The sequence below is a fragment of the Bidens hawaiensis genome, unplaced genomic scaffold (genome assembly GCF_021521415.1).
Source record: "Bidens hawaiensis isolate Kalapana, Puna unplaced genomic scaffold, B.hawaiensis_p1.1 tig00419489_1, whole genome shotgun sequence".
In the NCBI taxonomy this organism is placed as follows: Eukaryota; Viridiplantae; Streptophyta; class Magnoliopsida; order Asterales; family Asteraceae; genus Bidens; species Bidens hawaiensis.
This window is the reverse complement of record NW_027504877.1, coordinates 304,436-426,724: the sequence shown is the minus strand read 5'-3', so window position 1 is coordinate 426,724 and position 122,289 is coordinate 304,436. Positions and strand designations below refer to the sequence as shown.

Sequence of the window (122,289 nt, the reverse complement as noted above, 5' to 3'; positions counted from 1 at the left end):
ATGCTTGAGCATGCTTGCTGCTTGAGCATGCTTGCTTATTGCTTGGGCATGTTTATTGCTTGAGCATGCTTGATGCTTGAGCATGCTTGCTGCTTGAGCATGCTTATTGCTTGAGAATGCTTGATGCTTGAGCATGCTTATTGCTTGAGCATGCTTGATGCTTGAGCATGCTTGCTGCTTGAGCATGCTTATTGCTTGAGCATGCTTGATGCTTGAGCATGCTTGCTGCTTGAGCATGCTTATTGCTTGAGCATGCTTGATGCTTGAGCATGCTTGCTGCTTGAGCATGCTTGATGCTTGAGCATGCTTGCTGCTTGGGCATGCTTATTGCTTGAGCATGCTTATTGCTTGAGCATGCTCTGCCTTCATGTCTGGGCGCGCTGCGCGCGACCCGCTGAGGCGCAGAGTAACTGCCTGGGCGCGCGCGCGCGACCCGCTGAGGCGCAGAGTAACTGCCTGGGCGCGCGCGCGACCCGCTGTGGCGCAGAGTAATCGCCTGGGGCGCGCGCGCGCGCGCTGTGGCGCAGAGTAATTGCCTGGGCGCGCGCGCGCGACCCGCTGAGGCGCAGAGTAATTGACTGGGCGCGCGCGCGCGACCCGCTGCGGCGCAGAGTAATTGCCTGGGCGCGCGCGCGACCCGCTGAGGCGCAGAGTAATTGCCTGGGCGCGCGCGCGACCCGCTGTGGCGCAGAGTAATCGCCTGTGGCGCGCGCGCGCGCTGTGGCGCAGAGTAATTGCCTGGGCGCGCGCGCGGAGGCGCAGAGTAATTGCCTGGGCGCGCGCGCGACCCAAAGGTTTTGAATATCCACATCAGGTAGGTTTTATGTAAAACCAACAGATCTGATAGGGTTTATAAACCTATGAATATGAGGTGTGGCTGCTGCTCGGACGAACCCAGATCTGAAAACCCAGATCTGAGGGTTTTCCCCAAAAGCTCGTTGTTTTCTTCCTGTTTCTTCCAGATCTGGAAGTATTTTCCAGATCTGAAAACACAGATCTAAGGATTTCCCCCAAAAGCTTGGTGGTTTCCTCCTGCATCTTCCAGATCTGGAAGTATTTTCCAGATCTGAAAACATAGATCTAAGGGTTTCCCCCAAAAGCTTGGTGGTTTTTCCTGAGATTTTGATGAACGGATCGGAGGGCCGAGAAGAGAGGCCAGTGTGGTTCATTGCCGTCCCACGGATGGCGCCAATGTCGAAGCACGAAATGGAATCTGACCTGACCCATGACGGAGCTTCCACGGATTTCGAGATGAATGAACCGCATCCTGGTCTGCTGATCCTCTCCTCCGGCTGCTCGCGATCTGCAGTGGCGTTTTGGGGGTGTGGAGGTGACCGCTAAGATGATCTTGAAGATCTCTTGTTCACAGACACAAAAACTGGTGGTGGCACCTACTGAGCATGACCCCCTGATAAGGAGGTGAAGACCTCCTTATATAGAGTCTCATGGCCACCATCATGATACCCTAATGGGCCTAGCCCAATTAGGGCTACCTCCACAAACCTCCTCAGCCCAATAACAAATGTATTAGCCCATATAATAAAACAAACCAAATATAATAAATTTAGGATTGTAAACCGGGTTTAATACCATACCCCTACATATTGCTTGTAAAATACTCTCCAACAACTCGAGTACGATTCTCAAATATAATATTAAATGATTTTTCTCTTATTTTTTATTTTTTTTATAGAACCCTTTAACCGACCCACATCCTTAGGTCGGGGTTTGGCCATGGGAAACCAACCCCATGACGACCATAGGCGAAGTTTACTTAGGGCCCGGGGTGGCACCTCCCTCCCCCCTTCTGTTTTTTTGTGTAACAGTGTAAATTTATCTGTTTTCGTCTAAAATTTTTTATATATAGTGTAAATTTAGTAATTTTTGGTCAACATTTTGAGCTCGGCCCCTCGCGTTTGTGAAATTTTGTATACATTTTGAGTCCACCCCCTGTTGTCTTAGTCCAAGCTTCGCCACTGATGACGACGCTAACGGTTTTCTCACTTATCACATTTTGTAACATGGAACCAATGAGCCCCTCCAAAATAGTAATTGCAATGAATATCTGTTGCAACAACACTTGGTCTAGCCGCAACATGCTTATGTGGCCCTCATGACACTTAGGTGACGGAGATAGGCGATGGATGACACGACTTTCATGGGAGACGTACATAATGCGAGAGCTAGATCGGAGAGAGGGATGTCTGTGACATTCTTAAAAAAAACCCGCACGTGGATGGAAGAGATAGAAAGGGAGATGTACAAGCTATTACGGATGCGCTTTAAATGATGTCATGTGACATTCGTCAATTTCGGGTCTTGTTTGTATTCGTTTATGTATTTTTTTATTATGTAAACCGACCCGATTTGTAAACCGAAGCTTATGTTATAATCAAAATGATGGATTTATGTTACAATATTGTTTCACACTTGTTGGGTCTTGAAAACATCCTATTTTTATTTTTATTTATTTATTTATTATTTATTTATTTATTTTTTTGTTGTGTTGTGTTTTTGTCTTGATCCATTTTGCTTGAAAACTCTTGTGTCTCACACCCATATTTGACCACCAACATTACCCTATATATACACCACCTTTCCTCTTCATTTTCCCTTGCTACAACTCCAAAAAAAAAAAAAACTCTCTCAAACATCAAAGATTCAAGGTTATCTTCTTAAGTGTTCTTGAAGGATTTTGGTCTTTCATCTTAATTAGTTTATGTAGCCTTATTAATACTTGTTTATGGTTGTGCAACATATATATAATATACACCCCTTGTTTACCTTTGGTAGTTACTTCTCCGATTCCGGTCGATGAGGTTTCGGACCCCATAAGGCAAGGCTTCATGGAGGATTTCGTGTCCTTGATATATATACATCTATATAACTTGTTCATACATATTAATCTTGCTTATTTTAGTTTGTTGGTCATGTTTACAAGTTCCATGGTTATGGGTTTTTAAAAGTCTATGCTTCGGTTTAACCGTAAATAGCTCTAAACCGTAAACCGAACTTTGTTACTAGTTTTGTTTGTTTAAACATACTTAGTGTTAGATCTAAGTTTCTAAAATCATTTTTACAAAATCTATGGTTATGGGTTTGTAGAATCTTACCTCGGTCTTAACCCGAAACATGATCCGAACCGAAAACCGAACTTTTGTTTAAAGACTTTATTGTTAACTTTTGGTATTTTTTTATTTGTATATTATTATACAAGTTCTTTAGTGTTTGGACATGTGGAAACCATCTATGAACTTGTTGTGAGATGGAAACCGAACCAAACCGATTCTTGCTCGCTTAAGACACACAAGTGTGTTTTTTTTTAGCCATCAAGACTTGTATATTTCTTTAAAAATAGTTACAAATTGATTTTTAAATATTTTCTTAAGTACTTGAAAATGTTGGATCCAACTTGATCTCATAACAAAGTTTGGACCGACAAAACCGAACACTCGCTTAACGTGCGTTGTTAGTTCTAAAACAATGGAACTACATACTTGGTTAAGTCTTATTAAATTTTATTGAGTTATCTCATAACATTCAATATTTTGGAAAGTTGACTTTGGGTTTGACCAATTATCAAGACCCAAACCGACAACCCGAACACTCGATAAAAAAAACCCGTTTTAGTATCTTTATTCCAAAGGGATTTGCATTCTTGCATTTTACCCACCTTATTACTTAACATAGGTTGAGTAAATATTAAGGTTAGATACTTTAACCCGGTTTCGAGCAAAATTACATTTTTAAAGGGTTATTATTATAAATTCTTAAATAGTCACATTTTAAACCTTGAACTTTAATTATTTACATTTCTCAACATTTATTTTGTTTAAAGACCTTCAAGACAACCTTTATAAATTCAAGACTTCTTTTCTTTTTAGGCATTGTGCGTTAAACTCGTCGTTCCGACAAATCTCCAAATTATCATCTTTCAAGTTTACCACTTGAAGGTGAGTACTTCATACCCCATTTTCCATCTTTTATTTTGGGGGTGACATTTCATACTTATTCAACAAAATGCTTTATATTTGAATCTTAAACCACAAACGTAGTTGTATACTTTACCTAAATAATTGCTCGATTTGGTGTTCTATGCTTATATGCCTATGTGTTTATCGCTTTTGGTTGGTGGAACTATAAAATCCTAGACTATTTGGCATCCCCTTATAGCAAGGTGTCGTTAACGTAATGCAATTAACGATAACTATAAAATCCTAGACTATTTGGCATCCCCTTATAGCTAGGTGTCGCTAATGTGTTTAGCGATATCTATTTATCCAAATTACCACTTTTATTTATCGTTTCGTATGCAAGTTTTGTGGCTATCTTTATTATATACTAATATGATCAAACTTATGAATTGATCACCGACCTTTGTGTTGACAAACTTAATATAATGAAATGTTGCAGGTTTGCATCTTGGTTGATTTATGATTGTGAAGAAAACGACATCAAAGACCTTAGGATATTAGTAAAAATGAACAATATCAATTTGCCATATTTTGTGATATCTTGTTTATGGTTATTTTATGGATAATTGTTATGTGACATTTTCGATGTTGTGAAATGAAATGAGTTTATTAAATACTGTCACTTTAATTAGTGTCATGTGCTTATGGACAATCGTTACACCTCGGCATGTTCCGCCGCCTTTGGTCGGGGTGTGACATGTCAAGTGTCCACGGATTTCTCGTTATACCATTTTACATTATAAAAAGAGGGGCGCCAAAAATGCAAACAACCCTCTTGGACGCCAACCGGGTAACGGGCTAAGGGGCTTAAGTTGTGAGGCCACAACTAATTCCAACCAGTCACCTTACTCACATTTTTATAAAGAAGAAAAACTAAATATAATTGTTACTTCAGTGAAAAGTTAAATCATTACGTGTGTTTGAGTGAAAAGTTAGTAAGCCTCCGTGTCTAAGGGGTAGTGACGAGACAGTCAGACATAATATTTTTCACTTTTTAGTTAAACCACTACACATAGTCTGAATATATAGATTTTTTTTTGTTTCCCCAAAACATGTTATTTTAAATCGCTGCGCGGTCGCGCAAGCTTCTGCTCAAACGCGCGAGAAATAAAACTTCGATCGGCGCCAGTATCAAAAAGTACAGAAGCATAAAATCCGTTAAGCAAAAATGTACCATTAACTACGTCATTATTCGCTTGCGCTTGGTGCGCGGTTATGTTAAAAGCTCGTCCGCGCGTCACTTGGTTCGAAATCTGGTTCACCGGATTCGCTTGCGTAATCTGAACTTGTAGTCTCGGGCACGCGTTCCGGAAATGACTGGGATCACCGCAGTTAAAGCACGATCTGGGTCGTGGGTTTTGGTAGGTTGGTTGTGGGTTCTGCGGGTAGACTGGTGGTGTTGGCGCAATTGGATTAGCGGAAGGGACTCTACAGAACTCGGCAGAGTGACCAACGCGGCCACATCGGTTACATTGTCGACACGGGGTTTGGGTTGGGTGGTGAAGTCTACAGGTTGGGCAAAAGGGTTGGGTTCCTGTGTAAGGTTTCTTAGTTGGCGGGGCAGGGAGTGCCGGATTGGTTAAGGCATAGCTGTGGACTACAGGAGGTGTTGGGTAGGTCGATAGTGGGTTAGGCGCGTAAACTGGAGGTTGGTAGGCGGGTTGCTGGACAATGGGCGGGTTGGTAAGCGCAAAGGCTTTGCGCCTGCGCTTGAGGTTGTTACGGTTAGAGGGTTCTGGTTTGGTTTCTGTTGGTTCAGGGGCAGTCTTGGTGGGTTTGGTCTTCTCAGTTCCCCGCAGGAACAGGGTTCCTGCTCTGACATGGTTGTCGCTGAGCACAGCAGCCAATTCGATGGCGTCAAAGAGGGTAACTGGGTTTCTGGCCCATACAGAATCTTGAATTTCCATGGGGAGACCCCCAAGGAATTTCTCTATGGCTCGGCGGGAAGGGGTAACAAGGTGAGGGACAAGCAGGCTTAGTTCATGGAAGCGCGTCGCGTACTCGCGCGCTTCACCGCTGTATTGCTTAAGATTCCAAAATTCCTCCTCCAGGCGCTTAACTTCGTTGGGAGGGCAGAATTCTCGCGTCAGAATTTCCTTGAATTCCTCCCATGTCATGCTAGAAGCAGCTTCTGCGCCACGCGCATGAGCTACTCCATTCCACCATGTAAGCGCTCTAGATTCCAGGACACTGGAAGCATATAGGGTTCGTCTGTCTGGAGGGCATTGGGTATGGAGGAAAGTGTTTTCAATCTTCTCGAGCCATTGGAGCATCACGGTGGCTCCTTCAAGCCCTGTGAATTTCGGAGGGTTACCCGCATTAAAGGACTTAATGTTATAACCGGAGGTATTGTTTTGGCTCAAAGCTTGGGCTATTGCGGCGGCCATTTCCTGGGAACGTTGCTGTCTACGCCTGCGCGAGGCTTCTCTTCTCTGAAATCGGCGAGATAGTGGAGGCATTCTATAAAAGTTTTAGTTTTTAGTTAATATCTTGGTTTTAGCGCAAAGTTTAATCTTATAAAGCTTGGTTTCGCGGGGTTAGATACCATCAACAGTTAAAGTAAAACATGAATTTGAATGCAAACTTAATACAGATAACAAATTCGAATCGAGAATCGACAATTCATGTATCACCATGACTTTCCGAATTCCCAATTTAAAATATACGAGTCAACGATTATTGGAGATTGACGATTCATGTATCACCATGACTTTTCAATCTTCAATATAAAATATACAAGAAAATGAGTATTAGAGGTTGACAATTCATGTATCACCATGACTTTTCAAGTCTTCAACCTCAGAACATAATCGTAAATGGAAATTGAAAATCAACTATTCATGTATCACCATGACTTTTCGGATTTTCAATCCCAACAAACGAATATGTAAGTAAAATCAATAAAAATCGAAATTCAGCAAAAATCGAAATATCGCGAAATAAAACATAAAATCATATACAGCGTAGGCGCGAGCATATTCATAAATAACGAGTAATTAACAATAAGCGCGCAAACATGAGATTTCTCTCATGCGCGAGAAGGGACTCTTAGGTATTCTAGGCCGTTACGTCTAACCACCTATCCTAAAGTCAACGAGCTCTGATACCAATCTGTAACACCCCGACCAAAGGCGGATTATACATCGGGGCGCCACATATTGTTTCATTACTCGTGACACTATTGGGTGTCAATATTTAATAAATATATTCATTCACGCACGCGCAACGTAAACACAGGATAACATGAATCAACATAAATCAATATATTATAAGACAAAATATTCGAACAATAATAACTTGTCTTGATACATTTTAATCTAGGTCCAAAAGTAAAAACGTCCTACGTGTCCACAAGCTCCAAATGTAGCTACAGCAAACCTGAACATGTGTTAAAATAAAACGTCAAACACTTGCGTGTTGGTGAGAAATCAAGTTTAATACAATACATAGATAACAATAAATCTGCGCGCAACACGTGTGTGTCTGGTGTTTAACAAGGGTGTAATCAGATTGTGATCAAGCCTAAATAGATCATAGTTCATAGTTCAATCCGTGCTCCCAAATGAGCACAAAAACAAGAAAACATCTGTGCAAGTGTAAACAAAGAAAACCGTAAACGATAGGTCTCCCGTGTTCATCTAATGGATCCATGAAAACTTCGGAATAGGCCGAACAAAGCGGTTAATGATACACACATACAAATAAACAGCCAAGTAAACGTCCTCAACACATGGGATACTGCGCGACTAAAGTTCATAAACAAGTTTAAGACTCTAAGTTTGTATGAACACATGAACATCCCAAAACATTAAAAATAAAAAGGGATTAGGTACGAGATTACTCACTTGATAAACGGTGCGGTGAAAGATAAAGCAAGAACCAACTTTAAACAAGCACAAGTTAACCTATAAATAAGATTATTGTTTTAACGATTGGTTTTAAGTCTTGATTATAAGTTAGCATAATTAATAAGTAAATTATTATATATAATATATATTACCGGAAAAGCAGGGCAGAACAGGGAGGAAGACGGAGGCAGAGAGGGAGGCGGCAGAGAGAGCAAGGAGGAGGTTAAATTAAGTGTTTGTGTGTGATGTGTTAGAAAGAAAATAAGATTATTATTTATAGGGAAACCCTAGGGAACACAATCCCTAGAAAAGGGGAAAAGATCTCCAAAAAGCAAAAGATTCCAAAAGCAAAAGATATCAAAAGATATGGCAGCTGCAGGGGGCAAAGGAAAAGCTGACAGGTAACAGTAAAAGCATGGGCGGTTCAGATAAAGGTACTGGTCAAGCATGGAAAAGCAGATCTCAAAAGATAATGTCAGTTACTTTTTCTGCCAACCAATGGGGTTGGTGCGCATGCTGCGCCGAAAGTAACTTTTCAGACATAAGATAGGTCAGGTCAACAGCACAGAAGATAAGACATCACAAAATCAAACGGCTAGATTAAACAGAAGAAAACTCAAAGGGTTTAGCGTGAGAAGGCATCGAGCGCACGCGCGAGGGCGAAGGCAGACAGAGAACAGTCCACAGCGCGCCGCGGGAAGAACTAAAATCCTTAGCGCGTCGCGGGAAGAACTACCATTCTTAGCGCGCTGCGAGAAGAACTACAATTCTTAGCGCGTCGCGGGAAGAACTTCCGTTCTTAGCGCGCTGCGAGAAGAACTACAATTCTTAGCGCGTCGCGGGAAGAACTACCGTTCTTAGCGCGCTGCGAGAAGAACTACAATTCTTAGCGCGCTGCGAGAACAGTTCGCCTCGCGTATCGCAGGAACAACTGGTCTTCGCGCAAGCTTCCTTGTAAGGAGTCTGGCGCGTGGAGCTGCGCAGACAACCTTAGGCGGAAAGAACCAAAGGACAAGCAAAGAGTTAAGAGAAAAAGGGGGGTTCAAGGCTAAAGGGCGGGATGGCGACAAGAGGGAAAAGAAGGCGGAAAGAGAGAAGAAGAGGGACGGGACGGCGGGAAGGAAAAGAGAGGAAGAGGCGGGAAGGAAAATATATTATTATTATTAAAAGTAAAGTATAAATAAATATTAAATCATAAAAGAAAGAGATCGGATAAGGGAAACGGGTACCTGGGTCGGGTCGGATCGGGGCAGATGTCACAGATGGTCTTGGTTGAACGACCCGTTGAGATCATGGATCGCAACGAGAAGAGAACCAAGCGTAGCCGTATTCGGTTAGTCAAAATTCGATGGGAATCACGGCGCGGCGCGGAATTCACTTGGGAGCGAAAAGACAAAATGAAAGAGAAGTATCCACATTTGTTCGAAGCATCGTCATCGTCTTAATTTCGGGACGAAATTTCCTAAAGTAGGGGATACTGTGACATTCGTCAATTTCGGGTCTTGTTTGTATTCGTTTTTGTATTTGTTTATTATGTAAACCGACCCGATTTGTAAACCGAAGCTTATGTTATAATCAAAATGATGGATTTATGTTACAATATTGTTTCACACTTGTTGGGTCTTGAAAACATCCTATTTTTATTTTTTTTATTTATTTATTATTTATTTATTTATTTTTTTGTTGTTTTGTGTTTTTGTCTTGATCCATGTTGCTTGAAAACTCTTGTGTCTCACACCCATATTTTACCACCAACATTACCCTATATATACACCATCTTTCCTCTTCATTTTCCCTTGCTACAACTCCAAAAAAAAAACTCTCTCAAACATGAAAGATTCAAGGTTATCTTCTTAAGTGTTCTTGAAGGATTTTGGTCTTTCATCTTAATTAGTTTCTGTAGCCTTATTAATACTTGTTTATGGTTGTGGAACATATATATAATATACACCCCTTGTTTACCTTTGGTAGTTACTTCTCCGATTCCGGTCGGTGAGGTTTCGGACCCCATAAGGCAAGGCTTCATGGAGGACTTCGTGTCCTTGATATATATACATCTATATAACTTGTTCATACATATTAATCTTGCTTATTTTAGTTTGTTTGTCATGTTTACAAGTTCCATGGTTATGGGTTTTTAAAAGTCTATGCTTCGGTTTAACCGTAAATAGCTTTAAACCGTAAACCAAACTTTGTTACTAGTTTTGTTTGTTTAAACATACTTAGTGTTAGATCTAAGTTTCTAAAATCATTTTTACAAATTCTATGGTTATGGGTTTGTAGAATCTTACCTCGGTCTTAACCCGAAACACGATCCGAACCGAAAACCGAACTTTTGTTTAAAGACTTTATTGTTAACTTTTGGTATTTTTTTATTTGTACATTATTATACAAGTTCTTTAGTGTTTGGACATGTGGAAACCATCTATGAACTTGTTGTGAGATGGAAACCGAACCAAACCGATTCTTGCTCGCTTAAGACACACAAGTGTGTTTTTTTTAGCCATCAAGACTTGTATATTTCTTTAAAAATAGTTACAAATTGATTTTTAAATATTTTCTTAAGTACTTGGAAATGTTGGATCCAACTTGATCTCATAACAAAGTTTGGACCGACAAAACCGAACACTCGCTTAACGTGCGTTGTTAGTTCTAAAACAATGGAACTACATACTTGGTTAAGTCTTATTAAATTTTATTGAGTTATCTCATAACATTCAATATTTTGGAAAGTTGACTTTGGGTTTGACCAATTATCAAGACCCGAACCGACAACCCGAACACTCGATAAAAAAAACCTGTTTTAGTATCTTTATTCCAAAGGGATTTGCATTCTTGCATTTTACCACCTTATTACTTAACATAGGTTGAGTAAATATTAAGGTTAGATACTTTAACCCGGTTTAGAGCAAAATTACATTTTTAAAGGGTTATTATTATAAATTCTTAAATAGTCACATTTTAAACATTGAACTTTAATTATTTACATTTCTCAACATTTATTTTGTTTAAAGACCTTCAAGACAACCTTTATAAATTCAAGACTTCTTTTCTTTTTAGGCATTGTGCGTTAAACTCGTCGTTCCGACAAATCTCCAAATTATCATCTTTCAAGTTTACCACTTGAAGGTGAGTACTTCATACCCCATTTTCCATCTTTTATTTTGGGGGTGACATTTCATACTTATTCAACAAAATGCTTTATATTTGAATCTTAAACCACAAACGTAGTTGTATACTTTACCTAAATAATTGCTCGATTTGGTGTTCTATGCTTATATGCCTATGTGTTTATCGCTTTTGGTTGGTGGAACTATAAAATCCTAGACTATTTGGCATCCCCTTATAGCAAGGTGTCGTTAACGTAATGCAATTAACGATAACTATAAAATCCTAGACTATTTGGCATCCCCTTATAGCTAGGTGTCGCTAATGTGTTTAGCGATATCTATTTATCCAAATTACCACTTTTATTTATCGTTTCGTATGCAAGTTTTGTGGCTATCTTTATTATATACTAATATGATCAAACTTATGAATTGATCACCGACCTTTGTGTTGACAAACTTAATATAATGAAATGTTGCAGGTTTGCATCTTGGTTGATTTATGATTGTGAAGAAAACGACATCAAAGACCTTAGGATATTAGTAAAAATGAACAATATCAATTTGCCATATTTTGTGATATCTTGTTTATGGTTATTTTATGGATAATTGTTATGTGACATTTTCGATGTTGTGAAATGAAATGAGTTTATTAAATACTGTCACTTTAATTAGTGTCATGTGCTTATGGACAATCGTTACACCTCGGCATGTTCCGCCGCCTTTGGTCGGGGTGTGACATGTCAAGTGTCCACGGATTTCTCGTTATACCATTTTACATTATAAAAAGAGGGGCGCCAAAAATGCAAACAACCCTCTTGGACGCCAACCGGGTAACGGGCTAAGGGGCTTAAGTTGTGAGGCCACAACTAATTCCAACCAGTCACCTTACTCACATTTTTATAAAGAAGAAAAACTAAATATAATTGTTACTTCAGTGAAAAGTTAAATCATTACGTGTGTTTGAGTGAAAAGTTAGTAAGCCTCCGTGTCTAAGGGGTAGTGACGAGACAGTCAGACATAATATTTTTCACTTTTTAGTTAAACCACTACACATAGTCTGAATATATAGATTTTTTTTGTTTCCCCAAAACATGTTATTTTAAAAAGTCACTGGTAGAGTTGTTGATTGAGTATGACTATGGTATTAGAATTTAAATCCTAATGTTTTCACGTACACTCTTAGTTTATTATCTTCAAGATCAATGTGAATGCAATATCTTTTGAACAAAATTAAAGTTATACACGAAATTCTGAATTAAATAAACTAAATATTCTAGCAATCCTAACTTTGATATCTATATTTTTTTAGGTATCACAGTTCAAGAAATTTCACCTTATGATCGTTCATGGTCGGCCTATGTTGTTCCAATCATATCGACGAATTACCATAGCTGGTATTTGCATTACGTCGATTGACATCACATTCGTTCACTACACCTTACTGTTGCTGATTGACATTAAAGGGTGACAAATTTTCTATTTTCTTTAATTTTAAACCAAAATATTGCGGGAAGGTACAGCGCAAGACATAAACATGATGGATTCAAGTTTCAGATATCTGAGACCCCTTAACCATATATGATATAGCATGATCAAGATATTTGATATATGATTAATGATTATAATGTGCAAATGTGCAATCTACATTTCCAATTTTCCAGTAGGTTCAACTAAGTTACTATTTCCTACAGTTTAAGCCACTATGTCATATGTGTATATATCACTGACAATGCCTACATTCTGATGACAGCTTTTGTTGGAAGATCAATGATCAGGAGCTTTATGTCCGAGGTTATGTTTTATGTCAATCTCAAATGTTAATATCATTAGAGTACTGATGCACACTTTAGTGGCAGCCGCATACTTCACTATCTATACCCAATTGTTCCTCTAAATTTCCACTCAACCATGCATTTTCCACATTGCAATCATTTATGTTCTTGTCTAGTTTCAACCTGAACAATCCATGCCATATACCACATGACTGTTTCAATAGACCCTAGTGTGGTACCTTAAAGGTCACACTATAGCATACACTTTACTATTTTCGTGTGGCTCCCATTCTATGGGGTATGTGTTCATACTATTTAACCCAAAAAATTTGGTCATATATTCCTCCAAAATTGGTGATAACATGCATTTCCTTTAGAATATCCTTTGATCGGATTCGGTATCCGCTCATTCACACTCCATTGTTCTTTGTTTTGAGGACAAGCACACTTGTAAAATGATAACGGTTTAAGCCGTTAACCATCTTGAAGGCCACCTACCTAGTGCAAAATGAGTTTTAGGGTTTACCTAGTGCAAATTGTGTTTGACCTAATTTCATTGCTTAGTACTGGCGGGGCCTCGTGAGTTTCTTTTTTAGTAAAATTCCGATATGGTTACCAGAAAGAAATGATAACGAACCGTAATGTGTTTTAAATTCAGTGAAATGCCCGAGGGCGAGAAATGTGCTTATACAATTATGCTACAAACAGGCAGTACAAATCCAATGAATATAAGTTGTGGGAGATTAAAAGAAATTGTGGAATTAACTTTATTTAATCCATGGTTTCCTTGTATGAATATTTAAGACAAATGATACAAGTATGAATGTTTGAGGCCCATTACTTATGTGGATTCGAATATTTGGTATGACATGATTAGATAGGGTGACATGCATGTCCATTAGAACAGTGAATATGTTGGTAATATATTCACTTTCTTTCACACATTCGGCCTCGACATCAAAGTAGTACCTAAAGAGTTGGCTTTCAAATGTGGGATATTGACATTACATTATTCACTACGACAAAAGGAAAGATTTTATGGTTAAGAATGAGACTATAATACCATCAAATTAAGTTACAAACTGTTCCAATATTATTGATGTCAATTATAGAGATAAGTCGATAACAATGGTAAGGAGTAAGGACGTACATCAAATGCTTTAATGCACACGGGTTAAAGGCTTCTATCCATGCATGGGTTAATAACAAGTACGCTAACAACCATAATGGCATAATGTTTGTGGATTTTGGCATATGTTCACCGGTACGTACCATTTTATAAAAGAGCATTAAATTCATTAACGGTGTATAGCTTTTCCTCATAAGTCATATGAGATATTTCAAAGCTTGTGTAATGGCAGTTCAAGGTACATGAATGGTGAGATTGGTGACCGGATGAGAAGCATGGCAGGGTTGGTTCAATACTAGTGGGAGGAACTATTGCAAGATGCTCATAAGAATTAGAAGGGGTTTGTTCTTCACTATTGGGGTGGTATTAGGTTGATGGAAACATAAGTTGAAAATGTAGACAAGCTAGGCAATTATAAATGACAAGATTCTATATGAGCTGCTCGTCAAATTCAAGCTGATCGATCGCAAAGTTACACACATGCGCCACACACACACACACACATACGTTGTGTATGCGTGTATTATGACGTATTACACATATATTGTAATCTTACTAACTGCATCTTTTTTATTTTGGTAAACAATAATGACATATAAAAAGGATAAAAACATAATTTGATTCTGTTTAAATGGACTTCTATCAAGTTCTCACAATTAATGGAATTATCAATATACCATTATCTTATATATTAAGTAGGGTTAGGTTCAAATAAGAAGTTTGATTTTCCTAAGAAGGCTAGGAAGGAGGGTATTTTAGTCTAATACTTTAATATCAAAACCCACTTACTTTAATCTCAAAACCCACTTAAATTAATTTCAAAAACCCACTTACATAAAACCCAATTACATCTTCACTCATCTCTTACAACCACCACAACTCCACCGCCCACCGCCACCACAACCGTCACCCACCGCCACCACCTCGCCGGAAAAGTCTGAAAAAACACAATGAAAAACATTATGAAAAAGACAATGAAAAAAAAACACAATGGAAAAATACACTATGAAAAAAAAAACACAATGATAAAAACACAATAAAAAACACAATTGTATGACACAATATAAATAACACAATGGAAAAAACACAATAAAAAATACTATTGTATAACACAATTTTGTAAAACACAATTCGTAAAACACAATTTGTAAAAAACCCACTAATTTTTTTTTAATTTTTATATTACAATATGGTACTCATATAAAAGATAAAAAGACACTCCTTATTATGGTGAATTTGTTTTTCAATAAAAACGTCGTAAAAAAAGTTATGAACGTTTTAAAATGATAGGGGAATTTGGCATGTGTCTTGCATGTGGAGAGAGAAAGTCAACAAATGTGTTATTTCTTTTATGCCCTTTACCTTGTGTTCACACTTGATTTCCTTCTAAAATAATCTCAACCCTCCATATTCAAAATCAATGGACAAGATTACTTCTTATCCTTCCTACAAAAAGTATACTTCATATTATAACCTAACACATATAAACTATTATGAGTTTAGAAAAAATAAGCATGTAGTCATTTAAGAATATAATGAATTGATAATTATAAGTATCTATATTTTGACTCATTAATAAAATTGATACGTGATATAATATTCTTCTTAAATATTGTAATGAACATCATTAAACAATAGAATATTTCGAATACTCAATTTTTTATACAAATAGAACCCAATATGGTTTCTGTGATAGTCATTCCCACATAAACATACTCTTTAAAGCCAGTGAAAATGTCTTACAAAACAGTATCTGTAACGCTTGGTGAAGGTGGTAACTGGGTGGCCTTACGTGAGGGAGTTGTTACTTTGCCATCCGAAGATGTTCAAGATGATATAGTGCCTCATCTAGATAAGCGTTTGAGAAGTAAGCTCGACAAAGGGGAAACTTTGAGAGCTGTTTTGTTCCACCCGAAAGATGAACCCTTAGAGTTTGACAAGTACGAATTATCATTTTATTTCACGACGCACTTTAGGTTAAGAGGTTTTGAAAAAGTTGTGATTGCTTATAAGCTAAAGGCCGAGGATACAATTGGGTTCCAATTTAAGGAAGTCGTAGGTGAAGAATTGCATCTTAATCTCATTTTATAAGAACTCGAGAGTGACGTGATGAATACGATCACCTGATTGGTGATTGGTAAAGTCATGGATACGAGTATATATATATCACGGACTTAAAATCACAAAGTACTTCAAATCATATTTCTATTTAACCGCTGATGTTCAAGATTTTTAAGAACAAATGCTAAAGTTAACAAGCTCGTTTGATTAGATTTTCCTTTTTACCTTCTTTTTTTACAACATTGAAAATCCAATGGGTTTACAACAATAAAAGGATTCTAACTAATAGAAAGACAGGTAAGCGGGCAACAAACTGTTAGGAACAAAGCGACGCAACAGAACAACACACAAACGAGCACACACGATTATTACGCAATATAGAACCAAGAAAGTCAACTTTACGTATTATTTAACATGAACTATTTTTTTTTATTTAGATAGTAAAAAAGAATACCGATATGTATTTTGTAACGGTAATATAATGACAAATATGAGATATTAATATAACAGGGGTAGCGATGTAATCCCTGTTTGCGATTCAAAAGGGGGTAGCGGCGCAGCTTGTTGCCCGCTTGCCTTCTGTTTCGATGTAATCCAATAAACAATCATATATTATGAAAGTTTATTTTTACTTGAATTTATATAACAGTAGTTTTGGGCTGGATCCATATGGGCTTAAGAGACCGTTGGACTAGGCTATTTCCAGGAAGACTAGTGGTCAATTGGTCATTACATACAACTTCCAGTGGGCTACGATGGAGGGTCAAGCCCACAAAGTCTAGATCTTATCGTACGGCTATCACTAAATTGCGTTTGGATGATCCAAACGAACCACACAAGGAAGCTCTTGTAAGTTATAACTTATAACCACCACTAGATACATCAAGCTATCATGCATGGTGATTTTGTGTTGAAGGTTTTGAGACGATCCTTGCCGTCAACAATGTTTCTAATGGATACCTTGGTAGTTATTTGGGAAATGCCAACGTCATGCGTGTTTTGCCTTGGGAAAACGCTTCAAAATATGCATCGATTTTGCACACGCATTATAGTGCATCCCACTTTCCCCCACTACAAACAAGAAAGATTATCGTAATCCGTTTTTACACTTTTTTTAGTTTACAAGTACAGTAATATAAATACAAACCCATCACAAAACGGGTTTTCCAAAATTTTTTTAAAAAAAGGTAGATGTACTGTTTTATCTAGTTGGACCGACATGTTTCCAAATTTGGGTGCGACGTCTGCTTTGTTTAGAATAAATAAATAAAGGTAGATGTACTGTTTCATTGGGAAGTTCGTTTGTGTTTGTTCATTTACTAATGTGTTCGTTTAATTATGTTTATAAACGTTTGATAATCTGTTCGTTTTTATCTGTTAATATTTTTTTGATTATGTTTCTTCATTAAAAGTTGTTATTACTTTTTAATAAAATATATCTAATCTTATCATATATATGTTACCAAAATTATTTACTATAAAACAAAAATATTGGAGCTAAACTCCTATAGTAGGAAGCCGAGGATGCACGTCCAATCCTTGAAAAAAATGTTTGAAATGTCGTATGCGAGAAGCTGAACTCCTTTATACTGAAGCCATTCTCATGCACAAGCTAACCCAACTCAATTCACTCTTTATTATAAAATTAATTTCTCTCTCTTCTATCTATCCAATCCAATCAAGCTCAAAATTTTCACACTTATTAGCAACCCAACATATATTATTTTTTATTCAATAAATATAATTTATAATAATTTTTAAAGTGGCTAGAAGTATAAAAAATAATAGTTTTATTTAAAAATAAACAAAATATTTATTTTAAAAATATTCAAAAACTATATTCACCAGACATATTTAAATAAGTAATATTAATTTCATATTAAAAAATATTTTTTTTGAACTCATTGTTTAAAAAAAATTATACTTGTACGCTCATAAAAAAAGAAAAGAAAAACTTAACAAGGCTGTGTTTTTATATTTTTATAAAAACTTAATTATTAAAAGGTGTTAGTAAAACTCAAGATTAGACATAAAACTAATTATTTTAAAAGAATAAAGAAAAAGAAATTGAAAATAACCATTTATATGATAACATGTGATACAAATATGGATTGTTTGTTATATTTTAAAGGTTTTTTAATTCTTTTTATCTAAATAGTGAGAACCACCAATAACCAGCTGGGCTTGCCTAGTTGGCCAGGCAAAGGATGAAAGACACAGGGAGACCTGGGTTCGATCCCTGATACCGACCGGATTTTCCCTGATGCATAATGTCTGTCGTGTCTTCGGGCGGGGTGAGCGGGGGTTTTACCGGGAATGCCAAATGATCCTTAGGTTCCAGCGTGGGTCCCGATAATGTCAACATAGTCTGGACCGAGGGTGATGGGGCCGTAAATGCGATCGCGTTATCACTTAACTGAGAAAGTCGCCGTTCAAAAAAAAAAGTGAGAACCACCATTAGTTTTGAAACTGAATCCAAGAAGGATGTTTCAAAATACACAACTTTTGATGAACCTCTGAGTATGGTGCATCAAGCTCTATCTACCATGACATGATGATGGGTTACCATGCTCCGCTATATGAGTACCCATCTGTCAAACCAACTTCGATAGTGGAATATCTCGATCACACGTTAGTCTTTACGATAGAAAAAGAAGTTGGAGACTAATAAGAACAATTCTAGCTAAGAATTCGAAGGAAACATATAACACAATGAAACGTAAAACCCAATGATGAATACATATAACACAATGACCTGAAACGTTAAACACAATGGTGAATACATATAACACAATGAAACGTAAAACACAATGGAAACTACATATTACGCAATGACATGACCGTAATACACAATGACTAAAACACAATGATAAGTAGAAAGACAAATTATGAGCACAAAAACACAATGACAAACAAAAAAACACAATGGCGTAATCTTTGTTTTAATTGTTATCTTTAATATGAGTATCAATTGATAACACAATGACCAAAATCTATAACGCAATGCATAGAAAACCCAATTAAAAATCATAATTAACAACCAATAACACAATAAAAAACCTACTAATTTTTTTTATTTTTATATAACAATATGATACTCGTATTAAAGATAAAAAACGCTTGTTATTATGGTGAAATTTAAAAAAAAAAAAAATTTTGCATGAAAAAATTATGGACATTTTAAAATTTTGGGGGAATTGACACGTGCATTGTATATGGAAAGAGAAAGTCAACAAAAGTGGGTTATTACATTTATGCCCTTATCATCAATTTATTTTCTTTAAATTAATCTCCACCATTCAAATCTAAGATCAATGGATTAGATTCCTTCTCATCCTTCTTATTTTTGTTGTCCTTTGTATTTTAACTTTACCCTAATATCAATATCAATATCTCAATCTCTATTTTCATCTCACTTACAAGTACATATTTTTATTGTTTTTTATCTTTCTTATACACTCATACATTTATTGGGGTGATGAATAATACATCTCTACATTTAGAAGTTTATAGTTAATTAAACTCTAAGTTATAGAGATGGAGATACAGATAAAAAATCAAATACTATATAATAAATAAAGGTTAATTTTTAAATGACGCATGTCATCACACTATAATGATCCTTATAAAAGTTTCTTCTTTCTCTCTCATATTAAATACATTTATCTTTCTTATTAATAGTTTTATATTTTATTTTTTTTCTTTTTAATCTATCATTTTCTTTTTAATAACTATTTCTTGATTTTTAAAAATTTAATAACAACATAAATATATTACTTTTAAATAAATATATTGTACTAGTTATTAATATCAATTTTATAAGTAACCAATTTTCACGATGATTTTGAATAATTATTTCAAAAATTAAGGTTTTAAATATATGGGCAAGTTAAAATAAGAAGTATGATATTTGTAGGAATGTTAAGAAGTAATCTAGATCATTAATTTTGAATTTGAAGGGTTGAGATTACTATGTGAAAAAATTAGGTATAAAACAACGAAAAAGGCAAAAAAGGGAGAACACATAAATGTTGACTTTCTTTCATCACATGCAAGACACATGTCAATCCTCCCTGTAGTTTTAAAACGTCCATAATATTTTTGTCATATCGTTTTTTTTAATAAAAAACGTCTTAATAACGAACGTTTTTTTATCTTTAATATGAGTACGATATTGTTATATAAAAATTAAAAAAAGTTAGTGGGTTTTTATACATTGTGTTATAGGCATGACCATTTTGTTTTACCAAATTGTGTTTTACAAATTGTGTTTTATCATGTTGTATTTTATATATTGTGTTTTATCAAATTGTGTTTTAAACAAAATGTTTAATGTTTTTTTTCTCCATTGCGTGACCATATGTAGTTTCGACATAATGTGTTTTAACGTTATTGTGTTTTTTTACCATATCAATTTGTAAAAACTATTGTGTTTTAACACAATGTGTTTTTTCATTGTGTTTTTTCCTTTTGTGTTTTTCCATTGTGTTTTACAAATTTTAATTTTTTACTTTATATTTTTTCATTGTGTTTTAATCATATTTTTTCCATTGTGTTTTATGTTGTTTCTTCCATTTTTATTGTGTTTTGTGTCTCACTGTTTTAATTAATACATACATAAAATCTATATGTAACAAATTAAAACTGATCTTTATGTGTAGTAAAAAAGGTACAAAAATACAACACCACAAGCAAAAAATTCTCATGCTGGCATATACTCAGAGGAGAAATAGTCACCCTATTTTTTGTCACAAAATCAAACAGGTACGAGGACTAAATCGACGATGGTTGGTCAATCAGAAACATCGTCGGAAAAAACAATTTTCAACGCATAAACTCGTTGAATTCGCGGCGGTGCCGGTAGTTACAGCTGGCGATGGTTGCAGGTAGCCGCGACAATGGTTGATGTGTGGTGGTTGCAGGTGGTTGGAATGACGAGGCGACACTGGACGGCGGAGGTTGGGTGGTGGCAGTTATTGAAATTTCCGTTTTTCCAGTGACGGTGGATTTCGAAACCGGTTGTGGCTATGGTGGTGTTGGTTTTTTTGAGATTTAGGGTTTTGAGATATAAGAAATGGGTTTTTGAAAATGTATGGAGTGGAGAGTGGAGAGTGGAGAGTGAACCAAATTGCCCTCTTTTCTATCCTTCTTAGGAAATTGATACTTCTTATTTAAACATAACTCATATATTATATTAGTTAATATTAATGTTTTATAAGAAATGATATTACTAGATGAAGAGCAAGCTTAATTTAAAGTTTAGAATTTTGATAAACTTTAACTTATTACATATGTATGATTGTTTACTAAATTAAAAGTTTTTTCTTTCAAACCTTTGAAAAATAAATTCACTATTTATATATTCTTAGTTTTATATTAATTTAAACAAGCGGATTTATTTAACCGATTAAATGATCAAACATGGTTCACGTCAAAACAGCCTATGATTAGAATGAGTTTCGAGCTACGGGTTGGTTTAAAAGATTATCCCTTTACAACTTCTTTTTTTTACTTGACTATTTAATCAACCCATCATTTATATTAAGTTCATCATCTTAAAAATCCCCCAAAAAATATAAACACTAGACTACATGTTTTAGTTTTAGGTGGATAAAACAAATTCTTACCTCAGGAATACAAATGTTAGACTTAAGCACGCTCTTAATTAGATGATAAATTGACTTTGTATATCCTTTTATTCTTGAAGATTTAAAAATATAGATTTCTTTAGTGAATGAGTAATATTTTCACCAAAAAATGAGTTTGTTCAAGAAGCTAACAACCGTTCGCTATTCATGTTTCCAATAAATGAAAAATATCACAATTGTTCAGATGGTATCCGTTAGAAATAAAATTATATGTTACAAGAAAGTGTTACTTTCCTAATGGTTTAAATGGCTTCAAAATCTAAGGTTGTTAAGTCATAGATTAGTCCAAAGAGCCGATGCTAAAATGATACCGCTTAAAATATTAATTAGAAATATGACAATGCAATGAAACTAAACTACATATGAAAATATAATATAGTAATCGTGTTATAGAAGCTGAAATCATATTTGAAGGTAATATTGAAACTCGCACTTTTATTCTTAAAATGTGCTATACATTTAGATAAAATAACTAATTTCAAATTTCAAAAAAAAAATTTCACTTTATGTTTGTTTTGCAATGAAGATAAATAAAAACTAAGGCTAATCATTATAGATTGTTGGCTTGTTGTTGAGGCAACCTATTTTAACTAATGATCAGTTATGCGTGTATTATATAAAGTTGAAAGCAGAAACAAAGTGAAACTACTAATTGCTGATATAGATGGTAAAGTTACAATTAAAATTACAAATATTGTATACAAAGAAATATTTAGATATTTATGAATTTTTAACAACTTTTTATTTCCATATTATGTAATGTGTAATTTAGTTTGTCATATATTATATCTTTATATTTATTCAACATATTTTTTTTGTATTTCACATTGAATTATTATTTAAAAATAAAAAAATTTATATATTTTAACTCGTGTTCAACACGGGTACCTAACCTAGTCTAATATATATATATACAAAACATAAAAAATCTATATATATATTAAAGATGAAGATGGATATAAAGAAGATGATATCATGATCACGGACAAAGCATAGTGAGGGCTGGGAGTGGCACCCCTACCCCCCCCCCCCCCCCCCCCGTTTTTTTTTGCATTGGTGTAATTTAGCCCCTTTTTTGCCTAAAAATTTATATATGTAACATAAATTTATCTGTTTTCGATCAAAACATTACATCTTCTGCATCTATCTTAAATAGTTAAGAAGGTTGTCATTGTCCAAGAAAACGATTGAGTCACTCGAAAGCTTGTGCATACATTAATTCTAATAACCCAAAAAGTTTTATGTGTTGTTATGATTGCGTACACATGAACTTAAATCTACACCTGGGTGGCGTGTTAGGCCGCTTAAGAAAAGTTGTGTTTAAGAGCATTCTCAACACATCATTTAAAATTATATGTAAGGGATTTTGCAAATTACAGGGTGGGATCGTGAGTAGTTGTAAGTGTAAAGTTGAGGAAAAATGTAATAATTTTTGGTAAATTTGGAGGAACTTTGTTTGCCGGTATTTATTTTTTAATATTTGTTGAATTGGTTGTGAGTGAAGATGAGAGAAACGAGTGGGAATGCTCTAAAATATTTATTGTAGTGTCACACCCCGCCTTCGGGCCTAGGCGTGTGACTCACAGTTGGTACCACTTTTGTCAATTTATCAAAGTTTGCAGCGAAAAATGTTATTTTAAAATATTTACTTTCATAATATAGGGAATTAAATACCCTTGTTTGTTTTACAAAATTTTTTGTTTAAAACAAGTTTAATATATATGCTTCATTACAAAATTAGCTGAGCCATCAGCTGCATTCTATGCCTAGTGATCTTCTATCTCCACTGGCACATCCATCTCTATACCTTACTCTTGGTCTGAAAACATTTTGAAAATACGTCAGCTATATGCTGGTGAATACGCTGACTCAATAAAACATTTTCACAATTCGTAATGACACAACACCAATAGTGTTCAACGAATCAGTGGGTCTCAATCCCATCTCATCGGAACTAACATACGCACAAACCACATAATCGGACTTCACTCGCCCTAGAGACAGTCACTTGCCTTATGGTCAGTATGTCTGTAGTGTGCCTACTACAGTACATATATGTAAGGATCCAGACACATGTGTATTTTAGTCTGAGTGTTTAGTACTACCTTGTATCAAAACGTTTTAGAGGATTTGAACCAACCCTCATGCAATTATTTCCATAACTCTTTTACATATGGATAACAGTCCATAGTTTTAAAGAGTAACTATCTTTTCAAAATATACAGTACATAGACGTATTCACGTCATAAAACATTTCACACTATAAAAAGGTTTGGACGTATTCACGTCATAAAATATTTCACACTATAAAAAGGTTTGGACGTATTCACCTTTTGTTGATTTCAAGATTTCTCACCAACAGATGTCTGATCTTTATCTCGGACCTATAGTATGAGAATAACGTTCTATAAATAACTAGATCTATGATCTAGCTTTAGACCTTAAGTCTATTTGCATAACCTTTACCTTGATATTCATTTCATTTTATATAACATTTATATACTACGTTTTTTTATCATGAAGAAACCTATATATATTTCATTTCTTCATCCATAAGATATATCTTTATAATAAAGAATAATAGTTTATTCATAATCTTATCTTATGAAAGCTTCATTTCACTTATTATTTGATCAAGATATAGACTATACCCCTGACTAGGGTCTTAGCCATATATAATAAAATAATCAGGCAGAACCCCTACCTTGTATGGCTTTCTTATATGAAACACTAAAACTTCATGTGGGCAGCACTCCTACTTGCACGTACTTCTAGACAACGAGCGTATCGGAATTGTCGGGGTAATGGCATGAAAACCGAGGTAAAGTGTGAGATGTGAGGTGATGGAGACTTCATCCCCATGGCCGGCTATTTATAGCCTGAATCTGTGCATCTTTGCGTATCGCGAAGGTGCACTAGGCTAGGTGAGTCATCACGTAGGCTTGCCACGTGTCACTCTGGTCTGCCACGTGTCATGCATTTTCGCGTATCGCGAAGTTGCCTTTGGTAGCTTGTCACATCTTGATCATAGCTCAAAAATACTAAAGCGGCCCTTATGCGGCTCGCGGCGATGCGAGCAAAGTGCAAAGTGCGCTATCAAACCACATTACGCCCATCGCCAGAGTCCGAGTCCGAGTCCGTGCGCGTCGGGTGCTTTGCACCCTCCGCTAGGACTAGTGAGAGTGGTTGGCCATACAAGAACATTACCATGGATAACTCCTTCCTTATAAAGTTATTTCAATTCTTTCCCACTTTTCATGTGGGATAGAGTTTCCTTACTTATTCCCTTAGCATAAAAATGCTTTCTTTTTTTTTTATCATACTTTTCCCATTACTTATCTCATGAATATTTTAGTCCTTTAACTTTATAAACTTGTCAAATTTTGACCCAAAATTTTGTGGGTGTTACATGTAGAGTAAACACGGTAATATAGTATTTTACATTTTATGCTTTTGTTATCTATATGATAATCATAGTGAATTACTTTTTTTAGAACAACTATATATATATAAGTATATATGAGTGGTGGTCATATGTCGGTTTGCAGACGACCTCGATTTTGAAACCCTAGAGGGTTTCTCCAGAAGGGTATAACCCATGGTTTTCTCTCTTCCTTTCAACTACCATCTTTTACTCTTCATTCTTATTTCGAATCATACTTTCCATAAGATATCCTGCTAATTCAATGGCAGACTCAATGCTAGCAGGCATGTGTGATCTTACATAATCACGAATTTCCTTTGGCAATCCATAGATATATCTGGTTACTTTATTGTACTCCGGTGTAACCAGATGCGGTACCAGTCTACAGTATTCAAGGAACTTCGTGTTGTATTCCTTGAGATTAGTACCGATGACCTTATGATTCCATAACTTGGTCTGAATTTGATCAACTTCATGTATCGGGCAGAACCTTTGTTTAATCAGTTCTTTGAAAATTTCCCATTCAAGATTATAAAAATTGTTTCTTCCTTTCACGTCTATCAATGTATTCTACCATTCCAGCGCCTCTCCTTTAAACATCTGGGACGAGTACTGGATACTCTCCTCTTCGGTACACTTACTGATAATAATTATTGACTCCATTTCCTCGAGCCAACGAAGAGTAACAATCGCGCCCTTATCCCCATAAAATTCTTTTGGTTTGTATACTTGAAAATCCTTAAATGTACATCCCGTATTGACTTTCCTCTTCTTTGTCTGTCTCGGTTCATATTCAGCAGTAGAACTCTCGTATCCCTTATCTTTTGGTCCTTTTGTTTTATCATAGTTCGTTCTTCTTGAGTCTTTTGGTTTAGAATGAACAGATATACTATGACTTGGTTGTTTAGTTGATCTTGATTTCGACCTAGCCATACTTTTTGAATTTTCTGTATGATCTTGTACCATCTTTATTAGGGGAGTTACAGCTTCCCTAATCATTTCACGTATTCCTCCAATGTATTCTTCAGGCGGTAAATTATTATTTTCAGGGGTCTTTGCTTTATCAGCTTGACACCCTTGACTGACTCGAGTTTCTCGTTGTTCAGACATTCTGTATATCATAGGAATACATAAATTTAGAACACAACACGCAAACTTTTATTCATAATCTTACAAAGGATAGAAATACAACAACAGTAGTTATAAAATCCTAATCTTTGGTCCATTTCTTAACCATCTTTTTCATTTTATCACATTTCTTTATGATCTTATCACCCATCTTTTTCTTCTTGATCCTTTCATTTCTTAATTCATCCATCACCGAGTTGGGTGGATTGGGATACCCGACCGGTGCGGATGCCGAAGGAAAAAGATAAGCATTTTCTCTCGGATATAAGTGAGGATTAGCTATATATGCCTGCATTTCCTCATCAGGAAGATTGGTTGTATAAAATTCTTCAATCAGATGGGCTTCTTCCCGTATCTCGTTTGCTTGGTCATCTATAGTTGGTACCGGTCCATGATACGGTGGAAAATTAGGATTATCAGAATAATAAACCGATCTTCGACTTGGTTCAGCTAAAGTTTGAGCACCTGGTGGGGGTGATCCAAAATGCCATAAGCTCTGGTTGGAATGACAGTTCATCCAACTTGAAGATTCAGTACTGGTTTCTTGTTTGACTCTACTTTGAACTTCCAAATCATACGGATAATAGTTCGGGGTACCGGTCATTGGAATACTTTCGGAAGTATCACTGGATATTTCGATCGGCATTTCTGGACTTCCTGGAGCATAAATTGGTTGGCTTCGGTAAGCCAAGTAAGGATCGATTTGATCAACAGGGTTTGACTGGTTTGGATTCATCGGATTTAGATCAGCCGGGTTTACGTGCACCGGTTCAATCGGATTAACCGAAACAGTTGGCCACTTAGGACCAAAGTTTGTGCTAACTTGGTCAGACGGCTCAGCATCGGGGGCAGGATTAGATCGCCTTGCGACCCGAAGTTTTTGTCCGTAGTAGTTATTGTAAGACATCTGTATATATATAATAACTTAGGGATAGGCAGACTACCAATCATAACTTATCCCTACTTATCAGATAAATGGTTAAAGCTTAGGTACTAATTTCAATACCTAATTCGCTAAAATCGATGGCTCCGATACCAACCTGTCACACCCCAATTTAGGGCCTAGAAGTGTGACCATCAGTTGGTACCTGTTTTGTAAATATATCAGAGTAGCGGGTTTGTTTTAGCGGAAGACTTTAAATATTAAAATATTAACTTACATTATCAAAATTTCTCGGGAATTAAACACCCGAGTTTCAGTTTTACAAAATCATAACATTAATTATACAAGGATTTATATTTATCAAAAACGAGCCATCTGTAGCGATCTTCTGATGACTCCCATCCTTGTATATCATCTATAGTCATCTAGTTACCTGCATATGTGGGAAAAACACGTCAGCTATATGCTGGTGAAACGTTGACTCGATAAAATATTTATAACAGTCGTTAAATACAAACATAGTTTTCTGTTTCTCAATCTCAGCAGGAACGCCTGTCCATTCCCGGGATTTGTACCACTGCCCTACACACACAATTCAAAGGTTCCCCGAGTATATAGCCCCTGTTCGGAGACAATCTTCCCCTAGGCTATATAACTCTGTTGGAGAACCGGTTATGACTGACTTGGTTTTGTCTGCCAATTATCAGTTATGTTTGGATCCAGACACATGTGTATTCGGTCTGAGTTGCTTTTTATTATCTATTTTGTATTATAACGATTTTAGAGATTATATTTCATGCAAACATTTATCAGACTCTTTTTAATAAACCACCAGTCTATTACAAGAGTAAATTCAGTTCAAACAGTAAAAGGTTTAACTTGTTCACCTCGTATATCAGTAGTAAATATCAACCTCCTTGACTTCAGTATGCTATTAACCTATATTCATAATAGGTATGCATAAGTACCTAATTAGTATAATTCAGTAGACTTTAAGTCTGTTACAGTTTCAGCAGACTCGAGGTCTGATCAGCAGACTTAATGTCTGATTCAGTTCAGCAGACTCGAGGTCTGATCAGCAGACTTAATGTCTGACCTAATCTTAGTATAGTTATAGTCGTTTTATGAAAATACTTTGAATTTACATATGACGTTTGGAATAGCACGCTTTGGCCTAATAAAGGATATCACGTTGGCAAACTTCTCCAGGTAACAAACGGGTCCCGCGGTTGATTGGGATTTGTACGAATTGTTTTCCTTAGGCAAGAAGAGTCTACTAATGATACCCCCCTTGCAGTTACTACATGCCCATAAAAATAATAGTTTTGATAACATTACTTCATGTGGAAGCAACGTCTTTGCTTTATAAAACATTAATTGGAAAATAATTACAGTTTAACGACTATACCCTTAACTAAGCTATATCTTATGTATTTAAAGTAACTAGTAAAGTAACTTAACCTTAACTCTACCTTAATCGGCTTGACGAGAACAAAAGATAAGAAATTCAGCAGCATTTCAGCTCGTATCTTGATTACAAGATCAGCAGTTTGTTAAACAGCGTAACGACACCCCGGTTCTTCACGAAAACAACCCTCGACACCCTAGAACACCCTTGGCACGATTCCCTAGGTTATGTGTGTGAAAATGAGATGCATGGGTTGTGTTCGTCGCTACCCTATTTATAGCCGTTTTTGTGCATCTTCGCGATACGCGAAGATGTCCTTCTTTGCATCTTCGCGATACGCGAAGTTGCTTAAGTCGGCGCCGCAATCCTGCATGTTAACCCCAGGCTGCCACGTGTCACCACGTCACTGCATGACGTTGAAATGTGTGCCAGCATCTTCGCGATACGCGAAGGATTCCTTCTTTGCATCTTCGCAATACGCGAAGGTGCAAAATTTCATTTTTAGTCCTTCTAGCTCTGGATTTGACATTTTTAGCCCTTTAACTTCTAATCTTGACATTTTTGGCCCAAAACTAGATGGGTTATTTTCACGGTGTTACAGTAGACACGGTAATATAGTATTTTACATTTATGCTTTTGTTATCTATATGATAATCATAGTGAATTACTTTTTTTAGAACAACTATATATATATAAGTATATATGACTGGTGGTCATATGTCGGTTTGCAGACGACCTCGATTTTGAAACCCTATAGGGTTTCTCCATAAGGGTATAACCCATGGTTTCTGTGTCCTCTAGTAATGCCACTTGATACCGGTTGCGCCGTCAAACGTGTCGAAACCTTCCAGCGTAACGCTAACAAGATAAAACCCCTGTATGGCTCGCACATGAACTAACGACCTCTTGAAAAAATTCTAGTTTTTATCTGCATTGCCCAGAAGGTTTCGTAGTAAATTCCTAAATGTTTGAATCTTTATTGTTAAGTAGCTATAAAATAATTAAAAACCAAAAAGATACTATGAAGATGCTCATGTACAGTTGTTCTTTGTCTGTTGTGAAAGTAGTAGGTAGTTAGGTAGACAAGGTGGATTCATATTGTATTCAAATTATTGAAGTTGTCAATAGAAAAAAGAAGAAGAAACTCAGAAAGTCCGGGATATAATGGAGGCTGCTTGTTAGTTTATATTTATATGCATGGTCTCAAACATCTTATCTACCAGCTTCTCATTCATTTCTAATCCATTGTTTTCCCATTCCTTAATTTCTACTTGATATTTGATAATGGCATCAACTACAGCCACCAAGTTTGCTCACTTACAAATCCCACTTGAAGACGTACTAAAGGCCACCAACAACTTTCATCAAGATAACATTATCGGACAAGGTGGATTTGGACCAGCATACAAAGGACAACTCCTACAGTCCGGGAAGTTGATAAAGATTGCTGCACTGAGGTTAGATGGTAAGCAAGGGGAAGGTGGTGGTGGTGGTACATACGTTCAGTTCTGGACGGAAATTTCAATGCTATCTGACCTCAAGCATACAAATCTAGTAACTTTTATTGGATTTTGTGATGAAAAAAATGAGAAGATCATCATAACCACGTATGCGCCAAATGGAAGCCTCCTGAAGCATCTAAAGAGTCCGAACCTCACATGGACTCAAAGATTGAAGATATGTGTAGGTGTGGCCCGTGTGTTAAGTTACCTTCACTATGACAAGGCACGTGGTTATGGTGTTATGCATCTTAACATCAATAGTGCCTCCATTTTATTAGACGAGAACTTGGAAGCCAAGTTATCTGGTTTTAAAGTGTCCATCAAACAATCGCTTGAGCGAATGGACCGGGTCACTCTTTCTGACGCTATTGGCACCATAGGGTATATGGATCCAGAAATTGAAAAGACTAGAGGTGTGACTCACAAGTCAGACGTCTACTCGTTTGGCGTTGTTTTATTTGAATTATTGTGCGGGAGGGAAGCATTTATTCGGCTGGAGACTAATCGACATCTAGTTCCACTGGCGAGGAAACATGTTAAAGAAGATACTCTAAGGGATGTAATCCCTCCTGATTTGTGGAATCAAATATGGTCTCCGCAATCACTAATGTTATACTATAACGCTGCATATTCTTGCACACGTGAAGAGCGAACACACCGCCCAACGATGGAGTATATTCTCCAACATCTTGAGAAAGCGCTAGAACTCCAGCTCCGACGTGAAAATATGGTGAAACCCTTTTTTATAGTTTTTTTTGGCAATTTCATATATACCCTTACACATATTAAATTTTTCATATATACCAATGCAAAACTAAAAATATTATATACTCTTACAAAGTTATTAATATATCATGCATACCCGATTCATTAAAAGATTTAAAAAGTAACCATATTACTCCAATTTGATTAGATACGATAAAAGGTTTACAACGCAGACCATTCGATGTGATAAACCTTCGAATGATTTGCAATTTTGAAGAAGTGACTAGAGACGATTTAATTGTCGTTAAAGATGAGAGACGTCGATTAATTTTAAAATAATAACATAGGATATAAATACATTATGTAATAGAAAGGGGTATAATGGCCTATTTGTTAAAAAAATGGGCATATATGAAATTTTAATTTTTTTAAAAAATAATGGTAAAATAATCATTTGTTAAATTATTAATAATGAATAGGGTTATACATGATACTTTAATTGTTTTATAAAGATATATATATATATATATATATATATATATATATATATATATATATATATATATATATATATATATATATATATATATATATGATATTTTAATTACTTTGTAAGAGTTTATACGATATTTATAATGTTTGTAAAGATATATATAAAATTAATTCTAGTTTTTTTATTATTCTTTTTCTTTGTACAACTATTTTCTAATTGTTTTATAAGTAGCTTCGTTTTGGACGATTTCTCTCTATTTATACGTGACATCCTTGTGCATAGTCATGCGAATTTAAAAAGTAGTTATACTACTAAAAGATAACACTTAATAAACTTTGATTACCATATAATATTTGTATACCTTCAACAAATAATATTTTAATTATAATTTAGAAGTACTAGTAAAACACGCGTTCTGAGGCAGATGGGTTCTGAATAGATAAAATGTAGATAACGAAATTTGACGCGTTGATGCAAAGCAACAACTCGAATTTGGTCGGTATTGGTTAAGTTTATCACGGCATCGTAACTAAATCCAAAAAAAAAAACAATTATATATATGTTTAAAACGTACAGTATTGGCACACTACAATTTATGATCAAAGCAACATGAATTCAGTCAGTATCGGCTAGATTCGTTATAGTATCGACACCAAAGCCCCAAAAAAACTATTTAATAAAACAACAAAAATTCATAAAGCCCGGTTGCTGCTGCGTCTAATTGATGAAAATTCGGTCCGTATTAACTAGGTTCATTACAGTACCGTAACTAAACCCAAAAAATAAATTCGTAAAATGAACATATTTAAAACAACAAAAATCAGCAAATCTGGGCGTTGCAATGTTCATCGGTTAGGTTCATTATGAAACCGGAACTAAACACAAAAAAAAATCATAAAATAAACATACTTAATCTAAAAAAGAGAAACCAAAAACACAAAAATGAAAAAACAAAGAAATATTTTAGTTTAAGTTTTTAAAAAGAAATAAATCAACAAACAAAAAAAATCACTGTCATAGTACCGAGTCTAGGGGTGTTCATGGTCCGGTTTTTGTGGTTTTTAGGTCAAACCGTAAACCAAACTGTTAGTAACGATTTTTATTTTTGTGAACCAAAACCAAACCGTAGAACTCTTAAAACGAACCGAACCAAACCAAACCATTGACGGTTTGGTTTCACGGTTTGGGCTCGTTGAGCTTATACAAGATGTCCAAAATAAGTTATTTCAACAAAATAAATAACAAAACTTAGATACATAAGCGATTTCAAAATAGACAAATCACTTTCAACATTAGTCACGTTAAGCATAATCTACGAGCATAAACAACTCATAAGACTAGCTTTATCAACAACCTCTTATGAGGTTGTTACACTATTTATCAATTAAAAAATAAATTAAATTAGCTATAGTGTACAACCCAAGTCATGAGATCAACCTAGGTCATGACCCAACTTTATTTAAATATTCATTTTTTCATTCTTTTCTTTCAAACAATTTCTTTTGTATATAATTTGACTTTTTTTAATAATCTATATTATTTAACTTATTTTAAAAACTTAAAAACACAGTCTTGTTTAGTTTATTTTTATGAGCATTTCAATATAAATTTAGTTAAAAACGGAGCACTTTTAAAAACAAGTATCTTTTATGATATTATTATATGTAAAATTAGTTTTGTTACTTGTAAAAAATTCATGTTTTTTAAATATTTTTTATATTTAAAATAATACAATTTAAAAAATAAACATTTTTTTAATTATAATAAATTTTATAGAATAAATTAAAAACTAAATAAATATATTTATTAAAATAATTGGGTTGGGAATGAAAGTGAAAAATTGGGTTAGGTTGGGTTGTGTATGTGAAAGAGAGCGAAATTAGTTTTTTGTTAAAATGTTGGGTTGGGTTGGGTTAGGTTGTTGATAAAACTAGTCTAAGGATAGCATAGCACGGGCATATTATATTTACTATACCCAAATTTCATGACTTAAACCATCATTTCAATTCAAATATCCATACATCCAGTCCAAACGTTCATAAATAATTTCTCAAAATCAAAAAAAAAAAATTTTAAATAAAATAACAAAGTCTCAAAATTTTAGAAAATAACAATGAAGACAATTAATTGCCTTTGTTAATCAATAAATGGTGATTATAACCATTTATTTTGAAACATTCTCCAAGTTAAGAGTTAATGTTTAAAATTAAATTGTTTATTAGGTGGATAATTTATTTATAGAAATTGTATACTTGACATCCTATATGAATAACCTAGTTAAATGACATGTGTAAAATATATGTTGCTTTAATAATATAGTAAGATAAAATGTAATGTTTGAAATATTTTTTACCCGTGTGTAATACGGGCCACTATCATAGTTTTTTAATGTTATACCATATTAAAATTTTGTTCAGTTATTTGTGTGATTCAATAGAACAGAGTGTTACCATATTAAAAAAGGTTGCGGCATTAATTGTGCTAATGTAACTTGAGGATAGTAATATTAAAAACTTGATTGAAAACTTATAAAGTTAAATAGGTAACTAACTGAAACTTATGGATACAATATGTAAATAATGTGACACAAAGCAAAACTCTCACAGTATGTTTGGTTGGAGGTAATGGAAGGAAGGGGAAATGAAATGAAATGAACAAGGGAATGAAACGCTCCATTTATTTGTCTTGTTTTGTTAACCTATAGGAATGAAATGAATTATTAATTTATGTTGTTTGGCATCCTAAAAAATTGTATGAATGAAATAGAAATAATAAAAACACCTCTATCTCAAAATAATTTTTTTTACCAAAAAAAAAAAAAAAACCCTGCAATGGCGGTGGTGGTGGTGTTAACTCCAGCGATGAAAATGGTGGTGGCAGTGGCGACGGTGGTGGTGGGGTGGGGGTGGTCAAGCGGTGGTAGCATTGGTAGTGATGGCAATGGTAGGGTGGCGGTGATGGTAAGCGGCGGCGCTGACAATATTTTCGGTGGTTACAACGACGATGGCGGTGGTTGTGCTGGTGGTAAGGTGGTCGTGGCGGAGGTGATGGTGGTGGCGACAGTGGCGGTCTGGTGTTGGTGGTAGCGATGGCAGTGGGGGTTGTTGTTGTTAGGTGATGGTGGTGTTGAGAAAGTAAGGTGAAGGAGGAATGGAATGAAAAAAAAGAAGGGGGGTGTGAAGAAATGGTTTTGATGGAATGAGATTCCATGTGTAATGGATGATTCTATTCCATTGAGCAACCAAACACCATTTTTTTCATTCCTACGCAATGAATTATTCCATTCCCTATATTATTCATTCATACCAAACGCTATCGCAGTTTGTTGTTGGTCACAACAAAATTATTTAAATTAAAGTTTTAAATTATCATATGGTTTGTTTATAATATAAATTTGTTTTTTCTATTGTATTTTTCTATACCACCGGTATCGATATATTTAATTCTTAAAGATGCTCTTTTTTTGGTTAAACTAGTTTTTATAACCCTTGTGTTGTGACGTGGCTATTAAAACAAACAAAAAAAATAAATAAAAATGTTAAATCATGCATGCTCGTTAAACAGAATGTAAAACATATAAATTAACTAAGTCGAATTGGTAAAGAACGTAAGACATTGCAAAGAATAACCAAGTCAAGACAACAATGAAAATTATTTAAGCATGTTTGAATTAATATGGTATATAATAAATGTAATGAACATTATTAAAGCAGGTTCAAATTCGAACTTGTCGCGATGTTATTCAAACCTCAGATCTCTTTTACATGCACCCCATCACTCGTCGGAAAATTAACGACTTCACCGGAGACAAAAGAACTGGGTCAGGACGTGGGAAGGGGAAACACATATCAAAGAGGCACATAAAATTAATATTTTGGACCTTTGGTTATGCAATGATAGGTAATACCAAATGCATGTTATTTGCAGTTTGCTTCATATATGAAAAAGGAAATAAGTTCGTAGACCCTCAATCAGCTAGTAGAATCATGAGCTGAGCACCAATAATATCAATCTAAAATTGAATAGTAATTTGTAAAGTTGGAGAAATTAAAGTAGATAGAGTTGAGTGGTAAAGAACAAACATCTAACTACTACTATATTATACATATATACACATAGTCTTTAGTTTTTTAAGTAAGGTATCTAGATAGGAATATAGGATTTCACCTCAACAATTTCTAAAGTTATAATTTATACATAAGTTTTCATTTTTATAATTTTCACTTTATTAATGATAACATGAAAATATGTTGTTGGTGCGAATCAAACTCACTACCTTACTTTTAAAATGTTTGTAGTTTATCAACTCAACTATAATGAATTGATATTAACCTTATATTTTTCTTAATTGGTATAGATTCAAAAGATATGTTATTATGTATACTATTAAAGTTAACTTTTTTGCTTTATTTTTTTAATCAGTCGTGTATCACAAGGGCTCTATCCTAATACGTATACTATAAAAAGAAGAAAATAAAATAGGATAAATAAAATTAACAGTATATTGTATAGTGTTTTACTGAGTAGAGGAAAATCCTCTATTTAATATATACTAGAATTTAGGACCCGGTGCTTTGCGACGGGACCGTTAAATCGAACAAAAAAAACATAAGTAAAAACGTTAAACCATAAACTCGCTACAAGTCGACGTGAAATCAGTCAGTATCAAGTTACGACATCAAAAATAAACAAAACAAATAAACCCGTCAGTGCCAAAATACAACAAATTATCATATGTAAAACCAAAAAAACCGGCACGTTATAGCTGCGAACCTAAAAAAATATTTTAAATGCGAGGTATCAAGCGTTAAAACATGAATATAAAACCATGAGATGCTGGGATATTTTAAATCATGAAAAAAGTTTCAGTTATTGTAAAGACGAACTATAAAAACATTAAAGCAAACTCTAAGAAAATTGTTTAACCGACAAAAAAAAAACATGTAAAGCGGAACCTTGCCCCAAGTTTAGTGTTTAAACATATAGTTTGTTAAATATTTTAATTAGTTGAAAAAGAGTAAAATAAAGGAAATAAAAAACCATTATTTTTATTTATGAAATTATGGCCAGTGATTTAATGGCTATAATAATTAATAAAGTGCTAAAAAATTGAATAGTAAATTTACGAGGAGAATTCAATCTCCTTTTTAATACTAACTAGGATTTAGGACCCTGCGCTTCGCGACGGGACTATTAAATCGAACAAAAAAATATACATAAAAACGTTAAACCACGAACGCTGTGAGTCGATACGAAATCACCCTGTATCCGGTTACGACATCGAAAGTAAACAAAAGAAATAAATCTATCAATGCCAAAATACAACAAATTATCATATGTGGAACAAAAAAAACAATACGTTACAGTTGCGAACCAATGCAAATTCAGGTAGTATCAACAGCACCAGCACAAATTGGTAAACATGAATTAGTAAGCCAAAAAAATCATATTTAAAAGCGTGATATCAAGCGTTGAAATACGAATATAAAAACATATAAAGATGGAATAATTTTAGATTATGAAAAAAGTTTCGGTCATTTTAAAGATCAATCATAACAAATGTTAAAGTAAATTTTAACCAACAACTAAAACATGTAAAGTCGACACTTACCCAATTTTAATTTTTAGAGGTATAGCTGTTAAATATTATAATTAGTTAAAACAAAAAGTAAAATAAAAGGAATAAAAATCATCTAATAATGTACCGATCTATACTATTTTTAAAATTAAAATATATATAAGTTATAAATAATAAAGTAAAACTAAAACAATAAAAAATTAAAACATAATAGTGGACTTAAAAACAAATAGTAAAAGAATAGTAATGTGAGGTAGAAAAATCCCCAATATATATAATAATTTAATGGTAAATTGAATAGTTTATATACTAATACTTGTGGTTAGTGAATTCTCAGTCCGTTCCTTATCCATATCTCTATAATTACAACAAATAATACTAGATTTCTTTTTTCTATGCAATTAAATAATACTTTTTATATCTTTATTATTATAGTTTCTCTCCTCTATTCACAACCAATTTCAATAAATATTAAAAAATAAATTAGAGCAAAAAACTATCCCTAAATTTTTTTTAAAAAAAAGCACTAACTATTCTCTCTATTCTACTCAAAATCACCCACAACATCACTCTATAATTTGTAAAATCCTCTCACAAAAATTTAAAGGATGAATTGAGAACGTTCTTTGGTGATGATTTTGACCATCCCCTTTTTCTCTTAATAGCAAATCCTTAATTTTAACCATTAAATCTGTCAAACCTTACGCTTACAAGGATTTGAACCCACCATCTTAATTATAAGAAGATACACCATATCTATTGCACCCCAACCTACGGCAGAGTTTACCAGGGCACAACTAATTGCATAGTAGCTCACAATACACTATTAATAATAATGGCAATAGCTAATTATTTAAATTTATATAATCAAACTACAACACAAATCCATTTAGAGCATTCTCATCCTACCCTCTATTTCTAAATAAAAAATTACACTAAAACTCATTACAATTTCTCTCTTCCTTTCGATTAAATAATATTTTTTATACCTTTTATCATTACCTTTTCTTTTTCCTTCACTCACAACTACTCTCAAAATATATTAAAAAATTATAAGGGATGAACAGTAACTTTTCAAATATACAGAAAAATCACTACTTTTTCTAAAATATAAAAACTCTTCACTCACAACACCCTGAATCACTCTCTAAATTATAAAAACACCCCTCATACAAAATAAGGGGTTGGATGAGAATGCTCTAACAAAGATTAACCAAATAAATTGTTTATTTCTTCAACAACCTAAAGCAAAACTAATTTCTTCTCAAACATCTAACTCTTTAACTAGCCAACCTTAACCCATGTAAAACTAGAGTTTGATCAGCATAAAGTTGAGCGATCAATGCACAGATTTTGATATATATATTTATTTTGTAAAGCAAAACAATTCGAATGTGTATATGACAACATTAATGATATATAACAATTAACAAATAAAACATATATGAACCATTTCGGTCTATCACAAAGCCAACTTACCGTGGTAATATATACGTACTTGATGAGGATTAGGTGACCCAACCGCCAAACAATATAAATAAACACATAACCATATAGCATGTCATCGATGAGTAATAAATCAAGAAACACATAATATTGATTTGAGGTTGATGAGATATATATGTATATAATAAAGTTTGATATGTGTGGTATGCATGTTACCCTTAAAAGTAAAAGATGAAAAGAGGGTGTGAATTACTTATCTTCGAGTTATAAGCGAGCTGATTCGTTAAACAAGAAAAATAAGCGAGCTGACCCAACTCAAGAAAATAATCCTAAAAATTTTACAGATGGTAAGATAATTAAAATCGAGCACTTGGCAACTAAAATCACATAAAAAGTCAATACAGTTCTCAAGTTATGAAAAAAACAAGATTTAAACGAGCTGATGTGAGTCAGAATCCAAACAGTAAATCTGGGCTCGGGTTCTGGTCTGTCACATGCTAGACATAAAAACAAAGCTAAAACTCTTTGAAGTGAAAGCTGATTTTGACCAGAAGATGTTGTAATTGAGAAAACACGGTTTTGACTTTTTATGAACTCTAAACGGGTCGGACAGAAATTGACCGACTAATCCCGTCAATAACCGAAATTGATAGAGGGGTTTTGTTCCTTAAAATATGGTCAAATTATTAAAATATGAGACTAATTCTTATAAAATACATGTGCTAATTCTAACATATCAACCAAATACAAGCAGCCCCTTATCTTGACCAATACTGCATAACAGTCATCTACATTAAGTTCCTTGCAATCCAGTCCCTCAAGGCTTTAAACATATACTCTAGAATGATACTTCAAAAGAGACGTCGTTAACATAATAAAAAATAATATTAGAGGACATATAACAATATTATTGGAACTTCACACGTACTATAAGATTATTATCACAAATAATTTGACCATAAGTCGTACTTTTAATAATATATAACGTGGAACTCTCATTTCCCTCTTGTCAAATTTTTGCAGGGAAAGAACCTGGAAAACATGAAGATTCGACTCGATGATATAAATTCAGCCACACATAATTATTCAGTGCCATACAGACTGGGATATAGCGATTACTTTGCTTGGTTTATAGCGGGAGTCGACCATTCTGATAAAGAAACACCTTCCTTAATAGAAGAATATGAATGTGATCTACCCAAGAGACACAACAATGTGGTTATAAAACAATTCCTTCCTAAATATGCAGAGGACGCAGAAGAATTCTTTTTTACAGAACTTGAAATGCTTGCACGTGTTAAGCATCACAACATTGTCAATCTAAAAGGATTTTGTGTTGAAGGTTCTAAGATGATGCTTGTCATTGAGAATGCTTCTAATGGATCCCTTCAACATGCTTTTCGACACGAGGAAGTTATGCGTATTTTGACTTGGGAAAAACGTTTGAAAATCTGCATTGATATTGCACATGTATTGAATTTTCTGCACTTTGAGATGGAAGATAATAAAGTGGTAATACACGGTAATATACGGAGCACAAACATTGGGTTGGATGAAAACTGGGGGGCAAATGTAGATGAGTTTGAGAGGGCGGTATTCCTGCCTCCAAATCAAGATGGAATGTATCGTGAAACATTTGTATATGAAAAGTACTATGCAGATCCGGAATACGTGAAGAATAGTATGATAAACAGAGAGTCAGATGTTTATAGTTTTGGAGTAGTTTTGTTTGAAGTTCTATGTGGAAGGAAAGCCAATCACCCAAATTTCCTTAATGAGAGTGATGAAGGGTTGGCTCGTGTGGCAATACAAAGATATTACACGATAACACTAGCAGATATCATAGATCCTCTATTAAGGGCAAAGATGATGAAAAGAGTTACATTCTCGATAGGAGATCGTTTGACACGTTTTGTAAAATTGCATACGATTGTGTGGCAAAAACTCAAGACCAACGTCCAACAATGAAAGTCGTCCTCAAGGAACTTGAGAAAGCATTATATTTTCAAGTAAGTGAACGCTTTAAAAACGTAATAAACTTTTGGTATCTTCATAATACCTAAGAGTAACCAATGTGTTTGGGAAAGCAGATACATTAAATATGAGTGGATGTTGTAGTTAGTATGCATGTTAAATTTTAAAAAAGTTCTTTGTTATGAGTATTATAATTTTCAATTTTAATATTACTTTTATTAGGTTATGTAATTTATTTGGTCTTTCACGATTGACAGCAAAACAAGGACACGCAAAGAATGTCACTAGAAGACATAAAACTGGCCACACAAGACTTCCATGATGACAATTGCATTGGCGGAGGAGGATCCTTTGGGAGAGTTTATAAAGGAAAAGTTCCACACGGTGATGGACTTAATACCATTGTTGCAAAGCTATTGAATACAAGGCTTGGTCAAGAGGAGAAACTCTTTTGGAATGAGCTCCAAATTCTTTTGGAGTATAAGCACGAAAACATCATCGGTCTTGTAGGCTATTGTGATGAAACAGATGAAAAAGTCATTGTTTATGAGTATGCGCAAAGAAGAAGCCTTGATAGGTATGTGAGCGACGCTTCGCTTACATGGATTCAACGACTTAATATATGCATTGATGTTGCAAGCGCATTGGACTTCCTTCATCGAGGAAGAGAAGCAACAGTGATAGCTCATGGGGATATAAAAACAACTAACATTCTATTAAATGATGATTGGAAAGCGAAACTTTCCGGTTTTGGACTCTCCTTAATAAATCCACTAAATCAGGAGACAAATTGTAACATTGATCATTCATGTGGCACACTGGAACACCTGGACCTGCTATACATAAAATCAGGTTCAGGTTTTTCAAATAAAGAAGCCGACATTCATTCATTTGGTGTGGTTTTATTTGAGATATTGTGTGGGAGATCAACTAATGCAATTCACAAATATGAGGGTCACTATCTACCAGATTTCATTAGAAAGAACTTTGAGGAAGGAAAGCATGATGAGATTGTGCTGAAGCAAATAAAGGAACAAATCGTGCCTAAATCACTTACTACGTTCCAGACTATTGCCTATCAATGCTTACATCAAGAAAGAGAAAAGCGACCGACATCGAAAGAAGTTCTAATGGAACTTAAGAAGGCATTGGAAATTCAAGTGAGTTATCATAATTTAACTACGAAAGTAGGTTTTCTTTAATTTATGTTCATTTAGTGATATAAATGTTTTTTACACTTTTAACTGTAGGTGTTTTGTATGTTGGGAATCATTGACTAATTAATCGTAATTACTTTATAACATATTTTCATTCAATTGAAACAAAGTAGCTTACACTTTTTAGAACTATTTTTTTTTCTTCGTGTTATTGCTTGAAGGAGGAGCGAGTACAATGCCCCAATATGGAACAAATTGCCAATAGACTTGAGATACTCTCACGCGAGCTTCGTGTAAGACCTTTTCCCCCCTTTTTACCGTTCCCTCGTACTATATAACTCAATTAGTTTAAGAAGCAATTTGATATCCATGAAACGTTACAAATATGCATGATAACTTACAAGCATATCCTATGAAATGTTACAAATATTGCTTAAGATATCCATGATATCTTAAGATGTTGTAAATAACATATAAACTCCCCTAAAAATGATCTAGAGAATAAATCATTGGTAGTTTGTGTTCAAATCCCTCTCCCAACAGTGCACGAAGGGTAAAAGAACATCAAAGCACTACTAAGTACAAAATATATACTTAGATGACAAATGTTTGGGAGGTGACATCAAGCTTCGTGTTTACAAAGCCTAAGGCTACCGATGTCGTTGCTGAAGTGGAGGTGAAGGGAGAGGGAGAGGGAGAGAGGGGGGTAGCCTTTAGGGAAGGGCACCACCCAATCGACCATGGTGATTTGTGATAGGGAAGAGAGATGGGGCTGGGATTTTTTCTTAACCCAAATGAGTGTAGTTGAAAAAGGTGTTAACCCAATAGATGTAGTTGAAAAATTATTTACCAAATTAGGCACATCTTTGAAAATTTGCTGCTATTTCTCCTTATTTGATTGGTTAAAAACATTACTAGTTGACCGTCCGTTGTGGAGGTGCCAAAGGGGGTGGTGCCGTCTGTTGGTAATCAATGAACAAATCACACACAATTGACAATTCAATTGGATTGAACAAGAGCAAGATGATGATATACACGAACATAAATCTTGAATATTAATACTGAAATATGTGATTGCTAGATTGAATACGTTAACATAATTTGTCTGACATCATTCCCTATTTATTGACTAAATAATTACACATTAACCCTAGAAAATACAATAATTACAAATAGATCCTATACTTAATATAAATATCAATAAGTTTAGTTTATACACCAAGGTTGTGTTTGGTTTTGCTTAAAACATCTGCAGGAGATTAATGTCTGCGGGCGCGCAGACATAAGTTTCTGAAGACTGTTTGTTTTTTAAAATAAGATCTGCAAACTGCTTTTATGGTCTTAAAAAAGAAGCTATTGTTTAACATCTTCACATTTCTTAACATCCTATCAACACCCAATGTCCAACACCACCACCCATCATGCGCCGCCACCACCACCACCATCCACCGTCCGCCACCACCACCACCACCCACCGTCCGCCACCACCACCGTCCATCACCGCCACCACCCACCGTCCACTACCACCACTTACCACCACCACCACCCACCATCACCGTCCAGCACCACCACCACCACCACCCACCACCACCACCCACCCGTCGCCCACAACCATCGTCCACTACCACCACCCACTGTCCGTCACCACCACCCACCACCTGCCATCCGCCACCAACACCATCCTCCACCCACCACCACCGTCCATCACCACCACCACCACCCACCACCACCACCATCCATCACCACCACCCACCCACCCGTCGGCCACAACCGTCGTCCACTACCACCAACCACCGTCCGCCGCCACCACCACCTACCATCCGCCACCAACACCGTCGACCACCCACCACCATCACCGTCCATCACCACCACAACCCACCGTCCGCCACCACCTACCATCCGCCACCAACACCGTCCACCACCCACCACCATCACCGTCCATCACCACCACCACCCACCGTCCGCCACCACCACCGTCCACCGCCCTCCACCAACTATTTTACTAGTCTACAGACGTTAAATGACTTCTATCTACTGGATATGTATGATATTTAACTAATTTTCAGCTTATGCAGACGATACCTAGTTTATAAAACAAACAGTTTTATATTTTCAGATTGCAGACCTTCAGACCACATCTTCAGTTGTAGACATGAAATCAGATGAAATCAGATTGCAGACAGTTTTTGTCTTTAAAAACAAACAGCACCTAATACTCCCTCTTAAACTAAACTTCATTTAAGTGATGTCTTCATTTCTTCAAGATCCGGTTGCCATCACAATAGCGTTGGTTCGTCATCTTCCTCCAGGATCAGGTTTGCTTCCACTCTTTGTGGGTCCCGAAACCGGATCCGACAACGAACGGCTTTGTTCTTGATAAACGCTCGAGATGAGTGCGGTAAATCAAACGATCGAACAAAGATATAAAGATAATATTGAACAACTCCGTAACCGGTAACAAAAGATTCATAACATTAACGAACCGATCCCACCCAAGGTGAGCTCCCCTTGGATGGTTGTTTACACATTATAAAACACACACATAAATAAAGACAACAAGTCTCTATTTATAACCAAATAACTAACATACTAGAAGACCTTTTTCCCCGTTGAAGCTAAACGCGTGTCGAAGTTCTCGTCTCGTGTCCGGATTTCTACCCGACTTTAATTATTAACTTGACCATAATATATTTAACGGGTTTCGTATTTTGATATCGCAAGTCACAAATTATTGGCCTTACAATCACCCCCATTGACTTGTGATCTCAAAACATCGTCGAACCGTGTCTCGCATTTTCGCAAATCAACCAGATAACCGAAGCTTCTTCAATCTCCCCCTCAAGGTATTATCCACCTAATTCATTCATCAAGACGTTCTCACTTCTTTATCTATCTCGGATCTTAAGCAATATAGCTTCAAAAAAGCTTGACGAAATACCGGGGACAACGATCAAATGACAAAGCTTATTATTCCGTGAATGAAATTATTTAAGTGACTCATCCCTAATAAATAAGTATCCCAGATACTCGTATCCCATATTATTAGATTGAGAGCTTAAACAATTTAATTCCCTATTAAATCCAAATTGTTTAAAGATTATCACCTTAATAAATAAACATCTCGAATGCTCGTAGCCCAGGTTTTCAGGATCCAATTCTTGAACGCCTTGAAAATAACATATAATTAATACGCTCTGAACACGGTTAAACAGTGACGAAAACCCGATCAATTTTGACTTTCTTCAGTTTGGTCAATCCGAATATCATCAGCAAAAATAATCTCAACCATCTTGAGCCCAAAAATAACCACAAACAGCTGGCCCAAAAGAAATAAACCCAGCAGGCCCATAATAAATAACCTGGCAAGAAATTGAAATGAACCCAACAGCCCAAGACATTATGGATTTATAGTCCACTTTTTAATCTGTTTAAAAATTCCATACACATTCTGCCCAAGATATTTGATCCAAAAACAATTTGACAAAAAAAAAAAAATTTAATCCAGTCCAAAATTAGTATACTAGACCTGTCCGTTCCAATGGAGGTTGACACAAGTGGGAACCCTAGCATCACCCAGCCGCCAACATGTCTGTGACCTGAGGTCACCCTGTCAGAAACCAGACATCATTGGAGAGATTTGCTAGTCGCTTGAAACATTAGATTTGTTCAACTCAGACTCGCCATCACCACTTCCAAACATTAAATCGTCACCGCCGCCGATGTCACAAAACCACCGGTGACCCACCATCCGAAAAACCGACTCCGACCAGGCACTCTCCAAACAACATCAGTTCGTCATTCCACTCTATCATCCTAGGTCATTTTAAACCATCATCTATAATCGCCACCACCACCAAGTACCACCGGCGACCCTCTAGCCGGAAAACCGTATTCTGGCAACCTTACCTACCGTACATCATCAACCTCATCTCCATCACGTCCACCAGTGCCCCTACTGACAACATAGCAGCTTAGTTTTTTGCTCACTCTTCACCGAAGTACAGACCTCCTTGAACAAACAGAGATAACCGACACTAATGTCGGAGTTTGATATACATCTCCAATCTCTGAAATCGTCGCCGGGAAGGACAGTAGGGCCAGGTCGCCAGATTTTCGACGTATGGCGGTACGGTTCCCAAAACGCCTGGATCTGGCACTTGTGGATCCCGAACATTCCGGATATACAAGGAGAAGCTTCAAACACGCTTATTTCCCACTTTATTTCTAACTTTATTTTCAAACTTCAACGGGTCTTTAACGTCTCGGTTCGGGTAATCGTGTAAATAGAACCCGAATATCAAGAACAAAGTTGAATCAGTTGATTCAAACCCGCAATGATACCACTTGTAGGTCCTCTAGAATGGATCTAACAACTTTACTTGGATCAATCTGTGTTGTTGGTTAGCGGAAATCACCAACAACACTCGGATCTCAGATCTTAGTTTGTTTGGTTTATTTGCTTTAGGTAGGAAGAAGAAGAAGAGGATGAGTAGAGAGAAAACTTTATTTCCTAGTTTGTTTGGTTTATTTGCTTTAGGTAGGAAGAAGAATAAGAGGATGAGTAGAGAGAAAACTTTATTTCCTTAAGTTGTGTGAATAAGTTCTTTGGAGGAATGAGTTAAGTGACTTTTTATAGGGTCCACATTTCTCCAAAGTTTACATTTTAACCGTACAAAATAAACGTACCGAGTACGTAATACATCGACTAAAAGCAAACTAGAACGACATACACAATCCTAACAACAATATAGAATATTGGCCCTACACTCTTTTCTCCCCTTTTGGAAATTCATGTTTGAAATGTCCAAATTCATTACATTTGAAGCATCTTATATGATCTTTGTTTTGATTACCATGCTTCCCACCTTTATTTTTCCGTGACCTCAATTTTTGCCTTGACCATGTTTGTTGTTTTTCTGCTTTGAACTTTTGTGACCGCAACGCTCACATTTATGGTCATTGGTTCTTTTCTTTCCATCTTCTTTGGAGAATAAGAGCTTGTGATGCATTCTTCCTCCTTGATTTTATTCTTGATGCATTCCTCGAAAGCCTTCAATCTTCCAACGACTTCTTGGAATGGCATTGCACCAAGATCAACAAAGTGCTCGATCGCAGCAACAATCTGAATGAACTTAAGTGCTCAATCGCAGCAACAATCTGAATGAACTTTTCTGGCCCCGAACTGAGTAGTTTTCGGACCAGTTTCGTGTCATTCATAGTATGCCCAAGATTGCTTGCTTGTGATGCAATCTCACTAATTTTCCCTGCATAAACATCAAGCTACTCGTCCACACCCATTTCTAAAGACTCAAAATCTGACTCGAGTGTTTTTAAACGCGCTTCTTTAACTCTGTGAACTACAACATGTCGAACCTTTAATGCGTCTCAAATTTCTTTGGCCAAAGTAAAATTAGCAATTTGCAATACAATGTTTTTTGAAATTGCTTGATATAGTAATGCAATTACGGTATTATTCTATTTCTCATCAACTTCTGTGCCCTCTTTTGGTTCGACGGCTTCCAAAATTACATGGAATTAAAGATCGATCTTATCTTTACAGCCCAAATGGTGTAAAAGTTTAACATTGGGCATTGAAATCTCATGGATGTCCCTCCTTTTTTTGAAGTTACAACTTCTTTATCCTTGGACTAAACCATTTTCTTAGTTTTCTTTTTCCCAATCTTGACAAATTGACTATCACCGGTTTCGGATCGACTTTGATTTCAACTTTACTAGTATCAGATCAAATCGATATCAACCTTTGACAATAACAGTTCACTGGTTTTTCGGTTGCCTTACAACTTAAGACAAATCAAAACCAAGTGTTAATTCTACAACAGTACACAGGTTATTAAAACCAACTGTTTCAACAACGGTATACGGGTTTTTGTCATAAAGTGAATCAAAGCCAACCGTTTCGACCAAGAATAATATCAGGGTTTTCGGTTGCAAGGCAAATAAAAACCAATTATCCGTCTCCACCGACAACAATACACGGGTTTTTCGGTTACCAAACAAATCAAACCAGCTATTCTTTATTTTTCCTACTTGTTTTGTTTTTCTTTAAACAAAAAGTAACCCTTCTTGATTCAATCTTGATGATTCTGGTTCTTGTATCTTCTTGATTACAACCAATCAACAAAAATAATTGAACCCCTGGAGACTTTTTAATTCCCTTTCTTTTTTTATTGGCTTTGATCAGAACCAAAAACAAAGGATCGCACCCTCCTTTTATGGTCAATTATTGGATCAATTTGTACATACCTTCTGATTTTATTGAACTAGGGTTTCAATACTGCCTGCCAATCAATATCAAATGACTAACGCTAAACTCTATTGATTTTGAACAACTCTTAATCAATTGAACCAATCAGTTGAATCTTTTGATAGATCGATTCAAATATGTGGCTCCCTTATTCAATTGATCACAGCCTTTATCAATTCCTTGATTAAAATTCGTTCAGCCCTTAATCAGATACAATTGTACACAACACTTGAATGATTGATTATCACAGAGATCATTTTCTGATCGATTATGAAAGATCTGCAAGGAAGCAACAGATTTCTTGATTCAATTTCAAACAGTGACTCTATTGAATCTTCCTCTCCCTTGTGAACGATTTTTTTTAATCAATAAGCTTCTCAATCAGATCAAATCCAATCGATTTATTAATTATCTCAAAACCATCGATTACAACCTTCTTTATTTGATCGATGATCACAATTCAATGAGCAAATCACACACAATTGATAATCAATGAGCAAATCACACACACTTGATTATCTCAAAACCGTCGATTACAGCCTTGGCTCTGATGCCACTGTTGGTAATCAATGAGCAAATCACACACAATTGACAATTCAATTGGATTGAACAACAAGATGATGATATACACAAACATAAATCTTGAATATTAATACTGAAATATGTGATTGTTATATTGAATACGTTAACATAATTTGTCTGACATCATTCCCTATTTATAGACTAAATAATTTCACATTAACCCTAGTAAATACAATAATTACAAACAGACCCCTATACTTAATATAAATATTAATAAGTTTAGTTTATACACTAATACCATCCGCCTCGGTGTTTAACCAGCTGGCAAACAACACCATGTTAGTGCCAAACTAGCAGCCCTCCTCTCATCATCCCCTTAATGAATTATGCTAGCCCATTTAAGAAGGCCCAACAGTGGTGTCTTGATGTAAATTAAGGGAAAAATTTCTTGATTTCTATTGAGTTTCGTGATTTGGTTCCAACCGGTAATCGATTGGCCAAGAAAATCGATAGGAACTGGATTAGAATACTAGAGAAAAATCCAGACTAATTCTTCATCATTTTCATTCATAAAACATAAACATAAAGGACGTCTATTTATAGCCTTGCATTGACCCCACAAAATTAGTAACTAACTGACCCACTAAATGTAATGCTAAAAAAATTGCCAGAACTAAATTACTATTCTAATTTCTAAATACCAGCAAAAGGGATTCAGAAATGGGTATGTAACATGAGGTAAGTTGGAAGACACGTATCACATTTACGTGGCACGCATCATTTCGTTCTCCATTTACTAGCAAATATAAATTGTAACGCACTTTTCAACTTTGTCACGTATTTGCAGAAAAAGAACTTGGAACACTTGAGGATTCCTTTCAGTGATATTAAATTAGCAACAAATTTCTTTTCAGAGAAACACAAAGTTGCATCTTGGTATGACTATACTTTGTACAGAGCAGAACTGAGCCATTTTGATAAAGAAAATCCTTCATCCGCAGAAGAGACGAAAAAATGTGAAAGTCTCAAGAGATGCAACACTGTAATTATAAAACGCATCTCTTATAGACATGAGGTGTACAAAGAAAAACATTTTTATAAAGAAGTTGGGATGCTGACCAGTGTTAAACATCCGAACATAGTTAGTCTGCTTGGATTTTGTGTTGAAGGTTCTGATATGATACTTATTGTTGACAACGCTTCTAATGGATACCTTAGTCAATATCTGGGAAACATCAACACATGTATTTTGAATTGGGAAAAACGTTTGAAAATATGCATTGATGTTGCACATGCATTGTGTTACCTTCATTTTGAGATGGGTAACCAAAATGTGATTATACACGGCGATATAAACAGCAGACACATTGCATTAGACGAGAACTTTGGAGCAAAGATTGCTGACTTTTGGGACTCCGCGTTCTTGCCTCAAAATCATAAAGATGAAGCTATCCATTACCAAACAGTAGAGGGCAGAAAGTACTATGTTGATCCAGAACTTGAGAAGACCCATAAGTCCAAAAGAGCATCGGATGTTTATAGTTTTGGTGTAGTTTTGTTTGAAATTCTATGTGGGAGAACGGCCTATGACCCAATTTACCAAATGAAGGGTGGCGAAGGTCTCGCATCTGTGGCAAGACGAAGCTACGACACGAGAACACTAGAGGACATGATTGATCCTGTATTAAAGGAAGAAACCGTTGAGAACAATTTTGTTCTAAAACGAGGACCCAACAAGGATTCTTTGCGCACATTCATTGAAATTGCACATCACTGTGTGGCAGAAACTCAAGACCAACGACCAACAATGAAAGTTGTTGTCAAGAAACTTGAGAAAGCACTACTCTTTCAAGTAAGCCATTCTTCTAAGTACATATTATCGATGCCTAGAAGTAAATCATATAAATGCTTAATTGCATTAGGTTAAAATTATAGTAAAATTCAAATGGATTTCATGTGTAGGTCGACAAACGTTAAACTGGTTTACATTACAGCAATTCTTTTCCACTTTCTAACGTCTAGCTAGTGTTCAACATATGAAGCCCATCTTTTATTTTTCTTTGGTTGATTAACATTTAACATTGTAGGGATTTAAATACAATTCTTACCTTTTTTTACTATGAATTCATGAGTTTGTTAAATTGCTGATATGAAAGTGCCAAAAAAGAATATATAATGCATACCGGACAATAATAGCTTTTCAGCGTCTAAAGCCTATGATATCATTAAGTTATAAATTTCATCATCATTATATAATTGTTCATAATACTTTAAAACTTTTGTTTTTATTTTTTCCTTTTCCAATTTCTATCACCATTTGGAACACCATCCAAGCCAGCTCATTAGTACTAATTCTCACCAACTTGTAGTCTTTCATTACTAATATGTATTTTAACAGCTAATTGTTTTCTTAGCGATCAAAAATTTCTGTATTTTTTTCCAACACCATTTTAAACATCAATTAATATTTGAACAAGTTAATGAAATCGGTGTTTGTATTTTATTCCGTGTCTCATGGATGACAGAAAAAAAACGAGGACAATCCCAAAATCCCACTTGAAAACATAAAACAGGCCACACAAAACTTCCATATAGACAATTGCATCGGGGGAGGAGGATTTGGGGAAGTCTATAAAGGAAACCTTCAAGATGGTGATGGACCTGAAACCATAGTTGCAAAGAGATTGAATACAAGGCTTGGTGGTCAAGGGGAACAAGAATTCCTGAGTGAGCTCCAAATTCTTTTGGAGTATAAGCACGAGAATGTCATTGGTCTCAAAGGCTATTGTGATGAAAAGGGTGAAAAAATCATTGTTTTTGAGCATGCGCTCAGGGGAAGCCTTTATAGGCATTTGGAAGATGCATCTCTTACATGGGTGACACGACTTAATATATGCATTGATGTTGCAAGCGCGTTGGATTTCATTCATGGGGGAGTTGGAAAACAGGCAAGGGTGATACATAGGGACATCAAAGCTGCTAATATTCTACTAAACCATGATTGGAAAGCAAAACTTGCTGATTTTGGGCTTTCCTTAATAAGTCCAATAAACCAGGAAACAAACTATATCATTGATCGTCCATGTGGTACACGAGGATACCTAGACCCGCTTTATGAAAAATTAGGATTCCTGACTATAGAATCTGATGTTTATTCATTTGGTGTGGTTTTATTTGAAATGTTGTGCGGGAGGTCAACATATAAAACCCACAAGCATGAGGGTCACTATCTACCAGATTTCATTAATAGAAAATTTGAAGAAGGAAAGCAAGATGAGGTGGTGATGAAGCAAATAAGGGAACAGATGGTGCCGGAATCATTGAGTACATTTCAAGAGATTGCCCGGCAATGCTTACATCACGAAAGAGAAAAACGACCCGCTACAAAAAATATTTTATGGCAGCTCAAGAAGGCATTGGAATTTCAAGTAAGTTTTAAGAATGCTAGTGGTGTTCCTTTAAATGCATTAATATAAACCGTAACTCTAATTTTTGTTTATCATATATAACACACACACACACACACACACTATTATATTTTACCAGCTTTACATTCATTTGTAAACCATTGTTTTTGCACTCCTTTCTACCTGATAAACAGAACATGCCATCAACAATCGCCAAGTGCGATCCCTTAAAAATTCCACTTGAAGACGTAGTAAATGCCACAAATAACTTTCATCATGATAACATCATCGGACATGGTGGATTTGGTACTACATATAAAGGACAACTCTTGCGGTACGGAAGCCTGATGAAGATTGCAGCACAGAGGTTTAATCATAAGCATGAGGAAGGAAACCTCGAGTTCATTATGGAAATTTCAATGCTTTCTGATCTCAAGCATAAAAATATCATCTCTATTATTGGGTATTGTGACGAAAAAGATGAGAAGATCCTCATAACCACGTATGAGGGCGCCGAGAGTCTCGGGCAATATCTAAACAACCCGAACCTCACATGGACACAAAGATTGAGGATATGTTTAGGTGTGGCTCATGCGCTGAGTTATCTCCATTGTGACGAGGGACGTGATTATGCTGTTATACACTGCAACATCAATAGTGACACGATTTTATTAGATGATAACCGTGAAGCCAAGTTATCCGGTTTTGAAATTTCCATCAAACAATTAGCATGCTATGAGGACCAGGTCTGCCTTTTTAAACATGCTGGCACAATGGGGTATGTGGACCCCGCAATTGAAAAGAAGGGAGGTGTGACCCATAAGTCGGACATCTTCTCATTCAGTGTCGTGTTATTCGAAATATTGTGCGGGAGGAAAGCATTTATTCAAAACGAAGCTAATGAGTCTCTAGCTCCATTGGTCAAGCATCATCATGAAAAAGGAACGTTGAAGGATATAATCCATCCTGATCTACATTGGAATCAGATGTCCCCACAATCACTCCTTATGTGGTCAGAGATAGCATATTCTTGCTTAAGTGAGGATCGAGCAGACCGCCCGAATTTGGATAATATTGTTGATGAACTTGAGAAAGCACTAGAACATCAGTTGCTTCGTGAAAATATTGTAAGACCCCCTTTTCTTATTTTATTATCGTTTTATCCTTTTGCCTTTGCCGTCTTTCATAACAAATTTCCTTTTGTTTCTTTTCTACTGTATTTCATATTTTACTTATAAAGTAGGTCAAATATAGAGGTAGTAAAAGAATCCAAACCAACTGCCATTCTATATGAAAATTCCGTTTTAACTTTTGTGGGTTGGGACGGATATTGTATTAGGTGACACCCATCGATTACCCGAACTCGTTTACCCCATCAATTGAAATTGAATATGTTAAATAATCTTAAGACATATTGTGATAGTATGTTAAAATTGTTACAAACAAAAGTAATTGCTAGGAGACTAGTTGAATATTTGATACTTTAAGTTGGTTTTTAAAGTTAGTTTAAGCTTGTTTTTTGGATAAATGAGCATCTAAGGGATAATTTTTAACCACGTACAACGAGAAGATCGGAGGTACAATGATATGTGTGGGTATAATGTGTTCCATGCATGTACACGATGGGTAATGGGCACAATGTATATGATAACGGATAAGATACATGGTTTTATAATCAAGTACGTAACTAAGAGTACTACCATCCATAGTCAAATAGATGGAGTGACTATGTTCCTTCTTTAGTTATTAATTATGTTATTATCTATTGTGTGATAAAAATTTCAGTATTTAGCTGTTAGGATCAAATACAAACATATTTAACATGCTAAATATACAAATAACTAGGGTAATTTTTGCTAACACTAGAGTAATTATTATTACTCTATATTTTTAAACTAGCTAGATTAATTATTAGTACTCTACTTCAATTTTGTAGTGTAATTATATAGTTCAAAACTGTAAAGTTTAATAACTAATCTACTTATTTGTACGTTTAGTATATTAACTTCATTTGTACAAAGTCCCTTCATATGTTAATTTTGATCAAAATTGTGGCTTAACTTTTAATAGAATTTTTTATATATATGTTTTGTTGACCTGAACAAAAACCTTTTGTTCTCCTCTCTTTTTCTAAGGATTAATCGGTCTTTGTATTGAACCTCATCTCTAGAAACGAAACTTTGTTTGATTTGTTAATTTGTGACGACCATAGAACTTGGTGCAATATTGTTCTTTATGTTAATTTCACAAAACCCATAAACCAAAAGGAGGTATAATTACAATGAAGATGGATCTAATCATGGGTAGGGTGCACCCACTTACCAAAATCCTAATTTATTGAAATATATGTTTGGCTGATTGATTTTACATTCAAAGTGGATCAATATAATTTATTTTGCAGACTCCAATTGGAATTAACTTATTCTTCTAGTGTTTTAGGGTTACCTATTATAAGTAGAAGTTCTTGAAGTAGGGTTTATGAGATAGAGTTGAACACATGGGTGATTCTGAATCGCGTGATCAAGTTATGCCATAATTTTGTTCAAAATTAACAAGTGGAGGGACTTTTAAGTGCAAAAAGTCGTCTAGGGACTTTAGTGAGAAAATCAGAAAGTATATTGGTTTTTTATGATTAGCCCTATTATTTTAGTAAAAGTCATGTGGAATTGGTTAGGGGTTTGCCTTTTTAAGAGTGTCAAGTGTGCGTCAAGTCCGGTGTCAAAAAAGGGTATAATTGGGTGTGCAAGACTGCAAGGGATGCTGTCGTTGGTGATGGTGCCCTTTTTAACGGAGATGGTCGACTTGGTTGTGGCCGGTTTATTATTTTAACAGTTTATTCTTTTCTGTTAGCATTCATCAATTTGTATATATTTTTCGAGCCCATTATAATCATCTATTTTAGTTTAACAAGTTAGTGTTAATTATTTGGTGTGCCATGGTTGACAGGTAAACAACAAGATCAACCCTAGAATTCCACTTGAGAGCATAAAGCAAGCCACACAAAACTTCCATAGTGACAATTGTATTGGTACGGAAGGATTTCCGAATGTCTATAAAGGAAACCTTCAAGATGGTGATACGGTTAATACCATTGTTGCAAAGCGATTGGACACGAGGCTTGGTCAAGTGGGTCAACAATTCTTGAATGAGCTTGAAATTCTTTCAGAGTATAAGCACCAAAATGTCATTGGTCTTGTAGGCAACTGCGAAGAAGAGGGTGAAAAAATCATTGTGTATGAGTATGTTTCCAAAACAAGTCTTGATAGGTATCTGAACGATGCTTCTCTAACATGGATGCAACGGCTTAATATAGGCATTGATATTGCAAGCGCATTGGATTTCATTCATGGAGGAGTTGGAAAGAAGGTCATACACAGGGACATTAAAAGTGCACACATTCTACTAAACGAAGATTGGAAAGCAAAACTTGCTGATTTTAGGCTTTCATTAATTAGTCCTATAAACCAGGAAACAAACTATGTCATTGATCATGTATGTGGTACAAGGGGGTACTTGGATCCACTTTACGAAGAATTAGGATTCCTGACTACAGAATCTGATATTTTTTCTTTTGGTGTGGTTTTATTTGAGATGTTGTGTGGGAGATCGACGTTTACAATCCACAAGCAGGAGGGTCACTATCTACCGGATTTCATTAAAAAAATATTTGTAGAAGGAAAGCATGATGAGGTGGTGATGAAGCAAATAAGGGAACAGATCATACCGGAATCATTGACTACATTTCAAGAGATTGCCTACCAATGCCTACATCATGAAAGAGCAAAACGACCTAAGGCCAAAGACGTTATAACTCAACTTAAGAAGGCATTGGAATTTCAAGCAAGTAATAATAGTAATTATATTTTAAGTATTAAAGTAGTGGTATTCCTGTAAATGCATTAACATAATCAATACAATACATTAACTTGTTTTGTTTTAATGACATAAAAGGTTATGTTTAGTAACTTTTTATTCCTTAATTTTGTTTTAACTATATAGCGAGTCTAAAGAGATGTCCTAACGAAAATGGGCCCATCACAGTCTTATCTTTTAGGTTTTAACCGATTCACATAATTTAATAATCTATGCATATGAGAAAGAAGAAATACGAGACTACAGAGATTGAAAATCAAAACTAATAATAATGATTGATCATCACATTCAATTTAAGTTATATACTTGTCTTTGTGCGATTCCTATTCATACCTGTTGTCCTGTTGAATAACTTTGTTATGTGCTTAGCTACTTATACTCAAAAAGATGGAATTTAGGGGTCATGATATGCGAGATTTTACAAGTAACCAATCATATTATTGTTTTCTATTTTCTTATTATAAAATAACAATAATACATCATAGATACATGTGGCTAAGAGGTATGTAATTGCATGCAGGTTTCAGAAGGTGAATTAGCTTCAACCACAAGTATTCCATATCAACTGCAAGATTGAAAGTAACAGAACAGAGTGTTTATGGATGGATGGCGGTTTATTAAAATGTGGAAGGTCAACACATATAATGAGATTTAAACGAGAGTGTATTGATCTTGTGAATTTGAAACTTATATAATCGTGTTATTGTGTGATGAAAGAACGATGTTTGCCTTATTGTGTGTCCTTGAATAAATATTGTTAAATTTCTGTTGTATTGTGTAATATTTACTTTTTAGTGACTTGGGTTTTGCCACAAATAAACTGTTGTATTTAGCTCCTAAAGAAGTTGATTATAAATGAGTTGCTTTGATATATGAGGTTTATGCTCACCTTCCATTGGAGATCGTACCAGGTTTGTTATGCGTCTTTTGTGCAATTCAACTTAATGGCAAATAACTCGTCTTCCCCCAACTTCCCACCTATACTCTGATAAACTAGCTTATGTTAAGAGTTTAATTGTGGTTTTTGTTGTTTTCACCTTTGGGCAAAATAAAACGTCTTCAGTACCTTGATCATCTTTCACTCCAAAGTGCCAATTTCTTTAATGAAACGACACGCTGTGCGTATAGGAACAAAGTCAATCAGCATGAATCTACAACTCAACATATGCTCGCATATATCCTAAAGAGGAGATCCACACAAAGTGCAAAATTAGGTGAAGAGTCAAGCGTTTAGTGTAAAGGCCCAAAATCAAACTGATTAAATAACCTAGCGTCCTAGTAGACTGAAGAGGTAGGTCCCAGCAGAGCCCAGTTGGACCCGCAAGACTCACCTTGAAGAGAGACGTCTGCGCAGAAACCAACTGGATCCGCAGGACCCACCATGCTCAGAGACGTGACGTCCTTACGCGCAGTACGCAAGCTGTTCCCGCAGGAAATGCCTCCCAATGGTGTACTCTGCCTGTTCCCGCAGCTGCGGATACAAGCCATCAGGGAAGGCCACCCGCGCAGCAAGGCTACACGCACAAGGCACTTAGCTCTCAATAATTCAGTTGTCACCTGAAGGAATGAGCAAAGCCGGGAACAATCCCGCACAAAGGCGGGAGGGGGAATACTCCCGCCCAAATAAACCAGTCCGTACGATACGGGAAGATCATTTGTACTGTACCTGACGAGGTATGGGCAAAAGATCTGACCAAAGATACGACAGCTCATTGACAACAGTATGGCGAGCAGCATGCTCTTGTACTGTATGTCACTATTAGCCGCTGCCTACTCACCAACTCCTGTCATACCACGTGCATAGCCGGCAGTTGGTGGAAAAGGAATAGTACACAGCAGGCCTGGTCACTGTCAGCCGCTGCCTACCCACCAACTACCAGCATGGCACGTGCGTAGGCCACAGTTGGTAGAACAGGAATACTATTCAGCCGGCTACACCTTCTTGGAAATCTACCTTCGGCTATAAATACCCCAAATGGTATGATCATCTTATCTTATCATCTTATCATCATATACTATCTCGTATTACATATTATACCTGATATCTGCTCTAGCAATCTCTTAATATACATTTATATTTAAGAGCAATCTAGTCTGATTCTCACGCCGGAGGGTGGTCACAAGGAGGAACCCCCCCCCCCCTTCTCAGTGACGAGCTCACGGTGTCTGTTTTGCAGGTTATCAGAAGAACCATTTTTGCCGGGTCTAACCCCTCGTGGGAAACATCTATTCAACCCCCAGGTTACCCGTAATCTGCCCGGGGCCGATTAGTGTTTCTTCATTGGCGCCATCCGTGCATAAAAGCTAGAACTTCATTTCTTTTCAGTTTTTTCAAACTTCTGGAAAGATGGTTAAAGAAACTCCGGTAACCACAACCCCAGCTACTGGGGGGAATACCGGCGACTACACAGTTTTTACGAACACTACCCCGGTTACCCAAGCCGGGGCAAGTGCAGTAAATTTTACGAACACTACCCCAGTTACCCAAGCTGGGGCAAGTGCAGTAAATAATCGCTCACTGGGATTCACCGATACCCGGTTAGAGAGAGAACGAACGAGGCTCCCCCGCCAAACACTCGATGAAATTAAAGCGTGGGCGGAAGCACGTCAAAAGGAATTCCAAGCTGAGTTGGACGAACGCTTGCGTTCCGTCCAACAGGCTGACGAATTTGGAAGCACTCAACAGCTCAACATGAGTAGTGAGTGCGAATACTCGGAGGAATCCGACACCGACGCGAACCCTCGCCATAGGGCAAAAGGGAAGCGTAAGGAAACGGACTCCCAACCGAGAAGGCGTTTTGGAGAAACCTTCAAACCAAAAAACACAGGTGGAAATCCACGTGACTTCTCGAAAGCATTTACACCAAATGCTGCAAAGGCGGGAACGTCCAAATTTGCAAAGGACATTGCGGAAGCAATCGTCCCGAAAAGTGCCAAACAGATGTCCAACATCGGCACTTACGATGGTATATCTGATCCAGACGATCATTTGAACAGGTTCATAGCGGGGGCAACCGTCAGTAGTTGGACGGAACCTACGTGGTGTTACATGTTCCAAATGACGCTTGTTGGGGCTGCTAGAGCGTGGTTCGATCGTCTACCGGTCCACCACATCTACGGTTGGGAAGACTTCCAGCAAAAGTTTAGCCAACACTTCAGCCAGCAAAGAAAGTATACCGAGGAACAATGGACAATCCTCAAATGCATTCGAGAGGAAGATGAATCTTTGCCAAACTTCATCACTCGCTTCAACTCAAAGAAGCTAAGTTTGGGTAATATTAGCGAAGATCTTGTTCGCGCTGCTTTCATCCAGGGCGCGAACGACCCAGAGCTCATCCGCACCTTAACGGGTAAAGATGGCATGCCATCCACATGGGATGCCATCATGACAGCAGCAAAACGCTTTGCGGAAACGGAGAAGCAACTGGGTAGAGATCTCCCCCAGAGCACAAACCTCTACACCCAGAAAACAAGAGAAGACAACGTCCTTACCGCCCGACTAAACAAAAAGCGGAAGCTAGGCATTTGGCAGTCAAGGGTAAACTTTGACACCTCATCCGGCTTGCAACATCGATTAGACGGAAGGGATAACGTACAGTCAAACCAGAACTCCAGATGGACGCCACTCACCAAAAGCGTCACCGAGATATTCGCCACTGAGGAGCTCCCATGGCCAAAGGCTCCAATTATCCGACATCGTCACAATGCTGATCGGAGCAAATACTGTGACTTTCACAGGACAAAAGGCCACAACACTGAAGAATGCACAGACGTAAAGGACATGGTCGAAGCATTTGTCAGAGATGGGACGCTCGCGCACCTCGTGGCGCAATGAACGCTGAGCAGGCTGATGCGTGTAGAACCCCAGTCGGGGAAAACACGAATAAAATTACAGCTTCAATGTTGGAGACTACATACTGTGTAAACAACGAGATCCCGAACCAGGTGCATATCGGCTCGATGGCACTCCCATCCCAACAACATGGAAGGGAGCTCAATTACACAGTTTGCATGTAGATCAATTCCAAATTTGTAAAGAAAATGCCCAGTGCCACTTCTAATGGAAATGATTCTCCTTAGAACATCGACGCTGATGATTTTACATTTATACTTTTATGAACTTTCAACACTGATGCCGGTTTTCACCGCATACATAAGTGTGAATGTCGTTGCGTGGGGAAGGCGGCAAAACCCGCATAAACCCAAAAAAAGGCAAACCTTCACGCAGGTCAGTTAAAGATAAAGTTCAGTCATCCCACTAAATGAAAGTGCCGGTCTATCCGCATGAATCATGATAGAGGAAACTGAACACTAACCTATTAACAACCGCGCGTCGAACGGTTAATTTATTCAACACTGATGCCGGTTTTCACCGCATACATAAGTGTGAAAGTCGTTGCGTGGGGAAGGCGGCAAAACCCGCATAAACCCAAGAAACGGCAAACCTTCACGCAGGTCAGTCATAGGTAAACTTTGGTCATCCAACTAAATGAAAGTGCCGGTCCTAACCGCACAAATCATGAGAGGAAACCGAACCTATTGACAACCGCGCGTCGAGCCGTTAACTTATTCAAAATACTTTAGAAAATTTCTAACAGAAGGATGAGGAAAACCTCCACGCAGGTCAGATGTAGGTAAAGTTTAGCCATCCTACTAAGTGCAAGTGACGGTCCTACCCGCACAATCACGAAAGAGGAAGCAAAACTTCAACCTATTATCTACCATGTTCAAAGGTTAACTTATCCTAAACACTTAGAAATTTCTAAAAAGATGAGGAAAACCTCCACGCAGGTCAGATGTAGGTAAAGTTTAGCCATCCTACTAAGTGCAAGTGACGGTCCTACCCGCACAATCACGAAAGAGGAAGCAAAACTTCAACCTATTATCTACCACGTTCAAAGGTTAACTTATCCTAAACACTTTAGAAATTTCTAAAAAGATGAGGAAAACCTCCACGCAGGTCAGATATAGGTAAAGTTTAGCCATCCTACTAAGTGCAAGTGACGGTCCTACCCGCACAATCACGAAAGAGGAAGCAAAACTTCAACCTATTATCTACCACGTTCAAAGGTTAACTTATCCTAAACACTTAGAAATTTCTAAAAAGATGAGGAAAACCTCCACGCAGGTCAGATATAGGTAAAGTTTAGCCATCCTACTAAGTGCAAGTGACGGTCCTACCCGCACAATCACGAAAGAGGAAGCAAAACTTCAACCTATTATCTACCACGTTTAAAGGTTAACTTATTCTAAACACTTGGAAAATTGCTAATTTAAACTAAAGTATGCAAGTCATATAACGTTTATAAAGCAAGTAATCCAGTGAAAATAGCGGTCTTACCCGCACAAAGATTTATATTTCATAATATTCATTACAAGAATGGCCGGGTAACTACCCGCCTACAAGAATATAAATCTATACAAGCTAAACCTATCCTAACAGTGGGAAGGGATCTTCAGGATCAAGCTTCAGGGCCACTTCCACTTGGACCAGCACCATCAGTAGAGCGTGGCGGTTCAAGGAAAGCTTTAAGGATAGCTAGCCCAACATCAGCAGCAGCAGCTTCGTTCACCTTCTCCACCACCGGATGCGGGAAGGCGGCATACTGATTCACTGCTTGGTCGTATACAGCTTCAGTATCCACATCAAATAAAGGGAAGTTGGAAGGCGGGATGCCTTTCTCAACGAACCCTAGACCAAGCAGGAAGCCGGCCTTTTCCCCATCCTCATGAGAAGCGTTGAGGGCTGCGCTCATAGCATCGTCATAAGACGTATCCGTGAAGACTCGATGCACAACCTACAAAAAAGAAAATATACAAGTATCAAAACCTTTTCTATTTACAAAGAAAAGCGTGAAGACATGAAGCTAAACATACTTGAGACAACGCTTCTCGAAGAAGCCATTCCTTGGCAACCAGAGCCTCCTGGAGGGCAGCTTGAGCTTCGTTACGGGCGCGTTCGGCTTCACTTTTGTTGAGGTTGGCAAGCAACACTTCTTTAGCCGCAGCCTCTTCGACGCCCTTTAGCTTCCGCTCAGTGTGGTCAAGCACCCCCCTCTGGTCCAAGATCTCTTGGAGCTTTTTGGCGTCTTCCATCGCCAAGGCATCATGAGCCTGCTGGAGAGCCTCTAATTTGGCTTTAAGCTCCTCATTCTCCACGCGTAGAGGCTCAGCAACAGCTTCAGCCTTGGTAGCCCTCTCGGTTGCGTTCCGTGCAGTTTCCTTAGCCAGCCGAAGCTGTTCGTTAACAGCTTGGGCAGCCTTGGAACGGGCCTCGAGCCGGGCCTGAACTTCAACCTCGAGAGCCTTGAAGGCCTTCTCCTTTTCCGCAGCCACTGCGGTAAGCCTTACGTTCTCCTCCTGGACAGCCCGCGCCCGAGCTACTTCTTGAATGCGAGCTGCTTTTAACTTGTCGTTTTCACGACAAAGCAGCTCGACGCGCGGCTGCATCCGGGCCAGGAGAACCCGAAGCTCATTGGTTAGCCTACCCTCCTGGTAGCTAGCCATGGCTTCCCCCAACGCACCACTGGGAGCTGCGTGACGAGCCCACTCCACGCACTCCACAGGTGTGCGAAGGGTTGTTCCTCGGCGGATGTTCCATCGTGGAACATACACTTCATTGGAATCCGACACTGCAAAAAACAAAAAGCAGTTAGGAAAAGATGATAAAAAAAAAGGCCAAAAGAACCCTACGCACCTGTAGGGTCAACAACAGGCCGATAGCCACCAAACCCATCACCTGAACCCAAGGGAAATCCATCCAAGAGGTCAGGCAGATGGGAAGGAGGCAGAGGTTGGCGATAAGCCCCAAGCATACCTGAAGGGTCGGCTGTAGCTGCCGACGTCGGAGGCATGGAGGCCGCCGCGGTAGAAACCAACGGAGGTGAACTCACCGGAGGTGAACTCACAACCGTGGTCGCCGCTGCGGAATGCGCAGAAAAAATAACCGCCGGCTCAGTGAAAGATGCGGTAAAAATGGCACTGACAGCCGGCGGTGATGTCATCACAGCTGGAACAGTCGGCTCAACGGAGTGAGCAACTGATCCAGCGGAAACAGGCGCAGGCGCAGCCGCCTGGGTCGTCGCCTCAGGTAGGCTGACCAAGCCTACCGTCATGGGTCCGGAGGTACTCATCCCCGCTCCACCCTGGAATGCGTCAACATCCACGCCTGCACGAAGAAGATGAGTGTTAATGATGGAAAGCTATGAAGTTAAAAATAAAGTTTGTACTCACGGGTTTTCTTGAGCCTAAAAGTGCGGACAGGCGGGGATGAACCCGATGGAGCCGGCCTCTTCACGCCGCTCACCGTCGTCATCCGGGGCTCTCCGGAGGTGACAGTCGCAGCCTCTGGAGCAGTGGTCCTATCACCACCCGGGTTCCCCGCCACCTCCTCGCTCTCGGCCTCGGAATCAGACCGAGGCACCGGATCGGCAGTGGAGGCCACCTTCTCATTTCCCTCCCGCCGGCATCCTTCTTCTTCCGCACCAACGGAGGACCATCTGCGGATTCCTCATCAGAACATAAGATTAGAGGAATTCCAGCAGAGGTTTCAGCATTGAGGGGTCGAGGGTTGAATAACGCCTTACCTGGCCGCCTGGCGCTCAGGATCTCGTGGCCTAGCGGGTAGACCTCCACGAACCGATCCGCCGTTTGTTCAAGGATGGGCAACTCGTTCTCATCTAGAGCACGAGTACCCATCCGAGCGGGACTGTCAGCCTCCCGCGGATACAGGAGCGACTGCAAGTCGTTCCCCTCTGAAATAAACAGGAAAGAAGTTAGAAGAGATTCTAAATCAACAAAAAGAAACAGAGCATACCGTAAGGAACAGAGTTCAAACCGTATTCGAGGACGATCGGGATCTTTCGCGCATCCGCATCCTTCCACACCCGGCTCATCCCGAGCATCACCATCCCGGACTCCGCAAACCGGTAAACCGGAGATTGGACTCGGGATATCTTCGAGAACCATTCCGCCTCCTGTTAGTTGGAGGCGTGAAGGCTTGGGAGAGCTTGCCCATTCTTAAATTTCATGGCAAGGGGGATGGCGCGAGCGGAGATGTAGAAGAACTCCCGCTTCCACGAACGAAGACTGCGCTCGGTTGCGCAAATCTTCAAACCCTTGATTCGGGTTATCATCGTATACCACCCCTGGATGCACCTCCAAGAGTAGAAGGTCATCAGGCGGTCGACGAAGGGCTCAATGCCCAGAATTCGGCACACCCACTCGAAGTGGCGAATCTTCGCGATCGCCATCGGGTGCACCTCGGTCAGGTGTACACCGTGCCTCTCTAGGACACGGTACACAAACTTTGTCAAAGGGAACCTAAGATTCCCATAGACAAAGAATGCAGCATATACCCCGATCTTGCCTCTGGGGGCATCATACACCGTCTGATGGGGTTCAGGAAACTCAGGCTCGAGAGACTCGACCATGAACTTCCTGACGATGTACTGATATAAATCGACAGGCAGAGCACACTGGCACTCGCCAGCAGTACTCTTGTCATCGGCGTACACCCCAGCCTCCTGGGCTGTAGCTTCGAGATCGTGAGAAGACATCTTGCAGATGAAAGAAGAAAACGATTTCAAGAGAATGCTTTCCTGAAAAGGTGAGTATTCGCCGGAAATCGTTTTGAAGATGAAGAAAAGTGAAAGTGTGGATTACAAAGAACCCTCTCCCCCTTTATATACTAATCGCAATTAATGCGATGAATTTAATGCGGAAGAGAGAGAAATCGAAGGTGCAATGAAACTAAGACACGTGGCAAAAAGCAAGCTGGCAACAGCTGTTGAAAGGACGCATACCATTAATTTCGCGGCCACGCGCCCGAAAAATCGCGCCCACGCGCCTGAAAAAGCGTCTGGAATGACCATGTACTGTCACGTCACCATAACTTCCTGCACGTCCTGACACAGTCAGAAGAAACCGTCGCACGACGTTTCAGCGGTTTGGACTGTTCTTATCCTTTCACCAACTCTTCGAATTTCAAAATTTCAAAGATTCAAAAGTAAGCGGGAATATACCCCTTACCTTGGCAACCAAGTAACTATAAGACGGGTGCGGGTACAGTGTCAAGGCAAAACCCTTCACATACTTAGCACCCGCAAGGAATTGAAGCCAAGAATACCTCGGCAACCAAGTAACTATAAGACGGGTGCGGGTACAGTGTTAAGGCAAAACCCTTCACATACCTAGCACCTGCAGGGAATTGACGCCAGGAATACCTCGGCAACCAAGTAACTATAAGACGGGTGCGGGTACAGTGTTAAGGCAAAACCCTTCACATACCTAGCCCCTGCAGGGAATTGACGCCAGGAATACCTTGGAAGTAAAGTAACTATAAGACGAGTGCGGGTACAGTGTCAAGGCAAAACCCTTCACATACCTAGCACTCCGCAGGGAAATGAAACCAAGAAGGATCTTCTGGGCCATGCTTGCGGAAACGGGAATAACATCCCCGCATAGCGGGAACGTCGAGAACTAGATTGTTTGAAGCTTCAAGATGGAATTGGTGGTTTTAACATAATTGATCACTATGTTCAAAACTACCAAAACCTCATGGAGAATCTACACAAGAGGTACTCAACGCTCCTGACTTGCGAGGAGGTTACAGACCTACCCGCATCATACCCAAAGATCAAGCAGAACAGTGGGAAATTTTGCGTGACATTAGGACTTCCGCGGGAAGAATCCCCATGGAAAACCTTAAAACTAAACCCTTTTCAAAAACCCTTTGGTTAAGTCCAAAAGTTCACCTCACTTTATTAAACATTCATGAGAAGAACATTGGACTGGGGGGACTTGAAGAGGTAGGTCCCAGCAGAGCCCAGTTGGACCCGCAAGACTCACCTTGAAAAGGGACGTCTGCGCAGTTGAACCCGCAAGACTCCTTAACGGACGTCTGCGCGGTTGAACCCGCAAGACTTAACTAAAGGAACGTCTGCGCAGAAACCAACTGGATCGGCAGGACCCACCACGCTCAGAGACGTGACGTCCTTACGCGCAGTACGCAAGCTGTCCCCGCAGGAAACGCCTCCCAATGGTTTCCAAGTACTCCGCCTGTTCCCGCAGTTACGGATACCAGTCATCAGGGAAGGCTACCCGCGCAGCATGGCTACACGCACAAGGCTTAACTCTCATAATAATTCAGCAGTCACCTGAAGGAATGAGCAAGCCGGGAACAGTCCCGCACAAAGGCGGGAGGGGGAATACTCCCGCCCAAATGAGCCAGTCCGTACGATACTGAAAGATCTTTTGTACTGTATCTGACGAGGTATGGGCAAAAGATCTGACCAAAGATACGACAGCTCATTGACAACAGTATGGCGAGCAGCATGCTCTTGTACTGTATGTCACTATTAGCCGCTACCTACTCACCAACTCCTGTCATACCACGTGCATAGCCTGTAGTTGGTGGAAAAGGAATAGTACACAGCAGGCCTGGTCACTATCAGCCGCTGCCTACCCACCAACTACCAGCATGGCACGTGCGTAGGCCACAGTTGGTAGAACAGGAATACTATTCAGCCGGCTACACCTCCTTGGAAACCTACCTTCGGCTATAAATACCCCAAATGGTATGATCATCATATCTTATCTCGTATTACATATTATACCTGATATCTGCTCTAGCAATCTCTTAATATACATTTATATTTAAAGAGCAATCTAGTCTGATTCTCACGCCGGAGGGTGGTCACAAGGAGGAACCCCCCCTTCTCAGTGACGAGCTCACGGTGTCTGTTTTGCAGGTCATCAGAAGAACCATCTTTGCCGGGTCTAACCCCTCGTGGGAAACTTCTATCTAACCCCCAGGTTACCCGTAATCTGCCCGGGGTCCGGTTAGTGTTTCTTCATCAAGTAATAAGAAATTTCATGTAACAAGGTAAGGAACGAGTGGTCTGGTCATTGTGTATATGTTAGTAATATATTAAAACAACATAATATTTACACATGGCATTATTCTATTGCCTTCATCTAGATGTCACCTAGATATCATGTGTGTAATTTCTATTTATGTCTATTCCTCCTTTAAATTCTATAAAATAAACATGGACCTATATTCATTTTTTATAACCAGTGACCCGATTTTCATGATATATGATCCGCTTTGTTTTCTAATTCAATCTTCATATTAAACCCACATTATAAACCCTATCCATCAGTCAATCTTCTTCTTCTTCTTCTTCACATGCCGATCGACTTCCTTGAATGACCTTAATCATCAGCGGCGATCTTCAATAGTCAAGTCCGATCACCATCTATCTAATTACGACTACTCAATTTTCTAAGGTATGATCGATTCGATTTTATCAATATTATGTACCCTGAATATTTGATTTCGATTAGATTATAATTATAAACACCAAATAGATTTGGATATCCATATTATGAACCCTACATATTCGACTTCGATTTCATCTTAACTATAAGTACTGAATTGATTCATATTAATCGATAGTTTGAGCCCTAAATTGTGGATATGATGATTGTTATGTTCTTCTTTATTTTAGTTTTTTTTCTTTTACATAATTTGTAATTTTAGGATTTTATATGATAATATTGAGATCTGCAAGTTTTTTGATAATTTTGGGTGAAAAACTATCTATAATATGAAATGGAACTTTATTATGATTAAACATATAATTATATATGTTGACCAATAATTATATCTAAAATTTAAATTTAGTTATCTAGTTTAGTATTTTGACCAAAAATATACTTTCTATATATGTAAATCCATTTGAATTTAATTTTTTTGCAAAATATGCTGACCATTAATTAATCTACTAGTTATGACATTTTTAAAATTTTTCAAATTTTCTAAAATGGAATTTTTCAAAAATATTTTGACTATTAATTAATTACTAGTTATGACAAAAATAAAATTTTAAAAACGGAAATTTTCAAATTTTCACACTATTTGTCAAAGGTTTTGTATGCTTTCCTTATGTACAAAAATCAAATATTTATTTTGTATTAATTATATTTAATTGTGTTTTGACCTTACTTAAAATGTTTTTTCACAAAACACTTCGAAAACTATTATGAGTCTGCTGGAGAGCCTCTAATTTGGCTTTAAGCTCCTCATTCTCCACGCGTAGAGGCTCAGCAACAGCTTCAGCCTTGGTAGCCCTCTCGGTTGCGTTCCGTGCAGTTTCCTTAGCCAGCCGAAGCTGTTCGTTAACAGCTTGGGCAGCCTTGGAACGGGCCTCGAGCCGGGCCTGAACTTCAACCTCGAGAGCCTTGAAGGCCTTCTCCTTTTCCGCAGCCACTGCGGTAAGCCTTACGTTCTCCTCCCGGACAGCCCGCGCCCGAGCTACTTCTTGAATGCGAGCTGCTTTTAACTTGTCGTTTTCACGACAAAGCAGCTCGACAAGCGGCTGCATCCGGGCCAGGAGAACCCGAAGCTCATTGGTTAGCCTACCCTCCTGGTAGCTAGCCATGGCTTCCCCCAACGCACCACTGGGAGCTGCGTGACGAGCCCACTCCACGCACTCCACAGGTGTACGAAGGGTTGTTCCTCGGCGGATGTTCCATCGTGGAACATACGCTTCATTGGAATCCGACACTGCAAAAAACAAAAAGCAGTTAGGAAAAGATGATAAAAAAAAAGGCCAAAAGAACCCTACGCACCTGTAGGGTCAACAACAGGCCGATAGCCACCAAACCCATCACCTGAACCCAAGGGAAATCCATCCAAGAGGTCAGGCAGATGGGAAGGAGGCAGAGGTTGGCGATAAGCCCCAAGCATACCTGAAGGATCGGCTGTAGCTGCCGACGTCGGAGGCATGGAGGCCGCCGCGGTAGAAACCAACGGAGGTGAACTCACCGGAGGTGAACTCACAACCGTGGTCTTAGCTGCCGAATGCACAGAAAAAGTAACCGCCGGCTCAGTGAAAGATGCGGTAAATATGGCACTGACAGCCGGCGGTGATGTCATCACACTTGGAACAGTCGGCTCAACGGGGTGAGCAACTGAACCAACGGAAGCAGGCGCAGCCGCCTGCGTCGTCGCCTCAGGTAGGCTGACCAAGCCTACCGTCATGGGTCTGGAGGTACTCCTCCCCGCTCCACCCTGGAATGCGTCAACATCCACGCCTTCACAAAGAAGATAAGTATTAATGATGGAAAGCTATGAAGTTAAAAATAAAGTTTGTACTTACGGGTTTTCTTGAGCCTAAAAGTGCGGACAGGCGGGGATGAACCCGATGGAGCCGGCCTCTTCACGCCGCTCACCGTTGTCATCCTGGGCTCTCCGGAGGTGACAGTCGTCGCAGCCTCCGGAGCAGTGGTCTTATCACCACCGGGGTTCCCCGCCACCTCCTCGCTCTCGGCCTCTGAATCAGACCGAGGCACCGGATCGGCAGTGGAGGCCACCTTCTCCTTCCCCTTCCCGCCGGCAGCCTTCTTCTTCCGCACCAACGGAGGACCATCTGCGGATTCCTCATCAGAACATAAGATTAGAGGAATTCCAGCAGAGGTTTCAGCATTGAGGGGTCGAGGGTTGAATAACGCCTTACCTGGCCGCCTGGCGCTCAGGATCTCGTGGCCTGACGGGTAGACCTCCACGAACCGATCCGCCGTCTGTTTAAGGATGGGCAACTCGTCCTCATCTAGAGCACGAGTACCCATCCGAGCGGGACTATCAGCCTCCCGCGGATACAGGAGCGACTGCAAGTCGTTCCCCTCTGAAATAAAAGAAAAGCAGTTAGAAGACAAACCTATATAAACAAAGTAAACAGAGCATACCGTAAGGAACAGAGTTCAAACCGTATTCGAGGACGATCGGGATCTTTTGCGCATCCGCATCCTTCCACACCCGGCTCATCCCGAGCATCACCATCCCGGACTCCGCAAACCGGTAAACCGGAGATTGGACTCGGGATATCTTCGAGAACCATTCCGCCTCCTGGTAGTTTAAGGCGTGAAGGCTGGGAAGTGCTTGCCCATTCTTGAACTTCATGGCAAGGGGGATGGCGCGAGCGGAGATAAAAAAAAAACTCCCGCTTCCATGAGCGAAGACTGCGCTAGGTTGCGCAAATCTTCAAACCCTTGATCCGGGTTATCAGAGTATACCACCCCTGGATGCACCTCCAAGAGTAGAAGGTCATCAGGCGGTCGACGAAGGGCTCAATGCCCAGAATCCGGCACACCCACTCGAAGTGGCGAATCTTCGCGATCGCCATCGGGTGCACCTCGGTCAGGTGTACACCGTGCCTCTCTAGGACACGGTACACAAACTTTGTCAAAGGGAACCTAAGATTCCCATAGACAAAGAATGCAGCATATACCCCGATCTTGCCTCTGGGGGCATCATACACCGTCTGATGAGGTTCAGGAAACTCAGGCTCGAGAGACTCGAGCATGAACTTCCTGACGATGTACTGATATAGATCGACAGGCAGAGCACACTGGCACTCGCCAGCAGTACTCTTGTCATCGGCGTACACCCCAGCCTCCTGGGCTGTAGCTTCGAGATCGTGAGAAGACATCTTGCAGATGAAAGAAAACGATTTCAAGAGAATGCTCGACTGAAAAGGTGAGTATTCGCCGGAAATCGTTTTGAAGATGAAGAGAAAAGTGAAAATGTGGATTACAAAGGACCCTCTCCCCCTTTATATACTAATCGCAATTAATGCGATGAATTTAATGCGGAAGAGAGAGAAATCGAAGGTGCAATGAAACTATGACACGTGGCAAAAAGCAAGCTGGCAACAGCTGTTAAAAGGACGCGTACCATTAATTTCGCGGCCACGCGCCCGAAAAATCGCGCCCACGCGCCTGAAAAAGCGTCTGGAATGACCATGTACTGTCACGTCACCATAACTTCCTGCACGTCCTGACACAGTCAGAAGAAACCGTCGCACGACGTTTCAATAGTTTGGACTGTTCTTATCCTTTCACCAACTCTTCGAATTTCAAAAAAAAATCAAAAAGATTCAAAAGTAAGCGGGAAAATACCCCTTACCTTGGCAACCAAGTAACTGTAAGACAGGTGCGGGTACAGTGTTAAGGCAAAACCCTTCACATACTTAGCACCTGCAGGGAATTGAAGCCAAGAATACCTCGGCAACCAAGTAACTATAAGACGGGTGCGGGTACAGTGTTAAGGCAAAACCCTTCACATACCTAGCACCCGCAGGGAATTGACGCCAGGAATACCTTGGCAACCAAGTAACTATAAGACGGGTGCGGGTACAGTGTTAAGGCAAAACCCTTCACATACCTAGCACCCGCAGGGAATTGACGCCAGGAATACATTGGCAACCAAGTAATTATAAGACGGGTGCGGGTACAGTGTCAAGGCAAAACCCTTCACATACTTAGCACCCGCAAGGAATTGACGCCAGGAATACCTTGGAAGTAAAGTAACCGTAAGACGAGTGAGGGTACAGTGTTAAGGCAAAACCCTTCACATACCTAGCGCTCCGCAGGGAATTGAAATCAAGAAGGATCTTCTGGGCAATGCTTGCGGAAACGGGAATAACATCCCCGCATAGCGGGAACGTCGAGAACTACATTGTTTGAAGCTCCAGGATGGAATTGGTGGTTTAAACATAATTGATCACTATGTTCAAAACTACCAAAACCTCATGGAGAATCCACACAAGTGGGACTCAACGCTCCTGACTTGCGAGGAGGTTACAGACCTACCCGCATCATACCCAAAGATCAAGCAGGAAAGTCGGGAATTTCTGCAAGTGACATAAGGACTTCCGCGGGAAGAATCCCCATGGAAAACCTTAAAACTAAACCCTTTTCAAAACCATTTGCTTAAGTCCAAAAGTTCACCTCACTTTATTAAACATTCATGAGAAGAACATTGGACTGGGGGGACTTGAAGAGGTAGGTCCCAGCAGAGCCCAGTTGGACCCGCAAGACTCACCTTGAAGAGAGACGTCTGCGCAGAAACCAACTGGATCCGCAGGACCCACCATGCTCAGAGACGTGACGTCCTTACGCGCAGTACGCAAGCTGTTCCCGCAGGAAATGCCTCCCAATGGTGTACTCTGCCTGTTCCCGCAGCTGCGGATACAAGCCATCAGGGAAGGCCACCCGCGCAACAAGGCTACACGCACAAGGCACTTAGCTCTCAATAATTCAGTTGTCACCTGAAGGAATGAGCAAAGCCGGGAACAATCCCGCACAAAGGCGGGAGGGGGAATACTCCCGCCCAAATAAGCCAGTCTGTACGATACGGGAAGATCTTTTGTACTGTACCTGACGAGGTATGGGCAAAAGATCTGACCAAAGATACGACAGCTCATTGACAACAGTATGGCGAGCAGCATGCTCTTGTACTGTTTGTCACTATTAGCCGCTGCCTACTCACCAACTCCTGTCATACCACGTGCATAGCCGGCAGTTGGTGGAAAAGGAATAGTACACAGCAGGCCTGGTCACTGTCAGCCGCTGCCTACCCACCAACTATCAGCATGGCACGTGCGTAGGCCACAGTTGGTAGAACAGGAATACTATTCAGCCGGGCTACACCTTCTTGGAAACCTACCTTCGGCTATAAATACCCCAAATGGTATGATCATCTTATCTTATCATCTTATCATCATATACTATCTCGTATTACATATTATACCTGATATCTGCTCTAGCAATCTCTTAATATACATTTATATTTAAGAGCAATCTAGTCTGATTCTCACGCCGGAGGGTGGTCACAAGGAGGAACCCCCCCCCCCCCTTCTCAGTGACGAGCTCACGGTGTCTGTTTTGCAGGTTATCAGAAGAACCATCTTTGCCGGGTCTAACCCCTCGTGGGAAACATCTATTCAACCCCCAGGTTACCCGTAATCTGCCCGGGGCCGATTAGTGTTTCTTCATAGACTGATTATGCCGAGCAGAGTAGAATATTGTGAATCTTGTGGGCTTAAAATGTCAAAATGAGGTAGTACAAGCACAATTGTTTGTTGCTGGACCAGACTGCAATTCTTGATATGCAAAGGTAGGTCTTAATTCCCTGTTCTCATTAGTACGATCGAACATGTTAAAGTCTTGAATAATCATCTCAGTTGTTTACAAACTAGTTCACTGCCACATACCAAGATATCTATAGTTTTATTTATTTATTTATTTTTTCTCTTTATTTTACACTAATTAGTTTTAACTATAATATTGATTTTTCGAATAACTTTTAATATTTAGGTTTTTAAAAAAATATAAAAACACAGCCTTGTTCAGTGTTTATTTTTTTTAACGTACATATATAAATTTTATTAAAAATAGAGTTTATAAAAAAATATTTTTTAATATAAAATAAATATTAATCATTACCGATTTTTTTATTTTTTTAAATCAAATATATATTACTTATTTTTAGGTAAGAAATTATTTTGTATATTTATAGTTACTTTTAATAAAAAAACAATAATTATAAATTATATTTATTTAATAAACAATAATGAGTATTGAGTTGCTAATGAATGTGAAAAGTTTGATTGGATTGGGTTGAGTAGGTGAAAGAGGGAAATATTAATTTTATAATAAAGATTGTTTTGAGTTGGTTTATGAATAAAGATGATCTGACAGATGAAATATTGTGTGAAATTGAGCCTGTTTAGAAAACATATGTTGATAGAATAATGTAAATGTACAATACATGTGACTATGGGAGTAGCTAAGGAGCCTTACCTAGTAAGTACAGCCGTATAAATATAACAGAAGCCATATAGTATAGAGATTATATTGTTAATTACCTCAAGTACAAATATAGCAGTCAACGTTAGTTAGTCTTCCTTTGTCTTGCAAACAGGGCTAATGCGGATATGGAAATTTGGTTTTTCGTTACACCTAATCGCCAGGGCCGGCCATTGGGCCGGGCAGGGTGGTCGACGGACTCAGGCCCGATCACCCGGTAGGCCCAAAATTTTTAATATATATATATATTTTTTAAAAATTGCATTTAAACTTTAACACCACCAACGACCAACAGTAAATAATTGAGAAAAGAAAAGTTGAAGAAAGCATTGTAAAATTTTTTTTCCGATGGTCGGAGACGTCATGAACTGGTTATTTGGTTATCTCTATTTTTTAGTATTTTGTGAGGAAGAAGAAGTAATAAATGTTTTTCACTGTTTATTTAAATATTTAATGTGAAGTGGGCTTTTTAGCCACTCAAAGTCTATAATCCCTAGGACTTTTTTTTTTGAACGACTAATTTGGATCACTCACGGACCACTGGAGTATCATCGTGCTACCTGTGATACCACGCGATCATATCCATCACCAATTCAGGAGGAAACTCAATATTTGAGAAAAACACTCTCTTGTAAAATTCGAACCCAAGACCTTATGGTCACTAAGTCTTATCCCACCACCAAAATACCATTGAACTAGAAGTCCTTTGGTATCAATAAACTTACCCTTTGACTATTTAATATCAATAAACTTACCCTTTGGTTTTTACTAGAAAATTTATTCATTTATTTATCAGTTCCTTTTTAATTTTTTTTTTCATGTTTGATTTTATTAACTTTATTTGACTTTTTCTAGGTTTTCTACCATGTTAACAATATACTTGTATAATAATTTTTATTATTTACGTTAGATTTATTAAATATATTTGATATTTTCTACCTTTTGTTTTCTATCCTTTTAACAAAATATATGACTAAGCAGGACCGGCCCATTGGGGGGGGGGGGTGGCTGAGTGGTCGACGGTCACAGGCCCAATTTTTTTTATATAAAATTTATATGTATTTTTATTAAAACAATATGTATATTTAGTTTTAAACTCATTTGCATAAACATTAGTTTGGTCTAATGGTAAAAGATGTTTTACTCCCAACCAAAAGGTTATAGGTTCTAGTCTCATTTGAGACATGTTTATCTTATTTTATCCAAAAATTTTTACACAATCTAAATTATAACCAATTAAACCCATATCAAAATTAAATTGTTTAAACCCAATAAAATACTCATTTTATTTAAGGCCCAAAAAAATTTTCGCCTTCGACCCAAAATTTTTTTTGTCTTTTCGGAGCCGGGCCTGCTAATCGCCTAGATTGATATCCAGAGAGTGTTGACCGAAGGGAAGAGTATTTGACTACTGGTGAAACTAATAACCATATCTTTGTGATAATATGCATGGAAGGAGTTTACAATGGTGTCACCCTCAACTAAGGGTTTGCATGTTTTTTATTCTCAAATCCAGTTGATGTTTGTTGTTGTTCGCCACTTTACAAAATGTAGGGCCCTTATTTTGTATATTAGTCTTTTATATTATAGAAATCTTATTATTATGATGTATCTTATTAGCTTATCGGTTTCATTTGTTGTAAGTTTGGCCCGAGGCCATGTATTTCGAGCCCATTGGGCCGGTTTAAATCAAAGAGTGCATGGTATGCTCTCACCTATATAAGGTGAAGCATATCCATCCACACAACAACTTCTTGCAAATCTTATTCTCTCTTTCTTACCAACTCTCCCTACTCCTCCTTTCACTTACTACTTCCGACAACAATCAACACCACCAAGATCCGAGATCTCGGTTCACTTACTAGTGATTTCCACTAGCTAGTGAGTGAGATTGATTCAAGAACTTGTTGTTAGATCCGGTTTTAGGACCTACACAAAACATATAGTTCTGTATACACTATCTTTCTCCGTTAGTTGCTACAATTTTGTGAATGAGAGAAAAATAGAGTGGAGATCCTGTGAGTTGACATCGAGATGCTCCTAATTATGTAACAAATAAACTTTTTTATTGTCGTTTGTAGTCTTCGCCATCCTCGTCATCTTCATAATAATTTATAATCTGCCGGTTCTGTTTTGAACCAAAATAACAAGAAAAATAAAAAAAAATGTCAAAATTTGGCTCTAAAAAAACTACTAGTCAAAGTAACGTAAATTAATATCATAACGACGGGCAGTTGTCATGAGATCCATTGGATAAAAGAGGGCGGGCACGTATCCTAGTGGTGGAGTCATTGAAGCAAATGTAGTCTCTTCTTCACAACTGTTAGATATCTACACGTCTTTTAGTTTCATAGGACCACCTTCTTTTGGTTTGTTTCGTCACATTATAGTGCGGCTGCAAATTATTCGACAACAACAATAATGACAAATGATTTTAAGCGTGAAAACGTTTTCGGAAAGATAAGATTTTAAAAGTCTGAAAAAAAAGGTTAGAAAATGAAAGATAAGCCTTCAAATAAAAAAAAGTTAGAAAAGAGATTAGAGAGGAGATGCGATCCGAGTGGATAAAAAAATAGAGGCTTCTCTCACTTCAACTTACAAACAAACAAAGCTAAACCACAATTTATTCATAACATTTCCTATTTTTCGGAAGATAATGATGATTCTAGGCTTCTAGCTCCAACATATAAGCAAAATATAAACTTTCTAACCACTAGAGTTGTTTTAGACATGTCATTCTATAAAGCATAAATTTTTTAGGATGGTTCACTCAAACCAAAACTAAATTGTTGGAAAAGAAAAATAATAAATTAATTAATATAGTAACTTTTGGTATTGTATTACGATGGTATCATTTAACGAAATAAAATTATTGAAATATCAGAAATTGAATATACGTTATTGTTGTAAATTATTAAAGAGAAGTGATCCTCATATACCAACCCTATATGCCTATACGGCTCGTATAATATAGGCTACGCATGACTAATAAGGGGGACAAAAAACAGCTTTTTTCAACATATACGACCGTATAGACCTATACGAGTCTTATATGTGTTAAATGGCTCTTATTGGTAGCTGACACACCATAAAACCTATACGGTCGTATAGGGCTATACGACCGTATAGAAAACCTTTGTCAAATGTTTGGGGTGCACTTTTATTTTTATGTATGTGGACTAAATGTTTATCAGTATGTTTTGGCTAAATGTTTTCTTGTTTGCTTAATTATTGATTGATTATTGTGTATAAACTATTATAAAATGTAGCATAATAAAATCTTAAACGAATATTCTCGGAGTACAACTACAAATTAGTTAGCCGAATATGTTATGTAAATGTTAATAGACAATTTATTCTATTCTAAAATATCATATTTGGCCAAGTATGTTATGTACTCAATACATTAAAATGTAAGATATTAACGTATTAATATTTAAAATTTTGTCCAAAAAATTGTCTATACGCCCGTATAGGTCTATACGGCCATATTAACATATTAATATTTAAAATTGTGTCTAAAAAATTATCTATACGCCCGTATAGCCCTATACGGCCCGTATAGGGCTATACGAGGCACTATAAACAATGACTGACAATCTATGACACAAACTGACATGATTCAGGTGCTATACGACCGTATAGCCTTATACGAGCCGTATAGGAAAAAAAAATTGTGTGTGAGAATCCCAAGTGGTGTGAGAGGATCCTAAACCTTACTAAATTATGAGTCCACATCTTATCAAAACTGAATTATTAAAAATAAATAGATAAATAAATATAGAGGCATAAATAACAAGACAAAACTATATTTTTCCTACCTTCATACGCTTATATACAAATAATAAGCTTAATTTGGATTTCCAGGGAAAATAATGACAAAAAAGGAGACTTAATTGTTACCATGCAATAAAAAAAATTGGTTTGGAAGGATTTCCTTGAAAAAAAGTAGTCAGTGGATAACAACAGGCTAAACTATTCTTATCTTAAATATATATAAATAAAACTTTTAAAAGCTAGTTGGTTGTTTCTTACATCTTAAATCATCATATTGTTTTATTTGTAAATGAAGATTTCTCATGCATTTGATTCGAATTCACGGCTATGGGGCTAACCAAACCCAGATAGCCTTTAAACGGGTTATCTCATTAAATTAAAAATTAATCTCACCAAATATTTGATATGAAAATCCTATTAAATAGGGATATACTGTAAGATTTGGATCAGGAAATTTAAATGAATCAAAGAAACTGGAACTAGTTGCTGCCAAAAGTAATCTTTATTATAATAGCCAAATGCTTAGGAATGATTGAAAGATTACAAAAGTGGATTTCGGCTAATTGAAAGTGATGATAAACAAAGCAAACTAAAGATGCTTAAATAGAAAAAAAAAATTAGCAAACTAAGCAGATAAACTTGGTCTTCATTCTGTTCCTTTATTCTTGGACTCCAACGTACATTCAGCCCATAACTTGGTCACCACACCAACGACTCTTTTTCTGGTGGCTTAGTCAACATTAATCCAACACTCTCCTCCTTAGTGTTGACCTCTTTGCTAAAGTTCTCCATACCCACAAGGCTCCTCATTTCTGCAAATTTAATCCGGGCCAATGGCTTCGTTAAAATATCAGTCCTCTGCAGATTCCCGCTTACATGTTCAACAGAAATTTGATCATTTTCACCACATTCACGAATGAAATGATACTTCATGTCAATGTGTTTGCTTTTTCCGTGGAAAACAGGATTTTTCATCAATGCAATTGCTGACTCGTTATCAACCAAAAGCTTCACTTTCTCTGCAGCTCTTCCAACTAAATCACTCAGCAAGTTTCTTAACCACAATGCTTGACGCGCTGCTGATGTTTCTGCCATAAACTCTGCTTCACATGAACTGAGTGCTACAGTCTTCTGTTTTTGTGAACTCCATGTGATTAGATTATTCGAGTAATAAAACGCCATACTAGTTGTGCCTCGTCGGTCTTCAATATCAGTACCATAACTGCTATCACTGTACCCGATTAATCTGCCATCTCCGCCACTATTATACTTTAGCCCATATCCGGCTGTTCCTCTAATATACCTTAGGATTTGTTTAACTGCTGCATAATGACTTTGCTTTGGAGTTTGCATGAGCCGGCTTACTGTTCCTACTGGATAACTCAGATCTGGACGGGTGTGAATCAAATAGCGAAGGCTCCCTATTATCTTCCGATACATGGTTGGGTCGATATCCTCCCCGTCTTCATCTTTAGTCGACTGCAATTTGGGAGTCATGGGAAATGTTGTTTTGTTGCAAGCACTCATACCTGCCATGCTAAGAATTTTTCTTGCATACCCTTCCTGTTTGAGCATTATTCCCGTCCTTGACTGCTCAACCTCAATACCAAGGTAATATGACAACTTCCCCATGTCGCTCATATCAAATACCATCTTCATTCTTTTCTTGAATTCATGAATTTTCCCTTCGCTAGATCCAGTCACTAATAAATCGTCTACATATACCCCAACAATTAAGACGAAATCTGGTTTATGTATAATGTACACGGCTTGTTCATGAACACATCTACTGAAACCGAGTTCTTTCAGCACTTTATCTAGCCTTGCGTTCCATGCTCGTGGGGCCTGCCTCAGGCCATACAGAGCCTTGTTCAGTTTGTTCACCATATCCTCCTTACCTTTCACTACAAACCCGCTAGGTTGCGTCACATAAACCTCCTCCTTGAGATCACCATTTAGAAACGCTGACTTGACATCTAGGTGATGCACAAGCCACTGTTCCTTTGCAGCAATAGGAAGAAGGAGTCTAATTGTTTCTAATCGGGCTACTGGTGCAAACGCATCTTCGAAATCAACTCCTTTTCTTTGTACATACCCTTTTGCCACTACACGAGCCTTGTACTTAGTAACATTCCCATTTGCTTCTTTCTTCACTTTATACACCCACTTTAACCCTATTGCGTTATGACCAGGCGGCAGCCGGGCTAAAGTCCAGGTGTTATTTCTCCTAATGCAGTCGAGTTCCACCTTCATAGCCTTTACCCATTCTTCTTTGGTTGCAGCTTCATCGTATGAAGCCGGCTCGTCATCAATCAACATTAACTCTTGGTTGTACCTATCTTGTACCTCTTTGTCAGTCATGGCTGTTGAGTTACGGTACAGCCTTCCAATTGATCAAAACCCCTGACACGGAGTGTCATCAAATGGAACCGTATTAGTGTCTTGCCTTGTCTCTGAATGCTGTCTTCGGCTACTTGAAACAAACGAAATAGCTGACTGATGATTGGCTGGAGTATTAAGGATTTGGTCGTCATTCACACTCTGACTTGGGCTTTGAGTTTCTGCTACCACACTTGTAACAGGTACACTAGCCCAACTCGTTAAAGGTCTTTCAACATTGGGCTCTCCCCAGGCCCATTTCTTGTTTTCAATGAACTCTACTGATCTTGCAATCACAATCTTGTTCTTGACAGGGTCTAGCATTTGGTACCCTTTTGTGCCTTCTTCACTCCTTAAATACACCATTACTTGACCTCAATCTTCTAGCTTGGTGAGGTGAGTCTTCATTTGCTTCACGTATGCCACACAACCAAAGACCCTTAGATGGCTAAGGTTCGGTCTGTGACCCTTCCACATCTGGTACGGTGTTGCCCCTTTTAGCCCCTTTGTTGCTATTTGATCAAGAATGTAAACTGAGTGCCTCACGGCTTCCCCCCATAACACCTCAGGTACATTCGTAGATTTTAACAATGAGCGAGTCATTTCAATGATCGTACGATTTCATCTTTCCACGACCCCATTTTGTTGAGGGTTGTATGGAGTTGTTAATTGCCTCTTCACGCCTTCATTTCTGCAAAACTCATTGAAAACATGTGAAGTAAATTCACCCCCTGATCAGTTCTTAGCATTTTCAGTTTGTGCTTGCTTTCCTTTTCAACTTGGGCTTTAAACACTTTAAACATTTGGAAAGCTTGATCCTTCGAACTGATTACATATATGATATAAGGCTAAATATATATAAATCCCTCGTATATTTAATATAATATTTTATTAGTTTTCGTTCGGTTTTTATTAGAATTTGTATATTATTAATTTATTTGAATATTTTAGGTTCCGGGTTTCAACCATGTCAAAAAGAGGGCGAAAACAAGCAAAATGGGAGAAGGCCCATCGCGCGGCACTTTGAGCTCAGTTTTCTAAAATATTCTACAAATATTAAGTTTGTGGGCTTAGATTTACAGAATCTTCTACTAAGTTTAAGTTTATGGGCCTTAAAAGTCTATATAAACACCCATAAACTTAACCCTAATAATAACCTGAAAGCCATAAACAAAATTTGGAGCTCAAGAGGTGATCTTTTGGAGGTTTTGAAGGCTTGGAATCATACGGTGGCGTGCTTATCATCCAAGAACGAAGACCACAGGTTTTATCGCCTTTAATCTTTCGTTTCTTTTGTTTTCCACCATGAATTCCTTTATTATTGTTTTGTTTTATTTTATGATGTTAGGCTAAAAATTATTGACTGCCTAGACTTATGATGAACCTATTTTGACGTTGTGTTTTGATTTGGGATTTATTTATCGTTATGATTTTTATGATTTAGTAAAAGGTTTAATCATATTAAATTGATGCATATGGATATTTAGGATTGTTTGATTAATTGTTATTATTCCATAGTTGCCTAGATTATTGTTTGTCATTATGATAGGTTGCTATTAGGTCATCTACTTTGTGTTTTTGACTATTTTATGATTGATATGCATTAAGATCATAGGAATAATAATTATTAATTAATTAAACCTAAGTGTGCTGCTAACCTAAATCTGTAAGGTGCTAGGTTATTGATAGATCTTTATTATTTGATCTTGCTAGATTTAGTTCTTCTTAAAGAGTCCGTCTAGGTTTGATTATTTAATTATTGTCTATTGAATCAATTCGATATATTAAACTGCCTTTGATTTCCGCGCGTAAGGTAGGATTTCGTATAAAGGAACTAAATTGTAAACAATTGGGTGACCGTAAGCGAACTTGATTTTTAATACTGGTGTGCGTTAAAACTTGTTAGAAATCCATAGGCTTTCTCTTGAGAAGGGTCAGGGGTCCTATTTGGTTTTTCTTTTAAGTGTCTATTTTACGATCCCAGTCCATAACTAAATATTTTCCCGAGTCAATTCATTACCAAAATTTAGGGGAGTCTAGCCTAGGTAGTTTTCTCATCATCATCTTATTTTCCTAACAAACTTTGTTTTTGTTTAATTTATTTGTTTTCTTAATTAGTTTTAATTATAGTATTAATTTAGTATTTTAAATAAAAACCCCCTTAAACAAATATAAATAATAAGTCGTGTTTTGTAGTCGAGTCTAATTAGCTAGTAAACGTAATTTAAAGAGTCTCGTGGGTTCGATATCCGGACTTACTTAGCTGTACTAGAGTCGACTGGTTCACTTGCCGGTTAGTAGTTTAGTTAAGTTTAAGAGTCTAGAATTTATTACTTAGAGTCTAGATTAGCGTGTTTTTATATAACTACTTTTAGCACATCAAGTTTTTGGCGCCGTTGCCGGGGATAGAGGAGAAAATGGGTTTGAGAGATTCATTTAAGTTGTCGTTAGTGACGGAAGAAGAGATAGAGGTTAAAGTAAAACTGGGAGATTCAGTTGATTTAATATTTGGTGTGGAGGAAGAGGTTGAGAATAAGTTATGTGAGGAGGATGAGTTTTTAGATTTGGATTTAGAAGGGTTGCCTGAGTACGATGAGATAGGTGAGTTCGATTCGGAGGGTGACTTAGCATTTTTTGAATCCCTGCTAGAAGATATAGAAGTGGTGGTAGTGGAAGACTTCCACAGCTGGCCAGTGGAACTCATAATAACTGTTGCTCATAAATCCAAACCACAGGAGAAGGCGAAGAGAAGAACACCTGCAAATTGGAATAATTTACAAGTTAGAAGATGGTCTACAGGAAAGAAGAAGCCATTGAAGTTCAAGAACGACCAGTCTTCTCGATACATGTCATGCATCCGGTTCTTGCCAGGTAAGTTTGAATTTTGGTGGTCTGGCCCATTAAGAAGTTTTAAAGCAATTTTCAATTCCATCGAGAAAATTTCAATGTTTAACAAGTACCGGGTGAAACTGAACGGGTTAGATAGGGTCCAGGTGAAAGAAAAACCTCCTGATTAAGTTTAAGTGTGGGGAGGTTTCACGGAGTTTGTATAATTGTCGAGTCACTAACGTAGTCTTTTGTAGTTTTTCTTTGTTTTTGTGTTTTTAAGTTTTGTAGGAATTGAGATAGAAGAGCATCCCCTTGAAGTATAATGCAACATTCAAGTGTGGGGATGGAGCAGCAGGAACCGTATACTTTCATAATTATTTATTTGCTGCTTTTATTCATGTTTATTGGTTTGGTTGGTTGGTCTGGTTACATACTTTGAATGATTATATCTATCAAATTGATAAGATAAATTTTTAGATATTGTTTGTATTGTTGCCGTTTCCATTCGTGTACGAGAGAAAGGAGATACCGGTTATGGAGCACGTTTGGAGTTGGAGGGCAGTCTTGGAAGAAGACTTTAGCATCATATTTCACTTGCATATTACCAGCTAAGTCTTTTCCTTTTTACTTCGTTTTTAGTCTTTAATTTTTAGCTTTGTTTTGTTTTTATTTATTTTTGTATTTTTAGGTTTTGTTTTGTTTTTAAATTTTTGAGTCGTGTTTCCGTCTCTGCATTGAGGACAATGCAAATTTTAAGTGTGGAGATAGGAACACATGTTTTTAACTTGTTTTTATTTAAAAAAAAAAGTTTGAAAAATGTCCCTTGATTTTGTTCTTTTTGCGTATAAATGGGAGATGAGGATACTTATCGGGAATCAGTTTTTCAAACTACTAATAATAAGATATAATAAATTACAGGAACATACTTAATTTGGGATGTGTGGGTAGGCCCAGCTGATAGTGAAAGGCTTTTGAGAATGTAATAAATATGACTATAATTAAATCATTAAGTCTTGTGGGTTCTCAACTTAGGAAAATAGAAAAACTGAAATGTCTAAGGTAATGAATAAGCACCAGTGTAGGTTAAAACCTTGTAAATCTTAAAATTTGATTTCATCTACATAAGTAATAAGCATATAAAAATAAAATTGAAAAGTTCCAATAATTTAATGTGTCTCCCTCTGGGATAGTGACTTGGAGATGACATCTATGGATGAGGATCGATGAAAATAAATAATATCCAACAACCTATGTGTTTTCTTTCGAGTTGGCAGCTTGACTGATAGGCCTCTGGGTGAGGATTAAAAGAATGTTCATAAGTAATGACCAACAGCTTACATGCTTCTCATTGGGCTAGCAACCGCGGTGAGAACATCCATGGGTGAGGTCTAAATTATGTTGAAATATAAAAATTGTTCAAAATAATTCAAGTATTTATTTATGAAGTTAAAATTTTAATAGTTACAAGTTTTTAGGGTGCACTGGTAGAATAAAATCTTTATGGTTTTCTCTTTGCTTTGACATGCCTGAAACAAATTAGGTGGATTTGTGATTCTAAATGTGAGACCTTTAGACTGAGTGTTAACTTAAACTTAATGCTAAACATGATTAGAGGTCTGATATGTTGGCGGTTGGGTTTAAGTGGACAAAAATATCGGTAATCGCGGTTTTTGTGTTCTTTGTAATTAATTAAGATAATCTATATGTTTGTTAGACTATATTTCTCCGATTCTAATCCCATTGCAATTAGAGTTTTTCAGGGACGAAAAAAGATAAGTGTGGGGATATTTGATATAAGGCTAAATATATATATAAATCCCTTGTATATTTAATATAATATTTCATTAGTTTTCGTTCGGTTTTTATTAGAATTTGTATATTATTAATTTATTTGAATATTTTAGGTTCCGGGTTTCAACCATGTCATAAAGAGGGCGAAAACAAGCAAAATGGGAGAAGGCCCGTCGCGCGGCACTTTGGGCTCAGTTTTCTAGAATATTCTACAAATATTAAGTTTATGGGCTTAGATTTACAGAATCTTCTACTAATTTTAAGTTTATGGGCCTTAAAAGTCTATATAAACACCCATAAACTTAACCCTAATAATAACCTGAAAGCCATAAACAAAATTTGGAGCTCAAGAGGTGATCTTTTGGAGGTTTTGAAGGCTTGGAATCATACGGTGGCGTGCTTATCATCCAAGAACGAAGACCACAGGTTTTATCGCCTTTAATCTTTCGTTTCTTTTGTTTTCCACCATGAATTCCTTTATTATTGTTTTGTTTTATTTTATGATGTTAGGCTAAAAATTATAGACTGCCTAGGCTTATGATGAACCTATTTTGACGTTGTGTTTTGATTTGGGATTTATTTATCATTATGATTTTTATGATTTAGTAAAAGGTTTAATCATATTAAATTGATGCATATGGATATTTAGGATTGTTTGATTAATTGTTATTATTCCATAGTTGCCTAGATTATTGTTTGTCATTATGATAGGTTGCTATTAGGTCATCTACTTTGTGTTTTTGACTATTTTATGATTGATATGCATTAAGATCATAGGAATAATAATTATTAATTAATTAAACCTAAGTGTGCTGCTAACCTAAATCTGTAAGGTGCTAGGTTATTGATAGATCTTTATTATTTGATCTTGCTAGATTTAGTTCTTCGTAAAGAGTCCGTCTAGGTTTGATTATTTAATTATTGTCTATTGAATCAATTCGATATATTAAACTGCCTTTGATTTCCGCGCTGTAAGGTAGGATTTCGTATAAAGGAACTAAATTGTAAACAATTGGGTGACCGTAAGCGAACTTGATTTTTAATACTAGTGTGCGTTAAAACTTGTTAGAAATCCATAGGCTTTCTCTTGAGAAGGGTCAGGGGTCCCATTTGGTTTTTCTTTTAAGTGTCTTTTTTACGATCCCAGTCCATAACTAAATATTTTCCCGAGTCAATTCATTACCAAAATTTAGGGGAGTCTAGCCTAGGTAGTTTTCTCATCATCATCTTATTTTCATAACAAACTTTGTTTTCGTTTAATTTATTTGTTTTCTTAATTAGTGTTAATTATAGTATTAATTTAGTATTTTAAATAAAAACCCCCTTAAACAAATATAAATAATAAGTCGTGTTTTGTAGTCGAGTCTAATTAGCTAGTAAACGTAATTTAAAGAGTCTCGTGGGTTCGATATCCTGACTTACTTAGCTGTACTAGAGTCGACTGGTTCACTTGCCGGTTAGTAGTTTAGTTAAGTTTAAGAGTCTAGAATTTATTACTTAGTGTCTAGATTAGCGTGTTTTTATATAACTACTTTTAGCACATCAATATACCTACATAACCTTGTAAAATCATCAACAAAAAGTAAGAAATACCGGTTACCACCTGCTGTTTGTGGTGTAATTGGACCGCATAGGTCTGCATGGACCAAGCCCAATGGCTCACTAGCTCTCCACTGAGCCTCTTTGGGAATTTCTTTTGAGACCTGTTTAGCCACCAGACAGCCTTCACACACCTGCTTTGGATGGGTTATGCGAGGCATTCCCATAACCAAATCATTTCGAGCCATTGACTCAAGTACAACAAAATTTGCATGGCCCATCCTTGCATGCCATAGCCAAGCTTCATTGTCTATGTAGGCTGCCAAACAAACTGGTTTTGCAATTTTTAAATTGATTTTGTAAAGTCTATTCACTGACCTTTGAATTTTCATAATGAGTCTTTCATGGTCGTCATACAACTTCAGGACGTTTCCATGCATGTGCACGTCATACCCTTCCTCAGTGAGTTGCCCCAAACTGAGGATATTACTCGTGAGCGCCGAAATGTAATACACATCCGGGATGAGTATGTGTTCGCCGGTCATGCTTTCAAATACCAATGGACCCTTCCCTTCAATTTGAACCTTGGATCCGTCTCCAAACCGAACTTGCCCAGTTACGTTACAATCTAACTCAGCGAATGATTCCCTCATCCCCGTCATATGGTTGCTAGCACCATTGTCAACGTACCACACTTCTTTGTTTTCACCCGACTTTGGAAAGACTCTATCTTCATTTAAAAGGACCATGGAGGCTGTTTCTCCACCATGTATAGTCAAGTAGAGGGCTGGTTCCTCTTCTTGAGTTCGGTTTAGATTCACCTCATCCTGTTTCTCCTTCGGTTCTTTACACTCCGATGCATAATGCCCGAGTTCATGACCTACTCGATGTGCCTTTTATCTCTGTTCCTTGACTCGTTCCTTTGATCTAGGTTCCCGGCGTGTCCACCGCGGTTACCCCTACCGCGACCACGTCCCCGAAAACTACCCCGACCACCCCGGTCAGCTTTTCCTCGTCCACCCGACTTCTGGCCCGTAAACTGTTGGTTCTTCACTTGTCCCTTCGAGCTCGTCTGACCCTCCGTTTTGGTAAGTAACAAGCTGTTGTCGGTTGCTTGTTTCGATTGAGGAAGCTTTACTCTATCTTCATAAGCTTTCAAGTGTGCAATCGCTTCTTCAAATGGCATAGTTTCAACATCTGAACTTTGCCCAATTGAAGCCACTAGGTTTATAAACCTCTCCGGGACCGTGTCAAACAATTTACGTACCAGTTCCTCATCTTCCAACTTTGCTCCAACACTGTTAAATTTTGAGACCATACCCGACAGCTTTCCTGCATACTCGTCAATAGAATCTCCATCCTTCATTTGCAACCCTTCAAACTCACTTTTTAAAATTCGTAAGCGAGCTTTCTGAACGCGTTTTGCACCCACATACCGGAATTTCAACGAATCCCATACTTCACTATAGAGATGGTCAAAAAAACCGGTTCGGGAACCGGTTTGCCGGTTTAAACCGGAAACCGGTTTTTACGAAACCGGCTTTTTTAAAACCGGTTTGACCGGTTTACAAACCGCCGGTTCCTATTTCGGTTACAAGTTTTTGATCCTAAACCGGTTAACAAACCGGTTAACGAAAAAACCGGTTTTTTTTAATAACCGGTTATGGAAAAACCGGTTAACCGGTTTTTTAAAAACCGGTTTTTGACCGTTGTGGAAAAACCGGTTAACAGGTTAAAAACCGGTTTTTGACCGTTGTATAACGGCTATATGGCCGTTTTTTTTTTACCGTTTTTTTTTTTTTACCATTTTACCCCCACAAACATCTATATATAGTTTAGGTTGGGTATTGGTTAGATCACACTCGATTATACAACTCCAAACGCTCTAAACGTTTATTTCATACGCGATTATTTTGTTATCTCACGCTCAATTATACCACATTACCACTCCATACGCTCTTATTTCATAGTCGATTATCATGGCCTCCCAAAGTGCTGCTTCATCCGTCAACATGGGTGCCTCGAACACGGGAGAAACGGTCGTTCGGGTCATCCCCACGAAACGAAACCATGATGTTTGGCAACATTTCGACCTATGCGAAATGTCTAACGGTAGCCAAAAAGCTCGATGCAAACATTGTTTGAAGTTTTATGGCAAAGATGCAAACTCCACTTTAAAAGCGCATGTACAAAGGCCCTTTTGCAAGGCCTTGAAGGACGAATCGGGAAGTAGTTCGCAGCCGGAGATGACGAATCAAGGAGCGGTGTTTACGTACAACGTTGAAGCGGTACGTCAAAAGTTTTCAAACTTTGTGATTCAACAAACACTTCCTTTCAACCACTTCGACAACCCTCAATTCACGGAGATGATGCAAAACTATGTTCAACCACGCTACCAACACGTAAGTCGTTCGACCCTTAGTAGAGATTGTCTTAAAGCATGGAAAAACGCTAAATCCGAACTAATTTCATACTTTTCAAACTTACAAACTGGTGTAAACTTAACAACGGATGTGTGGTCGGTACCTCATGGTTCGCCCGACTCATACATTTGTGTGACGGCTCATTGGGTTGACCCCGAGTCGTGGCAAATGATGAAACGAACCGTTGCGTTTCAATTGTTTGATTACCCGCACACGGGTAGAAATATTTTTAAACTCTTGGATAAAGTCATTCGACAATACAAGATTGAACATAAAATCTTTTCAATTTCGTTTGATAACGCGTCCAACAATACGGCCGCGGTTGGACATTTAAAATTAAAGTATAAACCTATTTGTGATGGAGCGTTTTTTCATAGCCGATGCATTGCACATATTATCAACTTGGCCGTGCAAGATGGGTTAAACGTGATCGAAACGCAAAGAAACAATTTTAAAAGAATGTTACGAGATGTTTTTAGCAACAATAAAACATTTTCAAGATACAAAAAATTTTGTGTAGAAGCTAATTGTCAATGGTTGGGGCCAAATTGGGATTGTCCAACAAGATGGAACTCGACTTGTGATATGTTTGAGAAAGCCATCCAACAAAAAGAATCATTAATTGCGTTTCATCAAATTTTGTCAAGTAGGGGTAAATGTGCACCGTACGATCCTAGAAACTGGTTATTGATTGAGATCGTTACGGAGGTCCTTCAAATTTTTAAATCTTGCACAACTAGTTTATCCGGGGTTTACTATCCAACAAGCCCCATTGCTTTACCAAAAATTGCTGTCATGTGCACAAAGTTTAGTGAACTTCATTGTAGGGGTGCACCTTATTTTGATATGGGTGTAAAAATGAAAGAAAAATTTAGAAAATATTTTCAAGAACTACCCGCTGTTTTGACATGTGCTGCTGCGTTAAACCCTTGCATCAATGTTGGTGGTGTTGAAGCTTTAATAGAAAAAATTTGTGATGAGCTAGAGTTAAACGACGATCAAAACCCCTATTATAGCCAAACTTTAAAGAATGCTTTCAACACCACCTTGTCAAACATGTATGATGTTTACCTTACAAAATACGGGTCGTCTTCCCAAATTCATGACTCGTTAAGAGCTGTTGCCCAATCCCAATCCCAAACCGACCTTGAAATGGGGATGTACTACATGATTTGGGAAGACGCCGGTAAACGTCAAAAGGTAAACACCCCAAGCAGTGAACTTGGAAGGTATGGTGGTACCAACTTTGTGAAACACATGACTCCGGATGAATTTAGAAGTCTTGATTTGCTGGCTTGGTGGAGAGGTAAGGAGGATGAGTTTTCGATCCTCGCCGCCATGGCCAAAGATTTACTAACGGTCCAAGCTTCCACGGTAGCTTCGGAGTCTGCTTTTTCTGTTTCTGGCAGGGTTATATCGATTAGGAGGACTCGACTCACTCCACCAGCTATAGAGATGTCGATTTGCTACAAGGATTACTTGGACTCTTTAGATAGGGCACAACATCAACGCTCACTCGAGGGGGAAATGGAGTATGAGGCGGGCTTGTATGAAGACGAGGTCAATGAAGGACACACTCAACCAATGACCGATGAAGAAGCCGCGTACGACGATTACCTAAGGAATAGCTCGGGATCGGGCAGCGAAGAAAATTAGTTAAAGAAACAGCAAACATGGAGGCAAATAATGAGTAAGAAACAGCAAGTTGTTCATGTAATCGTGTCTAAGCATTCTTTAATGTTTGTATTTTTGAGTTACGAATATGCGATAACGATTTAATGTTTGTATTTTTAATGTAAAAACTATAAATGAAAGTTATGTGTTTTTAATCTTCCAAGCAAAGAACCCTAACAACGAAAGCAAAGAATGGCTTCGGTCAGTCCGTTTTGCCTAGTAGTTACCGGTTTGCCTTGTAGTTACCGGTTTGTTTATACTGTGAAAAAATAATGGTTATTTAAAAAAAAAAAAAAAAACCGATTAACCTAAAAACCGGTTATTAAAAAAACGGTTAATAAAAAAACCGGTTTATTAACCGGTTCTAACCGGTTTCTAAACCGGTCCTAACCGGTTAGACCGGTTAGGGTTTTGACATACAAAAACCGGTTATTAACCGGTCCGGTTATTAACCGAACCGGTTTTTTTCCGGGCCAAAAAAAACCGGTCCGGTTAATAACCGAACCGGTTTTTTTAAAAAAACCGATTTGTGCACCTCTACTTCACTAGCCGTCTTTTTCTTCGCCGCCTGCGAAAGTATTTCTTCAGGGATTGCCTGAAAGATGAAAACTCGAGCCTGTTTTACTTTTCGTTCATCCGCAACCACTTCGGTTGGTGGCTCGATGGCATCCCACAACCCGTGGGCAACCATGATAGCTTCCATTTTGATGGCCCAGGTATTATAGTTTGTAGGTGTGAGGATTGGGCACTGGAATGGAATGGAATTGTCTCTTGAGGAGTTAGGGTTTGTGATGACTGACATGATGTTGAAACGTAGGAACTTTGGCATAAAAATTGGATCAGAACGTGGTTGCTCTGATACCAAATGTAAGATTTGGATCAGGAAATTTAAATGAATCAAAGAAACTGGAACTAGTTGCTGCCAAAAGTAATCTTTATTATTAAAGCCAAATGCTTAGGAATGATTATAAGATTACAAAAGTGGATTTCGGCTAATTGAAAGTGATGATAAACAAAGCAAACTAAAGATGCTTAAATAGAAAAAAAAAATAACAAACTAAGCAGATAAACTTGGTCTTCATTCTGTTCCTTTATTCTTGGACTCCAACGTACATTCAGCCCATAACTTGGTCACCACACCAACGACTCTTTTTCTGGTGGCTTAGTCAACATTAATCCAACATATACTAAAAAATAATATCTGATTTTTTTTAAAAATATTATTTATAATTAAAAAACAATTTTGTAGTAAAAAAAATAAGCGGGCCATAGGTATTATCAAACCCAGATAAATTTTAAACCGGGTTATAATATCTTATTTATTTGTCAAAACTCTTTCATTATCAATCACAAGTATATTATTAACTTTCTTTACAAAAAATAAAATTAAAATAAAAAAATATATAAATATTAGAAATGAATAATTTAAAATAACCCCCCACCCCCGCGCTTCCCACACCCGCAGTAATACAGGGGATAAAAGCTAGTATATATATGAATGATATAATCAAAAAGGATCAACCATGCATCTATTTTGGATATTTGTAATATGCATAACTTATAGTTAGAAATTAATCATGGAAACTCCGTCACTGATAATCTGTAATGAAATATTTCAGAAACAAATTCCATTGGAGAATGGATGCGTTGCTGATCTCTCACAAACTAATTTGTCACCAATGTTGTAACGCATAAATATGTCGCAATTGCAGTATGTCGTAATTTAATTTCGTAAAAAAAGTATTAAGAAAATATAAATATATAGGCAGTTCAAGCCTATTTATTGTATATGCTTGATCTTATGAGGTTTTGTTTGAAAGTGTAGGGTCATAAGACCATTCTTTGTGGAGCGGGTTTTAAAACCCCTCTACAATACCACGTCACTATCACGTGAACACCGGGGACTTTAAATCCTTGAGCCTATGTTGCTCCATTGTGATTTGATGTCCGGAGGGATTTTAAACTTCTTTTTAATAAACAAGTAAATAATAATAAAGCATATAATTAAACTAAACTAAAATAAAAACCAAAAACCCACTTAATTGTTTGATGCTCCAAGGGGCCAGTATTTATTAGGGTCTGTCCCGATCACAATGCCCATGACCAATATTTTGTCAGGGTTCTGATTTACTGCAAAATGCCAACTAAGCAATCATATCAAATAAGTTCTAGATTATTAGTTTTCTTTGTAACTTATTTTAAGCATCTAGAGATGGCTTGTAAATTTGTAATTTTTAGTTTAATTTCACAAAAGAATATACTAGTCAAGGATGTCTGTTCATTCAAATTCTTACACCTACATATGCTTGAAACACGCTTGTGTGGATCTTACAGGAGTGTTCCCTCTTGTTGGGCTAAGAAATAATGAGTTTGTTGCGGGTCAAGTTGCGTTGAACGCGAAATCAGACAAAATTGCTAACACAAGAACGCTTGTTTAGAGAAACAATGTGTGTTTCTCCCCTTTGCTTTTTATACATTCTGTTTCTAACCCCGGAGGTTATGGCTTTTTTGATCAGTGTTCAGCGAGTTGTGAATATTGAAGAGTAAGTTTTTGGCTCCTAAAACCCAAAGCTTCGTTTTTAGTAGGATCGGATTTACTATTCAAAATAGGATTGTGGCGCAGCTTGTTGCCCGCTTGCCTGACATTTTATTATAATTTTTTTAGTTTAGCAATGAAAAAAAACTATAATAATAAATAAATAATAAAATTAAAAAAAAAAACATAAAGATACCGGGAGAAGATTAACCGTTTGCCAATGTATGCTGTATGGTAATTTTACATCACCGGACAACCCTGGGGTCTATATGATTAGCTCATTAATTTAACAAATTGATGTTGATTAGTTCATAGCTTTAGACTTAATTGATTAGCTGATGACGTTGATTGCATTCATGCTCACCTGATTGCAAAATGGTTTATATTGAGGCGATGAACAAAGTTTATAAAATTCAATATACAATCATAAATAGTCAATCACACTGTTAAAATGTTGGTTACTACAAGCTCGTAGATTATGGAATTATGATTTTAGAAATTACAAAATTTAAAATATCTTGGAAGCTCAGTAGCTGTAGGACCTACCCGTCGAACCGGTTGAACCTATTTTAATATAATACTAAAATTAATTAAAAAATAAATAAAAAGTAAAAATTGAGAACATAAATAAACATTATATTAAAATTAAAATTTGAAAAATGCAGGAAGGTGCTCTGCCCATTCCCTGCAACACTCCAACACACTGCATATTGTCCTTAATTTTCAATATGGTGTAGTGGTAGACCGGTAGGAAGTTTGGCATTTTTAGTGAAAACTCAGGTTCGATCCCAATAAACAACACTTCAAGGACGGCATGAGTGCCTCAATGAAGAAGACTTAGATCTTTGTAATCTCTTGTTCGATCCTAAGGACGTCTGGACCTTTGAGCGAGTGGGTTTTCTCCGAAACTGAAGATAACTTTGAGAAATTAATGTTCCGTAAGGTGGGTTGGGCCCGCTAGCAATAGCTTTTTGTCATTGTAACACCACGCACCAATTCTCTGTTTATTGCCGACCTAAAGAAAAACAAAACATTGAACAAGCTAAAAAAAAAAACAGGGCGTATCAGCCCGCCAAAGGAAGTTTGAACGAGCATCTTAACAATCCGAACCTCACATGGACTCAAAGATTGAAGATATGTGTAGGCGTGGCTCGTGCGCTGAGTTACCTCCATTATGATGAGGGGCGTGGTTATGGTGTTATACATCTTAACATCAACAGCTCCACAATTTATTAGACGAGAACTGGGAACCAAAGTTATCCGGTTTTAAAGTTTCTGTCAAACAATGGGTTAACCGGATGGACCAGGTCATCCTTTCTGAACCTTTTGGCGCAATAGGGTATGTAGACCCAGAAATTGAAAAGAGCAAGGGTGTGACGCACAAGTCAGATATCTACTCATTTGGTGTGGTTTTATTCGAATTATTGTGCGGGAGGAGTGCATATATTAAGAACAAGGCGAACAACTTTCTAGCTCGATTGGCCAAATATCATTATGAAAATGATATACTTTATTTCTCACCGTTTTAATTTGTTTTTTTTTACGTCAATTTATTCTACCATTTTTCATCCACCAAGAGACTTAACCAACAAACACCATTTGAGAGGTCTCTCATCTTAACAAACATTTTGATAGTGTTGTACAACCCCTTTGGTTGTTTACTTTTACTATTAAAAAGAGCATTAAGAAAGAAAAATAAATTAAAATTACGATATCTTAAATTATTGTACAACGCTTGTTTATTACATAATTAATGATTTGTTATATATTGTATTTTTCAAATTACTACTATTCATAATTTAATTCTCAAAGATTTTTTTTACGATTTTACCACTATTCAATTGCACCCGCCGACCAATCTTTGCCTTATCCCTCCTGATATCTCTTACATGTTCCCAATAGTCTTGAAAGGGTACTAAATGACCTAATTGTTTTAATAGAAAGATATTCCTTTATGAGACGTGTGAGATTTTAAATCAAGATGTTTAAATTTTGAAAATAAATATATTTTTTAAGTCAAATGCATTGAAAATAACCAAATTACTCTGAAAAATAAAAAATAAAAAACTATCAAATGCTTTTAACATTTCCTGTTAATTATTCAACCACCATCTCCTATCAAAGTCCAACTACCACCAATACAAAAAATAATCACCAAATTTACAGTGGAGACAATGAGCCCAATTATATGGTTGAAGAAACCCATTAAAGATGGAAAACACAAACTACTACCATGTGAACTGTGGTGTTCGTGCGCTAGAGGAGGAAAGATATTTATTGGTGGGACCCACTAGCATAAGATATTATTTTTCTTTTTATGTTCAGCTTTTTTTTTCTTTTTTTTTTCTGGTTATTTCGGACCGCTAAGGTTCCTAAAAGTGATTACAAATATATTAACCACCAAAAATTGATCTGACACTTCTAACAAGTATCTATAATTTCATATTTTCTAACTCTCTTTTCCTCTTGTTACATGTTTGCTTGTTACATGTTTGCAGGTAAAGAACTTGAAACACTTGAAGGTTCAGCTTCTTGATATAAAGTTAGTTACCAACAATTTTTCAGACAAATACAGAATTGGATCTAACAATTACTACACTTGGTAACACGGTAGAACTCGGTCATTTTGATAACAAAAACACTTTCTCTATAGAAGGGAAGAGTATAAGTGAACTATCCAAAAGACATAACACTGTAGTTATTAAACGCTTCATTCCTGTAGATGACGAGCAAGAAGAAGGAATGTTTTTTACAGAGCTTGAAATGCTAACTAGTGTTAAGCATCACAACATAGTCAATCTATTAGGATTCTGTGTTGAAGGTTTTGATATGATGCTTGTCACTGAGAAATTTTCAAACGAAAACCTTAGTGATTATTTGGGAAACGTCAAAGAAATGCGTACTTTGACTTGGGTAAAACGTTTGAAAATTTGCATTGATGCTGCTCGTGCGTTGAATTACCTTCACTTTGAGATGGAAGATAACAAAGTGATGATACATGGTAATATAAATGCCAATAGAATCGGGTTCAATCAGAATTGGGAGGCAAAGATTGAAGACTTTCAATGGGCGGTATTCTTGCCTCTAGATCAAAAAGACGAAGCTGAATATAGAAAAACATATTTTGACCAACGATACCATGTAGATCCAGAATATGAGAATACTGGTGAATTAAAAAGAGAGACAAATATGTATAGCTTTGGAGTAGTTTTGTTTGAAATTGTATGTGGAAGGCGTGCTGGAGACCAAATTTACCTTAACGAAAGCAAGAAAGGTCTAGTTGATGTGGCAAGACAAAACTTCTCCACGGGAACACAAGAGGACATGATAGATCCTGCAATAAAGGAAGCAATTGGTAAAATGAGTTCTATTCCAAATAGAAGAACCAACAAGGATTCTTTGCAAACATTTTTAAAAGTTGCAAATCAGTGTGTGGTAGAGACTCAAGACCAACGTCCAACAATAAAAGTTGTTCTCAAAGAACTTGAGAAAACATTATTCTTTCAAGTAAGTCAGGTGTTTATATATATACATATGTATATATATAAATTTAATTTAATTCAACCATTAAATGCACATATTATTATAATGCAAAAGGAATACATATAAATTGCTACATTTTTAATAGCTAAACTATATATCAATTACATGGAATGGATCTTGAAAGACTTGACACGTAGACATCAATGTTGATCCAAACTGAAACGGTTACGTGTGTGTGATTTTCTTTTTTTCATAACGTTGTAATATTTTTATCTTTTGTTAATTTACGTTATCTTAATTTATACTTCACTAACAAATTTGACCTGTAATGCATTATTTATTTGGTGGTTTTTAAGGCATTATCTTTGAACATCAGTTTCGTCAACATTTTATCATCTATTATCAGTTTCCTCATTGTTTTATAGTTTATTCTCAATAAATATAGATATAATTTCTTAAAGGTTGAGGGAGTACAACACCTTGATAAGGATCAAGTTGTCAAGGAACTTGAGACACCAACTCATCAAATTCTCGTAAGACCTTCCTCTTTCTCATTTTTTTTTTTCTTCTTCTTCTTCTCTATTCGTCACTTCATCATTTTTCTCATTAAAATATTTGTAAAAGAATTGAGATCTGCAAATTGAATTTGTTTTCCATCACCAAATTTATAGTTTTTCATCATTAATATATAGCTTCTTATCACTAAAATGCTGCTTTTATCAGTAACTTTTTTTTATCTCATTTTTTTTCTTGAAGGAGGAGCAAGTACAACAACCGGAATATGACCAAGTTGCTGAGGAAGTTGAAAAAGCATCTCATGAAATTCATGTATGACCTTTTCTTTGTTTCTTTTTCGACTTGATTATCCTTTCTGGTATTTTTGTTTTCTAAAAAAAGTGAAATCTATAAATTTAATTGGAATGTGACGAAACTTCAACAGAAATAGTAAATTGTTATTTATGTAGTTTTTGAATTGAAACAAATACACTAATAGCAACAAAGTATAAGTATGAATTGTTTGCAATATCTAAACACTTATATAATTAATGTTAGTTATTCTACAAATGCCAACAAAAATGATAAGTGTGAGAAGTCATAATTAATTTATATGTGTCAAGTGGGTATCAAAGAAAAAAGGGTAATAGTACATATTTTCTCTTTCCACATGCAAGTCATATGCCAATTCCCCCATCATTTTAAAACATGACTAACCTTTTCATATGATATTTTTCTTAAAATCACTATAATAAAAAACGATTTTTTTAATCTTTAATATGAGTATGACTTTGTTACATAAAAATTAAAAGAAAATTACGTCATTGTGTCTTTTTGTTTGTAATTGTGTATTTTTTCATCGTTGTGTCTTTCTGCTTGTCATTGTGTTTTTTCGTCAATCATTGTGTATTTTTTTTAATGCTAAGAACACTGTTGTGTAATCTTAATACGTAAATATAATGTAAAATAACAACAAATTCTCTAATACATAAAATACAATGATGAATACATATTACACAATTAACTGAAACGTAGAACACAATGATGAATACATATAACACAATGGCCTGAAACATAAAACACAATGGTGAATACACATAACACAATGACCTGAAACGTGAAACACAATGGAAACTACATGTTACACAATGACATGAACGTAATACACAATGAGCATAATACTTTTTTCTCCACAATGACTAAAACACAATGATAAGTAAAAAAAGACTCAATGACGTAATCATTGTTTTAATTGTTATCTTTAATATGAGTACCAATTGATAACACAATGACCAAAATCTATAACACAATGCATCGAAAAATCCAATTAAAAAACGCAATGAACAACCAATAACACAATATAAAAACCCACTATTTTTTGTATAACAATATGATACTCATATTAAAGATAAAAAAAATGTTTGTTATTATGGTGAGTTTTTTTTTAAAAAGAATGTTGCTTGAAAAAGTTATTGGCGTTTTTAAATGATAAGGGAATTGACATGTGACTTGCATGTGGAAAGAGAAAGTCAACAAAAGTGGGTTGTTACATTTATGCTCTTCCCATCAATTTTTTCTCTCGAATTAATCTCCACCATTAAAATCTAATATTAATAGATTAAATTGATTCTCACCCTTCTCATTTTCGTTGTCCTTTTATTTTAACTTTACTCAAATAATTAACTATAATATAAGAGTTGATATATACAAGTTATTCATGACCTTTTGTCAAAATTATTAATAAAAATAAAACTACGGTATTACTTAAAATATTGAAATTTGTTATCAAGAATTAATTTGATCAATTTATGCAATTATGCATCAATTGAAGTTGTAAATCAATAATTCAAGCCTATGGGTTAGAAGTGGAAAACAGTGAAAATAGATAACGTGGGCGTATGATGACAAACGGCTACATTGTTTTCTCTTTACTCGCATGGGTTGTTGCATGATTAATAAGGTCAGTTTTAGTAAGGTTTAGAGGACTGTTAGTGTTATGGTTCCTGTACAATGTGGGCCTAAGTACATAAACAAGGGATGAATGACCCGACTATGGTCCGAGTTATCCTTTAATTAACCATTATTAAATATAACTATGATTAATGTATGATGTGTTTTTTAGAACCAAATTTATGTTGATTATAACATCATCTAATCCACATACTAGATTATTGGGCTGAATTATGAAATGGGATAAGGATCAAACATTGTTCACGAGCCGAGCCGAGCCGAAACAAGCGAAGGCTTGCTCGTTGCTTGGCTCGTTTACAATTGAACCGAACAGAACGGCTGAAATTCGAACCGAGCCAAAATCGAATCGAGCATTTTTCGATCGAACGGCCGAGCGATTTTCGAGCATTATTTATTTCTTTTTCACTCTAAAAATTTTAATAAGAAACAAGTTTGAATGTTGTAAATAATACATTTTGTAAACAAATTAGTAGTTTTTAGACAAAGGTGTTATAGGTTGTAAATTTTTTGGAGATACAAATTTAAAGTGAGATATAATAAACATGTAAACAAACTTTTAGTATTTTAAAAACTTGAATAGAACCAATGAAATTATAAAGTTGACGTAATAGGAAAATTTTAAAAGGTTTTAAACAGTTGTATACTAATATTTTATGTGTGTATTTGCTCATATATAATTATATAAAAATAAATTAAAAATATTCGAGCCGAACCGAACCGAGCAAACCTTTGCTCGTTTACAAACCGAACCGAACCGAGCGGCTCGTTTACAATCGAGCGAAAAACGAGAGAGTATTTTTCGAGAAATTTCCAAGCGAGCGATGAGCGAGTTCGAGCGGCGAACAGTTTGGACGGCCCTAAAACATATCGGCAGTGTTTTGAAACAAGGACAGGACCGGCCGGTCCGACCGGGACCCGCTAAGCATACCGGAACCGATGACCCGCTGGGTGGACCGGAAATTTTAAAAAATTAATAAAAGAAACCAACAAAATAAAACTGAAAACCCTAGATTCCATCTTTGAACCACGCGGCTTCGTCCCCAACTCTGCAATCGTCTCGTTTCTGAATCAATTACTTGATTGAAACTTCGTCGATTTGAACTTCCCATGTTGCTTAAGTGGTTTGATTTTAACACAAAATAAGCACGAGGATGGTAATTGACTGATTATATGACATAGGAAGAAGATGGGAAGAAGAACATGAACACCAGTCAATTTTCTCTTGGTCACTGCTCTATCTCCGTTATATCACTTAGGGTTCCTTTGTTGGACCATTTGATTGTGTTGCTTGATTGGGTTGGTTAGGCTTAGTCCACTTCATAAAACTTGGTCTGGTTGGGCTATGTTAATGAAACATGCTTCATGAAATGAAAGTTTGGTTATTATTTTATTTATATATAATATATATAATATTTAAATTATTTATGAGGTCTACCAGGTCAAACACCGATCCGTCCTCCCGGGTCGGTTCGACTTTTGACCTGGCAAGATGTCCGGGTTGACGTCTAGGCAAGGTTTGAAAACATTGCATATCGGAGCACGACCTCACCTCAGAACATTCCCATTCCATCTCATAACCTCAAATCCAAAATTATACTAAAAATCACTGCATTTTCTCTCTCCTGTTCAATTAAATAATATTTCTTTATACCTTTATCATTACTTTTTTTCTCCCCTTCACTCATAACCACTTTCAAAATATATTAAAAGTTATAGGACTCGCTTACAATTTAATTAGAGTAAGCTAATACAGAGGATTTATAATCCTTTCATATTAACATTTAATCTAGCATTAAAATAATTTGGTTTAACAAATTGTAACTTTGTATTTGGGCCTAGTTTAGAACAAACTATAAATGGTTTGTGGGCTTGGGCAAATGTGTTGAGCTGGCCTTGAATAGTTAAAAGAAGGGTCTAGTCACAAAACAAAGGGGAAAAAAGAAGCAGCTAATCGGCCATGAATTCCAATTTCTCTATAAAAATATGAACCACACAATTTCAATTTAATTGCCTTATGACATATATATATTTAAATAATTTGCAGCAGCAGCAGCAGCAGCTAATTATTAAGAAGTTGGAACATTTGAAGATTCCTCTGGCTGATGTTCAATTAGCAACGGATGGTTTTTCAAAGGCTTACGAAATTCCAGATGGGGGTGGGTGTACTATGTACAGAGCAAAACTCGACGACCATTTTGGTAAAGAAAATCATTCATCCGTTGTTGAAGGGACTGATCATGTGCTTATTAAACGCTACCCTCCTCCTGGACATGAGTACTGGGGAGAAAAAGAGTTTTTTACAGAAGTTGAAGTGCTTAGCGCTGTTAAGCATCCCAACATAGTCACCCTACTTGGATTTTGTTTTGAAGCTTCTGAGATGATCCTTGTCCTTGAGAATGCTTCTAATGGATTCCTTGGTGATTATTTGGAAGACGTCAACAGTAGCATGCGCATTTTCACTTGGGAAAAGCGTTTGAAAATCTGCATTGATGTTGCACATGCGTTAAAGTACATTCACTATGAGATGGAGGACCAAACGATGATAATAAACCGTGATATATGTAGCTACAACGTCTTTTTGGACAAGAACTGCGGGGCAAAGATTGTTAACTTTTGGTGGTCTGTATTCCTGCCTTCAAATCAACAAGACGAAGCACTCCATATCAGCTGGATTGGCAGAATGCGCCACATAGATCCAGAATATAAGAAGACTAATAAGTTAAAAAGAGAATCGGATGTATATGGTCTTGGAGTAGTTTTGTTTGAAATTCTATGTGGGAGGATAGCCTTTGACCCAATTTACCTTAAAGAGAATGAAGCAGGGCTGGCTCATGTGGCAAAACAATGCTACTGCTCGGGAACAATACAAGACATTATTGATCATACAATAAAGGAAGAAACAAGTGAAAACAATTTTGTTCTAAATAGAGGACCCAAAGCGTATATTTATTGAAATTGCACATCAGTGCGTGGCAGAAACTCAAAATCAACGTCCAACAATGAAAGATGTTGTCAAGGAACTTGAGAATGCATTATTCTTTCAAGTAAGTCATTGTTCTAACTTCATATTATTGATCCTAAGAAGTAGTGATTGTGATGATTCACTTTAGTTTAATAAAAATGTAAACTGATATGACATTATACTATAATTGATAAAGCACAATGGTAAAAATCTTTTCCACTTTCTGAGTTTACTTTGTTTTATCGTTGTTGCTTAAACATTTTTAGACTGTCTGCAGCTTTGCTGAACTGCTGATATGAAAGTGTAAAGAAAAGAATATGATCAAAGTTCAATTTAAAACTTTTGAAAACTAAGTAAAGCACATCTTTAATGGATAAAAGGGCATTGATCAATTATCACGCATGTTAAACTCATATTGTTCATTGTTTGAAGTCTATGATATCATCAAAATTTTAATTTCATCATCATTTTTTAGTTTTTATAAAATATTTTACTGTGGTAAGGTTTTATCATTGTTTACAGTTTCTGTAAATTACCATCACCATTTTAAATAGCAGCAAAGCAACCTCATCACTAATTGTTAACTAATTTGTAGTCTTTCATTACTAACATGTATTTTGACAATTTATTGTTTTCTGATAGCACCTACTAATTTGTATATATTGTTTTCAACACCATATTAATCAGCCGTTATAATTTTAACAACATATAATTGTGATCAGTATATGTAATTTAATTGGTGTGTCATGTCTGACAGAAAAACAAGATCAACAACCCCAGAATTTCACTTGAAGACATAAAAGTAGCCACACAAAACTTCAATAATGACAATTGCATTGGTGGAGGAGGATTTGGGGAAGTTTTTAAAGGAAAGCTTCAAGACGGTGATGGAATTAAAACCATTGTTGCAAAGCGACTAGATACAAGGCTTGGTCAAGGGGAACAACAATTTTGGAATGAGGTCCAAATTCTCTTGGAGTATAAGCACGAGAACATAATTGGTCTTATAGGCTATTGTGATGAAAAAGATGAAAACGTCATTGTTTATGAGTATGCACCCAAAGGAAGTCTTGATAGGTATTTGAAGGATGTTTCTCTTACATGGGTGAAACGCCTTACTATATGCATTGATGTTGCAACCGCGTTATATTTCTTTCCAATTTTCTTATCATTTATCTAGTTGCAACTCTCTTTACAACCTTGTCACGTATTTGCAGGGAAACAACTTGGAACACTTGAAGCTTCCTCTCAATGATATTATTTCAGCCACCGATAATTTCTCAGACACATGCAGAACTAGAGTTAGCCGTTACTATACCTGGTATAGAGGTGAACTCGACTGTTTTGATAAAGAAACCCCACCATCCATAGAAGGGAAAAACAAAGGTGAACCACCCAAGAAACACAACACTGTACTTATAAGACGTGTCCATCCTAGAGATAACGAGCAAGGAGAAGAATTGTTCTATACAGAGATTGAAGTGCTTAGTAGTGTTAAGCATCACAGCATTGTCAGTCTACTTGGATTTTGTATTGAAGGTTCTGAGATGATCATTGTCACTGAAAATGTTTCTAATAAATACCTTTATGAATATTTGAACAACGGCAACAACAAGCGTATTTTGACATGGGAGAAATGCTTGAAAATTTGCATTGATGTTGCACAATCATTGAATTACCTTCACTTCGAGATTGAAGACCAAAGGAAGGTAATAATCCGTTTTTTAAGAAACTATGACATTCAGTTGGATGAGAATTGGGGGGCAAAGATCGATTCATTTGGGTTATCCGTATCCATGCCTCCAAATAAAGAAGATGAAGCTCTACATCTCAAGATGCCCGCTCAGACGCCGTACGGTAGCGAGTACTACCTTGATCCAGAATATGTGAAGAGTGGTAAGTTAAAAAGAGAATCGGGTGTTTATAGTTTTGGAGTAATTTTGTTTGAAATTCTATGTGGGAGGTTAGCGAATGATCCAATTTACCTGAAAGAGAGTGACAAAGGGTTGGCCCCTATGGCAAGACGTAGCTTCAGCAAAGGAACAACAGAGGAGATGATAGATCCTATAATAAAGGAAGAAACCAATGAACACAATTTTGTTCTAAATAGAGGACCCAACAAGGATTCTTTGCACACATTTATTGAAATTGCACATCAGTGTGTGGCAGAAACTCAAGACAAACGTCCAACAATGAAAGTCGTTGTCAAGCAACTAGAGAAAGCATTATTCTTTCAAGTAAGTCAATATCCTAAAACTTTAATTACCATTTTGTACAAATGTAAAATGCTTGTTGCCATTAGATTAACTTAATGAAGTACAAAGTGAATTTCGTATGTACAAATGTACAGTAGTATCTAAACTTAAACCGTTCTGGTTAATTTTGAAAAACCACTCTTTTGAGTTTTTAACAAGCTACTTTTATCTATAAGCAATGAGTCAATCGTATTTATATATTATTTTCAAATACTAATTTAATCATCCATCGTAATTTAACAGTTCATTATTATCTTCTCGTGGTTGATAGGAAAGGACAGCCTTAGAATTCCACTTGAAGACATAAAACTGGCCACACAAAAATTCCATGATGACAATTGTATTGGTGAAGGAGAATTTGGGAAAATCTATAAAGGAAACCTTCAAGATGGTGATGAATTTAAAACCATTGTAGCAAAGCGATTGGATACAAGGCTTGGTCAAGTGAAAAAACAGTTCTTGAGTGAGATACAAATTCTTCGGGAGTATAAACACGAGAATGTTATTGGTCTTGTAGGCTACTGTGATGAATGGAAGAAAAAATCATTGTTTATGAGTATGCGCCTAGAGGAAGTCTTTATAGGTATTTGAACGATGCTTCTCTGACATGGATGAAACGAGTTAATATATGCATCGATGTTGCAAGCGCGTTGGACTTCATTCATGGAGGAGTTGGAAAACAAACAAGGGTGATGCATGGGGAGATCAAAACTGCAAACATTCTACTAAACCATGATTGGAAAGCAAAACTTTCAGGTTTTGGGCTTTCACAAATAAGCCCAATAACTCAAGATATAGAGTATGTCATCGATTATGCATGTGGCACCCAGGGATACATGGACCCACTATACAAAAAATCAAGATACCTAACAGTAGAATCTGATGTTTATTCATTTGGTGTGGTTATGTTTGAGATCTTGAGCGGAAGATCAACATTTGCAATCCACGAACATCCAGGTTACTATCTCCCCGAGCTCATTAAAAACAAATTTGAAGAAGGAAATCATATTGAGGTGGTGTTCGAGCAAATAAGGGAGCAGATTGTGCCTGAATCATTGACTACATTTCAAGAGATTGCATACCGGTGCCTACATGATGAAAAAGAAAAACGACCGACAACAAAAGAAGTTTTAATGCAACTTAAGATGGCTTTGGAATTCCAAGTGAGTAATTAGCATAGTTTTGCCACATTAGTTCCTTTAAATGCTTTAATATAAACCAAAACTTTTTACTTCTTTAATGACATAAAACTTTATGTATAAATCTTTTAAACAAATGGTGAGTCAAAAGAGGTCAAAACAAGAATGGGTCTATCTCACATTCTTATCTTTTTAAGTTTTAACCTTTTGATAGAATTTATGCAATATTAGTAAGAGCAGATTCGTCAAATTTAATTTAAATTATGTATTTTTCTTTGTATATATAATTCCCGTTTATACCTGTTTAAAAGGTCTTTTCTTATACGTAGGTACCTACAAAACCGAAGGTGAATGATTAATCAGTAATTCACACACAGAAGAAACAATTTCTGCTGACTATATTGATCAGCCCAACCTGGATACAGATGAATCGGATAAATGTCTTGATATGTCTAAAAGCCTAAAGGAGGTGAAAGATTATGTGCATGCCTATAGGTCTCCGACAAAAGAGGTCTTTATGAATTGGACAAGCCGACAAAGGGAATATTTTGTAGTTCTTTGTCGAGACCTAGAAATCAATCTGGAAGACATGGATGACGAAGAAGAGGTAGCCTCTTAAAAGGATGGTTTTGCTTAACTTTTGAAGACGTAGTTTGTTTAACGGGTATTTCTTATGTTTAAACTTAAGTTGTTTTTCAAATTGTTTGAGCTTGCCTTGCTTTTATTTTGACTCATGCTTACGAAATAAGCTTGTATGTTTGACTCTACTACATCATGCATTTTTGTATATATAGTTTTGTGCTTTCCTGATCATGATATGCTAAAAGGCATGTAACCCCATGCAGATTTCGTCTAACTTAAAACTGAAGCAGATTTATACATACTTGAGTCACCTGCTTAATAGTTGAAGGTTGCAAAGCTTAAAAAATATTGTAACATTAACTCAATAATTTAAAAAATGGATCCTTTTAGAAAATGGATTGTTCGTATAAACAATTTCAATAATTTAAAAGTACATTACATCTATTCCTTATATCAAGTCAGCTCATGAGCAAACTATGTTGTGTTGAGCTACAACTATGAAAATTATAAACCTATGTTCAAAAGAATAAATTTCATCTGGTAACACAGTCAAAACACAAAACCATAATCATCGATAACATCATATAGAATCTAGGCCAGTTTCTAAGAGACGGCATGAATATAAATGTTATAGTTAACCTAAACTGCTAAACCGAAAACATCTACTCTTCTTGAGCAGATTCACCACTCTGCTTGTTGTGCTTCCTTGCATACCTCTGGTTCCTTAAAAACTTAGGATCCATCTACAAGCCTAAACACAATAAAACATCATTAACAACCTTATTTTGTTAAGAAAGACTAATTTCCAAACACCAACAAAAAATACTCACTACTTTATTTAAACTAAAACATATTAATCCCATCCCTTAACAAGTCAACATTCAGACTGCTGTTGGCCTAAAACCGAACCAAACATTCGGATTTCGAGTTTTTGAAACTCAACCTTTTTTTTTTGGGATTTTGCGGTTTTCAGTTTGAATACATTTATTATTTGAGCTTTGAATTTTTAGGACTGAAATTTTTTGGCCCAAAAATCTTTAGGCCAAAAAATATAGTCCAGAACGTTAAATTTGGGCTTTAATATTTTTGTAAACTAAAAATTAACTAATATTATTAGACCTATAATATTTGAAAGGCACTATATATTGAATTATTATAATCTGCTTAAAAATCCCAAAAACTGAAAGTTAGGTATTTACAAATTGAATCATTTAGTTTTCTACACGCACCAATGTTGTAAACTAGCTAGACCCTATTCGGAGGGTGAGATATGGACTAGCGATTAATATTGGAATTTGTATGTAATTTTATAAATAAAATTTTCAATTTCGAACGATTTTGATCACATAGCAATTACTCTGCAACTAATCTTAGCGATTAAGCGGTGATTAACCATAACCAAAACCATCAACCCGAATTCACAAATCCAACATAACAAATAAGAAATTAAACTAAAAAATACACACACGGAGTGTGTCTTTGCTTCCTTGGCTTTTTGATGCCGTTACGGTGAGCCTTGTAAGACTGGTTATGTGCCGTGTGGTTCTTAGACTTAGCCATCTCTCTTTCTCTCTCACACACACACTGTTAATACGAACCTTTTTGGCTTGGCTGCTACTGCTACAATGAAAAATTAGAGCTTGCAAGATAAGATAGGAACGAAGATATGTTGTACGAATTGGTCTTTAAAATCCTTAATTTGGTTTTTTGACGAAATAGCCCGTTTGGATTGGGCTCGGCCCAAAGAAAGAAATGCATGTTAAATGGATTAAAATGATTGTAAATTTTATTGAATACAAGTATACACCTTGCTTTTAAAAAATGATATTTTTCTACGAAGGTAGTTATGTTATGCTAGTTTTTTATTATGGAAAGATAAAAAAGAAGTTATAATTATAGTTATGGTCTTATGGATGTAGAAGTATTTTAAGCCATCCTTGATAGGTAGGTTTTAGGCGTTCTTCCAAGGATGAGATGGTTTGGGTTGGCGTTCTTCGTCATTGCGTGAGAATGTTTGTGTTGGCGTTCATGTGCAAAGGGTGGAGTTGGGTGTGGGTGTGTTGGCTTATACTAAAAACAATTATATATATTCTCATAAAAAAGTTTAAAAATAATATTAATTTAAATATTATAAAACTAAAGGACTTCTATATCTATATCTAAGTTTTTACTTTAGTTTTATAGCTTTTATAAAGTTTGATTCTAACTTTACAATAAATATTTACATATGTTCTATTAAACTAATAAGATTCAGTCGTAATTGCAAACTCATTCTTTTGCTATCGAATGGCGGTATTATATTCACAAAGCGGCTAACAACAACTAGCCACCATCTAATCCAATCTATTTCGAATTCCTTCAATCTTGAAACCACCCATAAGAAGCTAAGGATTTTTATATTCTCCGTGATTTGATTAGAACATATGTTAACACCATTAAAGATGTTATCGTTGCTTGCCCCTCAAATACACCAAACCATGAAACGGAAGATTGCTTGGTTTAGTTTGCTATGCGATTGATTTGGGCCCAATCCGTCATGGTAATTAAGCACATCATTGATTGAGAAAGCAAAGAAATGCATAAGCATGCACCAAGGTACAACATCATGCCGAACCAAATTCGAGGTCTAGCAAAATAACAGCAAATGGTGGTTCTGGTAGCAAAATCCGAGCAAAAAGGGCACAATGCCGTACCCACGTTTACATTCCTTCTCAAAAGAGCGGTTCTGAATGATAATGTAACAAAACTTTTTGACACATTAATGTATTTTTATTAATTGAACATTCTTTTTATTAGATAAGCATTTTACTTACGTGACACATCCGACCAGTCACGTTTTTATTTTTCCGTTATTGTAAATCTCACAAAAAAACAAACGAAGTACCCAAGTACAAATTCTCCAAGTTAAACTAAATAGTATAAAAGACAAAACTATACTCTTTTTAATAATTTTATTTTAATAAATAGTGTAACTCGTATAAATTCAACGGTTCCTGTATATCAACTCCTCATCATCACAAAAACACCATCGATTATATTATTATTATTATCAGCCATACATGCATACACAACACTCCGAGATAACCGGGGAATAATAATAATATTATTATTATGGCGGTTCAGAGAGACATCGACGATTTACCCAAAAACGAAGCGAATTACACGGCACTAACTCCGGTTTGGTTCTTAAAGCGAGCTGCTTTGGTTCATCCTGACCGTAGATCGGTGGTTCACGGTTCGGTTCAGTACACGTGGCGGCAGACGTATGAACGATGTTGCCGGTTAGCCTCTGCGCTTACCAGACGGTCCGTCGGGTTTGGTTCAACGGTAACGAGTTCCGTCTAAGATTTTAATCTTATTAATTTTTTTAATAAAAAACTTATTTTTATTCTTTATTGATTGGTGCTTGTGTTTGATGATGATAACTGATAAGTATGAAGGATGTTATATTGGGTAAGTTGTGATTAACTGATTAAGGTACTTAATATAGCATTGACTGGAAAAAAGTCAAAATCGATTGGGAGTTTGAAGTCAAAGTTGGGATTTTGAAAAAGTCAAAATTGATAGGGTGATGTGTTTAACCTGGGGTGTTGTTGTTAATGGATATAATCAAATATTGATTGAAGGTAGAGTTAAGGGGTGTTTGGATGTTATTTGATTTATTTATCAAATGGTTGATTAAGTTAGAATTAGGGGGTGTTTGGATGCTTAATTGATTTATGTCATGTAAAAATCTTGAATTTTTAAATAGATGATCGAATAGGTGATTAAAGTTAGAATTAGGGGTTTGGTTCAACCGTCTTCGATTTTAGTTTTAGTTGTATTTTTAGTTTTGGTTTTATTGACGCTTGTGTTTGATGATAAGTATATGTTGGATTTTGTGAGTTGTGGTTCTGGCGATTAATATGACGTTGACTTTGGAAAAAGTCAAAATCGATTGGAAGTTCGAAGTCAAAATCGTGATTTTGTAAAAAAGTCAAATTGATTGAGTGATTTGTTTGACCTAAGGTATTGCTGTAAGTTGATTCAAGATTGAATTAGGGGGGTGTTTGGACTTTGGAGGTTAATTGATTTATTTCATATCTCAAACAAATTTCCAAGTTCACAATTTGTATTCAATCCAACAGGTGGCGGTGATTGCACCAAACACCCCAGCCATGTTTGAAGCCCATTATGGAGTTCCAATGAGCGGAGCGGTTATAAACGCAGTCAACATTCGTCTAAACGCTCCAACCATCGGCTTCCTTCTAGAACACTCATCATCCGCAGTCATAATGGTTGACCAAGAATATTTCAAGCTAGCCGAGGAAGCTTTAAAGATCCTAAAAAATAAAATCAAAACCAATTTCAAATCTCCACTTCTGGTCGTTATCAAAGACGAAAGCGTTGAATGCAATCCAAAGAATCTCCAATACGCTTTAGCGAAAGGTGCGGTTGAGTATGAGGCGTTTCTAGAATCTGGTGATCCGGAGTTTGTTTGGACACCGCCACAAGATGAGTGGCAGAGTATTGCGTTGGGGTATACTTCGGGCACAACGTCTAGTCCTAAAGGGGTGGTGTTGCATCACCGTGGGGCGTATCTGGCGGCTACTAGTAATGTTCTGGTGTGGGGTATACCAGAAGGAGCGGTGTATTTGTGGACTTTGCCTATGTTTCACTGTAACGGGTGGTGTTTTACCTGGACTCTTGCTGCTATATGTGGGACCAACATATGCCTCCGACAGGTACTTTATGTCTACTTGTATGGGCGGTTCATGTAACAGGTTTTGGTTTAACGTATTAGAGGTGCAAACGAGCCAAGCCCAAGCTTGACTAGGCTCGAGCTCAGCTCATTTTGAGATCTAATTCTAAAACTCGAGCTTGGCTGTTGAGCAGCTTTTTAAAGGTTAAGTTCTACTTGGTTCATTATTTATTAATTAACTTAATTTATATACATCTATAATTATTTTTATATACTTTCTAATTATAATTTTTACATATAAGTATATAGCATAGTATATGTTATGTAGTTATTTTTATTACAATTTTATACATAATAATTTTTACACAAGTATATATTTAATATATTAAAAAAATTATATAAATAATAGGCCCGTTTAGGCTCGCGGACCAGATCAGGTTTGATAAGTGAAGGGTGGGCTTAGCTTGTTTATTAAACAAGCTTGTTTTTCGGTTCGAGCTCATTTAAACTCAGCCTGATTCGAGCTTTTAATGAGCCAGCCTCGAGTAGGTCACGAGCAACTCAGTTCATTTTGATATCAAAGCATGGTTTTGTCCGTTTTTTTAAGCTAATCCATTAAATGGATTAGAAGTCAATATAATTACAATAACAATGCGCTTTAGGTTTTTTGCGACCTAAATGACCTGTTTAGCCCATTTTACCTGTTCCTTTAGAATTTTCCTTAATCCTTATTTCACATGTTCAAGATTAAAGTTAACCCAAATCGACCCATTTATAAGTAAATGGGTCAATATTGCCACGTCTAGGCTTGAAATTTTGAACCACTTACGTGTGCATAATATAAAAAAAAATGTCAAAGACATAGCTTAAAAGAACCCAAAGTAGGTTTTCAAAACATAAAAACTTTTGTAAATCATTTTGTTCATCAACTAAATTTGGAGTAATATTTTGACCCGAATCCATTGTGACCCACTCCATGGCCCGCCCTTGTCGATAGCATTAAGTTCTTGTTCTTGATGTTTTATGCAGGTAACGGCTAAAGGTGTTTACTCGGCTATAGCCAATCTAGGGGTGACCCATTTTTGTGCCGCCCCTGTAGTCCTCAACACAATAGTAAACGCCCCGGCTAAAGACACCGTCCTCCCGCTTCCCCGCCTAGTCCACGTCATGACCGCTGGAGCCGCCCCACCACCATCCGTCCTCTTCAAAATGTCCCAGAACGGGTTACGCGTCACCCACACGTACGGCCTCTCGGAAACCTATGGCCCGTCAACGATATGTGCATGGAAGCCCGAGTGGGACAACCTCCCCCCCGAAACCCAAGCCAAAATGAATGCCCGCCAAGGTGTCCCATACACTGCCCTCGAACACCTAGACGTTGTCGACACGCAAACCATGAAACCGGTCCCAGCAAACGGGACCACGGTCGGTGAAATCGTGTTCCGTGGAAACATTGTCATGAAAGGTTATTTAAAGAACCCGAAAGCGAACGCGGAAGCATTCGCACACGGGTGGTTTCACTCGGGTGATTTAGCAGTGAAACACCCAGACGGGTATATCGAAATTAAAGATCGGTCGAAGGATATTATTATATCGGGTGGTGAGAATATTAGCAGTGTGGAAGTTGAGAATACATTATACCAACACCCATTAATTTCAGAAGCGTCGGTGGTGGCCCGGCCCGATAATAGATGGGGCGAGTCACCGTGTGCGTTTGTGACGTTAAAGGACCCGGTTGAGAAATCGGATGAGGGGAAAGTTGCGGATGATATTATGAAGTTTTGTCGGGAGAAGATGCCGGCTTACTGGGTCCCGAAATCGGTTGTGTTTGGGCCGTTACCGAAGACGGCTACTGGGAAGGTTCAGAAACATTTGTTGAGGGCTAAAGCTAAGGAAATGGGTCCTGTTAAGATTAGTAAGTTATAAAGTTAGTTTTTGGATTTGGGATATGAATAAGGGTTATGTTGGATTTTAAATTAAAGGGACTTTTAATAAAGTTGTATGAAATTGTTGCATTGTTTTTTGTTTTATTGGTCTATCCTGTATCATGTTATTAACTGACCTTTAAGATTTATTCTTCTTATTTGATTCGTAATAAGATAGAGTATTTGACCGTGTTTTGATTGGGTTTTCTAGGCTTTTAAGGTAGGGTAGGGTCTGGTTTTGACCTGATATTTCCGGTTATGGCGAGTCCGGGTCAGTTCGATTCCGGGTACGGCTCCGGGGAGAAATCCTATACCAAGTCGTGCCTGCGGGTCGGGTACGGGTAGAACCAGTTCTGGGTCGGGTCCGGAACCGGGTATTTTGTGCACCTCGTCTGAGTACTACCAGCAAACATTTGTTCGATCAATACCCGGAGAGATTTTACGCAATGTGGCACTGTTATTTGCTTACCAAACCCACTTGTCATCCTCATGTTTGTCACAAGGCTGCTAAGAATTTATGAGCACAGGTCTCCCTGGTGCATTTCATCCTCATTAACCAATGCTCTTGAGTCTTGATCATCTCATTCCCATTGCATACAGCCATTTGCTTCCATAAATGTACTGACGGATTGACATCAGTAACTTATAATAATAATAATAATAATAATAATAAATTAATAACAACTTAGACCTTAATGGGCTTGTCATGTGTTAGTGGGTTGTTCAGGCTACACAAACTCATATTAGGTCATGATAAATCATTTGGGCCTCGTGATAAATGTACATGATTATTTTACACTACTAGGTAGAGGTGCACAAAAAACCTGAACCTGGAACCGAACCCGAAAAAAATATCCGGAACCGGTTTTTTTATACCTGGATTTTTAATACCCGTACCCAACCCTACTCGTAGGGTACGCATAGGGTATGCATTTCGGGTGCAAAACCCGTACCCGGAACCGGACCCGATTTATACCCACTAATACCCGAAAACCGAAACCGGTTCCATACCCGGAACCGGGTTTTCCAATACCCAAAACCGGGTTTTTCAAATATCCGATCTATACCCAAAAGTAACCGAAAAATACCTGAAAAATACACGAAAATACCTCTAAAAATTGTAACCCCTTAAAAATATTCAATCTATACCCATAAAAACCCCGGAAAAAGCCCGAAAAAACACGAAAATAGGGGTTTTTCAATACCCGAAAATTGGTATCCGATTCTATACCCGACCCGAACCCGATGATAGGGTATGGTTTTTAGAGACAATGCCCGGACCTGAACCCGACCCATGTATTACAAATACCCGATTGTCTAATACCCGGTCATACCCGGAACCAACTATTTGAAAAACCCGATTTGTGCACCTCTACTACAAGGCATTGGCGCATTGCCATGTTAGGGGGTTGTTTTGGCTACACATTTACTTGTTCATTTAGTTAAACGAATGACATGAACGTTTGTCTACCTTCATTCATATATGTTTGGAAACGGTTTTTTTACGTTCGATTATGTTGTTTCGTTTGTAAATTTATTCAGTTTATTCAACTTGTTTTCAAATTACTTTTGATAATAGTTATGTTTGGATATTCATGTTTACTTTTCGTAGGGGTTAGTTTAGTTAAATTCATTTTTGGTTATTTATATATGTTTGTTTGTGTTCATTTACGTTCGTGGATTGTTCGTTTATAACTAACTATAAAGAAAGAACACAAAACAACAAAACAAGAAAGCAAGCCATTCATATATGTCTTGAATTTAAGAGAGAAAGATAAAACGGATTATAGATAATTCTTGGTGAGTTATTTATTGAATTTTATATTTAAACTAGAGATAATTATTAGTTTAAATTAATTAGGCTTATCTAGGAATTTATATTTATTTATTAAAATAGAGCTTGAGTTGGGTTGAGGTTGGAATGAGTTTAGGATAAATAAATGGTTAGGGGTATTATATTTAGTATGCTTTCGTTGATCTTACTCTGCTAATAAAAGAAAATGTTGAAACTTAAGTGTTAAGCATGTATTTCTCCTAATTTCTCATCTTTTATTTCATTCATTCTATTTATTCATGGGCCGGCTCTACCCATGAATTATCCAGTAATAGGTCTTTCACAACAAGCTCTACCTATACAGTAACGGTATTTAATTATGAAGGTTGGCTGGGTAGCTGACCCTGTTAGTCCGTTCTTGCAAGAGGGGTCTATGTTAGCTAAGATTTCCTATGCTTAATGGATAACCATTTGCTACCAATGGAAAAAGGGTCAAAACTATTTAGTCAATTGGGTTATAGCATAGTGTAGATTTTATTCATTATTAAGTTAAGTGCCATTTGCATACCTGAAGTTTAACCAACTACGCAACTTTAGTACATTTCTTTAATTTCGTGCAAATCAATACATGACGTTTCCAAATCATGCTATCTTAGTATTTTTCGTTAAACCCGTTTGTTTTTTCCATTAAGTCGTGGATAGAATAGTATTTATTTCATTTATCATTTACTTAACCCTATGGTAAAAAATAAATGAGTTGAACTACTTTTTTTAACAAAAATAAACGAACCGAACTACTTTTTTTTAACTAAAGTAAATTATCTGAACCAGTTTTTTTTTAATAAACGGACCAAACTATTTTTTTAACAAAAATAAACAAACCGAAATACATTTTTTAACAAATAAGCGAACCGAACTACTTAAAAAAACAAAAAAAAACGAACCACTTTTTTTAACAAAAATAAATGAGCCCGGCCACTTTTTTTAGCAAAAATAAATGAACCGAGACGGTTTTTAAAAAAAGAAAAGAAAGATAAACAAACCAAACTACCATTAAGTTCTTATTTTCCATCATGTGTAGTACATGGGTGAAACATAAAAAAGATACATTTCATAAGTCGTGAACTGGAAAAAAAAACATAATTCATAAGTTTTACTTTGTACATTATAAAATAAGGGATTGCTCTATAGAATAATAACCAAGTTTTAAAATTATTCTAATTAGGTCACTCATAAAATATTTTGTTCAATTAGGTCACTAAAGTTCATATATGTTTCAATCGTAGATATTTTACCTGAATAGCATGTTATATATGTTTTTTTAATTTTTAAATATCTTGACATTGCTAAATATTTTTTTAAAAATTGAAAAAAGTAGCAAAAAATGAGAAAATAATTTTTAAATTGCGAAAAATGGAAAAGAAAAAAGTAGAAAATTTTAAGTTACGGTTTCTTTATAAGAAACCATCATTCTTTTAGAAAAATATAAAAAAGATAGTTAGTTGATATTAAAATATTTAATAGTAGAATTATTAATCGATTCAATACCAAAAAAAGGAATATATTAATTATCTTGTAATTTTTTGGAATTTTTCATTTTTATTTGGCAATTTAAAAATTATTTTTCTCCATTTTTACTAATTTTAAAAAAAATATTATGCAATATCAAACTATTTAAAAAAAAAACCTAAATTACCTGCTATACAGGTAAAATATTTAGGATTGGAACAAAAAATAAACTTTAGCGACTTGATTAGAACAAATTTTTTTATGATTGACTTAATTGGAACAAATTCAAACTTGGTTATTATTTTATAAAGTCATCCATTAAATTAATCATAAGTATTTTGAGAATCATAGTTGAAATAACGAACCTAATTTATTTTTATCATTCGACAATCTCGTGTAATACGCAGGTTCAAAAACTAGTTAATAATAAAAAGAGTCGAACAAGTTGTTTAATCTCGTGTTTGTGTGTTAGATCAAGGGCCCAATTTCCAACACATGTTAGATCGTTTGTTCGGTTACGTTAAAAAACAAACACAAACATGCCCCAATCATGTTCATTTGGTTCGTGTACATGCTAGTCTTCGTCGATAACCATCAATGTGCTCATGAACATGTTTACCGACAGTTTTATTCAACTCACAATTTTCATGTTTTTTGTTTTGTCGATCCGTGGGCAATAGTGTGTGGCTCACTTATTTAGTAATGTTTATTTGGGTTGGAAGGATTGATAAGGAATGTTTATTTTTATGTATGTGGACCAAATGTTTATCAGTATGTTTTGGCTAAATGTTTTCTTGTTTGCTTAATTATTGATTGATTATTGTGTATAAACTATTATAAAATGTAGCATAATATAATCTTAAACGAATATTCTCGGAGTACAACTACAAATTAGTTAGCCGAATATGTTATGTAAATGTTAATAGACAATTTATTCTATTCTAAAATATCATATTTGGCCAAGTATGTTATGTACTCAATACATTAAAATGTAAGATATTAACGTATTAATATTTAAAATTTTGTCCAAAAAATTGTCTATACGCCCGTATAGGTCTATACGGCCATATTAACATATTAATATTTAAAATTGTGTCTAAATAATTATCTATACGCCCGTATAGCCCTATACGGCCCGTATAGGGCTATACGCATTGGCGGATCCAGCATACAAACGGGTGGTTCCCCGGAACCACCCGAGTTTCGAAATAATAGTGTACGGATATATAGAAGACGCGTAGGAACCACCTTATAAATTAAGAGGGAACCACCTAAAAAAAATTCCTGGATCCGCCACTGGCTATACGAGGCACTATAAACAATGACTGACAATCTATGACACAAACTGACATGATTCAGGTGCTATACGACCGTATAGCCTTATACGAGCCGTATAGGAAAAAAAAATTGTGTGGGAATCCCAAGTGGTGTGAGAGGATCCTAAACCTTACTAAATTATGAGTCCACATCTTATCAAAACTGAATTATTAAAAATAAATAGATAAATAAATATAGAGGCATAAATAACAAGACAAAACTATATTTTTCCTACCTTCATACGCTTATATACAAATAATAAGCTTAATTTGGATTTCCAGGGAAAATAATGACAAAAAAGGAGACTTAATTGTTACCATGCAATAAAAAAAATTGGTTTGGAAGGATTTCCTTGAAAAAAAGTAGTCAGTGGATAACAACAGGCTAAACTATTCTTATCTTAAATATATATAAATAAAACTTTTAAAAGCTAGTTGGTTGTTTCTTACATCTTAAATCATCATATTGTTTTATTTGTAAATGAAGATTTCTCATGCATTTGATTCGAATTCACGGCTATGGGGCTAACCAAACCCAGATAGCCTTTAAACGGGTTATCTCATTAAATTAAAAATTAATCTCACCAAATATTTGATATGAAAATCCTATTAAATAGGGATATACTGTAAGATTTGGATCAGGAAATTTAAATGAATCAAAGAAACTGGAACTAGTTGCTGCCAAAAGTAATCTTTATTATAATAGCCAAATGCTTAGGAATGATTGAAAGATTACAAAAGTGGATTTCGGCTAATTGAAAGTGATGATAAACAAAGCAAACTAAAGATGCTTAAATAGAAAAAAAAATTTAGCAAACTAAGCAGATAAACTTGGTCTTCATTCTGTTCCTTTATTCTTGGACTCCAACGTACATTCAGCCCATAACTTGGTCACCACACCAACGACTCTTTTTCTGGTGGCTTAGTCAACATTAATCCAACACTCTCCTCCTTAGTGTTGACCTCTTTGCTAAAGTTCTCCATACCCACAAGGCTCCTCATTTCTGCAAATTTAATCCGGGCCAATGGCTTCGTTAAAATATCAGTCCTCTGCAGATTCCCGCTTACATGTTCAACAGAAATTTGATCATTTTCACCACATTCACGAATGAAATGATACTTCATGTCAATGTGTTTGCTTCTTCCGTGGAAAACAGGATTTTTCATCAATGCAATTGCTGACTCGTTATCAACCAGAAGCTTCACTTTCTCTGCAGCTCTTCCAACTAAATCACTCAGCAAGTTTCTTAACCACAATGCTTGACGCGCTGCTGATGTTTCTGCCATAAACTCTGCTTCACATGAACTGAGTGCTACAGTCTTCTGTTTTTGTGAACTCCATGTGATTAGATTATTCGAGTAATAAAACGCCATACTAGTTGTGCCTCGTCGTTCTTCAATATCAGTACCATAACTGCTATCACTGTACCCGATTAATCTGCCATCTCCGCCACTATTATACTTTAGCCCATATCCGGCTGTTCCTCTAATATACCTTAGGATTTGTTTAACTGCTGCATAATGACTTTGCTTTGGAGTTTGCATGAGCCGGCTTACTGTTCCTACTGGATAACTCAGATCTGGACGGGTGTGAATCAAATAGCGAAGGCTCCCTATTATCTTCCGATACATGGTTGGGTCGATATCCTCCCCGTCTTCATCTTTAGGGTCGACTGCAATTTGGGAGTCATGGGAAATGTTGTTTTGTTGCAAGCACTCATACCTGCCATGCTAAGAATTTTTCTTGCATACCCTTCCTGTTTGAGCATTATTCCCGTCCTTGACTGCTCAACCTCAATACCAAGGTAATATGACAAATTCCCCATGTCGCTCATATCAAATACCATCTTCATTCTTTTCTTGAATTCATGAATTTTCCCTTCGCTAGATCCAGTCACTAATAAATCGTCTACATATACCCCAACAATTAAGACGAAATCTGGTTTATGTACTATGTACACGGCTTGTTCATGAACACATCTACTGAAACCGAGTTCTTTCAGCACTTTATCTAGCCTTGCGTTCCATGCTCGTGGGGCCTGCCTCAGGCCATACAGAGCCTTGTTCAGTTTGTTCACCATCTCCTCCTTACCTTTCACTACAAACCCGCTAGGTTGCGTCACATAAACCTCCTCCTTGAGATCACCATTTAGAAACGCTGACTTGACATCTAGGTGATGCACAAGCCACTGTTCCTTTGCAGCAATAGGAAGGAGTCCAATTGTTTCTAATCGGGCTACTGGTGCAAACGCATCTTCGAAATCAACTCCCTTTCTTTGTACATACCCTTTTGCCACTACACGAGCCTTGTACTTAGTAACATTCCCATTTGCATCTTTCTTCACTTTATACACCCACTTTAACCCTATTGCGTTATGACCAGGCGGCAGCCGGGCTAAAGTCCAGGTGTTATTTCTCCTAATGCAGTCGAGTTCCACCTTCATAGCCTTTACCCATTCTTCTTTGGTTGCAGCTTCATCGTATGAAGCCGGCTCGTCATCAATCAACATTAACTCTTGGTTGTACCTATCTTGTACCTCTTTGTCAGTCATGGCTGTTGAGTTACGGTACAGCCTTCCAATTGATCAAAACCCCTGACACGGAGTGTCATCAAATGGAACCGTATTAGTGTCTTGCCTTGTCTCTGAATGCTGTCTTCGGCTACTTGAAACAAACGAAATAGCTGACTGATGATTGGCTGGAGTATTAAGGATTTGGTCGTCATTCACACTCTGACTTGGGCTTTGAGTTTCTGCTACCACACTTGTAACAGGTACACTAGCCCAACTCGTTAAAGGTCTTTCAACATTGGGCTCTCCCCAGGCCCATTTCTTGTTTTCAATGAACTCTACTGATCTTGCAATCACAATCTTGTTCTTGACAGGGTCTAGCATTCGGTACCCTTTTGTGCCTTCTTCACTCCTTAAATACACCATTACTTGACCTCAATCTTCTAGCTTGGTGAGGTGAGTCTTCATTTGCTTCACGTATGCCACACAACCAAAGACCCTTAGATGGCTAAGGTTCGGTCTGTGACCCTTCCACATCTGGTACGGTGTTGCCCCTTTTAGCCCCTTTGTTGCTATTTGATCAAGAATGTAAACTGAGTGCCTCACGGCTTCCCCCCATAACACCTCAGGTACATTCGTAGATTTTAACAATGAGCGAGTCATTTCAATGATCGTACGATTTCATCTTTCCACGGCCCCATTTTGTTGAGGGTTGTATGGAGTTGTTAATTGCCTCTTCACGCCTTCATTTCTGCAAAACTCATTGAAAACATGTGAAGTAAATTCACCCCCTGATCAGTTCTTAGCATTTTCAGTTTGTGCTTGCTTTCCTTTTCAACTTGGGCTTTAAACACTTTAAACATTTGGAAAGCTTGATCCTTCGAACTGATTACATATATGATATAAGGCTAAATATATATAAATCCCTTGTATATTTAATATAATATTTTATTAGTTTTCGTTCGGTTTTTATTAGAATTTGTATATTATTAATTTATTTGAATATTTTAGGTTCCGGGTTTCAACCATGTCATAAAGAGGGCGAAAACAAGCAAAATGGGAGAAGGCCCGTAGCGCGGCACTTTGGGCTCAGTTTTCTAGAATATTCTACAAATATTAAGTTTATGGGCTTAGATTTACAGAATCTTCTACTAATTTTAAGTTTATGGGCCTTAAAAGTCTATATAAACACCCATAAACTTAACCCTAATAATAACCTGAAAGCCATAAACAAAATTTGGAGCTCAAGAGGTGATCTTTTGGAGGTTTTGAAGGCTTGGAATCATACGGTGGCGTGCTTATCATCCAAGAACGAAGACCACAGGTTTTATCGCCTTTAATCTTTCGTTTCTTTTGTTTTCCACCATGAATTCCTTTATTATTGTTTTGTTTTATTTTATGATGTTAGGCTAAAAATTATAGACTGCCTAGGCTTATGATGAACCTATTTTGACGTTGTGTTTTGATTTGGGATTTATTTATCGTTATGATTTTTATGATTTGGTAAAAGGTTTAATCATATTAAATTGATGCATATGGATATTTAGGATTGTTTGATTAATTGTTATTATTCCATAGTTGCCTAGATTATTGTTTGTCATTATGATAGGTTGCTATTAGGTCATCTACTTTGTGTTTTTGACTATTTTATGATTGATATGCATTAAGATCATAGGAACAATAATTATTAATTAATTAAACCTAAGTGTGCTGCTAACCTAAATCTGTAAGGTGCTAGGTTATTGATAGATCTTTATTATTTGATCTTGCTAGATTTAGTTCTTCGTAAAGAGTCCGTCTAGGTTTGATTATTTAATTATTGTCTATTGAATCAATTCGATATATTAAACTGCCTTTGATTTCCGCGCTGTAAGGTAGGATTTCGTATAAAGGAACTAAATTGTAAACAATTGGGTGACCGTAAGCGAACTTGATTTTTAATACTGGTGTGCGTTAAAACTTGTTAGAAATCCATAGGTTTCTCTTGAGAAGGGTCAGGGGTCCTATTTGGTTTTTCTTTTAAGTGTCTATTTTACGATCCCAGTCCATAACTAAATATTTTCCCGAGTCAATTCATTACCAAAATTTAGGGGAGTCTAGCCTAGGTAGTTTTCTCATCATCATCTTATTTTCATAACAAACTTTGTTTTCGTTTAATTTATTTGTTTTCTTAATTAGTTTTAATAATAGTATTAATTTAGTATTTTAAATAAACCCCCCCTTAAACAAATATAAATAATAAGTCGTGTTTTGTAGTCGAGTCTAATTAGCTAGTAAACGTAATTTAAAGAGTCTCGTGGGTTCGATATCCGGACTTACTTAGCTGTACTAGAGTCGACTGGTTCACTTGCCGGTTAGTAGTTTAGTTAAGTTTAAGAGTCTAGAATTTATTACTTAGTGTCTAGATTAGCGTGTTTTTATATAACTACTTTTAGCACATCAATATACCTACATAACCTTGTAAAATCATCAACAAAAAGTAAGAAATACCGGTTACCACCTGCTGTTTGTGGTGTAATTGGATCGCATAGGTCTGCATGGACCAAGCCCAATGGCTCACTAGCTCTCCACTGAGCCTCTTTGGGAATTTCTTTTGAGACCTGTTTAGCCACCAGACAGCCTTCACACACCTGCTTTGGATGGGTTATGCGAGGCATTCCCATAACCAAATCATTTCGAGCCATTGACTCAAGTTCAACAAAATTTGCATGGCCCATCCTTGCATGCCATAACCAAGCTTCATTGTCTATGTAGGCTGCCAAACAAACTGGTTTTGCAATTTTTAAATTGATTTTGTAAAGTCTATTCACTGACCCTGAATTTTCATAATGAGTCTTTCATGGTCGTCATACAACTTCAGGACGTTTCCATGCATGTGCACGTCATACCCTTCCTCAGTGAGTTGCCCCAAACTGAGGATATTACTCGTGAGCGCCGAAATGTAATACACATCAGGGATGAGTATGTGTTCGCCGGTCTTGCTTTCAAATACCAATGGACCATTCCCTTCAATTTGAACCTTGGATCCGTCTCCAAACCGAACTTGCCCAGTTACGTTACAATCTAACTCAGCGAATGATTCCCTCATCCCCGTCATATGGTTGCTAGCACCATTGTCAACGTACCACACTTCTTTGCTTTCACCCGACTTTGGAAAGACTCTATCTTCATTTAAAAGGACCATGGAGGCTGTTTCTTCACCATGTATAGTCAAGTAGAGGGCTGGTTTCTCTTCTTGAGTTCGGTTTAGATTCACCTCATCCTGTTTCTCCTTCGGTTCTTTACACTCCGATGCATAATGCCCGAGTTCATGACCTACTCGATGTGCCTTTTATCTCTGTTCCTTGACCCGTTCCTTTGATCTAGGTTCCCGGCGTGTCCACCGCGGTTACCCCTACCGCGACCACGTCCCCGAAAACTACCCCGACCACCCCGGTCAGCTTTTCCTCGTCCACCGGACTTCTGGCCCGTAAACTGTTGGTTCTTCACTTGTCCCTTCGAGCTCGTCTGACCCTCCGTTTTGGTGAGTAACAAGCTGTTGTCGGTTGCTTGTTTCGATTGAGGAAGCTTTACTCTATCTTCATAAGCTTTCAAGTGTGCAATCGCTTCTTCAAATGGCATAGTTTCAACATCTGAACTTTGCCCAATTGAAGCCACTAGGTTTATAAACCTCTCCGGGACCGTGTCAAACAATTTACGTACCAGTTCCTCATCTTCCAACTTTGCTCCAACACTGTTAAATTTTGAGACCATACCCGACAGCTTTCCTGCATACTC

At 36.9% G+C, this 122,289-nt stretch overlaps 6 protein-coding genes and 1 pseudogene across 6 annotated transcripts; 6 read left to right on the top strand and 1 right to left on the bottom strand.

Annotated features, from left to right (window-relative positions):
* Positions 1-29,658: 29,658 nt before the first annotated feature.
* Positions 29,659-41,236, top strand: LOC143609105 (putative serine/threonine-protein kinase PBL12). The gene is made up of 2 exons (XM_077083956.1): positions 29,659-30,617; positions 39,133-41,236. The coding sequence occupies exons 1-2, from the start codon at positions 29,670-29,672 to the stop codon at positions 40,075-40,077; spliced, it is 1,893 nt and encodes a 630-aa protein (XP_076940071.1). The 5' UTR covers positions 29,659-29,669; the 3' UTR covers positions 40,078-41,236.
* On the top strand, positions 40,362-51,503 carry LOC143609094 (uncharacterized). Its single transcript, XM_077083954.1, has 4 exons — positions 40,362-41,243; positions 41,462-41,533; positions 48,875-49,879; positions 50,553-51,503. The coding sequence occupies exons 1-4, from the start codon at positions 40,362-40,364 to the stop codon at positions 51,501-51,503; spliced, it is 2,910 nt and encodes a 969-aa protein (XP_076940069.1).
* Positions 50,563-103,667, top strand: LOC143609093 (receptor like protein kinase S.2-like). Its single transcript, XM_077083953.1, has 3 exons — positions 50,563-52,561; positions 102,039-103,058; positions 103,320-103,667. The coding sequence occupies exons 1-3, from the start codon at positions 51,632-51,634 to the stop codon at positions 103,665-103,667; spliced, it is 2,298 nt and encodes a 765-aa protein (XP_076940068.1). The 5' UTR covers positions 50,563-51,631.
* On the top strand, positions 90,133-100,812 carry LOC143609060 (uncharacterized). The gene is made up of 6 exons (XM_077083925.1): positions 90,133-90,241; positions 94,409-94,432; positions 94,486-95,417; positions 95,855-95,926; positions 96,150-96,221; positions 99,904-100,812. The coding sequence occupies exons 1-6, from the start codon at positions 90,133-90,135 to the stop codon at positions 100,810-100,812; spliced, it is 2,118 nt and encodes a 705-aa protein (XP_076940040.1).
* A 20-nt stretch (positions 103,668-103,687) lies between the features above and the next one.
* LOC143609091 (putative LRR receptor-like serine/threonine-protein kinase At5g48740) lies at positions 103,688-104,251 on the top strand. Its single transcript, XM_077083952.1, has one exon. It carries the CDS (start codon positions 103,688-103,690, stop codon positions 104,249-104,251), a length of 564 nt encoding a protein of 187 aa, XP_076940067.1.
* Positions 104,252-105,455: 1,204 nt separating this feature from the next.
* LOC143609095 (large ribosomal subunit protein eL29z-like) lies at positions 105,456-106,370 on the bottom strand (annotated as a pseudogene).
* A 1,437-nt stretch (positions 106,371-107,807) lies between these two features.
* On the top strand, positions 107,808-111,453 carry LOC143609066 (acetate--CoA ligase CCL3-like). The gene is made up of 3 exons (XM_077083931.1): positions 107,808-108,124; positions 108,925-109,521; positions 110,508-111,453. Exons 1-3 carry the CDS (start codon positions 107,909-107,911, stop codon positions 111,402-111,404), a joined length of 1,710 nt encoding a protein of 569 aa, XP_076940046.1. The 5' UTR covers positions 107,808-107,908; the 3' UTR covers positions 111,405-111,453.
* The last annotated feature ends 10,836 nt before the right edge of the window (positions 111,454-122,289 follow it).

Excerpts from the sequence above, each read along its gene's own strand:
- LOC143609060 (XM_077083925.1), top strand. The coding sequence starts at position 90,133 with ATGGAATTGTCTCTTGAGGAGTTAGGGTTTGTGATGACTGACATGATG. Across the intron at positions 94,433-94,485 it reads AGAACTTGAAACACTTGAAG|AATTGGATCTAACAATTACT; the intron begins GTTCAGCTTCTT and ends AGACAAATACAG. Across the intron at positions 95,927-96,149 it reads CACCAACTCATCAAATTCTC|GAGGAGCAAGTACAACAACC; the intron begins GTAAGACCTTCC and ends TTTTTCTTGAAG.
- LOC143609066 (XM_077083931.1), top strand. The coding sequence starts at position 107,909 with ATGGCGGTTCAGAGAGACATCGACGATTTACCCAAAAACGAAGCGAAT. Across the intron at positions 108,125-108,924 it reads CCGTCGGGTTTGGTTCAACG|GTGGCGGTGATTGCACCAAA; the intron begins GTAACGAGTTCC and ends TCAATCCAACAG. Across the intron at positions 109,522-110,507 it reads CCAACATATGCCTCCGACAG|GTAACGGCTAAAGGTGTTTA; the intron begins GTACTTTATGTC and ends TGTTTTATGCAG.
- LOC143609093 (XM_077083953.1), top strand. The coding sequence starts at position 51,632 with ATGCCATCAACAATCGCCAAGTGCGATCCCTTAAAAATTCCACTTGAA. Across the intron at positions 52,562-102,038 it reads AGTTGCTTCGTGAAAATATT|GGAAACAACTTGGAACACTT; the intron begins GTAAGACCCCCT and ends ACGTATTTGCAG. Across the intron at positions 103,059-103,319 it reads AGAAAGCATTATTCTTTCAA|TTCATTATTATCTTCTCGTG; the intron begins GTAAGTCAATAT and ends GTAATTTAACAG.
- LOC143609105 (XM_077083956.1), top strand. The coding sequence starts at position 29,670 with ATGGCATCAACTACAGCCACCAAGTTTGCTCACTTACAAATCCCACTT. Across the intron at positions 30,618-39,132 it reads AGCTCCGACGTGAAAATATG|GGAAAGAACCTGGAAAACAT; the intron begins GTGAAACCCTTT and ends AAATTTTTGCAG.
- LOC143609091 (XM_077083952.1), top strand. The coding sequence starts at position 103,688 with ATGAAACGAGTTAATATATGCATCGATGTTGCAAGCGCGTTGGACTTC.
- LOC143609094 (XM_077083954.1), top strand. The coding sequence starts at position 40,362 with ATGTCACTAGAAGACATAAAACTGGCCACACAAGACTTCCATGATGAC. Across the intron at positions 41,534-48,874 it reads TACTCTCACGCGAGCTTCGT|AAAAAGAACTTGGAACACTT; the intron begins GTAAGACCTTTT and ends ACGTATTTGCAG. Across the intron at positions 49,880-50,552 it reads AGAAAGCACTACTCTTTCAA|AAAAAAAACGAGGACAATCC; the intron begins GTAAGCCATTCT and ends CATGGATGACAG.